Source organism: Hippopotamus amphibius, chromosome 3 (assembly GCF_030028045.1).
Source record: "Hippopotamus amphibius kiboko isolate mHipAmp2 chromosome 3, mHipAmp2.hap2, whole genome shotgun sequence".
NCBI lineage: Eukaryota > Metazoa > Chordata > Mammalia > Artiodactyla > Hippopotamidae > Hippopotamus > Hippopotamus amphibius.
In genome coordinates, this window is record NC_080188.1 from 137,219,086 (window position 1) to 137,363,264 (window position 144,179).

The window sequence follows — 144,179 nt, forward strand, 5'->3', positions numbered from 1 at the left end:
GTGGGGAGAGAGAAAGGAGTAGAAAAAATATTCCAAGAAATAATGGCTGAAAACTTCCCCCATTTAATGAAAAACCTTAATTTCCAAATCAAAAAGCTCAATGAGGGCTTCCCAGTGGTTAAGAATCTGCCTACCAATTCAGGGGACACTGGTTTGATCCCTGGGCTGGGAAGGTCCCACATGCTGCAGAGCAACCAAGCCCATGTGCCACAACTACTGAGCCTGTACTCTAGAGCCCATGAGCCACAAATACTGAAGCCCGCATGCCTAGAGCCTGTGCTGCACCACAAGAGAAGCCACCGCAATGAGAAGCCCCTGCACCACAACGAAGAGTAGCCCCCACTCTCCACAACTAGAGATAGCCTGTGTGCAGCAATGAAGACCAAACACAGCCAAAATAAATAAATAATGAAATTAATCTTAAAAAAACAAACAAAAACAAAAAGCTCAATGAAATTTGAATAGGATAAAGGAAAAGAGAACCACACCTAGACATATGAGGCAAATTTTTGAAAGCCAGAGACAAAGAGAAAAATCTTGAAAACAGCCAAAGAAAATGACTCATCATATACAGGGGGATGACAATTAATAGTTAACTTCTCACTAGAAATAATAAAGGCCAGAAAGACAGTGGAATGACTTATTAAAAGGACTAGGGAGGGGACTTCCCTGGTGGCACAGTGGTTAAGACTCCATGCTCCCAGTGCAGGTGGCCCAGGTTCGATCCCTGGTCCAGGAACTAGATCCCACATGCGTGCCGCAACTAAAAGTTTGCATGCCACAACTAAGGAGCCAGGCAAGCTGCAACTAAGGATCCCACCTGCCACAACTAAGAAGCACATGTGCCGCAGCTAAGGAGACCGCCTGCTGCAACTAAGAAAAAAGAAGTTGGGGGGAAGCTTGGGAAAAAGTACCAGCCTCTTAACCAACAGTTCTATATCCAGTAAAACCATTCTTTGAAAATGAAATTGAAATAGATATTACCAAGTAAGCAAAAACTGAGAGAAGATGTTACTAGTAGACTTACTACATTATACTGTTATATCTACTACAGATTGTCAGGCTGTATAAAAAAGCAAGATCCAACTATACACTGTTCACAAGACACATACTTTACATTCACAAACAAATAAGTTAAAATTAAAAGATAGAAAATGGGACTTCCCTGGTGGTCCAGTGGTTAAGAATACGCCTGCCAATACAGGGGACATGGGTTCGAGCCCTGGTCTGGGAAGATCCCACATGCCGCAGAGCAACTAAGCCCACACACCACAACTACTGAGCCTGCACTCTAGAGCCCGCATGCTGTGACTACTGAGCCCACATGCTGCAACTACTGAAGCCCATGCGCCTAGAGCCTGTGCTCCACAAGAAAAGTCATCACAATGAAAAGCCTGCATGCCACAACAAAGAGTAGTCTCTGCTCACCACACTAGAGAAAGCCTGCCTGCAGCAACGAAGACCCAGCGCAGCCAAAAAACAAACAAAAAACCCCAAAAACACAATGTATTAAAAACAAGATAGAAAATGGTAAACCATGCAAACAGTAATCATAAGAGAGCTGGAATGGCTTATTAATGTCAGACAAAATAGGCTTTAGGGCACAGAATATTCCTAGAGATGAATAGGGACATTTCATAATAGAAAAGGATATGTATATCCTTTATATACATCTATCTATATCTATATATACAGATACATATGTGACCACTCATAAATTTATATGTACTTAACAAATGAGCCCCAACACACATGCAGCGAAAAGTGATACAACTGAAAGGAAAAATAGATAATTCAACAATTTTAGTTAGAGATTTCAAGACTTCATTCTCCATATGTGGTGGCCAGAAGACATGCCTCAAAGAACACCTGCAAGGAACATGACTGATCAAGAGCCCCAGCTAATGTGCTGCATTTGCTCCCTGACCGTGCTTCCCACAGGCTACTGCCAGCCAAGTGGAACACTCCACGTCACTGGAATACTAAGGCAGGTCCAGTATTCCAGTGGGCTGGAATACTGAGGACTTGAGGACTCCTGACAGCTTGGCTGAACCTTTCTTCGTCTGCACAGTAGTCCTAGGATGCTTCTGCCCAACCTTCCTTATCTCTCTCCTTCACTCAGGATCAGGTCTGTACTGCAGTCTGAAGCCTCTTTCTTCCAGGTTTTTCCCACTCCCTTTTTCCTCTTACAGTCATTTCCCCTAAAGTTTATGTGTTTCATCCCATCTTGGCATCTGCTTCTTAGAGAACCCACACTAGCACAAGTGGTACGAAGAGTGGTCCAAGAAAATAGGCAGTCAGATAGAGCTTTGAGACTGGCTCACTTACTGCCCAGCAGAGGAAGAATATGCTGTCCTGGTTGGGGAGTGGGATGTGGCACAAGGTGGTGGCTCAGCTGCTAAAGATTTCATCAGTGATGGCCTGGGAACATGTCCTGGTAGAGGAGAAAGCCGTGGCAGGTGTAATGTTTCAGGCCTTTCAAAAATATGGGGACCAGTGCCTACAAAGACTGGAGTTGGCTGTGACATGCTACTCTTAGCAAGTGATTGTGTGAGAGTTAGAGAAACTTTGGTAGCTTACAAAGCAGTCCTGATCTTTTACAGTAGAAGGGCAGGCACATTTGAGCAGCAGGCTGAAGACCTAATTATTAGAGGCTCAGAGCTCAATAGTTGTTTACACTGGTCAGCCAAGGCAGGACTGGTAGGAAAATGTTAGGGTCTTGGTGATAAAAACCTAGGATTCTAAAATATGGGTGGGGACATCTGGACGGGTGCCTTTGAGGATATTGCCTCTGCAACCACCATGCCCCTGGGCCTCTGTGCTTGCAGAGGTGGCCCATATTCCTTAAAAAGAGATAACACTTCCGTTGTGCTGCTAATAGGTGCTCTCCTCTGAAGCTGCCCTCACCCTCACCACCTCCCCAAGGCCACCAGGCTGAAAACTGGGGCTATGTCAAGCCTGAGTAAATTATACTGAAAATTCTACTCTGTATGTGTGTGTGTGTATGTGTGTGTGTGTGTGTGTGTGTGTGTGTGTGTTTCTGGGGAATCTGTTGCTTTTTCTAGTTTTCTGTCTCTAACTAAAAATATTTAGGAAACACTAGGTTCTATCACTCAAAGCCTTAGGCCTCTTTGCCGCCAGGAACAGCTGTAATTTCATTATGAAGCTGATTTGAACTAATTTTCCCTCCTAATGATCTGGGGAGTGTTTGCTTGGAGATACAAAAGTAACTTTTCAGCAGCATACCATTTGAACCCTGAGCAAAAACAAATCTGCTAAATCTGCAATCTCATTTAGCCTCCAGCACCAATTGGCACCTCAGCCCATCACCTCGAGGACAGTCAAACCTGCCATCCTTGGCCACCAGTCTAAATGCAAGCCAAGCCACCAGACTAAATGCAGCTACTCCTCTGAGGTTGATGCCATCAGCTGTACTGTCGCCTGCGTCTGCTTCTCCTGTTGACAATTACCATGGCTGGGACGGGAGTGAGGCAAGGAAGAGGCGTTTAGATCAAACACATAAGGAAGACTCCTTTTTAAGGCCCACCCTAGGCCAGCACTTGCTCCATCTGAGAGTCAGAGCCTCCTTACATTTTGCATCCTAGGGGTCTTCCTCGTGTCACCCTAGTCCCAGCACTGTACATCACCAACCATAATGCATCCATTATGGTGTAATGGACACAGCGTCAGCCCCAGGGTGGAGGGGGAGGGGTAGAAGTAGATTATTTACAGAGAAAGTGACCTTGGAGCTAATGGAGGAAGGTGAAGGAAGTCACTGTAGAAAAGTGGAATGGGCAGGGTGGTAGTCTGGCGATAGGAAAAGAAGCAGAGGATAAGATACAGTTCTGGGAAGAGAATGAAGCTAACGGGCTTAGAACATGGAGAGTGAGCAAAACAGAGATGCTTGCTCTTACCAGGTGCTGGGAGCTGGCTGGGCAAGACAACTGAACTCCTAACTTAATGTATTATTTTCATAGAATCGCACTAGAAAATCCTGTTACAAGGTAGGGAGAGAAAGTAAAAAAAAAATCTCTATAGAACTAAAATCTATATGTTAACTTTTCCAAAGTCTGGGGAGACTTCTGGGGGCACGTGGGACTTCTGAAGTTGTGCCAACTAAAATTTAAGGGCCCTTGTATGACTATTACCTTTTTGAGGAAGGGGAAGGGCATGTGTGCAAAAATTAATGTATTGAATTTAACAGACTTAACAACTTGCATTTGGGTTCTGTTTTATAGGTTACAAAGTTCTCTGACATTATCTTTTTAGTTCTCAGTCTTTTTTCTGTGCCATTGCCATTTCCGTTCCCAATTCTGAAAAGTCTCTCTTCTCTCGTAGACTGCAAGGTGAGACCTATTTTTTGCAACTGCTTTATTGAGATATAATTTGCCTACCATACAATTCACCAACTTACATGATTCAATGGTTCTTACGCAAAAGTTGTGCAACCATCACGACAATCAACTTTAGAACATTTCCTTTACCCTAAAAAAGAGATCCTGGACCCATTAGCTGCCACTCGCCATTTATCCCCCAACTTCTCTAGCTGTCGGCAAGCACTACTTGTAGAGTTACTATTCTGGACATTATCTTTTCATTTTTAAAGTGGCCTTGGGGATTAGGTGTCCTTACCTTTGAACTAATCTCTAAACGGTGTGACTCGTGATAATCAGAGACTTGTGACGGAAATAGGAGGGAAAGAGAAATGTATTTATTTAACAACTGCTATATGTATACCAACATATATTATTATTTCCACAACCATCCTGTAAGCCAGGTACTATGTAACAGTTGAAGAAACTGAGGTCTATAGAAACTAAGTAACTTACCAAAGATTACAAAGTTAGTAACAAAGCAAGAATGCAAACCTTGCTTTTCTGACTAGAGCTCACAGTAAATCAGTGGTTCTCAAGCTTGGGTGGGCACTCCTAGCCCCCTGAAGGGCTTATGAAAGACAAATTGCTTGGCTCCTCCCACGGAGTTTCAAGTTTACTACTGATGCTGCTCGGTCTGAGACTGTGCTATCTTCTGCGGTCTCAGAGGATCTGAGAACGTGATCGATTAAGATCACAGAGCTAGATGTTGAAGTAGCTTTCATATCATCTGGTCATCTTTTCAGAACAATACTTATGACCTGTCAAAGCAATTGCTGATTGTTAAAAGGCAGGAGGTAGTTGGAAAGGCAAAACAGGGAATAAACATGCTGTAGAAGACATACTGAAGTGTGAGGACATTTTCCTCTGGTTGGAAAATGTGATAAACAATTAGAGAGGTAGCTATGGTGCGTGAAGCACCTGGAGGTAGCATTTGTCAGTTGGAGGCAAAATGTAAGGTTGCTTGTCTAGTTCAGAACTGTGGCTGCTTTAAGGAGAGAAGGCAGGCAGGCAGAAGACTCTCAACAGCAAGGTCTTTTCTTCTTCTTTGGCTACAGCTATAGTTGCACACTCATGCTGACTTCATTCCCAAATATTAACTAGGCCAGAACTTGATCAGACTGAAATCTGTATTTGTATAAAAAAATTCTCACAGATACTGAGAAAATGTGTTCCCTTGAATCTGTTCTAGCTCTGGATTTTATTGAAAATGTTTGATTTTTTTTTTTCTCTTAGTGGGAGGGGAAGGAGAGCATCTGGAAATCACTTAATCCAGAATTTGCAGTGTAATTGCTAGAGGAGGCTCAAACATGATTTGAACATCCCTAGCTGTGGGATTTGGTGACCAGGCTCCCAAGAGAGGATGACACAGCACAGGGAATAGCACAGACTGCCTGCTTTGCTTTTTAGAGAGCAAAGATGCAGAAGTCCTTGTTAAGGTCACCGGTGCTGAGAATATTCTTAATAACTTACATGAACAAAGGGAACTTCCTTACGTGTAGGTGAGCCTGCCCTAGGGACAGAACAGAGAAAAGAAAACAGCAAAGTGAAAACAGGGAGTGCAGAGTGAAGCTGGAATAGGCCTTTATATAGATAGCTTTTGTTTTTTTCATAGCACTTTTATGTATATTAACTCATGTCAAATATTATTATTATTAAATAGGGTGCAGAAAGTGTAATGAGCTAGCTCAGTTAATGTGTTAGTTCAGCTAGTTAATAGATGCACATACTAGGATTAGAGGTAGACAGTTACTTGGAATGCCAGGAAAAGAAAACATTCAGAAATAATAGTAACCACATAAACGCAATCTAGGGAAAACCACATGTCCTTCTAAAATGGTGGAATTGAAGTTTACTTGCTGGTGTTTTCTTACCTTTTTCATATTTGTTCATTCACTCATTCATCCATTCATTCAAAAAACATGTATTATGTGCTTCCTATTTCCAGTTATTCTGCTCTGTGGGCCATGGGAATGTAGAAATGAGACATGGTGTCTCTTCACTCACTCAACAAATTTATGAAGGCCATATTATGTATCAGAAACTGTTTTAGGTGCTAAGGATATAGTAGTTATAAACAAACAAACAAAACAAGAAATGTATAAACCAGTTTGGAGTAAAAATGGGAAACAAACTATAATAAAAATGTGACAGAGGATGGGTGAATGACTAGTGTGATAAAACAAGTACACTATAATGTTAACAGCAGAATCCAGGTTGTGGCTATATCAGCGTTTACTGTAAAATCTTTTGACTTTACGTTTGAAAACTTTTATGATAAAATATTGTAGAAAAAAGTTATAGGAATGACAAAAAAGGTGGGGATTTAGGAAAAGTTCATGGAGGATGTGGCATTGTTTTATCCACTTCTTCTTCTCCTCAGCTTCCTAATATCTCCTTAGCTGTGAGTCCATTAAGTTCCCAATTCCAATAGGCCTTATCTTGGGCCATGAAGAGCTCTGCAAAAGTCATTGAAGATTGTTATCTTTTTAGTGGAGAAAGACTTGGAGGAGGAGAAGCAGACTCATGAATCAGCTAAAACCCACCCACCCCACAGGCATTGGATAAAGCATCCTTCTAGCTAATCTCTCCTAAATGCCTGCTGCTGGATACCAAGTAGCTGCTCTCTGCAGCTTAGTTTCCTATCTGAGCTTCTGTGGAGTTTGGTTTTGGATGGTTACCTGAAATATTTAAAAAGCGAAATGAACATTTGTTTTTTCTAATACTCAATTTTCTTCAGTAATTTTTTTTCAAAATAATTCTGAATTTAAGGTAACTTACTAAGTTTTGAAAGAGAATGTCATACACTTAAGTTCTCCTTTAGACTGTAGGACCCCCATCAGCTCATCGATACTGAAACAGGAGGGAAGTGGGCAGGGTACAACCTTTTAAAGAATGACATAGCCCAAGGACATGCCATAAATTGATTAGAACCAAATGGGTCCAAGATGGTGGACAAGTCATCTTCCACTGGACCTTGAGCCTCAGTAATACAACCACAAGGATCAAAAAGCCCACGGTGGCCGAATTCCTGGAAATCCCTGCCCCTTCCTGAAATGACTGGAATACCCCTCCCACTCATTAGCCTGTGAAATTACCCACCCCTATAAGAACTGACAACCCCATACCCTGGTGCCTTTCTCACCATCTGAGATGGCCCACACTCTGTCTGTGGAGTGTGTTTCTCTCTAAATAAATCCACTTCTTACTATCACTTTGCCTCTCACTGAATTCTTTCTGCGATGAGACATCAAGAACATGTTTCATTAAGTCCTGAAACCAGGTGCGTGATCTCAGTTGGAAGACCTTGGGTTTTGGCCGGGTTCAAGTCCCAGTCTGGGTTTTGGCCGGGTTTGGGCCCAGCCGCATGGGTTCAAATCCCAGTCTGGGTTTAGGCTGGGTTCTAGTCCTAATCTGAGGTGCACAGTTTTCATACCAGTCCCAGGTTCACAAGGGCAGAGGCTGGAAGTGACCAGTCTAGTTATCCCTCTCCCCCCTGTGTCCCCACAAAGGTTCCCTTTCCAGTTTCAGCCCTTTAGGGGCCTTTTCTCATAGAACACTTCTATAGGGTCTTGTACCTGTGCCAGGTTCTATGTTAAGTACTTCAAATGTCATAGCTCATTTAATACAATAATCCTAGCATATAATTGCCATTATTCCCATTTAACAGATGAGAACATTGAGCAAGGGAGATTAAGTAACTTGCACATGGATGTAGAAGTCTGGCTCCAGAGGTGGCGCTGCTCTGAGTCATCAGCAGCCACTGCCTTTGTAACCAAGTCATCAGCCTTTATAACCAAGTGCCTAACTGCCCATTTCTGAAAAACCAGTTCACTTAAAGGCATTAATTAGCCAAGAGGACATTAAGTATTATTTTAATGTTTCCGCAGCCCTAACTCCACAGGAACCTCAGTGTTTGGGATTTCAAACGATGGTTAGAAAGGGCGTTGAAGTTAGGAGGGAGGGCGTCCCTCAGATGAGCTCCTCAAATTACCTTTCTCTAGGAAGGACTCCAGAGAGTCGCCGGTTAAGGAGAATGGTGTTTGGTGGTTTCCAAGCTAGGAAATATTTAAAGCCAGTGGCTGACATATTATTTTGGCAAACGGCAGGGGAAAAAAAAATCTCATTTTCGGAACACAAGTTTTTAGTCTGGATAATGGGTAAACGACATTAACTCTTTGTTTCCTTGTAATCTTCCAAGCTTGTTCTAATTTCGCTTCTCAAACCTGAGGCATCCCCTCCATTACTCGATCTGCCCTTTTAGCTTTTTATCCCTTTTTGACATAGGTGGGAGCATACCCAACTAAAACGCATAAGGCTCCTTTCTTTTCCCTTGGTCCCGCCGCAGGTCGTCGTCGCGGAAAGGGTTAAGCAGGCGGGCGGGGAGGAGGGTCGGGCTCACACCTTTCCCGAGACCTCGGGCGGCGGAGGGGCCCGGGAGGGGCGGAGGCTGGGGCCAGACGCCTCGCAGCCGCTGCCTCGGCGAATAGCAGTGCGCTGCCCGCCGGGATTGGAGCAGCGGCATCACGCTGACCTCTGCCTGGGATGTAAACCGGGCCGGCCGCAGCGGGCAGAGGAAGGCTCTCGGCTCCTCCGGGAAAGCCAGCCCAGCACCGGGTGCCGAGCGGGGCGCAGGGAGCGGCGGCAGCCTCGGCCTGGGCAGCGCCCAGCGGCGGCTGCGGGAAGTCGAGGGAGCCCGGCGCGGGCGCGGGCGGGGAGCGTGCGTCCTTTCGCAGAGGCAGCGGGAGGAGGGGCGGCGCGAGCCATGGCCGGGGACAGCGAGCAGACCCTGCAGAACCACCAGCAGCCCAACGGCGGCGAGCCCTTCCTGATCGGCGTCAGCGGGGGCACGGCCAGCGGCAAGGTACGGCGGGGCCCCGGGGCTGCGCTCCCTTCTCTCCGCCTCTCCTCTCCCCGGCCCCGGCCCCGCGGCGGCGCATGTGGCCGGCGGCCGCGGGCCGTGTCAGCTGCTGCAGCCACCGCGTGGCCCGCGCGCCTCCGCTCCTGGCCGCGCTCCAGGCTCCAGTCTTCCCCGCGCGGACCCCGGGAGCCTCGGCAGGGGACGGGCCGGCGGGGACTCGGGCCATCCGAGGTTCCAGGGGTGCCCCGGCCGCCGATCGCAGGGCTGGCACGCTCCTTGGCGGCGGTAACTCGTGGCCGGGGTCCTATGGGGGAGGGGCAGAGAAAGCGGATGCTTATTGTTTTGCAAGTCCGACGTGGGGGTAGAGGGCTTTAAACAGGGTCCTCTACGCACCTCCGGTACACCCGGCTTCCCTGGGCCTGGAGTTGATGTGCTCGCCCGGTGCCAAAGGCGGAGCGAGCCGGGTAGCCCGACCAGGAGGGCAGCGAGAACGTGCGAGGCGGCGTCCCGGGGAAGGGGAGCCCCACTTGGGCTGGCCGCCGGGGCCAGGGATTGCAGGGGTTTCCGGGTAAAATCCTGAGAGCCAAGTGGGCGAGGTGACATCAATGAAATCATCACAGTCGGGGCTTCTCTTTTTTTGGGTTTTAAGGGGAAACGCGGTCAGCTTCAGTGAGAAAGTTGTGCTGGCTCCATGCTTAGATGTCTGGGGCCGTGTGCGTCTTGGATCCGCGGAAAGGGGTCGTCCTCTGGGTATCTGACTCCTCTAGGAGCCTGCTTTCTTTGTTTTTTTTCAGCAAGGCAAGGAGAGACTAGGGATATGCTTTCCTAGCTTTACCCCCGGCTTTTTCTGCAGGTGGCGAAGGGTGGAGTCCTCCCAGATGTTTCTTTCTTTGCTCTCTTTCCTTTAAGATGTGGCTGCGTGTGTCCCTACTGTTTAACAGTCTCCAAGTTCATTTGGTGCTCGGGCTCCTCCAGGGGAGCCTGCGAGAGATGGGTGCTGCGCGCTGGGTTTGGCGAGGTGGGATGATGCCTCCTAGGGTTGGGGAGAGCGGAGCAGGAAGGCTGGTTGGCGCCATGAGAAGCGAGCCACGAGGTTTTCGCTCCGGAGCCGACTCTGCCGTAGCCCCTCCTCCATTTTGGTTTTACATTTTTCCCTCCAGGTCTGGACTACTTTGGCGCATGGGGCCCAGACCCGGCAGCTGGCGCTGTGGAACTTCTTTATTGATTAATCACGTTCGTAGCTGCCAGGGCTGGGAATCTGCCGGCTTTAGGTCCCAGAAGTTTATGTCGAATTTGCCCTTGGTTGAATGCCTTTTTAAATTTTTTAACAAATTTACATGGTTTTTATTGGTACTATTACTAGTAAGTCAGCACCAAACCAGGATGCCACCTCTTTTAGGAAGTGTACCTGTTGTATTAGAATTCCGCCCCCCCCCCACCCCGCCCTTTCCATAGTATATGCGTGTTGCGGGGGACCATTTTTGTTGCTGATGGCTGTATTCCCAGTGCTCCTAGCACGATGCCTGGCATATATAGTTGGGCCCAAATATTAACTAACCTGAGATCCAGCCCTCCCTACGGGGGAGACAGAAACTGGCAGATGCGTGTAGCATTTAGAAACAGAATGACCTTGGTAATTCACCTAAATAATCTAGTCGCTACAGAGGTGGAAACTGAGGTCCTAAAAGGTGAAATAACTCCCTTCTTATTCTTGCGTATTTCACAATCATCACCTGTTTTCAGTTGATAATCAATATAAATGTAAGTGTTATTTCGGTAATGTGTCAAGTTGGAGCTGGTAATGAGCCTTTAAGGGAACTCAAACTCTGCTGTCCCTAATTCTCATCAAGGAGGAAGATGCTCCCACGAAAGGGTCTGCTTTCACGCAGTTTTTAAAGCATGTGGTACCTTTTGGGCATTGACAAATACTTTGTTGTTGTTTAAGATTTAAAACTTTTTTGTTACTAAAAAAAGTCCAAAAGGAGCATTGGACTTTGAAAATTCTGTGTTGTAGTCAGTTTGCTGCAATTATGTTTTTTTTTTTTTTATAGTGTATAACTTTATATTCAGAGTTTTCTTTTTTTTAAAAAAAGTTTATTTATTGCCTGTGTTGGCTCTTGGTTACTGTGCGTGGGCATTGGGGGCGGGGGTGGTTGGGCTTCTCAATGTGGTGGCCTCTCGTTGCAGAGCATGGGCTCTAGGTGTGCGGGCTTTAGTAGTTGTGGCATTCCGGCTTTAGTTGCTCCCCGGAATGCGGGATCTTCCCGCATGGAACCCGTGTCCCCTGCATTGGCAGGCAAATTCTTTTTTTTTTTTTTTTTTTTTTTGGCGCATGGGCTTAGTTGCTCCACGGCATGTGGGATCTTCCTGGAGCAGGGATCGAACCCGTGTCCCTTGCATTCGCAGGCGGATTCTTAACCACTGCACCACCAGGGAAGCCCGGCAGGCAAATTCTTAACCACTGCGCTACCAGGGAGGTCCCTGCAATTATGTCTTGATTCTGTATTCCAGTCCTTAGTGCCTTTCCTCCAAGGAATTTGAAGTTTTTTTCCTTTTTTTTTTTTTTTTTTTAAAGGATGGTCAATATTAACAAACTGGACCTCCTTTGGAAGTCTCAAGTCTGAACATTGAAGTGCAGGAGGGTCTGGAAGCAAAGTTGATACTCTACCCCCTGGGTATTTGCTCTGTGCTTGTTAAAGGAATTTGGGAGAAGGCAGAGGGCCCAAAGATGTCACCAAAAAATGACAGTTTTAGAGCTAGAGGGAACCTCAGAGGCCCTGGAGTCCAACACTTCATCTTATCATTTATGCATGAGAAAAATAATGAATTCAGATCATATATTTTGTGGTTGATGGAGCCAGGACTAGACTGGTGCTGCTCTGTCCCAGCTATCTGTCATGTTTAAGAAGAATTGACTAAGGTATGCCTGGAGAACACAAACTTAGACCTTCAACCTGGAAAGGGGCTACTTGGAAATGGCTACAGAATGGTTTCAGAGGTACTTGACCCAAAAGGAGATGGAAATGCAGATTGTTTTGTACTCAGTGGCCTGGCAGTATAGACCTTGGTTGCTTTCTTCCCCCCTTTATAAGAGAAAACAACACCCTGTTTAGCTTCTCTTGAGAGCTCTAGTTTGTCTCAATGTTGTCACTGCCCTGAGTTACAAGTATTTTATCTTAGCCCAATTATTTAGGTTGTAGAAGGCAAAAATAGCGATTGCTGGTGCATATATCACTTTTTTTTTTGGCTGCATCACGCAGCATGTGGAATCTTAGTTCCCCGACCAGGGATCAAACCCGTGCTTCCTGCATTGAAAGCATGGAGTTTTAACCACTGGACCACCAGGGAAGTGCTGTATATCACATTTGTAAAGTTTGTTTTGTACATGAAGATTAATTAGAACTCTAGAGTAAGCTTTGCTAGGTTGACATGGCAAATCGTAGTTAAAAACTCATCTTAAAATTGTGGTGGGTTGAGAAAGTAATTCTGATCTATGTTAAAAACCAGATTCTCTTGCTTTCTAGAGAGAGCAAGAAGTAACACTGGATGGGGAAAAAAACAGTTTAAACTTCTTTACCTGCATATATATCCATGACTTTAAGTGCCATTCCCTCTTCTCTTTAATTTTGCTGTTTACTGCCCTGTAACTTCTTGGCCAATTAAAATAGCTTCTCAGTCTTCACTGCCATCAGAGTGGTCTTCCTCAATTTAGCTCTGACTGTGTCACTCTCCTTTATGGAAACGTTTGATACCTACCTCTCCATTGCCCAGACAACAGGTCAGTGATTTGAGCAAGGTGCACATTCCCCTGGCCCTCAAATGGGGTCCCAGACTGTTTATTTTTCCATTCTTGTCCCCCCTTCCCCACACTTAAATGCACACAGACACACACATCTGCGAAACTGCTTTCATTTATACTTTTGCTCCTGGTCTTCTCTCTGGAATGGGCCTCTAATCCTTTTAAGGCTTCAGTTCTGTTAATACTTCCCCCAAGGAACTTTGTTATCCATTTCCTTAATCAGAATGATTTTTTTGTCTCTAATGCTTCCATAGTTTCACCACATTTTGCCTAGTATCGGGGTTATTTGTTGACTGCTTCCCGCATTATAATAAAAGTTCTATAAGAGCGTCTCATTTATTTCTGTCTTAAAGTCCATTACAGTATTTGATACAGTGTTGGGATTCAGCGTTTGTGGAACTGAGTTAGGGTGATCATAATTTATAATTACCCTTTTATTCTTTTAATTCATAAGACTTTGAATTAGGCTTTGAAGCCACAGTTGAGACCATATTTAACTGCTATTCATGTTGCAATGACCAGACAATCAGAAGGCCCCCTGAACCCTACTGCATTGGTATTGCTTAGTCAGAGCCTAGCATTTATTTAGTATGTACTAAATGGGTATTTTTTGAATATCATTGTGCAGAATACTGTATTAAGTGCTTGGACTCTAGGGGAAGTCAGAATATAAGGAAATAGGAGAGAAAGGCTGTCAGTGTTTTATAGTTTCAAGCTGCTTAGACAGATTTTATGATCAAGCCAATTTATCATTAAAGCATTTGATTATCTCTTCCCTTTGAAGTGGGGCAGGTGTCTTCCCCATTGATGGGACCTGCCCTCCCTTGGAGGTATTTTGAGGGAAGTTGGTCCGACAGTCTGTGAATAACGCAGACCACGAGAGGACATTGCAGTCCCCTCAGAGGTGGGTGCTGTCACCTCAGCTCAGCTTGACCATGAGTCAGCATCTGCTTTTGGAGCTCTCTGGAATGCTCCCCAGACCTGCGGCTCCTCGCAGGTCCTCATCTCCCATTGCCTGGTTCCTGGAACCTCGGCAGCCATCCCCATCCCCATCCCCATCCCCATCCCCTTCCCCTTAGGGCCAGATCACTTATTCTACACCCTCCCTCCATCAGGTGCTCCCAGAACCATGGGACTGCTTTGGTCCTTCTGCTGTTTTTCTCAGAGCTGACATTGTCTGCTTTGTACTGCCCCAAGCTGCTGCTGGGGAGGTCTGGAGTGATCTGGTCCTGCTGACCTCCTGCCACTCTCGCCTTTGCTCTCGATTCCAGCCACACCCCCAGCTCGGCCCATCACGCTTCCCCCCTGCCCAAGGCTCTTCACACTTGCTGTTTGCTCTGCCTGAAATTCCCTTTTTGTTCATTGCGCCAGTGCCTAGCACGTGCCTGCTAGAATGAAGCCCAAACAGCAGGTCTTGCTGCTACTGCCTTTCCTCAGCTGCTGTCTCCTTTATTTCTATTGGAAAGTCTTTGAAGTGTGTTTCTGATGCACGCTATCTGTGGTCACCTAACTCCAGCTCACTGTACCTATAGCATTTGCTTAGGTCTTCTGCCTGATAGTATTTCTTTTTTATTTTTATTTTTAACATTCCCACTAACAGTGTAGGAGGGCTCCCTTTTCTCCACACCCTCTCCAGCATTTGTTGTTTGTAAACTTTTTGAAGATGGCCATTTTGACCAATATGAGATGATACCTCATTGTAGCTTTGATTTGCATTTCTCTAATAAATAGGATTGTTGAGCAGCTTTTCATGGGCCTCTTGGCCATCTATATGTCTTCTTTGGAGAAATGTCTATTTAGGCTTTCTGCCCATTTTTAAAATTATTTTTTATTTTTTTATTGAGCTGTTTGAGCTGTTTGTATAATTTTGGAAATTAATCCCTTGTCAGTCGCATCATTTGCAAATATTTTCTTGCATTCTGTAGGTTGTCTTTTCATTGATATTTTTTTGTTGTCTTGCTCTCGTGAGGTCCTGTGATGGAGGCAGGCTGTATTTGGAAATTTCTTGGCTGAAGATCTGACCTTTTTTGCTAGTGGGATCTAAGATGGTGTTGTTGGAATTGCTTAAGATCTATAAGGTTTTATAGATGTGTGTCTCAATTTTTTAAATCAGTAAAAAAGTTTGAGGGTATATCCTGTGTGTGTGTGTATGTTTTTGTGCTTTCTTGTCCATTAAACTTTTTATCATTAAACCAATTTATCATTAAAGCATTTGATTATCTTGTTATTACAGTGTATCACGTATCTGTATATGTAAATTATGTAAGTATAATCAATATAAATAAAAACAAAAATAGGAAGACTTCCCTGGTAGTCCAGTGGTTAAGACTCCGAGCTCCCAATGCAAGGGGCCTGGGTTCAATCCCTGGTCAGGGAACTAGATCCTGCATGACGCAACTAAGAGTCCACATGCTGCCACTAAAAGATCCACGAGTAAAGATCCCACTTGAGGCAATGAAGATCCTGCGTGCCGCAACTAAGACCTGGCGCAGCCAAATTTATAAATATTAAAAACAAACAAACAAACAAAAATAGGGATTATGAAAGGATAAGAAAAATGAGGCAAACACTTAAAAATTGTGGTTTCTTTAGCAGTATAAAGCCTTTTGGTTTTTTTTTCTTTAAGAACTTTTATTGAGATACAGTTGACATACAATAAACTGCATATATTTAAAGCATACACTATGATATTTTTTTTCTTATTTGTAATGTATACATGGCAATCCAAATTCTGGTTTCTTTAGCAGTATAAAGCCTTTTGGTTCTTACTGAATTTTATTTTTAAAAATCTTATTTCAAATGTGGTGATTCATGGATCTTGGATGATCTTGGTGATATTACTCTTAGTGATAATATAAGGCTGAAAGTTTGGCTTTAAGTCTCATGAATCTTGATTTAATGACTGTACTTGAAAAAGTTTTCCCCCAAAATGATCCAAGTATAAGAAACTCATCGTTTGCAGTATTTATCAATGCCTGAGAGTCCCATCCCCCAATTATGCAGCTAGAGCATTTTCATCTTTGTTGTCCATCAGCTGTTGTTGCAAACCAAGGTGCTCCATTTAATGTTTTTTCACTAGTGGATTTAAGCTCCACTGAAGATGCTCATGTGGAATTGTTTACAGGTTTTTACAAATTTCCATTTGAGTTTTATAGGTGCGCAGGTAGTTTTTGTCAACTAAGTTGCCTAACAATGGAAACATTTCAAAATATTTTTAACATTTAATTTGATAATTTGATTCTGATACATGTATTCATTGCCTTTCAACCCTACGTAAGACAGCAAGTCAAAAACTTTACTTTTGAAAGTGAAATATTTCCAAATGAACAAGTAACTGCAAGATTTACATAAAGATAAAAGGGAAAAGACAGGCTTTTCTAAAAGATAAAATAAAAGATGTAAAAATTGTCATGTTGACAAAACATACTCATCAGCATTCAATTCACAGGCACAGAAGAGTTTAAGTGTAACAGGAGTGTTGACTCAGAAAGCAACATATTTACAATCATGGAAGTATCGGTACCATCAGTAGACTCTTTAACCTGAGAACTATAAAGAATCTTATAAAACTTTGGACTTTCAGGCTTCTTATAAGCAGTAATTTGATTAGATATGGGGGTGCTGGTTCTTTTTGTTTGTTTGTTTTTTTGGCCTGCAGGATCTTAGCTTCCCCACCAGGGATCAAACCAGGCCTCCAGGCCCCCAGCAGTGGAAGCCCAGAGTCCTAACCACTGGACTGCCAGGGAATTCTGGGGGGCATTGGTTTTGAAATGAATCATGTATGCTTTGAGAGTTTTGAATGATAATGGAAGAAGCTGATAATTCTAAAAAAGATCAATTTGCATTGTCATCTGGGTATTAAAAATGATCTTTTCACAGCCTAGGGTTCTTTTAAAAGGCAGCTATTTTCACATGGTTACTCCCTATGAAACTTCAGGAAGTGTCAAGAGTATCTCTGAACCTCTCACGCTTTCTCTAGTAACCTTGAGTACCCTATGGTGTCCAGCAGTGCCTTTTCTTCCCATCCTGTGGGGTCTCACACTTCATTTTGGTGGAGAATTCATTTTCACAGTAATAGTGACAGAAGATTCTACTACTTGCCTTTTGTATGACTTGTGGAGTGTTATTTAGAGCTTTGGTAAGGTAAGAATGTTGCGTGTGTCATTGAAGTTGAGTTGTGCGTCTTTATTGCTTTAATCAGTCTGTAAGTATGCTGTCTGGTCAGATATCCCTACTTCCCCTCCTCTTTCCCTCTCCCCTCGTGTCCCCCGCCCCTTCCCTCAGATGAAGAGCTGTTTTGTCAGATCTGGGCAAACATCCTCTGTTTGTTTGCCTGTCCTGTAGGAAGTCCAAAGTTTGCAGTTGTCTCTAGGATCGCCTCCTGTTGGATCGTGGAGGGTGAGTTCTGTCTCTGCCTTGTGCAAGTCGGTAGTCTCGCTCAGGCTATACAGAGAGCTTGTAGTAGAATGGGATGCTAAGAGTGCTGACCTGTGATTTTGGACTATGGTCTTAAAGAAACGTTTGCATCCATGTCTGCTAAGAGAATTTTGGAGAATTCTTTTTCCCGTCACATGGTTTTTTTTTTTTTTTCCGTCACATGGTTTTGACATCAGTTTTTTTTTATCGTATGAGTAAAGAGTAGCAAAGTATGTAATTTCTGATATATTGTAAATATTGATGTTTTAAAATAATAATAGTTTCATTCTTTTCAGTGTATCTGGTGGGCTCTAAACACTGTAATAATTTGACCTATTATCACCCATTTAAAAAATACGTGAATAAGCTCTTCATCAAAAACGTTAATTTTTCCTTTTTTTGTCCTTGAAATCATATTTCAATTCTATTTCCTCCACAAAATGTTAATTTATTTTTGTACTTGAAAATCTTTTGTTGATCATTCTGTCATCCTTCTGCAACAAAAGTATGTATGTACATTGGAATGATTTTTGTTTCCTGTTCTCATAAGTCTCTTCAACATTTGTTTCTTTTGGATTGCATCAGTACAGTTATTAGCATAAATTAATCAGAACAAGTAGATATACGTTTTGATAAGTAATTAAACACAAAAGATAGAATTATGTCAGAAAGCAACTTGATGAGACAGATGGAGCTCCTCCTCCCAGTTATTTCATGTATCGGGGGATGATGACTACTTACTGCTAGAATAAGATTTTTCACTTGTTTAGATGTAAACTTTGAGAAACCTTGTTGACATGAGTAGATGGGGACGGAAGAACTTTTATTATATCAAGGTCACTTAGTTTTTATCTTTTAAATTACTTGTCAGAACCTGATGTGTTTTTATGAATCAACCAGCTTGCCACTCACCCCCATTTAATTTTGTTGAAAGCAGAAAACTGGAAACCTCCAGAACTGTAAAAGCATTTGTTACCCACTCATTAGGTCATTCACTTTTTAGTGTCAGCACCAGTATTTCAAATCAGTATATGGTCACTGATTTAGGAAACCTGGGTTCTGGTCCAACTTTGCCAGTTACTTATTAGGTATAATAAATAGAGGAAGGTCCTTTCAGCCCTTAACATTTCACAATTCTACAGCTTGCCTTGAGTATCCTATAATTGTTTTCTCACCACTGGTCACACAGATCAAGTACTTCTCAAATCCTTGACTCCGAACCTGCATGATGCAGTTGGCATTTGTAATCTTCTAGTGGGGTTCTGGAAGACGGTCATCTCTCGCCATTTGCTGACATCCATCTGAACCAGATTTCTCTCACAAATGTTGCTCCTTGTCCCAGGAGTCCTTCCCTCCTTCCACCCTCCTTCCTTTTCCTTACCCGGGTAGCCCCTGCTCATCTTTCCATTTGCTTTCTCTCTCTCCTAGGCAGTCCTCGCTGACCTGATTGAGTTTCCCCTCTGCTGTGCTGCTAAAGCAGCCTACCAGACCTGCATCTGGAATTCTCCCCCACACGGGGTGGTCCTTGCTTTTTTAGGCTGTGTTCTTGTCTACACTGGGCTCTCAAGATCAGGGACTGTGTTTCCTCACTGTTGCCTGAGTGAGGCTCACACATGGGCTAGAAACAGTCTATGTGAGTTCTCAGTAAATGTTTGTTAAGTAACTAAATATTAAGGACCTTTCTCTCTAACTCCCGTGACATCTTCACTTAGATGTATAGTAGGAATCTCAATATGTCCAGTATTTAACACCTGCTCTTCCCTCAAACGTGGTCAACCTGCAGGCTTCCCCATATCAATTGATGACATCTTTATCCTTCTGGTTGCTCAGGCCTAAGACCTTGGAGCCATTCTTGACTACTTTTGTATTCACTTATATCCAATCCATTAAGAAATCCTGTTTGCCCTACCTCCTTACCTACATGTCCACAATCTGACCACTTTTCTTCTCCACTGCTTCCGCTCTCATCCAAGCCACCAACATCTCTCAGTTGGGTCATTGCTATAGACTCCTAACTCATCTCCCTGACCTACACTTGTCCTCCTTATGTACTCCTTTGTCATTGTAGCAGCCAGAGTGATTATATTAAAATGAAGGTTGGAAAGTAATTTCCCTGCTTCTGCTCAAAATCTTGCAGTAGTTTCCCATTTTACTCCCAATAAAAGCCAAAACCCTTACAAAGACCTCCAGGTCCTACAAATGGGCCTTTGCATTGGCCGTTCATTCTACGAGGACAGCACTTCCTTCAGACATCTGAGTAGTTAACTGTCTCACCTCCTTGGTCACCTTATTTAAAATTGCACACAGCAGGCACTCAAATATTGAATAACTGGATGAAGAATGCATTATTCCTTGCTCAGTTATCCCTTCTAATACTAGTTTTCAGCACTTAAACCCAGTTGCTTTGGCTGTTGCTGGGAAATCATTGTCCCTTTGCTGGTCACATTTGTACTTCCTCTTGGGCATCCCTGCACCAGGATGAGATTGTGGGCACATTGCCAACCACAGAGCTTGGTGTTGGTGTACATGTCTGATGACTTAGGTGCCTGTGTAATGGTGCATTTAAGATAAATATATGTATATATAAACCTTAATATCTTGCTGTCAAGTTCTTACTAGGGATGCTACCTAATTTTGTTTAATGAAATGCTTGTTGATATGAAATAGATCTTTACTTTAACTCAAGAAAGGCTAGAAGAGTAGATCCTTTAAACCAAAAGGATTATCTTCTCTATCTCAGAGAAAGGTAGATTCATCGTTTGGGAAAAACTATCTCCGCTTTGCGCAGCTTGCATTCGCCTGAATATAGGCCTTTTGTAGCATGGACGGGAATGAAATGCTGAGCAGAACCATAGGGTGGGCAAACGTGGTAGCTCTTTAGGTTCTTCTGAGTTTAGTGTGGCTTGTAGGCAACAGTGTATGTCCTTACTGAATTAGAGAGATCTGACATGACAGATACTGTCCAAAGCTGTATGTGTAATTTTGTGTTGTCCCATTGGGGTTATTAGCATTCTTCATCAACACAGATGATACATAATTATATGTATTACAGACTTTAGTTTCTGCTGTAAAACAGCAGTGTTAAAATCTGAGATGCTGCTATTTGTTTTCTTTTTTTGACAAAAGAAATGCAGATACTTTGTAAACCGAAGCACTTATGGTCTTTACCGTTCTAGTAAATTTATGATAGGACTGATAATAAGGAGTAGTTCTGGGACTTCCTAGGTGGCACAGTGGTTAAGAATCCACCTGCCAATGCAGGGGACACGAGTTCGATACCTGCCCCAGGAAGATCCCACGTGCCACAGAGCAACTAAGCCCGTGCGCCACAACTGCTGAGCCTATACTCTAGAGCCCGTGAGCCACATCAGCTGAGCCCATGTGCCACAGCTACTGAAGCCCATGTGCCTAGAGCCTGTGCTCCACCACAAGAGAAGCCACCACAATGAGGAGCCTGCGCACCGCAATGCAGAGTAGCCCCCACTTACTGCAAATAGAGAAAGCCCATGTGCAGCAGTGAAGACCCAACACGGCCAATAAATAAATAAATTAAAATAAATTTAAAAAGAATAATAAGAAGTAGTTCTGAGCAGGAATAGAACTTGGAACCCAGGGCAAATACCCATGGGCCATGGGTAGCGTGCCCCATCTGTGCAGCTCACGGGTGGGCACCTCTGCTAACAAGTGCATTGGAATCTGCCTGGCATTTATGGAAGCAGCTATGGCGTGACTGCCCTTTATCTCAGTGCAGGGTTTCTGAGGGCCCACTTCTGTTGTATGGTGTATTGGTTGTCTGCGGGAACTTTCTCCAGAAGTTGAGTTTGGGGAGGAAGCTGGTTAAGAGCCCTGCTGTTTGAGGTGGGCCTCATCTCCTGGGGACCTGCTGATTTTTCTATTGAGGTAAAACATGCATTTAAGAAAAAAATTTGTTTAAATTTTATTGAAGTATGGTTGATTTCAATGTGTTAATTTTTGCTCTACAGCAAAGTGATTCAGTTATACATATATGTACATTCTTTTTCATATTGTTTGCCATTATGGTTTACCTCAGGATATTAAATATAGTTCCCTGTGCTATGCAGTCAGACCTGGTTTATTCATTCTGTATGTAACAGTTTGCATCTGCTAATCTCAACTCCCAATCCATCCCTCCCCCACCCCCTTGGCAACCACAAGTCTGTTCTCTATGTCTGTGAGTGTTTCTGTTTCATAGATAAGTTCATTTGTGTCATATTTTAGATTCCACATATAAGTGATCTATAGTGTTTATCTTTATCTGACTTATTTCACTTAGCATGATAATCTCTAGGTCCATCCATGTTACTGCAAATGGCATTATTTCATTCTTTTTTATGGCTGAGTGGTATTCTACTGTTTATTTATGCCGCATCTTTATCCATTCATCTGTTGATGGACTTTTAGATTGTAAAACATGCTATTTTTTATAGATCTTTATTGGAGTATAATTGCTTTACAATGTTGTGTTAATTTCTGCAGTACAACAAAGTGAATCAGCTATATGTATATGTATATCCCCATATATCCTCCCTCTTGAGCCTCCCTCCCACCCTCCCCATCCCACCCCTCTAGGTCATCACAAAGCACCAAGCTGATCTCCCTGTGTTATGCGGCAGCTTCTCACTGGCCATCTATTTTACAGTTGGTAGTGTATATATGTCAGTGCTACTCTCTCACCATGTCCCAGCCTCCCCTTCCCCGCTGTGTCCTCAAGTCTGTTCTCTACGTCTGTGTCTTTATTCTTGCCCTGCCATCAGTGCTATTTTTCTAGATTCCATATATATGAGTTAGCATATGGTATTTGTTTTTCTCTTTCTGACTTACTTCACTATGTATGACAGACTCTAAGTACATCCACCTCACTACAAATAACTCAATTTCATCCCTTTCTATGGCAGAGTAATATTCCATTATGTATTTGTGCCACATCTTCTTTATCCATTCATCTGTTGATGGGCATTTAGGTTGCTTCCATGTCCTGGCTATTGTAAATAGTGCTGCAATCAACATTGGGGTGCATGTGTCTTTCTGAATTATGGTTTTCTCAGGGTATATGCCCAGGAGTGGGATTGCTGGGTCATAGAAACATGCTATTTTGATTAGTCAGTGGCTTCATTTTCCTCCACCCCCTTTGTAGAGAAAGTAAGCCTTTGAAAGCAGAAGGAACAGATGACTGACTGACACCTAGTAATTGAAGAAGGGGCAGTGAGTACTCTTCTGAAGGCGATGCAAGCAGAGCCCTCCTTGTCTGACGCTGGAGGACAGAAGCCAGAGACTGTGCTGGATTGACCTTTGGGTTCTGCAGGGACATGATCATGGGACATCAGGCTCGAAGTGGAAAAGCTTGTGTATTGTACATCTGAGAAGAGCTAATCCCCAGCCTGCCTCAAGGCTCCTTTTGCAGGTCTTGGTGGGGTTCAAGGTCATCGTGGTGTGATAGAATCGAAGCTTTATGATGTCTCTCCTTCCAGCAAGGATTGAAGTAGAACTCCAGTAGGTCCAGACAGCTCGATGGGCTTCAGAGTCAGCATACTTGTTTTAACACCCCAGCTCCACCACTCTTCATCTGTTTCTTTTGAACCCCTTTGTCCATCTGTGAAAAGGGGATCACATCTCGACTGGAGAATTGCTAAGATTCCATGAGAAGGAGCAGAAGCACATACATCGCAGGGAGTCTGCAGGGGGCTTGCCCTCCTGCACCATGGTTCCTGCTCTGTGGCAGCCGTGCTGTCACTACAGGCTCTTTGGCCGTCTTGCTGCCACTTCTGACCAACATGGTTCCCCAGGCACGTGAGCCTGGTGCTGTCCAGGCATGGCAATGCTGATAGTGATCGGGCCCTGATAAGGCAGTGTGATTCCCACTTACTAACCGTGATGCTGTCTCCTTGAGGCCATGGCCTGTCCTCTTTGCAGATAAGGCCGTGACTAGTCAGATGTTGCAGCGCTTTCAGGGCTCTTTTTCTCATCACCAGCTTGCTGGAGGCCTTAGCGATCCTGTTCTGTAGTTGTTAAGATGGAGCTTTTCTTTAAAAGAGTTATGTGGAATTGTTTTATAAAGGGTAGTTAGGAGGGAAAGCAATTTATTAACATTCCTCTCCTTCCCCCCCCCCCCCCCCCCCTTCTGGCTGCGCTGTGCAGCTTATGGGATCCTGGTTCCTCGACTGGGGATCAAATGTGTCCCCACTGCAGTGGAAGCATGGAGTCCTAACTGCTGGACCGCCAGGGAATTCCCTAACATTACTTTCTTTAAAAAATCCTTTTAGTTAAAAATAGGGGACTTCCTGGGTGGTGCAGTGTTTAAGAATCCACCTGCCAATGCAGGGAACACGAGTTCGATCCCTGGTCTGGGAAGATCCCACATGCCGGGGAGCAACTAAGTCCGTGTGCCACAAATACTGACCCTGTGCTCTAGAGCCCACGAGCCACAACTGCTGAGCCCACATGCCACAACTACTGAAGCCCATGCACCTAGAGCCCGTGCTTCACAATAAGAGAAGCCACCTCAATGAGAAGCCCGTGCATGGCAATGAACAGTAGTCCCTGCTCACCACAACTAGAGAAAGCCCGTGAGCAGCAATGAAGACCCAATGCAGCCAGTAAATACATACATACACACATACATACATAAATAAATAAACAAATTTATTAAAAAAGAAAAGAACACGTAGGAATGTGTGTAAATTACAATGTGCCGTTCAGTGAATTACCATGAAGTGACTGCACCTGCGTAGGTACCTGCCCGAGTTAAGACATAGATCGTGACCAGCATCACTGAAAGCCCCTCTCCATCACCACCCCTCCTCTCAACTGTCTCTTGATTGCCTATTAAAGGTGAGGCAGTGTTTCATAGTAGGGTTACCATGCACGACTTCTGGGAGTCTAGGAACTTGGTCTTGTAGAGGAGATACGTACATACGAAAATAAAGCCACTGAAATTTTCACCCTTGTCTGCCCCTGAGAGAAAAGGTCATGTCTTCCATTCATTGATTCATTCTGTAAATATTTATTGATTCCTGACAAAGTGCCAGGCATGCTGTTAAGTACTGGGAATACAGCAGTGATTAGATAAAGCCCTTGACCCTATGGGGCTCACATGTCTAGATGTGACTCACTGGTGCTAACCTAGTACCCAGCCAGGTGTTTAATAAATGTCTTCCAAACCCGACTAAATATACTCCCTTTACTCTACTCCTGTGGCATTTACGCCCTTGTAGTATTGTGGTCAGCTGTTAGACATCTGACTTTTTCCCCACATATTGAAAAAAAATTTGTATTTACTTTTAAGATATAGTTGATTTACAATATTATATTAGTTTCAGGTGTACAACATAGCAATTCAAAATTTTTGTGGATTATATTCCGTTTATAGTTACTGTAAAATATTGGCTGTAATCCCTGTGCTGTACAATATATCCTTGTAGCTTATTTATTTTATACATAGTAGTTGGTGCCTCTTAATCCTCTACCTCTATTTTACCCCTCCCCCATCCCTCGCCTCACTGGTAACCACTAGTTTGTTCTCTATGTCTGTGAGTTTGGTTTTTTGTGGTGGCGGTTGTTATTATATTCATTAGTTTGTTTTATTTTTTAGATTTGATGTATAAGTGATAACATGGTATTTCTTTCTCTTTCTGACTTATTTCGCTAAGCGTGATACCCTCCAGGTCCACCCAAGACCTCTGACTTCTAGATTCCAGGATCCTAGAATGCAGGTTATCCATCTTTGTATTCCTAGCCTCTTGGATAGAAAGGACTTTAAAAGTCTGATTATTGAAGATGTGGTACAGTCAGTAAGTGCTGTCAAAAGTTAAGAGGAGTTGGCGAATGTTAATGGCTATGGTAAAGCTTTTCTTGCTAAAGTCACCAATAATCACTTAGTCCCTAAGGCCCGTTAAAACTACTGATTCCTTAGTTTACTTTTCTGTAACAATTGACAATGACCAATTCCTCTGGGGAAAGTTTTTTGATTTCCCCGCTCTAGGCTGACTTTCTTCCTGTCTCATGATTCTTCCTCAGTCTCTTCTGGGGGTTTTTTCTGCCTGTGAATGTGTCATGTCTCAGAAGCCCCTCCTTGGCTCACTGGTTTTCACCCTCTGCATACTCTGTATCCTCCATTTTTGGGTGACTCCCAGGTGATTTCTTGCCCTGAGCCTGTTCCTGGGTTCCTTTCCTATTCATGCAGGTGTCTCCTGGGCACTGCCCTTTGATGTTCATGAACTAAGTATATTCAGGACTAGACCCCTAGTACCTAACCTCACCTGCTCCCAGCCACAGGGGCTGTACTACCATATTTTCTCTCCATACAAATGCACAGGACAGAAGCAGCCTTGAGTCATCTCTCTCACTCTCCAGCGCTCCTCCATTCTCCCACATCCATCCTGGCTCCTGGGGTCCCGCCAGTTCTATTTTCTGGATTTCCCCTGGAATTACCCCCGCCCTTCCTCCCTCCCCTACATCCATCATTTCTTGCCTGGGTAACTCTCCAGTGGCTGATTTCCCAGCCGCCAGTCTGGACCTCTCTCAAAACATTCTCCACATTGTTCCTGGAGTGATCATGCCTGTCACTCCCCAAAAATGCTTTAGTGGCTCTTCTTTGCCTTCAGTCTTGCTGTCAGCATTGCTTCCCGCCTAAGCAGTGGCTTAGTCTCTCCAGGCTTACTCCCTGTCTCTCCCCACACACCACACCTGTCCTTTCCAACCCAGTCATCAGCTTCCAGTTCCCAGATCTCAGAGAGCTCAGCTCCACGCCTCTGGACATGTTGCTGCTTCTGCTTCATGTGTTCTCCCCTCCCCTTTTGTCCAGTCCCTTCAAAGCTGTGGGAGATGTTCTCTGTCCATCCATTGTGCTCTGAATTGAGGTTCCCATCCTGTGTTCTCCTCCCTCTAGCACGCTGCTCACTGTTTACTTGTTTGTCTTCCTAGCAGGCTGGGTTTTAAGAGCAATGTCTTTCATCTCTACTGTGCCTAGAATATCATAGGTAGGAGGTTTTTTTGTTTGTTTTTTGCAACAGGTGTAGGATTGAGTTATGTATGGGTTCTCCTGGATAAAATTTCTTTTTCATTCTAACATCAGCATTTGAGATCTGAAAAGTTGGGCTCCCTAGGTGGCGCAGTGGTTAAGAATCTGCCTGCCAATGCAGAGGTCACGGGTTCAGTCCCAGCGCCAGGAAGATCCCACATGCTGCGGAGCAACTAAGCCCGTGTGCCAAAAACAAACAAACAAAAAAAGAGATCTGAAAAGTGAATCGCATAAATACATATATAGTTATTGGTTGATATGGCACAGATCTTCATGGTAGTTGCTCTCTGCAGAGCTGAACGTTAAACTAATGTTGGTAGGAAGTATACTAGCAGGAGGCACACTTGTTGACGTTGCATCTGGTTTACCCTCTGCCCTGCCTGCCATGTGAGTGTGTAGGTGTGTGAAGGGAGAGGAGCAGGCATGGGGATGGCAGATGGACTGTGCACTGATGTTTTGGAACATGGGACTAGTGTAGAAAACTTTGATCTCATGAATTTAAAAAAAACTACTCGTTCATGTCAAAAGTTATACATGAGCGTGAAAAAAAAGTCAGTTTTAATTGAACCCTGTATTTATAGGAAAAATCATTGCTTTTCTATTGAGCTCCTAGGTATATATTTCAATTTCAAGAAGTTGTTGGGGGGGAGGGGGGACTTCCCTGGTGGCACTGTGGTTAAGAATCCGCCTGCCAGTGCAAGGGACACAGGTTCAATCCCTGGGTCGGGAAGATCCCATATGCCGCAGAGATATTAAGCCCTTGCGCAACAGCTACTGAGCCTGTGCTCTAGAGCCTGAGAGCCTCCACTGTTGATCCTGAGTGCCACAACTAACTACTGAAGCCTGCTTGCCTAGAGCCCATGCTCTGCAACAAGAGAAACCACTGCAATGAGAAGCCCACACACCTCAACGAAGAGTAGCCCCTACTCACCACAACTAGAGAAAAGCCCGAGTGCAGCAGCGAAGACCCAATGCAACCAATAAAATACATAAACAAATAAATAAATTAATTAATTAAAAAGAAGATGAAATTGTTGGGTCACCTGTATTTTGAGGGGTGGCACAGTCTTTTTTTTTAAATTTTATTATTTTATTTACTTACTTAAGTTTATTTACTTATTTAAGAACCTTGGTTTACAGGATCTTAGTTACCCAACCAGGCATCAAACCCATGGCCCCTGCAGTGGAAGCTCAGAGTCTTAATTGTTGGACTGCCAGCGAATTCCCGGCACAGTGTTTGTTTGTTTGTTTGTTTTTAATATTTATTTATTTTGGTTGCGCCAGGTCTTAGTTGCAGGAGGTAGGCTCCTTCATTGTGACATGCATGTGGGATCTAATTCCCTGACCAGAGATTGAACCTGGGCCCCCTGCATTGGGAGAGCTGTCTTAACCACTGTGCCACCAAGGAAGTCCCCACAGTCTTTTTTTTTTTTTTTTCCTTTATGATCTTTTATTGAGATACAATTGACATACAATAAACTGCATATATTTAAAGTGTACAATTTGATATTTTTTTATTATTCGTAATGTATACATGGGAATCTCAGTCTTCCAATTCATTCCCCCCCGGCCCTGCCCTCCACTTTCCCCACTTGGTGTCCATATGTTTGTTCGCTACATCTGCGTCTCTGTTTCTGCCTTGCAAACCAGTTGATTTATACCATTTTTCTATATTCCGCATATATGTGTTAATATACGATATTTGTTTTTCTCTTTCCCCACAGTCTTTTAATTTATTAGAAAGAACAACTTCTATCATCTTTTGCCACTTTTCTTTCTCTTAATCAAAAGTAACACATGCTCTTGTAAAACATCAACGTGACACGTTTGCATACCTGCAGTCACTCTAGTGCACTGCTTTATTTTATTTTCCTTACATCACTTAGCACTATCTGGAATTATGTGTGTATGTGTTTATGATCTATTTCTTTCCAAAATACTTGTATAGATAATACCTAATATTTTTCTGAGCACTGACCATGTACTGTTCCAAGTGTCATGTATGTATTAACTCCTTAAATCCTTCTAAAAGCCAAGAGGTAAGTTACTGTCATTATCCCCAGTTTCCAGATGAGGAGATCCTAGTACAGAGCAGTAACTGTCTCAAGTCCGTAAGCACTGTGTGGTGGGAATGGAATTTAAATCCAAGCAGCCTGGCTGCAGAGTCCAAAACCCCACTCTGCTCTGCTGAGTCTCAGTGTTAAGCCGGGACAGGGCAGGTGGCTTGCTTCCCGCAGCTCCCAGCGTGGCGCTCTGCACTGGGTGCCTGGAATGAGCATGAAATATACCAAGCAAAAAGTGAAAATGAAGTCCTTCTTCAGCACCCTTCTGCAGTACAGTTTGGTTGTTTTCCTCATAAAGCCTTTTCTTTTCAATTACAAGCATACACTTATTCACAGAGTCCTTTAACATAAATGTTACCCCTCTTGGGAAACATTTCTTTTCCTCCACGACTCCTTGGGGATCGTGTCCCTTGAGATGTGACATTATCTTCGCGGTGCAACAATGAACAGGACTGAGATTGTTTTACGTCACCTAAATGTCAGTCTCCTTGAGGTCTGGGAAACGTTTTAGCCTCATCAGCAAATCCTGGGAAGACGGGTGCCCCTCCAGATGGCCGCTGTGGTCCAGTTTCTGTCGATTCTTACTAGAAGATGTCATCCCTGTAGAGAAAATTAATGTTGCTAAATTCTAAGGGTAGACCTTATTTGGAGGTTCGAGCATCCTGGTTACTGACTGTGGTCTTTTGCTAGTTCCTATAATTGTGCTGGTGAGAACAAAAAAAGACTGCTTAAAATTTTCTTTGTGTAATAACAACGTTTTATAAGAATGTTTGGGAAGTGGTTAAGTCTTCTTGTCTTTCCTTCTCTTCCCCTCCAGCGGGAGCAAAGGGTTTCCCTGAAGGGCAGGAACTCTTACGTTAGCCTGGGGCCCTAAAGTGGGGTTCCAGGAGGGCCATCAATTTCTTAAACTATGTAGAATCTTGTAAGTGTGCGTGTTGTGCTGGAGGAGCTTTCCATCTCAGAATCGAGCCATGAGGACACAAAAAGCCCATTTTGATACAGGTAGGAACACACTCTCATTCTCTGGCTGCAGGGATCCTGAAGGCTGACTTGATTTAGAGATTAGAAATACTTTTTTCTAGTCTGAGAAAATGAGGTGGGTGTGAGTAAAACTCCAGAGGGCAATTTGGACTTTTCCTCATTAGGGCACAGAGGTTCTCACAATTGAGGGAGCGTGTGGGCTCAGCCTGTTTACAAGGGGCACCTGTTAAGGTTAAACATTTTGATGTCACAGCAGTGTCGTGCCGCTTTTGTCCCTATCTGAGCCTTCTATCATGTAGATTGGAAACAGTTCCCACCCTCATATTTAACTGACTATTTTTATTTCCAAATGCTGCTGCTTGTGTGCAGGTACCTGATTAAAATTTTAAGCTGTATATTATTATTACTTTGGTAAAAGTTAAAAAAAATGTATTTGGTATAAAAACAAAAACAGACCTGCCTTAGCTCTGCTATTGTCTAGTGCAGTGGTCTTGGGCAAAGTTGCTTGCTGTGCCTCATTTTCCTCATCTGTAAAATGGGTACCAAAATGGTACCTCTCAAAAGAGATGAAATAATACAGAGAAGGCAGCTGACGTGTTTCCTGGTATATAGGAAACAGCCAATACACGCTAACTCTTAGGAAGACGATGATGACAATAGGATGACTACCTGTGCGGCAAGGCTTATAACCCCATGTGAGGAGTCCTTCCTCCTTCACTCTATCCCATTTCCCAGACACAAACACTTTCAATTCTTTTATTTCACTATCTCTGAATTTCAAAAAATCACATTCACTGCTGTTTTCTGATTTTTCCTCTCCTACTATTAAACAGTCTTTATTGCCTTCCTGTTGTAGATGATGAGGTTTTAACTAATACGTTAAAACCTTCCCTACGTCCCTCCTAATATAATTAATTACATCGTTTCAGTTAGAGCGGCATTTAGAGTTTTACATTACTATGATCATATAAACTTTGTTCATAGCTGAGTTGTGGGATAGTGTGTGAGAGTGTGGGTGTTACTGAATATTTCAACTGCTGTTTTGAATTGAAAAAAAATGAAGGGGGCATTGTTGATTTGCTCTTAATTATGAAGTTAAAGGTTGCCATGCGGTTGCTGACTGTTTAGAAATATTTTGTGACTCGCTTATTTTTCTCTTCAGCTATTCAGTTGTACCTCATTTGTTTGTATAACCATACAGGAATCTTAGAATTGGAAAGAGGTTGAACTTCTTTCTAGAGGTTTCTTCTAGAAAGAAGAAATGTTGGGCTTCAGATAGACTGGGAGTTTGTAGCAGACATGGACGTCTGTGGGTCTGTCAGCTTTTGGTACTAGCTGCCCTTCAGGTCCTTATCCTTAGGCTTCGGAAAGTATGGTGGGTCTCAGGGAAGCACCCGGTGGGACTGCCTAGGTGAATGTGGAACGAAATGAGCCCAGTGTGGGGAAAGGCAAGCTTCTAATATGGTTATGAAAAGGAAACATGAATGCTAGTAGGAAAAAGCAGAGTCTTCCAAGTGCACTCTACAGGGCTAGGCAGATTCTCATAGATGGAATGGTAACGTTGATTTACTTTTACTTGGTACAGTTTATCCAGTGTGGGGGGAGGGGCGGAGGGTAAGGACAAGGCGGGAGTTGTGGTTTTGTGGGTCTCAAGTGTTTACCAAGGAACCAGACAGAGGAGGTCAGGTGGTGTGATGCTTCTGCTCTGCGAATCTGAACTGGAGACAAAACATTGTCTTTGTATAGCACACGGTGAAATTGTGGATTCTGGGGTGGGGGGGAGTTGGGGGAGCACCGGGAACCAGAACCAAAGCAGAAATTCTCTCTGGAGCTGCAGGTGATGAAGTAGTCCTGAAGGGATCCTGGTCTGGGATTTCCTGGCCTCTGGTATTAAAGGGAAAGCGGCAGGGAAGGGGCATGGGGGAGGGAAGGTGGAGAGAGGAGGAAGCCAGTGCTTGGGTACTACTGATTGTTTCATACAGAATGATCAGATGCAGCATTGAATTGAGAGAGAAACACGAGATTAATTCCTGCTTAAGACAGTTCCTTTTCTCATCTTTGCCTCTAACTTTTTTTTTTATTGGAGTATAATTGCTTTACAATGTTGTGTTAGTTTCTGCTGTATAACAAAGTGAATCAGCTGTATATATACATATATCCCCTCCCTCTTGGCTCTAACCTTTTTGTTTTGGGGGTTAGTGACTAGTTTTATAGGTTGATTGTAGTGAGGGTTTGTAAACAGTGGAAAAGCTGGTTTTAGCTGGGAAAGGATGTCTCTTGGTTGTGAATAGCAGAGGGTTTTCTTGTTCAAGTAATTCTTCTTCCTTTTCTGTTCTTGGTGTGGCGCCTTCCTCCACATTCTTCATCCAGCCTTTATCAGGTTTTCTGAATAGTTACTAGTAAATTGTAAGCCTCTGTAACTTGGGTGTCTTCTATATGAAGTAGTTATAATTCCTAACACCCGTTACTCAGAGAGACGGACTGGATTAACAAGTAAGAGGTTTGACTGGGGTAGCCCAGAAATGGTGTGGAATAGCCAGAAAAAGAACCCAAGATCGCTCCATGTCCCAGAACAGACATCTTCCTTAGGTCCACCTTGAGGGGAACTGGGTTACACAGCCCTGAAAGTCCCTTCTAAGTCACATAGTCTGGATCTTTGGGAAGGTAAACACAAGGTTCTGTTCGCTCTGTGATCTGTGTCTCATGTTTGGAGCTGGCCCAGCACACCTGGGTATCTCTGAGATCCGGTCTTCCCTGTCAACCCCTGGGGGAAGCATTGTGAAAGGTGCATTGTGATGATGGTTCTTCTCTCTGGTTTATTCTGTTGTCTCCTGGCTTCATCTGTGAGCACACAGATTATCAGGCTTTCCTTTGTCTTAGTTTCTTTGAAGGAAGCTTTCGTTTTGGGCCCCTGTTTTTTTTTTTTTTTTTCCCACTAGATCTGGGTGCGGTTCTTAGGGGCGACCTCAGTGTCCAGCCTGGATACCTGGTACAGTGTGGCTTAACTGAGATATTCTGAAAAGTCCACTTAGAGTGATGAGAATCAAACTCAAGCTGCTACAGCTTTTGCTGTGGCTTTGAGTCAAACATCTCTCAGATATCAAAGCGAGGTATCCCTCTTGAAGGCTCTTGTTCCCCAGGCTGTGTCCCTCCCAGGGGCCTGGCCTTGGTATCTTTTCTTCCAAGTTGTCCCTTTCCTTGTGAGTTACGTGTCCTGTGAATATCAGGGTCCCAGCACGGCATCTGTGAGCGCCGAGGGGTCACCTTCCTGCAGAGTTTTGCAGAACAGCGTGAATCAAAGAGAACAATTTAAAGCTATGGCTTGCCATCAGGCTTTCGGACTAGCACCTGGAGGCACCAGGAAGCGTCGACCCTACTGACATTTTTTCTCTCCTGGATCTGGTCAGAGGTGGGGGGTGAGGGGTGGAATGGGAAAATTTGGGTGCTGGCGAGCAACTCAGTGCAGAGCAGACCATCTCAGTGATTTTAATGCCCACCTGATTTTTGCAAAGTTGAAGAAGAAAGATATTCCCCTGTTGCATCTCCAGCCCTGAACTTGTCAGGCATATTTATGAGTTCTTTTTTTTTTTTTGGTATTCATGAAAAATAAACAAAGCAGGCCAAGTATTATGTTTGCCTGCTAAATCCAGTGGGTTCTCTTTCCGTCTCTCCCCTCTCCAGCCGGGCATTTGCAGCAAGGGGCTTTATCCAAAAAGGAATCACCTCCTTCCCTGAATGTCATCCTTCGTCCGAATGCATTTCACAGAGAGCTTTTCTTCTCCACTCCCTCCTCTGTTTGGTGCTTATAAACTGTGAAGATAACGGGAAGTATTTATTTTGGGCCCCTGGTGATACAAGATTAAGGCACTAGTGATATTCTGGAACTCTCTCATTCCCATCTCCACACCCTAATTGTGTGCCTTCTTGAGTATTTCACAACTGGGGACACGTGAGTTATCTTCTTGGCAGTTCTTGACTTGCACAAGCACAAGGTTCTGGATAAGCAATCAGAGCTCTTGGAATGTCCATTTATGGGAGAACTTGTATGTAGTTACTCAAATGTAAAGATCTTGTCTTTCAAAGTTTCTTCCTTAGCAGTTTTTTATTTTTTTACTTATTTATTTTTGGCTGCATTGGGTCTTTGTTGTTGTGCGCAGCCTTTCTCTAGTTGTGGTGAGTGGGGGCTACTCTTCATTGTGGTGCGTGGGCTTCTCATTGCAGTGGCTTCTCGTTGCGGACCATGGCTTTAGGCACGTGGGCTTCAGTAGTTGCAGTGCGTGAGCTCAGTAGTTATGGCACACAGGCTTAGTTGCTCCGAGGCATGTAGGATCTTCCCGGACCAGGGATCAGACCTGTGTCCCTTGCATTGTCAGGTGGATTCTTAAGCACTGCACCTTGAGGGAAGCTCCTCCTTAGCGGTTTTAGATAGAATCTTCAGTACTGCTCTTTCATCAGCCTTCTCGACTAGAGCTGAGCTGTCAGAATCCCCTGCTCACAGGGAAGTTTGAAGATGGGCGGGGGGGTTTCCAATTCGTATCTCCCTTCATTCGGGGGTTCCAGCGGTGAGGCAGAATGCCTGTTGAGAGCTCCTGTGGGGGGAGGTAGGAAGCAGTGGGTTCTGGAATGGCTCTCCCCCAGGCACCGTGGAGCGTGGTGGCAGGCCAGAGAATGTGTACACCATCCCACACACAAAAAATGGGGCTCAGTTTCAGAAACCACTCCTGCTACAGGGAAGGATGGGGAACAAAGGGGTCTGGGCTGAGGATATTCGTTAATAACTTCATTCCGGTGATTCCCACGCCTCTCATGGGAAAGTAAACTTTGGTTTCTCTGGTTTCCCTCTAGGACTTGATCACTCGAATCATGCAGAGAAGTGACAGGTAGTGTAAGGCCCCTGACCAGCCCGACCAGTGTAGCTGTGTAGCTGCGGGCCAGTGGCCTCTTCAGCCACCTGTGTCCTCTCCCCCAGCCTCAACCCCACCTCTTAGAGTAAGACTGTGCATTGCCAACTCAGCCTCCTTTAAAAAAAAAAGTGTATCTTCATATGGCACATATATACAATGGAATATTACTCAGCCATAAAAAGGAATGAAATTGAGTTATTTGTAGTGAGGTGGATGGACCTAGAGTCTGTCATACAGAGTGAAGTAAGCCAGAAAGAGAAAAACAAATACCATATGCTGACTCATATATATGGAATCTAGAAAAATGGTACAGATGAACCCAGCAACAGGCCAAGAATAAAGATGTAGATGTAGAAAACGGACTTGAGGACACGGGGTGGGGGTTAAGGGGAAGCTGGGACAAAGTGAGAGAGTAGCATTGATATATATACACTACCAAATGTAAAATAGCTAGTGGGAAGCTGCTGCATAACACGGGGAGGTCAACTCGATGATGGGTGATGACTTGGAGGGCTGGGATAGGGAGGGTGGGAGGAGGGGATATGGGGATATATGTATAAATACAGCTGATTCACTTTGGTGTACAGCAAAAATTGGCACAACAGTGTAAAACAATTATATTCCAATAAAGAGCTTAAAAATGTATCTTTTGAATCTTTATAGATTAAAAAAAGAAACTCGTATTTACCTCTGTTTATGTGCTGATTTTTGTCCATCTCTTCACTCTGAAGCAGCTCCCCCTCTCCCAATAGCTCTTACGTCACCATATCGTTTTTTTTTTTTTAATTTTTAAATTTTTCAATTTTTTTGACCACATTGGGTCTTTGTTGCTGTGTGCAGGCTTCAGTAGTTGCAGCATGCAGGCTCTGTAGTTGTGGCACATGGACTTAGTTGCTCTGCAGCATGTGGGATCTTCCCAGACTAGGGATTGAACCTTTGTCCCTTGCATCGGCAGGCGGATTCTTAACCACTGCACCACCAGGGAAGTCCCACCATATCTTTTCTTTTTTCTTTAATTTTTAAAAATTTATTTATTCATTAATTTTTGGCTGCATTGCGTCTTTGTTGTGACGTGCAGGCTTCTCTAGTTGCAGCACACGGGCTCCTCCACTTGCTGTGCGTGGGCTCTAGAGCGTGCAGCTCACGGGCTTAGTTGCGGCATGTGGGATCTTAGTTCCCTGACCAGAGATGGAACCCGGGCCTGCTGCATTGGGAGCTTGGAGTCTTAACCACTGAACCACCAGGGAAGTCCCGACCATACCTTTTCTTTTTTTTTCCCCTTTCTTTCTTTCTGGCCGCACCATATCTTTTCGAGTCCGTAAAATAATACTTTACTTCTTTATTCCAGTCCTCAAACTCTATACTTGTTTTTCCTATAGATCCCCAACACTTATTGGATCCTACTTTAGAAGGGCATAGTTGAAAAGATTTTAACTGGGCTTGAAAAGTTATGCAAGTCCCTTCTGAAGGTATAATTAATAGTTTTCTCGGTACCTTGCACACAGGGACACTGAAAAGAGAAGGGACAGAATCTATAAAGTATCTTGCTGGAGAAGATGATGATTGCTGCTTTCTCACCCTGTGCAGAATGCTTGCCAGCCTGTGTTTTTTTCTGCCTGTTCTGAACTGCTTTACCTTGGATAGTTGGACACTTGTAAAATAAAGGAGAAGGACATTCTTGATTGCTGGAATGATTAAGATTGTAATTGGCAGAGCGCAACTAGCTCTCTTCAGGACCTCTTTCCACATGTCGTAGGCCTTAGTATGTGAAGGTTAGTTCCAAGGAGTCAGGCTTTCTGAATTCATTCCATAAATGCTTCTTCCTAGTCTCTGAATCTCCATTTACTTTGCAGCAAAGATGTCCCCCAATAAGGCATTTATATATAGCAGCAGATCCTATTTCCTTGTGTCTTGTTTCAGAACAGCTCACAGTTGAACACATTTCAACCGGCACCCAGTCCACCGTGGTAGGAAGTAAAACTGTTTTCACATATGGGTTCAGTCACTTCCCAGTTTTTGCATTTTCTGTCACAAGCTCCTTCTGTCCTGTCTAACTGGGACCCACGTGACCTCTGTCAGCCAGATTGCACATCCCAGGGTTTTCATAGATATCCGAACACAGGTGGGGTGGTAGAGCATGTGCTGTTTGAACCTTGCTTTGGGTGATGCGCTGGAGTCGCACGTCTGAGACTGTGGCATGTGGGGGCAGGGGCTACCTGTGAGAACGTGGAGGTTCTGGGAGTGCGGGTGGGAGCAAAGCTGAGGACAGGGGGCTCGTGCAGCCTCCTAGAGCCAGCCTGGTCCTGAGAGACTTGGAACTCTGTTTCCCTGTCCTGGCCAACATGGCACCCTAGGAAGAATAGCAGAGAAGTCAAAATACTCTGAATCTGCACTCTGCTCAGCCTCTGGCTGTGCCCTGGTGCAGGCTGACTAACGTCCAAGATGTTTGATCATCTCTATGAAGTGAAAAAGGAATCTACCCTGTCAATGGCACCCAGGTGTTATAAGAATAAAATGTGAAAATAGGTACGAAAATGTTTTTAAACCTTAAAGAACCCTCCATGATAAGGTGATACGTGTTTTTCAGTGTAGAAGATATTATGTATCATGTGTTCTAAACAATATGTTACATTTTATATAAAATAGATACCCCATCCCACCTACAATAAATGATAAAACTAAGGCTCAGAAGTAAGTGTCTTCCCTAAACTCATATGACTACTAAGTGGCACAGCCAGCACTTAGGTCTTTTTTTTTAATTAATTAATTGGCTGCATTGGGTCTTCATTGCTGCGTGGGCTTTCTCTGGTTGCGGCGAGCAGGGGCTACTTTTTGTTGCGGTGCGTGGGCTTATTGCGGTGGCTTCTCTTGTTGTGGAGCACAGTCTCTAGGTGCGCGGGCTTCAGTAGTTGTGGTGCATGGGCTCAGTAGTTGTGACTAGAGGGCTCTAGAGTGTAGGCCCAGCAGCTGCAACTTAGTTGCTCCTCGGCATGTGTGATCTTCCCGGACCAGGGATCAAACCCATGTCCCCTGCATTGGCAGGTGGATTCTTAACCACTGAGCCACCAGTGAAGTCCCTGAATCTTCTTTTTGAAACCTGGTTTTTTTACTAAGCTAATCAGGGTGCATTAAAGCAGTAGGCAACTTACAGTACTAGGTACCATCTGATGGGTTAATTTCCTCAGCAAACGTTAAGTGCCTGTTGTATCCCTCATACCTGGCATTTTAGGTGTTAGGTGGGTTTTGTTTGTTGTCTTTTCAATTTTTTTCCCTAAGTAACTTGTAATGATCTTTAAAAGCATTGGGCTGAAATTTTTCTCCCTCTTATTAACCACTTCGCTGTTGGTTCTTAGTCTTAATTTCTTAGTTGACATTCCTGTGTGTATATCCTGCAACCAGCCAGAGGCGTGTCTCCTAGGAAAAGAGACTTGAAATGACTTCAGTAAGTGAACTAGGAGTTGTGACATGTGATTGTGTCAGCTTTGCTTGTTTGGTTGGCCAGGTGGTGATTTAACTGTTAACCTTCCTAACTCTTCAGCTTTGGGCTCACCTAGGGGGAGCTGAAAAGCTTTGATAGATAAATTAATTGGAAAACACTTCCAGAGTCAAATGTCACTCCTTTGGCAGGTGTTACTGGGACCAGCATTTAAAGCCTGAGAGTGAAGAATATGCGGTAAACCCTCACGGGCTGCAGGGCTTCCTTTTTAACATTTGGCAACGTGTCTGCAGAGATGAGACTGAGAAGGCCTCATACACGTGCCGGGGCTTCATTCTTTGTGGAGAAACCGTTTTTTAGGGGCTTGGGAAAGCATTTGGACTTGGGAGTGTCCTAACAGTACCCAGAGTTCTCTTATACCTGCTTTCTCAAGATCCTGAGGTCAGTCACAGTCATGTAAGGTGGGTGGTATTATTCTTCCCTCCTTTTAAAACATGAAAAACCGAGGTTCAGAAATGAGTGTCTCCCCAAGTGTCTTCCCCGGTCACATACAGATAGCAGATGGCAGAGCTGGTACTCGAACCCTTGTCACGCTGAATCCTGGTTTCCACTAAGCCGATGAGACTCCATCGGAGCAGGGGGCAAGCTCTGGTACCGAGTACCATCCGAGCCATCGATTCATTCAGCCAGCTGAGTGCCTATTGAGTCGCTAGTACCTGGCATACAAAGATGAGTAAGGCAAGAGGAGAAGACGGATAACTGATACAAGCGATGGCGGTGCAGCTGGGTGAGTGACATGATGTGGGAACACCCAGAGGGAGATGTCATCGCAGCAGTGGAGAGTTGGGGAAGGCAGAGACAATGACTGAGTTGGAGTAGGAAAGATGAGAGGAAGTTTGCCAGATTGGAAAGGTGGGTGTGGACACTCTCAGGGTGGCATTCCAGACAGAACTGGAGGGCTGGGAACAGCAGTGTGTGCTCACACTGGGTTCGTGGCAGGAGCGAGAAGCAGGAGCAGCCGGTGGAGGCCGGCTTGGCAGCCCTGTGTGCCGGGCAGAGGCGTTTGAGTGATGTTCCATTGCCTCTGTACCCCACATGTCCGTTACCTGCTGCTCTGGCTGTCACCTGACTGTCATTCTGGCCACCCCCAACCCTTCCTTTCTCCTTTTTTTCACCCCTCCCAGCTTTTTCCTTAGGCTGTCAGTGTCAGCCTCGCACGTTAAAGGGTTACAGGCTCTCACCAGGCCAGCTGTGCCCTCTTGGAGTGATTTCCCTATGTCTGTGTCTGCTGGAAGGATGGAGAGAGCGGTACAGGAGGTGTTCTGAGGGTCTTGGATCTTGGCCTCTGGAATCAGCACTCTGAGAAAGTGAGGGAGGTGAATGGTAGGAGGACTAGAGAAGGGTTTGTTTTCCAGACCGTTACAAAAAGTCCGCAGTACATGAGGTATGTGCATGAGGTTGGTGTGTGAGGCCCCCGTAGCATTCTGAGTGTTCTAGCCACTGTGCAGAGTGCACCTAAAGAGAAGAAGCTGCACTTCTATCCTGACTTGTGAGGTTCTGGTCCTCTGCTTCAGGGGAGGGTGTGGAGACTCAAGAGAGGTTAAGTAACCTACCTAAGGTTGCTCAGCCAATAAGGAATGGGCCCAGGGATTCACATGTGGGTCTGTCCAGCTCTTCCTGCGTGCCCTGTGCCTGCTGCAGGTGTCAGTGGGTCTGGTGGTACTGCCCTGGGTATCATGCAGAAAGTGGCTGTGTGTGGTTCCCAGTCTGCCCCCTTGGTGGCCTTAGCTCGGTTTTGCTGACAGATGAACAAGCCAGCAGCAGCTGCTCTGATAGGCCTGGGAACTTGTCGCTGGAGGGAAAGGCTGAGTCCAGGAAGCTTACACCAGGCCTTGCAGCAGAAGTGTCTGGACATGTCACAGAATCTGCTGAACTAGCGGTGTCCCTTTCAAATCCCATTCTACAGGTTTACAGGAGATGCTGGTGCTGACTCCCTGGTTTGAAGACTGAGAAAGATAAGGCAGTTCCCTGGGTGGTGACGTTTATGACCCAGGGAATGGAGGACTGTAATGAAGTCTATATAAACCTATGTATACAAACCTTCCCCTGCATTTCAGACCCAAACAGCACCCTGTTAGCAGGCTCAACTGGAGGGAAAGAGAAAGTCCCTTCCCAAGCTCAACTCCCGGGGGAAGGTCCCTCACCCTCTCTGGTGAACACTCTGCCCTCCCTGCCCACCTGGCCTGGCCCTTGGCCGTAGCCTTCCCATTCCACTGCAGCGCACTCCCCCTCCTCCCAGCCTCCTTGTCGGTTTCTGTGTGGGGCCAGGGCTGTCTGCCTTCATCCGTCCCAGCTTTGAATCAGCTCACATCACCATCATATCAGCCGTAGGACAGACCCCTCCCATCCCACGGGAGCCCTGGACTTTTACCGGAAGCCCATCTGTACCTTAACTCCAGGCGTGCCTGGTGCGCTGCAGGACGGGTTTGAGATGTTGGTGCTGTTTTCAGACTGTGTTAACCACCTGCCTTGCAGGGTCCACTTCTTAGTTGTTCTTTTCCCTCGCCTTTGTGCCCCTCCTTCCTTGAAGTTGCTAAGGCACCACCACCACCACCACTGAGCTGCCTTTTTCTCCATTGAAGTCTTTTCACTGCTGTTAAAAGGAGAGAGGACTATGACTCCAGTTCACCTCCCTGCAATTATGCATGATGTTTACACACAGTAAATTCTTAATCTTATCTAATATCTAATCTTATCTAATATCCCTTGTTTGTTAGTATCCTTGGGATCTTGATGATAAACTCCAAGAGAATAGGGATCAAGTCTACAGGATTTTCCATAAATGCCCCACACTTTACCAGGCATAAGTAAGTGCTTGAAACTGCTTTTTGTTTTAAAAAAGAAGAAAAAGAAAAGAAATCAACGTGTCAAATATGATTTGTGTCAACTTGTCAAATATAATTTGTGCACTAGTAAAACAAATTAGCTCTGGTTTATTGAATGCTTAATACATTCTTGTAAGATACGTGTCCCCTACTTGGCCATCTTGAGAATGAAGAAACTGAGGCTTAAAGGAGGTGAATCACTTTGCTCAAGATCACCCATCCACATCCGGATTCAAACACAAATCTGTGTAACGCAAATCCTATTCTGTGTTCACCACACTGTTCTGCCTCCAGGGGAATGCATACCAATTTCATGAAGCCACTTTTAAATTTCAGTAAATTATGTTATCCTTTTCAGTAAACTGATTGATAATTATTGGGTTGTCCTCTAGAGAGAGTAGTTCTGATGGGAGAGCCTCATCATTTTTTTTTTTCTTTAATGATTCCCACTTGAAAGTCCTTGCTTATTGAAAAGAAAGCCATAAGTCCTCTTCTCAGCATCAGCCTCGCTAGAAATCCTTACTAAATACTTGACTGAAAACATTCGAGTCCCCGGGAATGCGCTCTCATCAGTCTCTTCCTATGCAGAGTCTCTTATTCTGTTTTTCCTTCCTTTTGAGTGGTCTCAGATAGTACAATTTTTGGAAGCTAATCCTGTCACCTGAGCTCTGGAGTGTCTCTTCCTGCTGCTTCACAAACACTCAGGGAAGCGTGAGGGCGAGGTTGCCCGTGCTGAGGCAGGCAGGGCCAGAACAGGGCTGCAACTGCATCAGAAAGCATCCTAGGGCTGTAGCCTGGCCACGTCACCCTGCTGCTCAGGGAATGACGACTTGAGATGCCTGGAAGCGTGAGATCCTTTGGAGTAAAACCCCCCAAGCCCTCCAGAACCTCAAGGGTGGCACATTTCATAGAGCCCCATTTAAGTACCAACACTTGGGAAAACAATTTTAGGGAGAAATGATCAAAAAACATCCCAAACACCCCTTTGTTTCTGAAAGGAGCAGTTAGCAAATGGAGCTGCTGCATTCTGAGACTTGTGGCAGCTTTTTTTTTTTTTTTTCCTTTTTCCTCCCTTAATAGTATACTCAGCCTGTTGCTGGCTGCCGACTGCTGGCACTGACTCTGTCTCCAAGGACTTCAGAGCCACCAGGTGGGGTCTAGTTTCAGGTCACAGGTCCTATGTCATTGCTGAGTGGCCTTGACAAGACACTTAAATCCTTAAATGAGAATAAAATAGTGCCACACAGAGGCACTCAACAATTGTTAGTTACTTTCCCTTTGACTTGAAATCTGGAAGGGAAGTGTCTTAGATTTGTGGGCAAAAATAAAGAGTAAATAACCTATAATTGAGGATCTCCCTGTGTAGAAAAAAGCAGAGCCTTATCTAAATCAGGGACCTTGCTAGGCATTTGGCTACTTAGAGATAATTTTACTGTCTGGTTCTCAGCTGCCTCCAGCCAGATCTGGAACTTAGGAAACATATAATTATGTGTGAGCCTTTGGGCCCCAAGGAAAGAATTGCATAGCTATTGGGACCTCTGTTTAGAGGCTGCTATCTTCTCCTGTGCCTGGTTCCCAGCTATGCTAGAGATGTGCTTTGCAGATTGACCCTAAGAGGGATTTATGCACTTAAGAGCGCATCTCTGGGGACACACACGTAAAACTAGTGAGGCAGAGAGGTTTGGAGTAGAGACCTCCAGAGAGATGTGCACAGGTTGTGTGCTGGAGAACCAGCCACACTGGCTATTTTCTGTGAGTGGCATGAAGGAAAAAAGCTTCAGAAACATAGGTCTGTGTCCTCCAGCACCAGCATTTACTCAGTTATACTGGTGTTCCTTTTTTAATAAATTTTAGAATTGAAGCAATATTGCTTTTTCTTATTTTGTAGACAGATCCGTCAGTATGTGTTAAATGACATTAGAAGCTATGCTGGGAACCAAATCCTCACTCATTTCTATGGAAAAATGTGTTCCACTTTTGTACAACCAGTGAACTTTTTAGATGGCAGTGTGTTTGTAAGTTGGGGACTGCTTGTAGGGTATTTTGTAAAGAAGGAGACATTCTTTTCCAGCCAGGACCTTCTGTGGGTTAAAGGGGAGTCACTGGAACCAGGTGCTAAAAAAGCACGCTTGAAATTAGTTTTGGACTTGATCATAGTATGGTTGAGCCTGAATAACTTCCAACAGGGTGTTTAGAAATTCAGAATATCAGTAGTGGAGTCATAAAGATCATCTAGTGCTTCCTAATTGCTGGTTTGCCAACTGGTTTGTCTGTAATAATTAAGTTCTCTGCAATGTCTGTAGAAAGCGTATGTGGTATATATCAATTACATTATGTATTTATGAAATGCAGCAGTCACCTTACATGTATTATAAAAAGTCATGTCATTTATTTTTTAATAGTTCCTTCCTTATTTTTCCAACACCAAGCTAAGCGACGCCCTCATATCAGGATCCTGGATCTGCCACCTTTTTTTTGTGCATTCTTTGGTTTTTGTAATGGTCAGACTCAGGGTGCCAAATCAGGATAGGAAACCACAGAATTTTTTCCATCTCTACCTGTCCTCATGATGATGATTGTAAACCTTACCAGAGTGCACAACTTTTCCTCTTAGCAGCCTTTTTTTAAAAAAAAAAATTAATTGATTTATTTATTGGCTGTGTTGGGTCTTCATTCCTGTGCGCTGGCTTTCTTTAGTTGCTCTAGTTGCAGCCAGCAGAGGCTACTCTTCTTTGCGGTGTGTGGGCTTCTCATTGTGGTGGCTTCTCTTGTTGTGGAATATGGGCTCTAGGTGCTTGGGCTTCAGTAGTTGTGGCTCGCGGGCTCTAGAGCACAGGCTCATTAGTTGTGGTGCACGGGCTTAGTTGCTCCATGGCATGTGGGATCTTCCCGGACCAGGGATTGAAACTGTGTCCCCTGCATTGGCAGGCAGATTCTTAACCACTGTGCCATCAGGGAAGTCCAGCAGTCTTTTTAAAATAAATGGATTGATTTTTAAAAATAACATTTCAGAAATAAATGTCGTTGTATTATTTTTATGGGTATCAGCATCTCACGTATGGAGTTTTGGATTGGACCTCTTTCTGCTTGAACTTTACCATTTAATGTATAAAAAATAAGTAAAATAGGATAAGGAAGAAGAAAAATGATTTATACTTGCTTCACCCAGACCTAACTATTGTTAAAACTATTAAATTTCTTTCTGAACTTTAATGTATATATGTCCATGGAACTTATTTTGTTTTTGGACAAAATTGAGAAAAACATAGCTTTTTAAAACTTAATATATCCTAAGCATTCTCTCATATTACCAAATTTTTGCAAACATGGCCTGGTACCTGTATGATATTTTATGTGCAATGTACTAGAATTTATTTAACAAACCCATTCCCCACATTGTTGACTAAGTAGGTTGTCATTAACTTTTTTGCAATGATGAACATCTTCATAAATTTTTTGTTCCTCTTTATTTCTTTAGAATAAATTCTTAGTCGTGAAATGATAGGTTAAAAGGATGAACATTTTTCATACTCTTGCCAAACTGGGAACAAAATCCTCAGTGCTTGCCATTGACAGCATTGTGAGTAGTTTCCCAGGACAGCTGGGTCCTACTCAGATTCAGTGTGTTGGTGTGTTGCTGGGGTGTCAGTGCAGCAAGGTCCCCATCATCTCCCCACCGCCGCCCCGCTGCATGGTGAGTGCAGCAGTGAGAGCCACAGAAGAAAAAACTAGAAAAACTGTTCTTCCTAGCATTTTTGCTCTTGCATCTTTTGGGGGTGGGGGATGGGGTGGGATGAGTTCCTTCTGGAAAACTCAGCCCTATTTATATATTCCTTATTTTTTCATGTAAAAAGAGAGACCTATATTATATTGCCTTTATCTATCTATCTATCTAATATATGTGTACCTATTCTTTTTCAAATTCTTTTCCCATTTCGGTTGCTACAGAATATTGAGCAGAGTTCCCTGTGCCACACAGTAGGTCCTTGTTAGTTACCTGTTTTAAATATAACAGGATTATCATTACTACTAAGTGAAGTCAAGTCAGACAGAGAAAGACAAATATCATATGATAGAGGGAGGGAATATGGGGATATGTGTATAAAAACAGATGATTGAACTTGGTGTACCCCCCCAAAAATAATAAATTAATTAAAAAAAAATGAGCCAATAAAAAAAAATAAATAATAAAAAAAGAACATATAAAAATGCTAAAGCTATAAGAGTGTCACTGCATTGAGTGATTCTAGTATATATATATGTATATATGCACACACACACACACACAAAAATCATATGATATCGCTTATATGTGGAATCTAAAAAATGATAAAAATGAACTTATTTACAAAACAGAAACAGACTCACAGACTTAGAGAACGAACTTAAGGTTATGGGGGGGATGGGATAGATTGGGAGTTTGGGATTGACCTGTACACACTAGATTGTCTTTTTTTCTTTTTTTTAAAGAAACCTCTCTTCGCACACGAAAAAGCCAGGCACCAATTATTCATTCCATTTCAGAGTGTCCACTGTGAGAAGACAGTAGAGCTGATCTGAAAGGAGGAGACCTCCCATCATAGCCAAGGATCCCGTGAGAGAGCTTGGAGAAGCGAGGGGGTGATTAAGTAGGGTAACCACAGTCATGATAACTAATTACAGCACATGCATCTCATCAGATTTTACTTCCACCAGTGAGGGCAGGACTCACGCCAGGTGTGAGACCAAGCCTGATCTAATTCTCTTTTCACTAACCTGGGCTTTCTTAACAGTTACTTGGTGTGTGGCTGGAAAACTGAGTGGTTGGCCAGTGTGGGGAGTTGGGAGATGAAGAAAAGGTGGAGGAGAAGGGAGCAAAGATACTTCTAAGGAGCAAACTTTTAAGTCTTCCTGGAAGAGGAAGTTAACTCTGGGAGATTAGAGCATATGCTGTGTTTTTGGCATATACCAGGAAGAAGCATCTTCTAAGAGCTTGGCTTGAAGTTGGTAACTAGTAATGCAAACCATTGATTTTTGTTGTTGTTGTTGTTAAGTATTTGTTAATGAGAGAGAATTGATTTCTGTAACTGAGAAAAGGGTTGTATGAAATGGTTTGTGTGTGTATGTGTGTCCGTGTGTCCGTGTCTGCATCTTGGTTTCAGCGGCTGCTTTTCAGTACTCTGAACCTGAAGCCGGAAGACATCTTGGTTTCAGACTCTTCCTGAGAAATGTGACTTTGGCTCCATATACTTTTATTGAGGGCTTGGCACTGGGATAGGTGTACAAAGATGAATGAGATCAGATCCTTGCCTGTAGTTTGGTGATAAGAGATTAGTAATGTAAGTAGATAAGTTTTTATTGTGGCAAAATATACATAACATAAAATTTACCATTTGAACCATTTTAAAGCATACAGTTCTGTGGCATTAAATACATTCACATTGTTCAGCCGTTACCACCATTCATCTCCAGAACTTTTCCATCTTCTCCAACTTAAAACTCTGTACTTGTTAAACAATAACTCTTCATTTCCTTCTTCTCCCAGCCCCTGGAAACCACCATTCTATTTTCTGTCTCTATGAATTTGATTACTCTAGGTACCTCATAAGCAAATCATACAGTATTTATCCTTTTGTGATTGGCTTATTTCATTTGACTTAACTCCTCCAGGAATTAAGGTTCACCCATGTTATAGCGTGTGTCAGAATTTCCTTCCTTCTTAAGGGTGAATAGATATTCCATTGTATGGTTATATACCACATTTTGTTTATCCATTTATCCATCAATAAACCCTTATTTGCTTCCACCTTTTGGCTATTGTGAATAATGCTGCTTTGAACATGGGATATCCGTTCCTTGCTTTCTGTTCTTTTGCGTATATGTCTAGAACTGGAATTGCTGGATCTTACGGTAATTCTGTGTTGTGTTTTTTGAGGAATCACTGTACTATCTTCCACAGTGGTTGTACCGTTTTACAGTCCCACCTGCAGTGCACAGGGTTCCAGTTTCTCTACATCCTTGCCAACAGTTGTCATTTCTTCTGCTAATAGCCTCCTAATGGGTGTGAAGAGTTATCTCATTGTAGTATTGGTTGGCATTTCCCTAGTGATTAGTGATGTTGATCATCTTTTCATGTGCTTATTGCCCATTCATATGTTCTCAGGAGAAGTGTCTGCTCAAGTCTTGATCATTTTTTAATCTGTTTTTGTTGTCGTTGTAAGAGTTCTTTGTGTATTCTGGGTGCCAATCCCTTAGCAGATATGTGATTTGCAAATATTTCCTCCCATTTCTTAGGTTGCTTTTTTATTCTGTTGGTAGTCTCCTTTGATGCTCAAAAGGTTTTACTTTTGATGATGTCCATCTTATTTTTTTCTCTTGTTGCCTGTGCTTTTGGTATTATATATATAAAAAAATCATTGCCAAACCCAATGTTATGATACTTTTATGTTTTCTTCTAAGAGTTTTTGGTTTCAAATCTTACGTTTAGGCTTTTGGTCCATTTAGAGTTAATTTTTGTATGTTATATAAGGTACGGTTCCACTTCTTTTTCCTTCCTCCCTCCCTTCCTTCCCTTCTTTCTTTCTTTCTTTTTCTTTCTTTCTTCCTTTCGCTTGCTTGCTTGCTTGCTTTCTTTTGGATATTCAGTTTTCCTGTTACAATTTGTTGAAAGATAACTTTAATGTATGAAAGAAGATGCTTAACTGCAACTCACAGGAGTTATTGAGCCGCAGTTTCTGGCAGGAGGGTCCTGTTTGAATGATATAAGAGGAGGATATTGAAGCCTCACTGCATTATGGAGAGACAGCACGCTACAGGAGGCTTCCTGGAGGGAACTTCCTGTGCACTATTTCCTAGGAATCTACAGGAGCCATTTCAAATGAGAAGGGGGAAAGAGAAGGTATTATCCAGGTAAGATGAGAAATACATATTATGCAACGTGCTTCTTAAAATACTATCTTTAGTTATATATGTATTCTTTATAGGAGGCTTGTTTGGACTGAAATTCCCCATTAATCTTTAGTTTGTGGGGTTTTTTTTTTGGTGAGGATGTGTGTGCTTACTTTAACTATTTGTCACGGTAGAGAAGAAACAGGATTTCACACTCTTAACAGAATACCCTGGTGAGGTGGGAAAATATACTTTGTGTTTGAAAGAAAGATAACTTTGCAAATGGGCTTCATCTGTGATGAACTCTACACCTGCTGCAGATTTCTGCCCTAAAAGTGGTGCTACGACATAGGTCTGATCTCAACACGTGTGCAGCTGTGGGCCAGAGGGTTGAAAGCAGATCCTGTGTCTCTTCCCAGATGAATTCCAGAGGGACACAGCTGCAGGTTTTTCTGTAACTCTTTGTATGTGCACAGGAAGTTCCTTACAACCCACTCCGTTAGATCTCATTTCCTTTCAGTTGTTTCCCTTGGTGCTCTCCGGGTGTCTGGCCTGTAAGTTCAGGGTTCAGAGAGCCGCAGATTGGTGCCCTCTTGTGGTCCTCCTTTGATCTGGTGGGGATCTTGGGAGTTGAAGGCAAAGAAAGAGTCCCTGAGAAGAAGAAAACTTAGGGGAATTTGCTATAAATTTCTGCATGAGGAAGTCTTTTTTTAAATATAACACGATAAAAGCATTACAAAGTTAATCAACTTAACTACACAAATAAAATTTTTCTTCAGGAAACATTGCTTTTTAATTATTATTTAATTAAATTAATTAATTAACTTTGGGGGTGCATTGGGTCTTCACTGCTGCATGTGGCCTTTCTCTAGTTGCAGTGAGCAGGGGCTACTCTTCTCTGTTGTGCGCAGGTTTCTCATTGTGGTGGCTTCTCTTGTCGCAGGCTTCAGTAGTTGCAGTGCATGGGCTCAGTAGTTGTGGCACACCAGCTTAGTTGTTCTGTGGCATGTGGGATCTCCCTGGACCAGGTATCAGACCCGTGTCCCCTGCACTGGCAGGTGGATTCTTAACCACCGTGCCAGCAGGGAAGTCCTGAAACATCACTTGTTTAAAGAAAAAAGACAGTTCACTGGAAAGGATATTTGTGATACAAATGAGAAATAGTTAGTCTTCTTAATGGTTATTAAGAGCTTTCCAATAAGAAAAGAGCAGTAACTCAAACTCAACAGAGAAATGAGGAGAATATTAACAGACTGGTCTCAGAAAAAGAAAAACATAAGGCTTTTTGACATAAAAGATGTTTGGCCTCACTTAAAATAGAAACATAAATTAAATAGGTAGATAGCATTAAGTTAGATATTAGGAGTTTGAGAAAATAGGTGTATGTAAATTATTGATGATGGGGGGCTATTTGGGCTTATGTATGGAAATTTAAAAAATATAGATTCTTTGCCTCAGCAGATCCACTACTGGAAATTTATTCGACAGCTATGTACATGTGCCCATACATAATGATTGTTATCAGCGCAGGACTAGCTGTGGTTCCAGTCATACAATGGAATGTATGCACTTGTAAAGGAAGTGGTCTTAAATCCACTGATGAATATATGAGTGAATGAAGGTACAGACAGCATTGTGTTAGCATTTGTTTGAAAAGTTTGTACACACGCAATGTTTTTATATGCAGTGACCACCTCTCAGAGGATGTGCATGAAAACCACCAACAGTGGCTGCGAGAAAGTCAGCAAGGTGCTTGGGACGTGGGGTAGGAAGAATGTGGACTTCGCATTCTGTGCCATTTCAAACATTTTAGATTTTGTATCATGTTGCAGATACTGCCTCTTAAAAAGCTAACTGCTTTGAAAAGGGTAATGGAGATAAGTAAAATAAGTAGAAAAACCAAGGAAAGAACTACCAAAAAATAAACCCAGAATGTCAGCTCAGGTGTTAGGTCACTGAGATTTAACAGTGAAGTGGGGACACATGACAGAATTCTGAGCTAGAGAAAGAACGTAGTTCTGTGTGGTTTCATAGATGTGAAGAAAATAAAACGCGTGGTCATGAGTGAGGATGAAGTCTTCAGCTGGGTTACAAAATAAAAGCTTCCCAATAGATAGTTTCCAGGAAATATTTGTGTAAATGAAGTTTAAGGGGTTTTAGAAGCAAGAATGATTTTTATGGAGCCTGTGTTTTGTGTTCGCCACTGTCATGTATATTAACCTGTTAACAGCTAGAGCCAGCTTGTGGAATGGCTGTCATTCTTACTGTTTACAACAAGGACAGTGATGGTCTGAGAGGTTGAGTTGTCTGACGCATAGCTGGGTGGGTGTGGTAAAGTCAGGAATGAAGCCAGATCCTGTGTGCCCTGTCTGATTCAAAAGGACCCATTTTTCACCTTTTAGAACTTTGTGGTGAGCAGGTAGTTTTTGTCCATCTTGGCCTTTTTTTTTTTTTTTTTTTAAACTCTATCTTGCTCAGAAGCTTAGGGCATTTCTATCAAGATACAAAATGGCACTTCTTACACATCTGCAGCCTAATAATTGCTACTCATTTTGGAGCCCCTGAAGCACATTGCTGGATCTAAAAGCAACTTCTTAGTTACCAAGGAAACAGTAGATGTAGCTCAGTGCTCCGTCTAGTTTCTTTTAAGTGTAGTTGAAATCTTTAAAAATTGGTCGTCTGTTTAGCATGTTTGATAATTATTAACCAGGATATTTGATGAAGTAGACACTCCTATATGCCAGCTAATAATAGTTTACACTTACAGCAAACAGAAAACACTAGGAAACATTCTGCGGGGAAAAGATTATAGAATGAAATGATACATATATATCCTTATGGCATAGATCCTCTGGGAGAAGAAAAAAAAGATTGTATCCAGGAATATACATAATCAGAAGTTGAAGAACGTGCTTACATTCTCTGATTTAAAAAAAAGAGAAGTTGAAGCAGCCATTGAAAAATGACAGGTGTATTAGCTTTCTAGGGCTGCAGTAACAAATTATCACAAACTTTGTGGCTTAAAACAACAGAAATTTATTCTCTTACATTTCTGGAGGCCAGAAATCCAAAATGTAGGTGTTTGGCAGCGTTGGTTTCTTCTAAAGCCTCTGAAGGAGAATCCGCTCCGTGCTTCTCTCCCAGCTTCTGGGGGAGTCCCTTAGCTTGTAGATACATCACTGCAGTCTCTGCCTTCATCTGCATGTGGTTTTCCCTCATGTCTCTGTGCTTCCTCCTTTTCTCTTTCTTACAAGGACACTTGTCATTGATTGGGTTTAGGGCCCATCCATTGCAAGGATGGTCTTAACTCGAGATCCTCAACCTTAGTTACATTTGCAAAGACCTTTATCCCAAATAAGGTCACATTCTGAGGTTCCAGGGATTAGGACATGGTCATATCTTTTTTGGGGGCTACAGTTCAACCTACGACAGAAACTTTTGGGGGGAGATAATTGTAGATTCATAGACAGTTGTAAGAAATAAAACAGAGAGATCCCGTGTATTCTGTACTCAGTTTCCTTAAGGATAATATCTTAAAGGGCACTGACATTGGTAAGGTGAAGATATACAACATTTCATCACCACAGGACCCCTCCTTCATGTTGCCCTTTATTAGCTACCCCTGCCTTCTCCCACTGCTGCCACCCCCCGCCCCAGTCCCTCTTCCTTGTCAACCGGTAACCTTGTCTCCATTTCCGTCATTTTGTCATTGCTAGAATGTGACACGAATGGAATCATACGTTCCCTTTTTCCACCCTTAGCAGAATTCTCTGGAGATTCCTGCAGGTAGGGGTTGATTCCTTTTCATTGCTCACTGGTGCTCCATGGTGTATGTCACCAATTTAGGCGTTCACTCACTGGAGAACTTCTGGGCGATTTCCAATTTTGGTTATTATGACTGTAAGCTTCTGTGAACATATAAGTACATGTCTCTGTGTGAACATGTTTTCATTTCTCTGGGATAAATAAATGCCCAGGAAGGAGTACAATGGCAGGATCATACGGTAGTTGCATGTTTAGTTTCTGAAGAAAGTGTCAAATCATTTTTCTGAGGACGTGAGCCATTGACATTTCTACCAGCAGTGTGTGAGCAGTAGCTTTCTTCCCCATCGTCACCAGCATTTGGTGTGGTCACTATTTTTTATAGGTATGTAGTGAAATGTCGTTCTGGTTTAGATTTACAATTCAATAATGGCTAAATGATGTTGAGCATCTTTTCATGTGCTTATTTGCCATCTCTATACCCTCTTGGGTGAAATGCTTCTTCATGTCTTTTGCCCATGTTCTAATAGGAGTGTTTGTATTTTACTGTTGAGTTTTTTTCCTTTTTTAAGAACTTTTATTGAGATACAATTGCGCTGTTGAGTTTTGAGAATTTTTTATGTAAGATACTAGTCCTTCATTTGATGTGTGCACTGTGAGTATTTTCTCACAGTCTGTAGCTTATCTTTTCATCCTCTTAAGAGAGAGGTTTCATAGAGCAAGGTTTACTTTTTTTTTAAATTTATGTATTTTATTTTTGGCTGCGTTGGGTCTTCGTTGCTGTGCACGGACTTTAGTTGTGGCAAGTGGGGGATACTCTTTGATGTGGTGTGTGGATGTCTCAGTTCGGTGGCTTCTCTTGTTGCAGAGCATGGGCTCTAGGCACGTGGGCTTCAGTAGTTGTGGCACATGGACTTAGTTGCTCCGTGGCTCTTGGGATCTTCCTGGACCAGGGATCGAACCAACGTCCCCTGCATTGGCAGGCAGATTCTTAACCACTGTATTACCATGGAAGTCCCTAGCCCTGATGGTTAATGATAACTATCATTGTGGCAAACTCACCATCCTTTATAGAGTAACATGGTCTGTATAGCTTTGGGAGTTCTTTTATTTATTTATTTTTTAATTTCAGAGGAGTTTGGGGGCCAAGGAGGTGGTTGATGAATGATGAATCCATCAACACCTGGAAGGGACAACTTGAGGGAAATGAATCTCTTAATAGAGGATTTGAACTCCTTTCTTCAGATGCTCTGACAAATAAATGGGAAGTTGGGTTTTCAAGGACAGTGAAAGAGACTTTCCAAAAGGAAGGGGAAGTGGGCGCTTGGCACACGCTTTCAGTTTCTTCTCCTTGCTGTGCTGCAGTTAGACACGGGTGCTGGAGGAAACCTGAAGAGAAAATTAAAAAAAAAAAATTCTTTGATAGCCAGATAGTCATAACTTCTGGTTTTCCACCATTTGGATAAGGATTGCTGGAAAGGAAGAGTTAACTCAAATATACTTTGTACAACAAAGCAGTCTTGTGCTGTTAAGTCCACGTTCAATGTTTACCCATGTGTGGCCTTCAATTTGCAAAGATTCAGCCAAGGATCCAACTGGCACATTGTGCTTGCCTTTATCCATTCATTTTTTTAAAACAGGGGGGAGTCAACTTTCTTTTTGTGCCTCTCTCCAGAAGGACTTCAAGTCCTGGGCCATGATTTCTGTAATAGGCACATTATCCTCGCTTCATAAACCGAACTGTACCAAGTGGGTGGGTTTTGGTACCCCTCATCCAAAGACGTGCTTTACTTTTTCTCAGACAGGGAGCTCAGTTGGCTGGGTTTTACCATCTCAACTCGCCTCCTGCCCCTCAAGCAAAAGGGGAAGAAAAGAGACCCAGCCTTACTTGCACCCGTGAGGCAGTGAGAGTTGACCCTCCAGTGTGCCTCCTCTTGCTTCTGCCTTTCTTTAGAGGGCTTCGTAAGGAGCAAATTCATCAAAGCTAGCAATAAGCAGAGCTGCATTCAAATTTTTTAGGAGTCGGGGGTAGTGGTGATGGTGCCTTTGGGTTTGATCTGTGGGGAATACAAAGACGTGTCCACAGATTTCATATTCAGGCTCAGAATCAGCAAAAGGAGGCTGAAGTCAATCATTGTTTTATACTGAATAATTATAACCCGGGGTGACGCCCGCATCACCACTTGAGTATAAGCACAGTGCTGTCTTGCCCGATGTTTTGCCTGTGTTTGGTGGCAGGTGTTAACAAGGCTCTGGATGCGACTGGAACTCAGCTTCGCATGAAGAGCATGGGCGCCCGCCCCCCTCCTTTTTTTTTTTTTTTTTTAACTGAAGTATAGTTATTTTACCATGTTGTTTTCAAGTGTACAGCAGTGTGGGGGATCTGAAGTGACTTGTCTTACTCTTTTCCTAGTAAAGTGTTTCTCAGCAAAACTAACTTCTAAGGAAGTCCAGTGGGGAGGAGATGACGGAGCCTTGCTGAGAGTGTCTGTTCCTGGCAGCTCCTGTATCATTCGTTGTGGGCACGGTACCTGTGTTGTAGGGTCACTGTGGCTCTTGGGAAGAGAAGAGGTTTCCATCCCCTTCTGATGCATTGGCAGGGCAGGGCGGGCAGGGCGGGCAGGGCGGGCAGTGCAGGCAGTGTGTGTGGCCGGCGTCCTGCAGTCAGCCTGCCTGAGTCTAAAGACCGGCTCTGCTGCTTTCTAGCTGTCTGATCTCGGGCCAAGTCACTTACTCCACCTCTCTGTGCCTCTGTTTCCTGCTTTGTAAGATGGGCATAATAAGAACACTCACCTTATGAGTTGGTTTGAGGATTAAATAACATAGTGAATGTAAACTCCTTAGAACAGTTCCTGGCATCTGTGTGTTCACGATTCTTCATCATCCCTCAGTTGATTCTAAACAAGTTTAATTTCATGAATAAGTGTTCTTTGAGGGGGTTTCTCTGTAGGGGCTCATGACTCTAAGGAGAGCAGAGCCAACTATGTAATGTTTACAAACCCAGAAGTGAATTATTTTAAATGTCTTTGCTAGGAATAGAGCTTTGATGGGCAATTCACTGAAAAGCCCTGGGAATATGTTTATATTGGTGACTGTTGATCAAGTAGAATTTTTCTCAGGTGCAGGCTAACACCTGGGATTTTCTAGTCTGAACTACCTTTGCAATACCAACCTGGATTAGGAATTAAAACTGTACTCCATGATGACCTAGTTGGGTAGGATGGGGGTGGGGGGTGGGAGGGAGGTCCAAAAGGGAGACGATATGTGTGTACATATAGCTGATTCACTTCGTTGTACAGCAGAAACTAACATAACGTTGTAAAGCAATTATACTCCAGTTGAAAACAACAACAACAAAACAACTGAGAGCTTCCATTGTGGGGGGTTTTCATCTAGTACTGTTTATAATCTGGTTTCCCCCCCCCCAGCTGCAGCTTCCTCTATGGAGAGCTTGGCCTGTAGCACAAGCAAGGTGCAGAAAGGTGGGGAGAATGTTTAATTGCACTCTGACACATCATGGTAAATACAGAGACAGAGGCTGGCAGGTGGCAGAGAGGTGCCCAGTGCTCTGGGGACGTCGGTCCAGGCAAATGCTGCTCACAAAGAAATTACTTGGCTGAGGGGATGCTTGTGACACCTGCAATGAATAAGGCATCCTCTTGGCCCAGGACAGGAGAATTAACCCAGCTTTCAAGAGGACATTTACCCTAAGGTATCCTGAGTATGTGGGTGTTGACATTAGGATTAAGTTGAAAGATAGAAAACTTCAAACAGCAGGGTTTAAACAAGATAATTTACCTCATTCCTATCTTAGTTCTATGATCCTTTGAGTGTGTGGCTCCTTTATTTATCTGCTCCATTACCCTCAGTTAGCATGATATCGATCCTACAAAGTAGCTGCTTGCGTTCCAGCCATCAAGTCTTCATTCCAGCCGACAGGAAGGAGAGCGTCAAAAGGGGATCCTTATCCTTTTAGGAGATTCCACAAGCTTCCACTTCACACCTCTGCTTATCTAATTGGTCAGAACTTGGTACACCACAAGCTGTAAGGAGGGCTGGGAAATGTAGTCATGTGCCCAGCTAAAACTCAGGGACTGAGATTTGGGTACACATCTAGTTGTCTCTGCCTGAGTACGTGATGTGCTTTAGGATGGAATCAAGGCTGATGCTAAGGATGAGCAGGGCAAACTATATTTTTGAAATTCTAGGTCTGAAGGAAAAAGAAAACTGTTGGGCCGTGAATTCAGGCATTTCCTGTGATCATCCATGTAACCGCATTTGAGTGCCCGGCCCCGCCACCCCAGCCCTGGGAATAAAAGCTGAGTCACAACTGGTTCCTGTGTTCCAGGAGCTTAGTTATTGGAAGGCAGCTATGCTCTCCACTGTACCATCAACGCCTCTTAATTATTGGATTGACCTGTGGCTACCTCTTGATGTCTTAAGACCCTTTTATATTATATTGCAACCTGCTGAGTTTCTGATTTAGATCCTATATATTTGTGTGTGTGTATGTGGTGGTGGTAATTGTAATCAAAGCTAGGAGAACCCATTTAGCAGTGCCTGGGTTCTGGGGTCATCCATGTCCCGGAGGCTGGTTGGCCTTACAGATATTCCCAGGGAAGCACTGAGTGACACCTCCCTAATTGCTTCCACATAGTTGGTTTGACCAGGAATCGAGTGAGCAGGTTTGAGCTTTGTTCTGTCTCAGGGCAAATTACTGGGGCTTTGGTTTTCTCACACTTGTAAATTAGAGCTTCTGAGCTGCATGGGGAGCAACCCCTGCCCCTAGAGGTGTGATATAATGTCTGGGGGCCTTGCAGGACACCATATAAGTTAGTGATGTGTTTCTTACTTGATGCTAGTGACAGGGAAAGCTGCTGTCAGGAGTTATGGAGGTGACTTGTACACACTCCCAGAGTGAAGGAGTTAGATGGGGGTCATCCTGCCTGAGGAGGCTAAGCACCCGGCCTTCTTGCTCTCTTCGCTGCTCCGTGGTGCCTTCAGGGCAGGTGTTCACTGAGGTCCACAACCCATTCTGAAGGGTGGGGAGGGAGTGATGAGTCAGGTGTTTCACCTGGAGCTGGCTGGCTGTTTTATGCCCCGGGCTGTGTGGTTGCTAGGTTTTCCTCCATCTCTGCAGTGCTTCCTCTGATGGTGAAGCAGCTCACAGACAGCCTGATGGGATTCTGAAATGTTGCCCTCAGCCTGTCCTCTTCTGTAGGGTTGCCCATGAGAAATACCCACCCTATCCCCTGGGGACACACCCAGCCTGAAGCCCTCTGTAGGGCTGAGCTGTGTTGCTCTGAGCTGACCAGCCCGGGCTCCATCCAGGTTATGTGTTGGGGTGGTTGGTGGTTCACCCAACAAAGAAGCTACCGGAGCTTGTTTGCTCTGTTTGTTTGTTTTCCTCATTAGGCAATATTGGGGTTGGACAAGAGGACCTTAAGGAAGATCTCGGAAGAGACACACACACTAGAAACGGCACACTAAGATGGTATCCAGGCTGAGCCACCTCCTTTGTGAGAATCCGTTTAGAGAACTGCTGTACTTCCTACAGCAGCATGGGAACTTGTGCAGACCCAACAGCTGCCCTGTTGGAAACCGCTCGCTGGAAGGGGCTGTTGATTGGCTATTGACTACCCACTCCTGGGGCTTCTGGAATGGGAAGTGTCCGCGAGAAGGGAGTCAGCCATACTGGCCAGCACATCTGGTGGACGGGCCTCATGATGAAGTTCAGTGTTGGCATGTTCTCAGAATGACAACACGGGAAGGAATCTTAGAGTCATTGTGAGTTGTTCTCCATCACCATGGTTGTTTGTGAGATTTAGTCCTACAGATTTTTCTTCAAAGCATTTCCTGGGCCCTCCAAAATAACTGGCTCCTAACAGCTGGGTTCTTTGAACATAATCCAAATTTAGGTTCCAAATACTTTGAACATGTGTGTGTACTTTTAGCTTCTTTTTGATATACAAATCACTTGCCTGCCTTGAGTTACATGAAGTTCTGTGAAAGTTAACTTTACTGATACAAAGCAGTATTACGTTTCTAACCAGTTCCCTCCTTGTTTTCTGGAAGTGGAGTAAATTTATAGAAAATACTGGGGCTGGTGCTAAAGCTGCTTCAGTTTGGAACAGTGAAAAGAATTGTGCCTTTGCAGTTAGGAGATCTGTGGCTTGAGATTCGCCTCCATGACCTTGAGCAACTCATTTAGCTTGATTGAAATCTCTAAACGTTGGTTTCCTCATTAAGGAAAACAAAGATAATATCTTTTTGTAAAAGAATTAAGTGAGATAACATCTTCAAAATGGTGCAGGAGTGAAGAAATTGTAAATCACCTTCACTGATTCTTCCCTATGATTTTTTTTTCTTTTTCTAAAACTAATCTCATGTTGATCTTGACATTGTATTCAGACAGCAACCCTAGCTGGCTGGTTGCTGTGTGTCCCATCCCCCCACCCCCTCTTCTTTTAAAACAGTATGCTGGACGTGGCAGGGACAGAATATATTCTGGATACGTCTCACCACATATGGAGATACCATGCAAATCTGAGTTTACCTCCAGCTCCATGGATGGTGCCAGTGTGCCTGTGAGGTGCAGCTAGGAGGAGGGTGGGCTCCGGAGCTGAACTTCTTGGGTTCGAATGCTGGCTCCACTGCCACTTGCTTTGGGCAAGTGACTTCACCTCAGTCTTCACCATAAGTAGAGTGGGTATAATAATAATGGCCAGAATGCAAGGTTGTTGTAATAAGTAAATGGGATGGTTTAAAACTGTTGAGCCCAGTATCAAGCACGTAGGAAAAACCTGGCCCCTTCAATGGGGACTCTTACTATAATAATAATTATTTTTAATTGTGGTAAAATATATGGAACATAAAATTTACCATCTTAAACCATATTTAAGCATACGTTTCAGAAGTGTTAAGTATATTCACCTTGTTGGGCACCTAATCTCCAGAACTTTTTCATCCTGTAACAATGAAACTGTATCCATTATATAGCTCCCCCCACCCCCAGCCCCTGGCAACCTCCATTCTGCCTTCTGTTTCTATGAGTTTGGCTACTCTAGATACCGCATAAGTGAGATCACATGGTACTTGTGGTTTTGTGACTGTACTTATTTTAGTAAGTCTTAGCTCACCGCAGCAATTGCACTCTCTCCCATTTTTAGCATCCTACAAGCTCTAGCATTCTACAAGCTCATGATTTGCCTGCCTTCTTAAACCCTAGTCATCAACGAATTATTTCCTTTCTTTTTAAAAAAATTTATTTTAATTTATTTTTGGCTGCATTGGGTCTTTGTTGCTGCATGTGGGTTTTCTCTAATTGTGGTGAGCAGGGGCTACTCTTTCCTTTCAGTGTGAGGGCTTCTCATTGTGGTGGCTTTTCTTGTGGAGCACGGGCTCTAGGTGCTTGGGCTTCAGTAGTTGTGGTGTATGGGCCTGGTAGTTGTGGCTCTTGGGCTCTAGAGCGCAGGCTCAGTAGCTGTGGTGCATGGGCTTAGTTGCTCTGTGGCATGTGGGATCTTCCCAGCCTAGGATTTGAACCTGTGTCCCCTGCACTGGCAGGCAGATTCTTAACCACTGTACCACCAGGGAAGCCCTATTTCCTTTCTTAAGGGAACAAGGCATGTTGCTTCTCCATTTCATCCTTTTGAAGAGGGCAGGATTAGAGAAAAGGGAAATTAAAAGTGAAGAATTCAAACCTAAGCACCAGTGGAGGGAATGAACCCCTCCCTATGTATCTGTTGCCCCAATTCAACCATTACCTAGATATTTGGGGCCCATTTTTAACAAGTGCCAGGAGGAAGAAAATACTAGAAAAATCTAGATTAACCTAGAGGCAAGTGTTTCTCTGCTTGTTCACGCAGTGGTCTTTGTCTCCTGTGTGATAAAGGGTATTTTCTGCCTTGAAACTTCTGAGTACCTGTTTTTTTTTTTTTTTTGAAACATAGTTGATTCACAGTGTTGTGTTAGTTTCAGGTGTGCAGCAAAGTGATTCAGTTATACATACATATACATTTTCTGATTCTTTTCCATTATAGGTATTAAAAGATATTGAATATCGTTCCTTGTGCTGTGCAATAAATCCTGTTGTTCATCTATTTTATATATAGTGTGTATATGTTAATCCCAAACTCCAAATTTATCTCACCCCTCCACTTGTGACGACTTGTAGGTTGAGGAAGAAAGGAACCAGGATTGTATGATTGTAGCCAAGGCCTTTCATTTGGTGTCCATATCTATGAAGGGTAGCACTTGTGACTTTTAGGGGTGGTTGTAATGGAGCACTTGGCCTAGGGCCTGGCACCTAATAAATAATCAGTTAAAATGTTAGCAGTTGATGGTGGTGGTATGTTTGTAGAAAGAAAGATCACCAGCCCGGTCCTTGAAAATGAAGAGCTGAGACAAGCTGCTGTGGACCAACAAAACAGCCATCTTTACTCTCTTTGTTTGTTTGTTTTGGCTGTGCTACATGGGGGATCTTAGTTTTGGCTTTTGGGATCTTAGTTCCCCAACCAGGGGTCAAACCTGAGCCCCGGCAGTAAAAGCGCACAGTCCTAACCACTGGACTACCAAGGAGTTCCCCAGCCATCTTTAACTCTTTTTTTTTTTAAATTTATTTATTTATTTTATTTATTTATTGGCTGTGTTGGGTCTTCGTTGCTGTACACGGGCTTTCTCTAGTTGCTGTGAGCGGGGGCTACTCTTCATTGTGGTGTGTGGGCTCCTCATTGTAGTGGCTTCTCTTGTTGTGGACCACGGGCTCTAGGCGCATGGGCTTCAATAGTTGCAGCATACGGGCTCAATAGTTGTGGCTGATGGGCTGTAGAGCACAGGCTCAATAGTTGTGGTGCACGGGCTTAGTTGCTCTGTGGCATGTGGAATCTTCCCAGAGCAGGGCTCGAACCTGTGTCCCCTGCATTGACAGGCGGATTCTTAACCACTGTGCCACCTAGGAAGCCCCCCATCTTTAACTCTTGATAGAGAATGTGATGAGCACTGATGTTCTAGAATTGTACCTATTGTATGTTCATTAATTTTATTGGCCATTGGATAGGTTCGTCCTAGGTTGTGCTTGGTTTGAGGTTGTGCTTGGGTTTATCTGTGAAATTAAGTAGTATATGCTTTTGTGGTGGTGGTGGGATTACTGTTCTTACTAAAAAAATACCATTATTTAAATAACCTGATATATAATATATATCTGGCTCCATGAATCCCTCTTTTCATTTTTGTTCTTTGGGCTTCTAGAAGGAATTCTATCTACTAGTGAAGGCTGCAGGTATAGACGTTGCCCTCTCATAGCCTTAGGATGTGAGAAGCAGATGGAAGCTAGGGAAAGGAAACTATGGGCCTGTAGATGTTTAAAAACTTAAGAGTTTTTAATTGCATAGGACCTTTGATTCTGCTGTAGCATTTTCATTTTTGAATCTAGTTTAAGTGATGTACAAGCTTTATATCTTCCTATGACTTTTTTTTTTTGGTGGCACATATGTAGTTCCAAAAATCTGAAGTAGTTTTAAATGCTTTTTTGTGTGTTCATGTGCAAAAATGTCATAAAAGTAAAATAATCTTCTAATTATTAACAGTTGAGTCAAAGTATTGTTCCCCCACAGAGCCTTATAATGTGGCAGTGTGTTTCACCACTTCTACAACAGGACATATTGTGCGAAATAGTATTAATTTGCATTGACTAGTACAACAGGAATGGCCGGTTTTCCTTATACTCGGACAAATCAAATACATTCTTCATAAGAATTGTAACTTTTAGAAGTTTCCTGTTTTTTTCCTGTTAACATCAGCTGGTAAAATAAGTTCAATAGTAAAGCTTCTAATGCTGAGCCCAAGAAACCTCGATCTCATTTTTTCATTGCTTGTAATTAGGTCAACCAGTTCCATAAGGGGGCTTGAGTTACAGCTTCTAGAAGTTTTGTAATGTAGACATTCTTATTTTTCAATTAATCTTTGTATCAGATAAAAAAATAGAAATGAGTTATTTAGTAAATACAATCCTTCACTATCTCATTCTTTTGACGTACTTGTTTTTATACTTTAACTTTGACAAAGAGAGTATGTTATTGGGAAGAAGAGGAATCAGATGTGTATTACTAGCAACACAACACAAAGCATGTAGGTTTGAGTTCATCTGGAACTGGCATCCCTACTGTTAGTTGGGATACCCCTAAGTTGTTTCAGTTATTGGTGATGGTTATGGCTCCAGCTCCAAAAGTGGGGGCGTGTGTGTGTGTGGGGGTGCTGCCCAGGGTGCTGTGAGGGCGATGAAGTCCACGGCTCTGGACCAAATCAAAAGAAACCAACATAAGTAGAATGGAAGCCATGACCTTGGCCTTATCGCCAACCAGCCGAGCTCTCTGCTTTGAGACTCCTTTGATATAAAGAGATGTGCAGGGGCTGAGAGCTGTCTTGTAAATGCCCAGTCAGTTCATGACCCAGAGCCCCTTTGGCCCAATAGCAGGTCGTGAATATGCCCATTTCCCACTTTCTGCTGTCTTTTTTGTGTATCTATACCAGGGCACAAGCGGGGAAGAGTAAAGTATTGTCACCTTTTATTAACGGCTTTGGGGAAGACTTTATGGAAGGGGAGGTAGAGTTTACTGCTCTCCCCCTGCGCCTTCACTGCAGATACCTGAGTGTCGTAAGTTGTGTTAAGGAAGGGGAGGAAGAGACTTCTCAGCAAACATATCCTCCCTTCCCCTTATCCATCATCCAGGGTGGTAGCCTTTGGGTTCTTCCTTCCAAAGGCCCTTGCTCAGGGCACACGCCTCAGCTTGGTGACTGGACCTCCCTCATTCCTTAGTGTTCTCTTCTCTCCTTGCAGTCTTCCGTTTGTGCTAAGATCGTGCAGCTCCTGGGACAGAATGAAGTAGACTATCGCCAGAAGCAGGTGGTCATCCTGAGCCAGGATAGCTTCTACCGTGTCCTCACTTCAGAGCAGAAGGCCAAAGCCCTGAAGGGCCAGTTCAATTTTGATCACCCGGGTGAGTTGGGCATTGGAGGGGTGTGTGTGTGTGTGTGTGTGTGTGGGGAGGGTTGATTGAAGAAGTTGCTCAACCTCTCTGTTTCCCATCCATAAAATGGGAGGACTGATAGGAACCTTGCAGGGTTGCAGTGGGGCATATAAGAAAGGAGGACTTTGCAACGCATCCTGTAGTGCTTGGCTCCTTAAATACTGATCGGATCTGTGTCCAAACAAGGGTGACTCTTGGAGAAGGCTATTACTCAGGATGGGCCAGACACAGGCTAGAACACACACAGCTGGTCCTCCTGCCTCCTCTGACCTGCAGCAGCCTGGGTCACACCTTCGCGCCACCACCCGGCATGTGTGTTAAACTCACTGACTGGCAGAAAGGGAGATGGAGGGTCCAGGATGGCTGCCTGAATGTTTTTGCCCTGACAGCCCCAGATCAGCACACTGCCCTGTTAGCTGGTTTGGGGCCCTTACAATAGTGGGAGTAAAACTCCTTGGTGCGGCGCCTGCTGCAGCCCCCAGCCGTGAGCATGCTTTCCAGGTTATCATATGCTGGATTGAGAGCAAGGAGAGAGATGTCTGAGGCCACAGATGGAATGTCAAGGCAAAAAAGAAAAAAGAATAAAGAAACCACTTCTCAGAACTCACTTATGTATTTTGGTTTGAGATGCAGGGAGTTTGCATTCTGCTTTGGGTAGAAATCTGGCTTTTTTAGGGGGAGGGAATGCTTCTCTAGGGTGCAGTACACATATGTGAAAAAGTAGGTTTGTAAGGATGTCCTGTTCATCATTATGGGAGAAATCATTTTACAATTAGGAAACATCTTAACAGTTTGATTTCCTTCAGATGCCTTTGACAATGAACTCATATTCAAGACACTTAAAGAAATCACCGAAGGAAAAACAGTCCAGATTCCCGTGTACGACTTTGTAACCCATTCCAGGTAAGTGAGCTGCTCTGGGCTGGGGATTGCTACCTGTTGCTCCCCAGAACGTCCCCAGAAGTTCCAGGCTTATGTCTCTGCACCATACTTTCCACACCGCACTCCGCCTCCCCCCGCTGGTGACTGCTGCAGCCTGTGATGGGGCAGTGGTGTCAATGTACCCGTAGGTGCGTGGGGTCAGGAGTTCATCCAGGTGCTTCCTGGAACAGTCCAGTCATGACCATCATGTTTTGTTAACTCTGAAGGGGTGGGGTTGTGAATTTGGGCTCAGGTCAGGGGCTGCATATTCGTCCTCATCCCCCGTGCCAGAGCTGTTGTTCCTGGAACAAGATGCAAGGAGCCAGGGTAGAGGAGGAACAGGAAGAAGAACAAAGGAAGCTGTTCTTTTCTGCTCTCCTGGTTTATTTGGGATCAAGCTGTGCGGGGAGGTGTGAGGGCGCTGAAGTCACTGGAGACTAGACCCTCCAGAGATCTTATCCATCACGTCAGACCTGTCCTTTCCGTTTATTGGTTTTCATGCTCCTGATTAGGAATGGAGGCGTGGCTTGACCTCCATCGTGGCCTCCTTCCCTCTGAGTGGTGGGAAGGGGCTTCTGGAGGACTTCCCTTCTACTGGCTAGACCCTGAGCTCCTTCAGAGCTACACAGAGCTCTCTGCTCACTTTGTCTCCTTCAGGGGACCTCCCAGGCACATTCAACACTCCTAGATGGTATGTCACACCACGTGTAGCTCCTTCGTATCCTGAGCTTAGTAGTGGCTGAGTATGTGTTGTTTTTAAAGTTTTGAAAGTTTTCTTCCTCCTGCTTTTCCTTTTCCCTCTTGGTTTCTTTACCCCATTCTCTCTTCAGTTGATTTTTTAAAAATGGGAAATCAGATTTCATATGTCTTTTGCTACCAAATGTTTCTATAATTAAAAGCCCGATCTTTATCTCCCTGTGTGTTCCTTTAGGATACATCTCAGCCTTTAATGCCTTTAGCTCACACGTTCTGTGCTCTTCTGAACTTTCTCAGAACTTGAGGGTGTGGCAAAGATTTGGTTGGAGGAGGAGAAAAGAGAGAGCATATGATGATGGAAAGCTGGGCTGCTTTGGTTCTCACCTTCATCCCTCATCATATCTATTGAAGTACTTCCTGCTATGAACCTGATTCTGCTGTGCAGGACGTTCAAAGAGCAAAATATGCTGCCTATATCAAACCTCTACAGGCTGTGCAGGAACAAAGGGGTGTTTAGAATAGGAATTGGAGCTAACATGAATAGTGAGGGGGCTGGCAGAGTGAAGATCTAGGAGGCCACAGTCAGAGAATCAGAAATTAGTCCCCAGTGATGGCAGCGTGGGCCATCTGGAGAAGAAGCTAGGTTCATCTAAGTCCAAGAATCTGCTGCATCCGGGCCCACAGCCTCTAAATGGAAACTTGTGGAGTGTGTGCAGTTTCCTTGTCTAGCTATTGTGATCTCCTAAAAATTATAGATTTTGTTGCACTTTCATCTTTTTAAATTTAATTTTAAAAATTTATTTTATTCAAATATCGTTGATTTACAATGTTGTGTTAATCACTTTCCTCTTCTAAGTTTCTCATTGGCACAGTATCTGGGACCACATAGGGAAAGGGATTCTGGGAATTGTAGTTTCTAGCCTTGGGAGAGTGGTGGTGGTGTCAAGCTGACGAGACAGTCTAGCTTACCACCTCTTAGGTCCAGGGCAGGGCACTGCTACAGAATTAAAATGCAGCTGACTAAGACAAGGGCCTGTGGAGGAGTGTGAAGGAGGGAGGAAGGGCTGGAGTATTTAGAGCAGGTTGTGTAAAGGAGATGATATTTAAGCTGTACATTGGAGAAGTTGGGAAAGGGATTTCCAAGGTGATGGGGTAGGGAGCCATTTCAGGGGCAAACTTGGTGGGAAATTGCAGTAGGTTAGGTGTGGAGGGATGGGGGTTGGTGTGTGGGGAGAGTGGCAGGAGAAGGAGGAGGCTGGGAGGTAGGCAGGCCTCAGGTCAGGAAGGACCATGGACCCCAGGGCCAGAGGACAGACGTGTTGGCAGTAGAGAGCTACAGACACTTGTTATGTAGGAGTGGAGAGGTCATTCTGGTGGCAGGAACAAGGATTCAGGATGCTGTTTATGAAGCCCTTGCGGTGGCCCAGGTGAGAGGCTGATCAGGGCCCGATGGAAGGGAGTGGGGTGAGGGTAGTCGGCAGGAGTCAGGGCCTGCCAGTGTGGTCGGGGGGCAGGAGGTGAAGATGACTACCAAGTTCACGTAGCAACAAAAAAAAGTCCTGCAGAGTTTCCCATCCAGACGTGTTTCACTTTTTTTCCAGATTCCTCTCTCGTACGTTTCATCTTAAAATCCTGTTCTTCAATGGCCCAGAGCCCATCTCTTCCATGAAGCTTTGTGACTACCTAAGACCACGGTGGTCCCCCCACAACTCTTAAGAGCCACTTATGAGGGACCCAGCTGTTCAGGGTTAACTGATACAAACAAATATTGGGCTAAAACTGAGTCGTCACCTATTCTCTATAAAATACTTTTCTCTGGTCTTCCCCCCATTTATCATAAGGAATACTTCTCAGATCAGAAGTTGGGGCCGGGTTATCCAAACGCTCTAACACTCCAGGTTTCTTATGTGAACCTCCCGGCCCATGTTGAAACTCCTAAACAGAATATTGTACCATATGTGACTCCTGGCCCATCCTGGGCTGGTAGCTGCTCAATAAATATTGTTTTTAGCTCTATGCTGTTTCGAAAATTTCTCCCACCTAGACCTACATGTGGACTTGGGAAGTGATTGATTCCAGCTTCTTGGGGCACCACCCACAGAGCAGGCAGTTCTGTTCTCCTTACTGTCCCAGGATTGAAGAGGCATGACTGTTGAGTTGGAAAACCACCTGTTCCTTTTTAGTATTTATCAGTTAGGCAAGCTGAGCAGCACTGCCAGACAGAGTCAGACTGGGTTAATTAGCACCGTCATTGCACTCGCTCTGTTTTCCACAAGGAGCTGTAGGAATCCCGCATGCGTGTTTTGTTTCCCAGCAGAGCCTTTCCGCCCTCTTCATGACCCAGGGCAGCTGCCTAGAGTGACTCATTATTTCACTCACTCATTGATCCTTTTTTCTATCCATCTTGCTTCTGAACTCTGGCCAGTTTGGTTCCTTATCCTGAACCACAATGGGTACCCTGTTTTCCAGTACCTGATATTCTTCTAGACCAGCGTATCTCAACCCTGAGCTGTACAGTAGACATATCTGGGGAGCTTTTTTAAAAAAGACTGAAATCTTGCCTTTTGTGGCAGCGTGGATGGGCCCTAGAGTGTATTATGCTAAGTAAAATCAGTCCGACAGAGAAAGACAGATACTGTATGGTTTCACGTTTTATGTGGAATCTAAAAACAAAACAAATGAACAAACAAGAAAACAGAAACAGAGCCATAGATACAGAGAACAAACGGGTCATTGCCAGAGGGGAACGGGGTAAGGGAAGAAGAAATAGTGAGGGAGATTAAGAGGTACAAACTTTCAGCTACGAAATAAATGAATCACAGGTGTGAAGTGTACCCTGTGAGGAATATACTCAGTAATAATGTAATACCTTTGTATGGTGACAGATGACAACCAGGCTTAACAGGGTAATGCTTCAGAAATGTAGAGAGACATCAAATCACTGTGTTATGTACCAGTCACTAACATAGGTCAATTATACTTCAAAAAAATAAACTCATAGAAAAAGAGATCATATTTATTGCTACCAGTGTGGGAGTTTGGGGGAGATGGGTTTGCGGGGAGATGGGTTTGCGGGGAGAGGGAGAATTAGATGAAGATAGTCAAAAGGTACATACTGTAGTTTTAAGATAAATAAGTACTAGAGATGTAATGTACAATGCAATAATTACCACTGTTGTACGTTACATACGAAAGCTGTTAAGAGAGTAAATCCTGAGTTCCTTCACAAAAGAAATGTTTCTATTTCTTTATTTCTTTTAATATTTTTTAAAATATTTTGTTTATGCATGAGATGATGGGTATTCACTAAACCATGGCAATCATTTCACGCTGTATGAAAGTCAAATCTTTATGTTGTACACCTTAAACTTATACAGTGCTTTATGTCAATTAAATCTCAATGAAACTAGAAGAAAATGTAAATTTAAAGAAAGGAAAAAGGAAAAAATTAAAAAGTGTATCGAATATGAAAAAAGAATAAACATTGTTTCTAGAAATGGAAAACACAATGGCAAACTTTTAAAACTCAGTAGACATATTTAGCAGCAAAATATGCTAAAAAAAAACCAAACCCAATTCAAACACTAGAGTATTGATCGAAGAAATCATTCATTAATGCATTAAGGAAAGAAAAAGACAGCAAAAAACAGAAAAGAGATTAAGAGACATGAAAGACAAGTGAAAAGACCTGAAAAGTATTTAATCAGAAGAAAAGGAAAGAGAATAAAGGCAATATCTATAGAGATAGTAGCTGAATTTTTCCCAGAACTAATGAAACTCACCAAATCCATAGATTCAAGAAACCCAACAAATCCCAAGCAGGATAAATAAAAAGAAATACACAAGTGAGTTCTACTTTTTGGAATTGGTTCATATTGCATTGTGGCCCAACAGTTGATTTTTGTGCCTGCTGCAGTTGTATTTCAAAGTTTTGTACAAAGTTGTGTGCAGACACAAGCATACATGCTTGCTAATTGTGTTATTCAAACTATCCATTTCCTACTTTATTGCTACTTCATCTGTCAGTTTCTAAAATAAAGAAGTTAGGAGTCTCTCCAATACCAATGTGGATGCATCTTCTCCTGGCATTTTTATCTGCTCGATATATTTCAAACCTCTGCTGTTTGCATAAAGTTTCATGACTTAAAAAAAGAAAAAAGAAAGAAAAAAAGAAATAACTGGGGAGCTTTTAAAAAATTTCCATGCTCTAGCTCTACCCCAGACTAATGAAATCATAGCCCTGGGGGAGTAGGATCCAGGTATAAATATTTTTAAGACTTCCCTAGATGATTCTGCCTGCATCCAGAGTTACACCGTCATCGTGGAGAGTCTGCTAATTGCACTAACCTTTTCCTCTTCTTCTGTCTTTTATGCTCCACGTTCTGCCACTTTGGTAGTTACTCCAACAGTGCTGCCTTAGAATTTAGACAGGAACCCAAGGGACTGAGCCAATAGAGAATCAAAGCATGTTTATGGGAAGGAAGTCCCTGCTTAGTGGGCCGCTGCTGCTGACTTGCCTGTGTTTGCACAGATAAAACCTGTCATCTTAAGGGACTTTTGAAATAATTGTTTTCTTTGGTTTTATTCACATGTGCTGGTCTGCCAGTCAGGGTAATTGCTAAACCTTGCACTGGCGTCATTACTTCCCTTTTAGTGAATTTCGAGGTGAAGTGCAAGGTGGCTTTCAGACAGAAGCGAAAGATAAGAATGCAGTGAAAGCTGAAGCAGGGCAGAGCTGGACCCCAGCAGGCCCCATTATCTATTTGGTTTCACTCCCCTGGCTTTTTGAGAAGTCGTGTATACATGAGTATCTGCCTTGGGCTTCCCAGCCCCATGTATAGATGGGTGAGGTAATGTGTGTCCCTAGTTTACTGATAAGCAAGGCAGTTGTAGGAGCGCCAAACCAGGCAGGACTGGGACTCTTTCCTTCCATTCTTTCCCCTTCCCAGCCTCTTATCTAAAGCTTTCTTTCCCCCTCCCTCCCTCTGCCCTTCCTTCTTCCTCCCTGTATCTCAACACTGGGGGAGGGGGTGGGGTTGTTGGGAGAAAACTGTGAGTTTCTGTTTTTGAAAGTTCAGAGTGTTAGGTACCATAAAGGCCAGGACTGAGAGCCTTCCTGGAGACGCCTTTGGAGGGGAAAAAAAAGTGACCACATCTTTTGTCTGTCTTTATTTTTCATTTAACAGCAGGTTTTTATTTATTTATTTTTTTTAAACAGACAATAAACTAACAGCAGGTTTTTTTGCTCTAAGGAGAAGGACGTCTGCCCTCTATGTCTGCTTTATGGGGAAAGCTCAGAAGAACTGGTCACAGGGGACCTTTGCTCCAGCCCTCCTGGCTCTCATTCTTGGATCTTCCGCAGTGGTCCGAGGGCTCTGTGAGGCTGTGTTAGCTAAACCCTCTCAGTCGAGGGGGTAGGACCCCAGACTCCCAGACAGCTGCTCTTGTTTCCTCCTCCCCTTCTCCCCACATCGGGCTTGGCCCATCATCTGCCCTGTGGTTTGCAGGAAGGAGGAGACGGTTACTGTCTACCCTGCGGATGTGGTGCTCTTCGAAGGGATCCTGGCCTTCTACTCCCAGGAGGTGCGAGACCTGTTCCAGATGAAGCTTTTCGTGGACACAGACGCAGACACCCGGCTCTCCCGCAGAGGTGCGTTCCACAAGCCTCCCATGGCCCTGTCGGTGGCCTGTGACAGGCCCCTGCCCTCCCCGACTCTGGGGACCGTGCTTTCCCCGAGGCTGTGGGGCCCAGCCCAGCGGAGTCAGTCTAGCCCCAGGGATGTCCTGCTGCCCAAATGTTTGGTAACATTTGAGAAGGGATTCGTCACTTACCAGTTCGTGAGGTCACAGAGATGACATAAGAAGTTCATGTTCTGGTTTTGCTGGGGGCATCAGTTCCTTCTGATTTCCCCACGGGCGTCACGATCTACATGGGAACTCACTGCAGGACATCTGGGGGCAGGAACACCCTCTGCCTGCAGCTCTGGGCAGCTGGTCCCACCTGCTTGTGTCTCTCGCCCTTTGCTTTCCAAAAAGTTCTGCGGAGTTTTGGTCCCTCTGCCCAGCCAGCTCGGGAGCAAAGGCGGTTGTTCCCTGTGCAGCCCTTACTTCCGTGTGTGCTGAAGACACCACACTGCTTGCTGGTGGGGGAGGGAGCCTGTGAATTCAGTTCTGCGGGGCACGGAGCAGAGGGCTTGCTTCTACCAGAGAGCTCGGGAGGCTCCCTGGGGGAAGCGGGGCCTGGACTTGGATGTGGTGGGATGATGACGGCATAGGCAACCCCAGGAGGCACACGCCACCAGTATAGACACCACGCTTGTTAAGACTGTTCTGCCGATCAGGACGACAGGTGGGGCAGTCATCTGTGGGTGGCGTGCGGGGGAATGGAGAGCTGGGAGAGATGAGAAAGGTCCTGGCAGAGTTAGAGCCGACAGGACCCAGCCAAGGCAGTGGGGTGCGGGTGACTGAGGAGAGGGATGGAAGGTGACTACGGTTCCAGTCCCCATCGCGCGGAAGACGAGCGACACAGGAAGCGCCAGGGCGAGCTCCTGGTCACAGAGCGAGTCATTGGCAGGTTCAAGTTTCATAAGCTCCAGCCCAGAGACCTCCGACCCCAACGTCTGCGACGTTTTCTCTTTTCCGGTACATGAAATAAATTTGTAGTTTATCCAGTTGAGTACTCTCATCGCAAGAACTGTAAGTGGAGATGGCGGAATCTAGAGAAACGACACCCTGGGTTTTGCGCTCCTAAGAAGTAATAGGATTCACACTCTACTAAGTCAGAGGAGCTATACTTCCCCTCCCAGGTGGTGTGGGGGAGGGGGGCAATCTGGTGGAAAAAAGGAGATTCTGGTCCCAGCAGAGCCTCTCCCCCAGCTTTGTGACTTTGATGGCTCTTGTGACGTCCAGGCATGGGTTTTTAATTTTTTATTTAAATGGGTAACATGAAGGAGACAGGCCTGTTTTTTTAGGTCACACAAGCCAGGTAAGAATTGCATAATCTTTTTTGACAGATAATTGAGGCTTGAGCCTGACAGTCCCTTATGCATCTGCCCCCAGGGTCTGGTTTTTATCACCTTCATCCACAAACTCAGGTCCTACCTAGACTTATCTGCTCGGATGTCCATATTAGCTTGTCAGATTTGTGAGGCATCACTGGGGGAAAAGTTGGAGTCGGATGAACTGGACATGATTTAAATCCTGGTTTCACTGTTTAGTACGTGTGTGATCTTGGGCAGATTATGTTTTAATCCCTTTGTACCTTCTTTTCCTACTGGTTGATCATGCAAGGATTAGCTAGTACTCCTGGGATAGTTGTGCCGATTAGAGGTAATGCAGGTGAAATGCCTGGTGGTTGGCATCAGTTGATAAATATCAATGTGGCAGATCAGAAACCTGCTTCACCTGAGACGGTACATGATGTTCTGTTTTCCCAAGTGTTCTGGTAGGACTTGTCAGAACCTCTGAGTAGTCATGTCCTCAGGAGCTGGTGACACCTGGGCTGGTACCGTCATTAGTCCAGCAGGTGGTACTAAAGTCTCAGGGGATGGAGTGATGCCTGAGGGAGAAGCCAGTGCAAGAAATTGCACAGGAAATTAGAACCACATTTTGTGGAGTGGCAACGTCCTTGGACTCTGATTCAAACAAATAATCCCAGGGTAGATGAAACAGAAACTTCGACCTCCTTTTCTTGGACTGGGATCCTTGTGTGATATGGGGGAGAGACTTGAGGTGATGGTGGCTTTTCTGGGGGTTTCTTAGGGTCAGTTCTGCACCCCCTTCCTTCCCTGGTGTCCCCAGGGCAGGTCACTGCCTTCTTTCAGATCTGCCGTCTTGTCATGTCACTCAGTGCTGAGTCAGTCTCCTAGTGGACCTGTGGGACTTTCCAAATGCTGTTTCTACAAATTCACTCTCTGTCCACGTAGGACAAAAAACATCCCTGGCATGTGCTTTGTGGGATGGGAGGGTACATGGTAAGGGAGAATGAGGGAGGGTTCGTTGGAGGCTGTGGGGCAAAAGAACATTCCTGGAGACTTGAGTGAGGACCATGGTTTCACCCGCCTTTGGGTTACATCCTCCCGGGCACATTCCAAGTTGACCCTCGTGTAGGAGGGAGGTCTGCATCAAGCCTCACAGCCTTGGAAGGACTTCCTTCCTTCCCAGGGCCCCCCTTGTATTTCTAGGGAATTGGGTTTCCTCCCAGCAAAGCCTACCTTCGCCTTCCCTTTCTGTGTGAATTTGACCCCCCCTTGAATTAGGGACAGGGAAGACCTGAGGCAGGGGTCCTGGGACAGCTGAGCCCTAGTCTCTCTCCCACCCTGGTTCTCTATGCCCAGTTTACGTGGAATTGGAGCTGCAGTGAGCCTTGATATAGTCAGTCTGTTCTTTTACTAGAGTAACACATCTCAACTGACTTTTAAAATGAATTGACAACTGTGAAGGAATTGTGTTTACTCTGGGTCCTTCTACCTTTGGTTCTCGGCTTTGGCTGACGAGAAGCAGCACTGGCTGATTTGGAAGGGCTGAGTGGAAGCCAAGCAGGGAAGGGTAGACCTGTAGTTTCCTGCCCTTCACCCCTTCGGGGCCCCTCTGAGAGGGCCTGTCCAGGCCCAGCAAATGTGCCAGGGTCAGAGTGGTGACGAGGGAGCCGATTTGTGCCAGCACCTTGTTCTGACTCAGCCGTTGGCTTGGCCCGGTTTCCTGACTGTGAGGAGGAGGGCGTTTTAGTGCAGTGAACTGGCCAGCCCCGAATTGTCCTTGGCTCAAGGACAAACTGTTTAAGGTGATAATTCGATGGAAGGCTCTTGGGAGCAGAGGCGGGCGATGCCTTCTGGTTTTGCGTGTTCCCAGCGTCTGGGCAACATTCTGACCCGCTGCTGCCTCCTTTTCCAGGGTGGAAGCTGGAGGATGCCTCCTCCCTGCCTTTCTGTTTCTCCCGCCCCATCCTGTCTTTCCACGTGTCTGCCCTCGCCTCCCACACCGCAGCTCCACCCCCACCTTCCCAGCTGCTCTGCGGGGCCCCCACCCCCACCCCCACCGGGTCCAGCCTGCTCACCTGAGCTCTCAGTTCCCGTCCTCCTGATGGTGTCTCCGTCAGGGAGCCACGCCCCTCCTGAAGCTTCCTCAGGGCCTGTCGTCTTCGTAATCGTAGAAGCTCGGGTTTATTGGACATACTGTGTGCCAGCCACAGTGCTGAAGAGTGTTACGTATATCTCCCTGTGTTCCCAAGGGACTGCTTTGTGAGAAAGTTACTATTATGATTTCTGCTTTAGAGTGAAGGAAAATGAGCTCCAAAGAGGTTAAGTGACTTGTCTAAGGCCACAGAGGTCGCAGTTAATGGGGTCAGGATTCAAATTGGGTCAGGTTTGCCCCCATCGCTCTAGATGGTGGGGCAAGAAGTGGCTTTGGGCTCCGGTGGATGCAGGTGTGACTCACCTGCTGTGCCTGCTTCCCCCCGCCCGTTCCTCACTCCCGTGATGTGACAGGTGGTGCTCTGGGGTCTGCAAGACGCAAGAGAGCTGCAGGCCTGGGCTGAGGGCAGTGGCAGAGCGATGTGAAAATGGGGAGAGAGAGAGAGAGAGAGAGAGAGAGAGAGAGAGTGTGTGTGTGTGTGTGTGTGTGTGTGTGTGTGTGTGTGTGTGTGTGTGTGTGTGTGTGTGTCCTGGGGGAAGGGTGGAGATTCTCATAGTGCTGAAGCTGTCCGCAGTTGTGAGAAACGCATGTTGTGAAACAAACCTGATATCAGGCTTTTGCAGGGCTTTTAAGTCAAAGCTGCTTAAGTGTGGGCATGTGTTTGCTTTTTTCCCCAGCTCTGATACCCTTTTGGTCTGGCTTCCTTTTCTCTTTGGACTTTATCTGGAGACGCGTGAAGAGCTGGAGGCCACACGAGCTGTGTGTTTTGGCGAGCTGAGCCCGCTGGCCTGCGTGCCCGAGCTCCAGAGGCCTGTGGGGCTGAGCCACGTGGCAGCTGTCGGGGCTCCTGCTTGGCCCGGCATCCCTGGCAGAGCAGCGGCGGCAGCGGGCGTGGGCCCCCGTCCGCGTCCAAGTGCCTGAGACCATTTCTGGGCTGGGCTGGGCTGGGTGCGCAGGCGGCAGGGGGTATGAGGCAAATCTGGACGAATTAGGGACCAACCAACCGTTTCATTGCCAGGGCCCATGGGGAGAAACTCCTGGTGACTTGAGGGGCTGGGAGAGAAGTCAGTGGTAGTCACAGTATATCCATTACCCTGGTTTCTGCAGTGGGGTCTTCCTGACAGTTTTCTAGCCATCTGATCATACAGACTTCATGCCAGCCTGGACCACGACCACGGGCTTTCCCCGTTTCCTGCCCCTGCCCACGTGTGTGCGTGCCTGCATGTAAACACAGAATGGTTTACAGACGTGGCTTTCCAGAAATTCACTCACAAGTATTCCCTGTGTTTGTTTACCAAGAGTTTCAACCCACGCTGAAATGATTAACCCGAGAAATGATTGGGAGGAGGCCGAGGGCCCATCGCAAATGATTGTACGTGGATTTGATACCCTTTCAGGGTGGGAGGGACAGATTTAGTAGCCAAGATTGAAAACATTTGTAGGGAGGGGCTGGTTTTGATTATGGGAATCAAATTCGCTTGCTGCGTTTGGGAAGCACTCAGGCCCGGGGAGTTTAATGTACAGTGGCGGCACCAGGATTCCGGGCCCTCTTCCGTGCTTTGACGAGAGACTGTATTAAAAGCAGTATTTGATGCAAGGTCTCCCCCCCACCCCCCCCCCCCAAAAAAAAAAAAGGAAGAAGAAGAAGAAGATAGAAGATTGTGAGTTTGGGTCCATCTGGGCTGCTTCACAGCTCCAGCCCACGGTGTCTTACACCATGGTTTTCTCATCTTTCACTGAGGTCTTCCCTTTGCACACCTCTGTGCGTGAGGTTGGCAGGAGTGGCTGACCACAGCTGGGCCCTCTGCCCCACTTCTACCCTGTGTAGGGGCTCAGGGATGGGTGGGAGCTGGGCAGGCAGCGGTGGCATATCAGCAGAGGGTCACCAGCCCGAACACAGGTAAGTAAGTGCAAGGGCACAGGATCAGGGTGGGTAAAGAGAGGTGTCCTGGCAACACGCCCTCTTTGCCAGGAAGCCCTACCACCTCTCTGGGCCCAGTCCACTTCCTGTTATGAGTTTGTCCTGCCCTTTATTTTATTTTATTTTATTTTATTTTTTTTGTGGAGGGGAGGGTTCGCAATGAAATTTTATTTGGGTCAAATGTTGCTTGAAACCAGAAGGCTATTGGCCTTTCCCAGACAACCTTTTGCTTTGGAGAGCATTTTGTCATAGCTGAATTTGACTGTAGCAAGACGTGAAAATGCAACTTGTTTTTCCCAAAGCTGCTGCTGACTGGCTCTTGGTCAAGTCTCTCAGGAATCCAGCTCGTGAATCATCCAGAGTCATTGTGGAGCCTGTGTGATCCTGGTCGGCCTCGTGAGGGCCGGGCTTGTGTTGACTCATGCACCATCCTCTTGACTCTTGTTTTCCCTTCTCTTCTAGTATTAAGGGACATCAGCGAAAGAGGGAGGGACCTTGAGCAGATTTTATCTCAATACATTACATTCGTCAAGCCTGCCTTTGAGGAATTCTGCTTGCCAGTGAGTTGTGTTCTTGTTTTTGGTTGAATTTCAACTTTACAATGTCATCATACAAATAACGTTCTGTAAGTTGAGCCCCCGGGCTGGGATCTCACTCATTCTGATTTCATTCCTCTGACTGCTCCTCCATCCTCAAGGCCCAAGAAAGGGCAGCCTTGAGGGCTTTGTTTCCTGTCACTGTGTTCTCCAAGAGCTCTGCCCTGCCACTTTTTCTGGGGCAGCCCTTCAGGATCCTGCCGTCTGATTCCAGCAAGCTGTGCATTTCTTGCTTGGTGGGCTCGTGGTGTGAGACCCTTTATCGAGGGTACATCGCATCCAAAAATAGACTCGGCCACTTGGGTCTTCAGAAGGTCTGGGATGGTTGGGGGATTGGTGCAGGAGCCCTCAGCTGCAGGGCGTTCCCTTCTGAGTCTCTTTCGTCACTACGTTTGAGCTCCATTTCGAGCTTGTTGTTGGCCCGTATGTAAGTTCCCGTTTGGGAGGTGTGCACCATGTTGGAGCAGGCTTCCCTACTCCTGCCCTAGCACAGGCTCATCAGGGCTCCCCACCGCAGCTGGGAGCTCTCTAGTGGCTTTCAGGGAAGAAGAGTGTGGACCAGGGAGTGCTCAGCTTTTAGCGAATCAGCCCTCAGCCTTGGAAACACCCCAGCTTCCTGAGGAAAGACAGGTGAACGTTGAGGGTAGGCCTCAGGGACAAGAGGTGTGGAGTGGTGGGGTCATGAGAGAGGCAGGTGTGGGAGGTAGCCTAGCTTAGGAAGAAGTGTTTAGCTCATGACACCTCTGTCATGTCTTCTTCAGGTTGGCCAAACCAGTCTCACTCCCCAAGGATTTAGAATTCAGTTCTGAGAGAGGGCAGGAGAGGTTGGGTCTTAGTCTAGTCTTGGGTGATGCCTTCAGGGAGATGACAGTTGTAGAGTGAGGCTGAGCGTGGGCATTTCCCTGCTTCTCAATAATTAACTTCTTTTTCCTCTCTTGGAAAAATATGACCCCAAACCGTTTGTTTCTTTCTTTCTTTTCTTTTTTGTCTTGGAGTGTAATTGCTTTACAATGTTGTGTGAGTTTCTGCTGTACAACGAAGTGAATCAGCTGTATATATACATATATCCCCTCCCTCAGGGACCTCCCTCCCACCCCATCCCATCCATCTAGGTCACCACAGAGTACCGAGCTGAGCTTCCTGTGCTGTACAGCAGGTTCCCACTAGCTGTCTGTTCTACACATGCTAGCGTTTATATGTCAATCCTAATCTCCCAGTTCCTCCCACCCTCACCTTCCCCACCCGTGCATCTTTGTTTCTTTAAGTCTGTTAGTAGGTTTTGCGTCAAAGCAGACTTGACTTTTGTTTCACATCAGGAACCAGGCAGACTCTGTGAGTCAGCCTGAGTAACGCCGGTGCCCTGTTCATTCCCCTGGAGAGGATTGGGTCACAGGATTAGGTTTCTGGGAAGAGGGCAGAGGTGGCCGTGGAGCCGTGAAATTCTGTCCATACATCTGAGGACCCCTCCTGCTCCTTTTAACTTAATAATAAGAATACAGAGTAAACTGATTACTGGACATAGATTAGAGTTTATTGCCAGCTTTCTGCTTTTAACTTAGTTGCAATGGAGCCCAGGATTTTACATAAATATTTTCTAGGTTGTCTCTACTAGCTCCCACTGTCCAGCCACTCAGCTTAGGGAAGAGCAGCTTATTCCTGTGGAAGCCAGGAGCTTGGACCCGATAAATTGTCTGCCTAGTTCAAGTCGGGCCCGACTCAGTTGCCATTCAAGTTGTAGCTTGGAAGCTTAAAGATGCCCATGTCCTAAGGCATTTTTATAGTCTCACAAGGACACAGTTATTTGTAAAATGGTCCACAAAATCTCAGTAAAGTTGGAAGGAAGGAAAGAGAGGGAGGGAGGGAGGGTCTGTGGGTTGTTGTTGTTTTGGGTCTTTTTTTCTTTTTTTTCCTATTTCTTTTTCCCTTTCTTTTTTTAAGGCTGTGTCATAACAGAGCCAGTGAAAGTTGTCATCAATGAGGATTACCTTTTCTGGGTTTACCCTTGTGCTAGATAAACTGTGTAGAAATCCAAGGTGAATTGCTCCTCTTTCACTTTGGGTTGTACTAATTGATATTTTTCTTAGTGATGAAGAGGCAGTTACACATTTGGTTTCAAAAATCATGTTCTCTGTGCAGATTGTAATATTGAAGCAATGTTAAATGAAAATGAGAACTCAGGAAAAAGCTGATTTATTATAAATTAGATAAAGTGGATAAAATGTGTTACATTTGAAGCCATAAGCTGCTGCTCTCTGGGACTGGTAGGAGAAGGCTGGCCTTCTCCCCACATTCCCTTAGAGAGGGGCTTGGGCCGGCTTCTCTCTTTAACGCATGGTAATGTGTTTAATGCATTGTAAATATCTTTCTCCACAGACAAAGAAATATGCTGATGTGATCATTCCTAGAGGTGCAGATAATCTAGGTGAGTCCTCGTGGGGTGCCATTCGTGGGGCATCGCTTCTACGCTTTGTCAGTTATACTTTGGGGTAGGATGTGGTGAGCAAACAAGGCTCTATAGGTGTGGCTGATCCACTGGCTGCTTCTGTGAGCCGGAAAGGAATTTGTACCTACAGGTCTGGCCTCGGGGACTGGCCCCTGTGGATATGTCTGTGCATGAATGGGGACAGATGTGAACTTGGGCTTCTCTGGCAACAATCAGAGGGTCATAGATTACCTTCTACTGTCATTCCCAGTGATAATATCTGGGCGCCTTGTATCTGAGGCCATTTTTCAGCAAAAGCAGATTTCCTTCTTCATCTAATTTAGAATGACCTGCCACCAAGGTAGCCTTTCCTGAAGGGAAAGGGATTTCTACCTCTAGTGCATTTATGCATTAGCTTTGACTTGTCTAGAAAGTAAGACTATCTCTGGACTTAGGCATAATGGGGCAGAGTTGAATTGTGAAAAGACCCTGTCTTCTCATTCTCATTATAATTTATTTCCCTCTTCCTCTGTTTAAAAAGTTAATTTTTTGCCAAGCCATTTGGGAGTTAGTCATAGCAGTGAAAATTGCACTGTGTTTCTTAAAGACAAGGCCATTTTCTTTCTTTCTTTTTTTTTCCTTGTGTTTTATTTTTTTTTAAATTTTTTTCTTTAAGATCTTTTATTGAGATACAATTGACATACAATAAACTGCATATATTTGAAGTGTACAATTTGATGTTTCTTTCTTATTAGTAATGTATATATGGCAATCCCAGTCTCCCTGTTTATTCCCCCCCAACAAAGACAAGGCCATTTTCATTCACAGCCCCAGTGCACTCATCACAGCCAGAAATATTGACGTAATCTCCTTTCACCTTCCTCAGCCTTTCTTTGTTTTTTATGACAGTGACGTCTTTGAGGAGTACAGGCTCGGTGTTTTGTAGAATGGCCCTCAGCTTGGGTTTGCCTTTGTGTCCTCATGATTAGCTTCAGCTTATACAGTCTGGAGAATACTCTGGGGGAGGCGTGTTCTTGGGGCATCACCTCAGAAAGCACTTGATGTTTATCCCATTTTTGGTGATGTTAACATTGATCATTTGCTTGAAGCATTTGATTTATTTCTAAGGCTAAGGAAAGAGAGTCCCATCTTACCTTTGGAGGAGAGGGCCTTCCGTGGGGTCCCTGTCCTTGGGATGGGGAGCTGCGTGGGATGGGGACCCGGTGGGAAGGGTCTCACAGTGAATTGATGGTGTCAGAATGAAGGCCAGGCTTCATGTCTGCAGAATTTGGGTTGATTGCTTTCATCCAGTCCATGCCTCTGATCACCTCCTGATAAGAAAGAAGCCCATTCACGAAGTGCTTCCTGCATCCTGAGTTGTCTTACTCTGGTAACTCTCCTGCGGGGGTCACTTTAGCTCCGATGGAGGCTTGGGGAGGTTGCATGACCTGCTCGCAAGCGGCAGAGCCAGCTTCCTGGAACAGTTTTTTAGCCTTCAGTTCCTGTGTGCCCTCCACCCAGACAGACACACAGCCCTGCAGATGTGCTCCCACCCTCCGCACGTCCCTAACCATCTGCCCGTCTCTGCCCCACAGTGGCCATCAACCTCATCGTGCAGCACATTCAGGACATCCTGAACGGAGGGCTCTCCAAACGGCAGACCAATGGCTATCTCAACGGCTACACCCCTTCACGCAAGAGGCAGGCCTCAGAGTCCAGCAGCCGGCCGCACTGACCCCCGTCTCCTGCAGACCCCGGCCCCTGTCTCCAAGGGACAGGAAGAGGGGCAGGAGGCACTGTGCATCTATACATACGGTTTCCTATGACATTGCTGTATTTAAGAAAACACCATGGAGATGAAATGCCTTTTTTTTTTTTTTTTTTTTGGTACTTTGGAGCGGTGAAATGAAACAGAGCTTGACCCTGAGCTTAAAGGACAAACTGTGCCAACTACTACTGGTGATGCCTAATTATGAGACCCACGTGTAACCAGTTATAAATACATATATATATACATATATATATATAAAAGGATCTATTTTTGTGTAAATGTACAAATACTGTACAGCTGTCTGCCGTAAGTATTCTGCAGGAGGGCCTGTACTCGAGTGTTTTGGGGGCTGGAGCTGGAGTTTCACCAAAGGGAAGTGGTCCGGCTCATGCGTCTGGGAGAGAGGCTCACAGCTCACAGTTCTCAGCCTCTGGGGGCCTTGTTGGCAGTGGCGTTTGGAACCTTTGATTACCTCTCCTGCCAGATGCCATCTTCTTGGAGCTGGAGCTTTAGGATAATGTCGATGAGAGATCCTCTTTTTTTTTCTTTTTCCTTTTTCTTTTTTTTTTTGAGTTGAAATTAGGCAAGACCTCAACTCAAAAATCAAACTCAGGGAAGAGGCCCACTGAGGGGAACAAGTCATGCGTTTTCTTCTTGCCCCCACCCCACCTCTGGCTGCTCGGGCAGCTCTACCTGACTTTCCTTACTCACCTGTTTCTCAGTCTCTCCGAAAGCCAGAGCTGCCTTGCTCCCCTTCTCTAGTGGGGATGTAACGGGGTCACTTCCCAATGTAGTGGGGAAGGAGGGAGTAGCGGGGCTATGCCTGTCATGTTGTCTGAGATGCTGGCGCCTCCCAGGGAGGTCCCTGATGAGATTCCTCGGGCTTTCCCCCAGGCTGTGTCGTGCACAGTGGACCCTTGCAGTCTAGGCATCGGTCGAGGACCTCTGCTGGCAGACAGCCTGTCGCAGGGTGGCCAGAGAGCTCCCTGTGTGGGGAGCGGCAGCTTTTGTTCCCCAGAGCCTGGGGATCTGCAGCGAGGTGAGGATCACAGGGGCCATCCCTGGCAGCATCACAGCCACACTGATCGGCTTATTTACCACGCTGTCGTGTCACAGGACAGCTGCTGGGCACAAGGGGAGGGAAGAGGAGTCGTGTTTTTCAGTCACGGGTTGGAGTCTTAGGCTGAAAACATTAGAGATGGAGAAATCCAGCTTTCCCAAGGGCTCCCCCTTGATGGAAACGTCCTTCTTGGAAGAAGTACAGATTCTTGACGATTCCTGGTGGAGAGGGGTGGAGGAAGCAGGGGACCAAGCAACGTGGGGGAGGTGTGATTACAGAGTCCTAAAGCCTCACCTTTTAACTGCAGAAGAGCCAGAACCTTTCCATTTTCGTGTGGACCATCTCAGTGCTCGGTAGGCTACACCCTTAGTCATTCCTTTATTGCCACGACCTGAAACGTTTTGGGGAACCTTCACCTTCCATTGTTTCTGTAGCCCCGTGAGCCATTCAGATAAACTGACTCCTTTAACTCTAGTCACACCGAATCGTCCCTGTAGACCCAGCACCGTCCGGTTTGCTTCTCCTTTTCTGGACTCCATTTGACTCTAACTCTGTTCGGCTGTGTCAGAAAGTGAAACCTAATCCCCAACAGGGCTTTGCTGCCCCTGAGACCTTCAGGAGACTGTGCTGCAGACTCTGGAGGGAGCCCCCGAGGGCAGCAACTGCCTGGTTGGAGCTTCAGAGGTGCCTGCTCTGAAGGCCGGTACCCGGGGGGATGGCCAAGTTCTGGAGTGCGTGTTTCCGAGTCAGTATTGGTTATCTTTCCAGTCTTGCCTGGTGTGGTTCTGGGATAAAGGGTAGATGGCAGGCCTGGGTTAGGATCCTGAGGACCCAAGGGCCTCCTGCCTTGTTGGGTGGGGCCTGTCTGTGCTCAGGGGAAGCCCATCCCTGTCTGGGAGAGCCTCGGCCCTTCGGTGGGTAGCACGCTCAACTTTACTTGAAGCTCCCAGGTGCCAAACCATTCAGTGCCTTGGCTGTCTATCCCACTGCCTTGGAAGACGGATTCTTCTCATCTCTGAGCCTTGACTTACTTAGCTGCTTCCTCATGTGCTCGTGGTGTTGGGACCAAGCCTCCAGTGTCTCTGAGTAGCCCTGTCCTCATTGGGGAACAGCTCTAGGGCTGCCTTGCCCCTGGGTAAAGCCATCACCAACTCTTGGTGTCTTGGCTGGGGGCTCGCTGGGCTGTGCTGACGACTCCTCTGGTTCTGTGACACAGGATGTCTGGGGCAAGGAGGGGATAGGAAGCTCTGCTTCTGTGGTCACCCCAGCATTTAGCCAACTGAGTATCTGAACTTGAGCTTTCTATGTGGCAAATCCCGGACTTGGTAGTTTTAAGAAATCAGAAAGGCACTGGATTTCTGATTCTGCTGGAGAGTCAGATAGAATCATTAGGCCAGAAATCATGACTAGCATTGTCTGGGTACTCTCTGCTGTCCAGGGAGGCGACACCAGTGAGCAGAATGGGGCAGTGTTGGCCGTGTGGGCATGGGAGTCTCTTGGGTTCAGAGAAGCCCCGGTGGTGGTTGCTTCTCCCTGCTGCTGCTGCGCAGGTGTTGTCAGCAGACCATGTGTTTAGGGAACAGGCTTTGTGTCGTGGCAAGGCCTGGTGCCATGCTCCTGCACCCTGGTGGAACTTCTGCTGCTCTGGGTTTCTTGTTCTTGGGCAGCCTGAGAGCAATAGGAACAGAGAGATGGGAGTATGTATGAGTAAGATAAAACAGTGTTGTGGCCGCAGGTGCCCTTTGATTTGGAGTGGCTAGGGTACGCCCTCGAAGAGGTGGTGGTTTTTGAAGAACAGGCTGGAGAGGGTGGCAGGGAAAGGTCTCCAGTTAACCCTTCAGAACCTGTTGTCTCTGCAACAACCCACTGTGGTCTTGGCGGCTGGGCGGTCAAGGACACTGGCTTCCTGCCTCTCCTGGGCTGGCTTGGACACTTGTTTCTGTGCCCAGTGTGGGTTGTCAGGCTGAAGGCTTGCTTGTAGGAGGGGCTGGAGCCCAGCTGGTTTCTGTATCACGCCCTTGCTGTTCTTGTGCAGCTTCCCTGATTCAGCAACCTTGACCTGCACCAGGGCCCAAGGCCATTGGAGGGAAGCAGTTGCCTCTCGCAGGGAAGTGTTTTCCTCTGCCCTGGAGTCCCCCACCTGCCTGTCAACAGCCGCGTGGGAGAAGCAGGCCAGGGAGGTTCCGGGTCCCATCGCTGGGCTTCTGGGAAAGGCTGACTGGACTTCTTTGCCACTCCTGCCCTTCACCCTGACCTCACGGTGGAGTGGAGAACGTCTCAGTGTCCCAGCAAGTGAGAGGGAGAGCAGGCTGGGGAAACTGTCGGGGCAAGTCAGGAACTGAGTCCCCTTTGATCCTGGTCTCTGGGCCTCTGTGGCCCTCCTCGGGCAGGGGGGCCAGTTACAGGTCAGCCTCCTAGCTAGCCAGTCCTGCCTCAGGAACAGGCTGAGTTGGTAAATAAAGACGTAGGCCTTTTTTTGTCTTTCAGATGCTTGCGCTTCCCCTCTTTCTTTCGACTGCCTTGCCTTTATTGTTAGCAGTTACATAAATGACCACATACTCTGTACTTTGCTGTAAATAAAGACTGAACAGAAAAGAACGCACTCTTGCCTTCTTTGTGGTGCTGGGGCAGGAGGAACAGTGGCTGAGGCCAGCGGGCTGATGGGAAGACAGCACCTCCAGGCTGGGCTGTGTGGATCCGGGCACCAGCCTACTGTTGCGGGGCCTCCCCATCCTGGGCTGCACCCAGGCCTCCGTGCGTGCACTTGAGTGTTTCTGCTCCGTCCCTGAAAGGCAGGCCAAGGTCCCTGGGAGGTTTCTGTTCACTGGCTCTGCTCCTCTGAGGTCATCTGGTTTTTGCAGTCTCCTCCCTCCCTGCCCTCCCTTCCCCGTCCCTTCCTCAACTTTCACAATAAAAGCCAGATCAAAACCTTCTAAAGAAAGAAAACTTTATTGGGGTTGGGTGGAGGAAAGTTGACCTTATGATGATGTGAACAACTTCAAGTTGAATACACAAGCATGTATGTGTGTGATTACCCTGGATGGCCGTATCTAGTTCACAGGCACACATCAATCAATGCAGAGAATCGTCTATCTCCTTGTTATTAAAAGATCTAGGTCACCCACTACCCAGGACTTTAAAATAATTGGCTTTTGTGCTCTTTGTAGCACCCCAACTCCCGCCCCAGCTTCCCTTTCATCCCTTCACCCCCTGCCTTCCAGGCACCAAATGACCCTCACCGATGTGCAGAGTTGCCCTGCTATTTCCAGCCACTTGTTCCAAGGATAGGGGCAAACCCTTAAGGAATTCAGATCTAGAAGAGCTTGGATTTAAGAGGAGTCCATCCTCAGAAGGCTGCTGTGTTTTTACATAACACTTAGGTGTGTATTATCAAGCTTGATTATTTCCTGCAGGCAGATGAAGATGTTGTGAGTCATGGTTGTGCAAGCCACTTTAGCTGTGATCCAGTGTGCTCTGTGCTTTGCTCTCACATCTCCCCTGTCTGTGGACCACATCTGGAGTTAGATGCTTTGCTTGGCACTCCGCTCATTTCTCAGAACTTAGTTCTGCTTCCTTGTTGTAATTGGAGGAACAGTGGTGCAGTCCAGTGAAGCTTGAGCGGTTTGCTTTGCCTCTCCACCCGTCTGTGACAGCATCATCTGAGCCACTTTCTGCTCTGCAGCCTGGACTCACCTGTTTGACGAGTGAGTGCTGCTGTAATCAAACCACATTGGCTAGATTGAAAGAAACATGTTAGGACTTGCCTAAAAGTTTTAAAGATGAGAGGTAGAGAAGGAGACTTAGGATGTGGGAAAGTCCACTTTGAGAGGATGGGACCACGGGTTGATTTCTGTCATCATCTGGTGCTGGAGGATGTTTAGATTTCTTTCTTTTTTCTTTTTTTTCCTGTTTTTGTTGGGGTATAATTGTTTTACAGTGTTGTGTTAGTTCCTACTGTACAGTGAAGTAGAGTTCCCTGTGGTATAAAACAGGTTCTCATTATCTATTTTATACATATTAGTATATATGTGTTAATTTCAATCTCCCAATTCATCTGCCCCCGCAGGACTGCCCCCTCTCCCCCCACCCCATTTCCTCCTTGGTGTCTATACGTTTGTTCTCTACATCTGTGTCCCTATCTCTGCCTTGCAAACCAGTTCATCTATACCATTTTTCTAGATTCCAGAAATATGCATTAATATACGATATTTATTTTTCTCTTTCTGACTTACTTCACTCTGTATGACAGTCTCTAGATTTCTATTTTAAAGCAGAGTTTAAACACATTTGCTAAAATCCCAGAATGAAGTTAACCTTCCTGGTAAATCTTGGGCTATACCTGCACATATGCTTATATATCTTTTCAATAAACCATGAACTAAAATAACAAACCAGACAACTGAATCAGTGTGAGCTAGGACTAAAGATTTATCCAGACATATCTCCTGAAATGAATGGATGGAGGTAAAGGGTGGGAGAACGTGAAATTGAGCCTTATACAAACTCATTTTTTACAGTCCAGTCCATGCTTGGCATCCCCTTTTACAGTGAGGATTTGCTGGGACTAGGTCAGTGGTGCCCACAATGTGTGGCTGGGATGAAGGTAGCCTGGGGTTCACCACAGTATTGAGTGCTGACTGCCCTGGGCCAGGGAAGGCCAGCCTGGCCTCTGCTTTTCAAGCTTATGCGTTATGTGGGGTTTTATCTACAAGTCCAGGATGCTCTCACTAAGGATATTAGAGTTGAGGATATTTCCAGATTCCTCTTTATCAGTGAGCACTATGTACACCATGTACTTTCTTTTCAGCCTCTGAAATTCCCAGCTTTCATGATAATACTCACACCAGACTTTTCCAGCCATCAAACAGTCCTGCAAAGTATGTAAGGAATGTGGTCCTGCTCCAGTTTTCCCGAGGAAGCTAGGACGTAGGGCAAGCTGCAGGATGAGGCTGTCTGGTGCATGTGTGCCATCTAGTGGTGGAACTCAGTTCTCAACAGGAGGGTTGCCTTGGGTTGCTGGACCAATGCCATTTCTATCAAGGTTTCTAAGAAAGTTGTCAGAGGGCCTAGAAGTCTAACTACTGCTGTGATTTCTTTCTTTTTTTATTTTTCCCCCTCCCTGGAAGATCTTTATTAAAGACTTCATTAGGACAAGGTAGGAGCATCAGCTCCTACATCTTAGTTTCTCTATTGCTGCAATCTACTCCAGTGGTTCCCCAAGCTGGCCATCATCATCACTGGGGCTTGATAAAGACACTATTGTGATCCATTCCTGAGAATTCTTTTCTCTAGGTCTAGGGAGAGGATCTTTTATAACAGACTACAGGTGCGTCAGATGCATAGGCAAAGTTGAAAATCCGGGACCTTGTGTATTTAATCACGTAGACCGTTTAAATCTGTGATGTTCACAGCATTGCGGAGGGAGCCCATTTCTCTCCCAAATGTCATCTGTGCTGTTTAAAGCCCTTTGCTGCCTGCATGGGGACTGGAAAGGGGTATTAAAGGCTGCTCAGAAGCTCATTCATGTTCAGCACTGCCTCTTAGGTTGTAAGACATCATCCACCCCCCCGCCCCGCCAGCCGCCGCCCCAGCACTAGGAGACACTAAACTATGGCTGCATGTCTGCCCTGGGAAAGTTCCTAAGATGTCCTGGGAGCAGGGCAAGCTTTTGGAAGTCATGTAGTCCAGTGCCTTCAAGCGTGCTTTAGTCATCGAGCCCTTCATAAAGTCTTTCTTGAAGTCCCAATGTCAAAAGCAGAAAAGCAGCTTCTCTCTTGAGAATTCTCAGGGTTTTCTTTGAAACCATTGAAGTCCAAGCCCTTCATTTAACAGATGAGGAACCTAGGGCCCAGAGGCAAAATGACTGGGGCCAGATGCTACTACTGGGCTGTAGGTCTGCAGTGGACTCATTTGGGGGTTTAAAACAACAGTCCCTCCTGTAGTCCTTTAGAGCTTCCCCAGGGCAGGTGTTGGTGGCAGAAGCTGAGGTGCTGCTATTGGACTGATCCTTTTTGGCAGCTACAGGAAGAAGGACCTGGGTGGGTGGAAGGCAGGAGAATGGAGAGGATTGAACATCTTTTAAAAATTACGTCTGGTGAGTTAAGGGTCAGCTGAATTCTGTAAAAGGGATTCCACCTTCTGCTCAATGATTTCAGTGGTGTCTGGCTTCAACTCAAAGGGAGGGAGCCTATTGGAGGGAAATCACTCTGGAGTTGACAGATGCAGTTTAAATGTTGGCTTCTTCATGTGATGGCTGTGTGGTCTTGGGCAGGGATAAGGACCCCTGCTTTGCTCCATGCTGAATGAGAGCTTGTACACAGAGTCAGGACTGCCTGGGTGTAAGGTGTCCAGGGAGTGATGGCTGACTTTGTGCTCCGAGTAATTGGGAGGCATGGGTGAGCCTGAGTTCCTAGAAGGTATTTTCTTGGTAGATTAGGGCATCTGTGAGAGGCTGGCTGGCTTGAGGAAGAGTTCCTAACCTAGATTTCTCTGTTGCTACTGCGGGAGCCCTGCCGCCAGGCTAATAACAAAACCAAAATAGGATATTGTGATGCAGAGACTGACCCAATAGGGATCAGAGCTTTAGCCCGCCCCCGGGATTCTGAGCCTCCCAGGCTGAGACCCACCCATTTGGGGGCCTCTTGTTGACCCTGACACCTCCCCCGGGTGTGAGGCTCTGAGATGGGGGCTGGATTCCAGGAAGGATATCTGTTCTATGTAGCATTTAGTGATTTAAAATGGATCCAAATACTTGATGGTATGCTTTTTAGTATCTCAAAATGGTGACTGTCAAAAGTCTTGGCACCGAAACAAAGGAGTCAGACATCATGTTCTCTTGTTCTGTAGCTGAACAGCCTGTGGGGCAAACAAACTGAGGGGCACTGGGCATCTCTAGTGGGACAGTCTGTGGAGTCCTGGCATGCCATTCGGAGCCGGGGTCCCCCACCGCTCAGGGTCTGCTGGTCCTCCGGCTGATGAAAGTGCCTTGTCTTTCTCTTTTTTTAAAAACAATTTAATTTTCAAATATTTATTTATTTATTTTTGGCTGCATCAGGTCTTAGTTGCGGCATGCAGGCCGTCTAGTTGTGGCACGCAGGTTCAGTAGTTGTGGCGCTGGCGCATAGGATCTTAGTTCCCTGACCAGGGATCGAACCAGCATCCGCTGCATTGCAAGATGGATTCTTAACCACTGGACCACCAGGGAAGACCCTGCCTTGTCTTTCTTGATTAGGGTTTTTAGTCTTTTATTTTGTGTGTGTGTGCCATGGACCCTTCTAGCAGTCTAAGGACCCCTTCTCAGAATAATGTTTTTATTTTACATGTATGAAATAACACTCCAGAAACATTTAAGAAAATAAATTGTATTGAAACACAGTTACCAAAATATAAAAACAAATCTGTGATAGGTGTGCTTCTTTATTGAGACATCAAATAACAAGATCCAGTGGTAGGTCTAGTAACTAGCACAATGGTAATGAAACTAAATGGTATTTTGAAATTCTGCAACAACTGTAAGATGTTAGGAAAATAACTCTGATTTCCATTGCTGACAAGCAAATACAATATTCCAGTGATTTGTTGCCTACATTCATAATGGAAGGAAAGGCTAAAATTTCAAGTAGAGACCAGTGACAATAGAGATGTGAATTTTAAAGCTCACAGACCACCTGGATCCTGCCCAAGGCTTCTGTCCTTAATCCTCAGATTAAGAAACCCTGGGCTAGATCCAAATCTTCCAGGTCACCTGGTGACCAAGGTAGACAAATGTGTCCCCTTTTACTATGTGTCTTGAGTGAGTCAGGCCTCAGCCGCAGCACTGGGCTTCTTGTGTGACAGCTGTCTGGGCACTGGCCAATGGGCACACAACGAGCAACCCCGATGTAATTGAAAATGTTCTTGGAATCACATTTAAAAGTGTAAGAAGAAGGTGAAATTAATTTTAACATTGTATTTTATTTAACCTAGTATATCCAAAATGCCATTATTTCAACATGTAATCTGTATAAAAACTACTCATGAGATATTTTGCATTTTCTTTATTTTGTACAAAGTCTGTTATCTGGTGTCTATTGCACACTCACAGCACATCTCGATTTGGACTGGACACATTTCAAGGGCTCTGTGGCTAGTGGCTGCCTTCTTGGACAGTGCAGGTCAGTATAGTTAGAATTATATTGTGTCTGGGTCAGGCAAGGGCTTCTGTTAAATACTCTCCTTCTACCACAGGGGGTACCGGGGTTCAAAGAGAGAGGAAGGGACCTGCCCAAGGTCATGGGTAATTAGCTAGAGAGCCAGGCCTTGGTTAAGCCTCTGTCTCGTGGGGTTTCTACCATTGTGCTGCCCTTCAGGAAATGTTACATGTTTCCAGCCCTGGGTTCTGAAGGCCTTGAGTTCTTCAGGAGAGCCCTGAGTGTTGGAGGTGCCCCCTCTGAAAGCTCGGTGAAGAGGGTTAGGAAAGCAGCGAAAGAGAGAAAATCTGGGGGGAGGGAAGAGCTCAAGGGGAAATCAGTGATGCAGAAGGGAGGGTCACCTCACAGCAGGAAGAACATAGGTTGGTTAAGCAATGGATGAAGATGAAATGACCAATGCAGAGTGACGGGAAATAAAAAGAAAACTGTTAATAAGGAGTATGATAAGGTAAAATCTTTGAGATGAAACTGAATAAATGGGGAACACATTAAAAATCTGTTTATCCCACAGAGGTCCAGAGGAGATGGTTATGAAATGGAAGGCGGAAATGGCTGGCCATGAAAGGGGAAAAGGGGGAAATCCCAGAATCTTCTGGTTCTTTCCTAAAAACAGATAAGGGAAGACACCAGCAAATTGTCTTCACCGCAGCTCAGTCACTACATAGAGATGCCGCACGCTTGTCCATGGTACTGTCTGTGTGTATTAAAAGTTGTCTCTCCTGCATGGGGAACTCCTTGAGAGCCGAGAGCATGTCTGGCTACCCTTAGTATCCCCAGTGCTTGGCATGGCATAGTTCTGACACAGAGCAAGTGTTTGACAAACTTGTAAAAAACAAAGGGGAGTCAACGAATGAGGGTGGAGAGCTCTGCGTGCAGTGCAGGATGGGCACAGAGTCAGGAAACCTCGTCTGGTTTGAGCTTCCACTCTTTCCTTGGGATCTTGGCAAGTCACATCACTTCTCCTGCCAGTCCTCTCCATCTGAGAAATGAGAGACTCCTCTCTGCCCTCCTCAACTTAATGGTTTAATAGATCATGTGAAAGAACAGCTATAACATGAATTAGAGCAATAAAAGCTGTCATACAAATATAAAATGTGTTATTTATTTTCAGGAGAAAGTGTAACTGGGCCAAAGTGGTAGTAAGAAATGATCAAGTTGGACTCAGACCAGTGAATTTCTGGGGAAAATAAGATGTCTGTACATAGCCAGAAAGGAGGTGAGAGCAGATGAAAACAGCAAAGTGGATTCATGGAGTGAAAGCCTGTGTCAGCCACTTGGAGAGCATGGCTTTGGGGCAGTGTCCATGAACCTGCAAGAAGCATGAAGACAATGTTTCTTTACCTCTGGTCAAAGTGTCAACCTGTCACAAGATCTAATCTTCCCAAAGTCTGAGAAGTAGCTCCACCATCACAAACATCATTGAAAGAGACTCTATCAGTTAGGATTAGGTTCAGTGGCATACAACAACAAAACAAACTAACAAAATACCCCAAATAATTGGCTTTAGCAAGGTAGTTTACTTTTCTCATAAAAGAAACCTAGGGATAGGAAGTTCAAGGCAAATATGGTGGTTTCATCATGTTGTCAGGGACTCAGGCCTCTGTTTCTATCATCAGCACTTGGTTTATATTTTCAAGATCATTTTGTGTTCCAAAAAGGCTGCTGGAGCTCCAGCCAAAAGGTTTGCATTCCATAAAGAAGGAGGAAAAGAAGGGCATGGCTTATTCTTGTTAAGAAAGACTTTTCAGAAGTACCACACACTTTTGCCAAAATCTTATTGGCCAGAACTTAGTCTATGTCTATATCTACCTGTTATGGAGATTGGGAAATGTGATCTTTTAGCTAAGTCATTCCTACTCTGAGTAAAGTAGAAATGTGCAAAGATGATAATATAAGCAGAAAAACTGTCAAGAATGGCAAGTTCTCAATAAATGATAGCTGTTAATATAATTTTTTGTTTTGTTTTTATTTTCAAATAAAAAAAGTTATTTATTTGTTTTTAGGCCGTGACATGCGGCATGTGGGATCTTAGTTCCCTGACCAGGGATTGAACCCGTGCCCCCTGCATTGGAAGCACAGAGTCAACCACTGGACTGCCAGGGAATTCCCTTTTGTTTTTTTTTTGTTTTTTTAAAAAGAGCTTTGTGAAGGTATAACACATACAATAAACTGCACATAAAGTTTACAATTAGGTAAAATTTGACATATATATATACTTGTGAAACCATCACCATAATCAAGATAGTAAATATATCTATCATTCCCTGAAGTTCCCTCATAATCCTTCCTCCTCCTCCTCCCCCAGGTAACCATTGATTGGCTTTCTCATGATAGACTACTTTGTATTTTCTAGAATTTTATGTAAGTGGAATCATACAGTATGTACTCTTTTTTTTTTTTTTTTTTGGCCTGGCTTTTTCACTCAGCATAATTTTAATATGGATCCATGTTGTGAATATCAAATTTTTACCCTTTTTGTTTTTCTTATTGAATTTTGAGAGTTGTTTATATATTTTGAATACACGTCCTTTTCAAATATGTGCTTTGCAAGTACAGTTGACCCTTGAACAACATGGGTTTGAACTGTGCGGGTCCACTTATAAATGGATTTTTTCCCCATAAATACATACTAAAGTATTATAAGATTCCCCTGTTGGTTGAATCCACAGATGCGGAGCACTGTATATGAAGGGCTGACTGTAAGGTAATACGTGGATTTTCGACTGCGTGGAGTGTTGATGCCCCTAACCCATGTTATTTAAGGTTGCTTGTATTTTCTCCTCTTCTGTGGCTTGTCTGTTTTCCTATGACAGTGTCATTCTAAGAGCAAATGTTTAAAAATTTGATGGTGTGATTTATCAAAAAATTGTTTTATTGATTGCACTTTTGGTATCATATCTAAAATTTTTGCATAATCCAATGTCACAAAAAATTTCCTCTGTGTTGTCTTCCAGAAGTTTTACAGTTTTAGGTTTTACATTTCAATCTGTGGTCCATTTTGAGTTGATTTTTGTTTATGGTGTGAGGTACAGATGGAAGTTCATCATTTTGCGTGTGACATCCATTTTCAACAGCACCATTGCTGAAGACTCCCCTCCATTGAATCGTCTTTGCACCTTTGCAAAAAATCAGCTGTTCATATTTGTGGGTCTGTTTCTGGACTCTCTGCTCCACTGATCTATTTGTCTATTTGATGTCAATACCACATTGTCTTGATTACTGTAGCTTTGTAATAAGTCTTGAAATCCGGTAGTATAAGCCCTTCAATTTTGTTCTTTTTCAAAATTGTTTTCACTATTCTAGGTCCTTTGCATTTCTACGTGAATTTTAGAGTCAGCTTGTCAATTTCTACAAAAGGTCCTGCTGGGACTTTCGCTGCATTGGTGTTGAAGACATAGATTAGTTTGAGGGAGAATTGACATCTTAACAACGTGTCTTTTGACTGTCAACACAAGTAATCAATAAACAATCTATGATATTAGTAGGAAAGAGTTTATAAATTATTTGTCAAGGATTAGGATTGCAGCTGGTAAGAAGTAAGGGTGCTTGTTAAGCAAGGATTAATTAGAATCCAGAATGGTCACATAGTGGGACCTCCCTGGTGATGCAGTGGTTGGGAGTCTGCCTGCCAAAGCAGGGCACACAGGTTCGATTCCTGATCTAGGAAGATCCCACATGCTGCGAAGCAACTAAGCCCAAGCGCCACAACTACTGAGCTTGTGCTCTAGGGCCCACGTGCTGCAACTGAGCCCATGTGTGGCAAATACTGAAGCCCACACCACCTAGAACCTGTGCTCTGAAACAAGAGAAACCACTGCAATGAGAAGCCCAAGCACCGAAACAAAGAGTAGCCCCCGCTCACCACAACTAGAGAAAGCCAATGTGCAGCAATGAAGACCCAATACACTCAAAAATAAATAAATAAGTAAATAAATAAATAATAAATTTTAAAAAATGGTTACAAGGTTGCAGCTGGAAGCTGCTGGCAAATATTATTTTGAAAACAAGTGGTATCCTTGAGTTTGATAGAGTTCAGAAAATTTAAGTTCTCAGTGATGCAGGAACATGTCTGAAACCACATCCACAGTGGCCACCTGGCTCCATTTTGAATGCTTGAACCAGAGTTACTCAATTTTGATTTTTAAATGATCTTCAATATGTCATCATGACCTATGAACAAGGTATATCTCTCCACTTATTTTGCTCTTTGATTTCTCTCAGCAATGCTGTGTAGTTTTCTGTTTACAGATTTTGTACATTTTTTACCAGAATTTTTCGTATGTATTTCATACCTTTTGGAGCTACTGTAAATAGTATTTTTAAAAACTCCAATTTCCAATTGTTTTTTGCTCACGTATAGAAATACAGTTGATTTTTGTGTACTGGTCTTTTATCTTGCAGCCTTGCTAAACTGACATTAATGTTAATACTATGTTTAGAGTAGTTTCAGGAGGGAGCAGAGATAAAACAGTGGTTTAATCTACCATATTTAATGAAAAGTTCTTGAAATTGCTGTAATCACTTTCATTATCTCTACAAGTCTGGAAATTACGCATAGTTTTTTTACTTTGTTGATTATCTTTTAAAATTGAAAGGCATACTTGACTTGAAAAAAATCTCTAATCTCCTACCAAACAATATGAGCTTCAGAAAGTTTTAATTCTGATCATGCAAGCCAGCTTACATGTTGTGTTGCTGAGAGTTTTATTTCCACCTTGCTTTTTAATAAAAAATAAAAAAAATTTATTTTTAGTATTTATCTTATTGAAGTTATACTTGGTTCATAGTTTCAGGTATAGAGCAAAGTGATTCAGATATATATATACACACGCATATGTATATATGTATATATTCTTTTTCAGATTCTTTTCCATTATATCCACCTTGCTTTTATATCCCCTAAGTTAGTTATCATTTATTGTTTTTAAAAAATCATTATTGTTTTATGCTGTCAGGGCTTGTTTTACATTTACACAGAATTTTATAATGCCTTTGTTCACTTTCATTTTGCATTGTTCTTCGTTCTAGATTCAATTTTTTCCCTAAAGTACACCCTTTAGTGATACTTTTACAACGGGTGTTAGTGGTCTGCTCTTTGTTGGAAAATGTCTATGTTACTTTCAGTTTGAAAGATAATTTAGCTGTATATTTCCTCTCAACATTTTGAACATATTTTTCTACTGTCTTTTTAAACATAAGATTTCTCTTTGTCTTTGATGTTCTGCAGTCTGCCTTGAAGTGTTGAGATGTGGATCTATTTTTATTTGTCCTACTTGTGCTTCCTGATTGGCAAGATCTATGTGTGTCATATATTTTGGAAAGTTGATAACTGTTATCTTTTTTAATGTGCTTCCTCACCTTTCTCTCTCGTGATACTAACACATGTAACTATTCTTTCCTCTAAGTCTCTTACTCTCATTCTATTTTTCCTCTTTTTAACTACACTTTTGCAAAGTTTCTCAGATCTGTTTCCAACTCACTCATTGTCTCTTTAGCCATGTTCAGTCTGTGTCCAAAACCTATCTGTTGAGTTTTTAATTTCATTGACCATATTTTTAGTTTTTAGAAAAACTATTTCATCTTATTACAAATATGCTTGTTGATTTTCTACAGTATCTTATCCTTATGTTTTCAATTTCTATTCCTGGCCCCTGTAAAAAGCTTTAATTTTTTTATGTACTCAACTGTGCATTAAGCAAGACTTTTTTGTATTTTATCTAGAATTTCTAGTATTTTATAGCAAGAAGGTTTTCTGCTTATCTGACTCACAATAGTGAAAAAAGTATCCCATTGGTTTTTTTTCAAACTTTTTTTCTCCAGAAAAATTCTGCTTTGTCTACAGGATCAAATCTTACTTGGAGTTCTAAAACTTCCATTGTTCTAAGTATGTGAGGGTGCTGGGATGCCTAGGGTGTGAAGTGTGTTATTCCAAATTAAACCGTAGCCTCTTTATGTTCAGGACCTCTGAAATGTGCTTTTCTCGTCTCTTCATGTGCTCCTGCATATGCAATACTTGGCCATGTAATCGATGCCTAATAGTTGGCCATTTACTTGACTTTTGTTGTGGAGCCAGGCACAGTGCTCGCATGAGATGCACACATGTTTTTAAAGAGTGTCATGCACATCTGTCTGAGTTGTTCCTGACCAGAAGAGTGGGTTGTAGCCTAGATGTGGCTGTGCTGCCTGATTGACCTGGGAAACTCAGCTCCATCTGCGATGTTGCTCTTAGAACTGGCTACTAGATGGCGAGAGTGAGCCACAGCACAGTCCAGTCCTGCTTTAACCTTCAGAGCAGCTGGAAGACAGTCACCTCAAAAACACTGAACACCTCTCATGTGCCAGATACTGTGCCAAGCCTTCTCTGCCCTCAGGGACCTCATAAATGGCCAGTGGCCACTCACGTATAGACATGGCATGTATCCTAGGCAGAATGGCATGTGTGCCTTCAAGGTTCTAGACCCAGGGGGTCTCAAGAACCAGGAACCACTACCCTCTTCCCTGAAGGACTCAGACTGGTCAGTTTATGAGGCACAAGCCTCCAAGACCGTGTCAACCCCTCCCAGCCTCACCCAACCTCTTGCAGTTGCTGCGTGTGTACCTATCTTGTCATTCCCATCAGGTTTTCCTGCTAGGCCTCCCTTTGCAGTTGACGGGTTAGGTGGCCTAGGTGAACTGTTCTCTAAGCCTCGCTTTCAGGTAGGGGTCATCATATCAGCCCTCAGCACCTCCCACGGTGATGTCGCTTTTAAGTGAAGTCTTAGAGGTTGAAATGCTTTGAACTTCGTAAGTGCCATCGACTGAGGAGGCATTAAAATAATCATTTGTGTAAAATTCTCTAAAAGTTCTTCAGGGAAGGCTAGGCCCACTTGGGCATCTGTTGAATGGATTAGAATGTAAGCTCTTCTGGAAGCGGAGGCCCACAGCTGGTTGACGTGTACCAGCTGGTTCAGAGCCAGGGAAACAGCAGTGTCGGCGAAGCGCTGGGCTGAGCCTGCTCCTGGGGCCTGATGCAGGCTGACATCCACGAAGGGAGGTCTTCTGTAGCAGGAGATCCTGTCTTAGGCTCTGTGGGAAGGGTCTGACTCAGCCTGGGGAGAGGAGCTCTTTTCTTTCCCTGGGCAGAGGCCTTGAGGAAGATGACACTGAAGGTGGGGTAGGACTGTATGGGTGGAGTGTGATAATGCTGTCCTAACCCCTGAAACAAGCTCCCAAGAGGAAAAGCCACTGTCACTTTTCAGGATCAGTGTGATAAAGGAAGCTGTGGCTAGTGGGGGCTTTTCTATCCCACTCTCTATTGAGGAAAGGGGACCAACTCTTCTAGCCAATGGGAGACTCCAGGTATCTTCCCATGGCCCATGGCAAGAGGGAACAGGAGGACAGCCTGGAGACATGTCACCATGCTTATCTTCCTGCCTCATCAAGGAACACCCCATGGGGATTCTTGGGTTTCTTTGCAACCAAAGTCTATTTTAAAAACAATGTGTTAGTCAATTTGATCACAATCAGTGGTTTTAAAACTTTAGTTAAAATGAGATTTCCGTGCAGACATTTTCATGTGAGTATGAGTGTGTGTGTGTGTTAGCTATGACATCCTATAGTCGTCACACCATCTCCTAAATGCTTTCATTCTCCGATGTGCTAGGCTTCACAATTCCACCAGGGGGCGTAATTGAAATTTCTCTTAATCATTCCATTCATCAACCACGTATCTAGCCTCTGCTCTATGTCTGTCACTGAAGTATGTTATTTTGTTTTAAATCTCACTTGACTTCTAGGAGGTGGATTATATTACCCCGCTTGCATAAAGGGAACTGAGGTTTAGGAGACGTTAAGTAAATTATGCCAAGTCAGGAATGCATGGAGGTGCTGAAATTGGAACCCATGTTTTTCTGATTCAACTCTATACTTTACACTCTGCTGCCTCCTCAGTGTCCTGCTGCCCCAACTGAGTTCTGGCCTCCTACCCTCCCCCACCTGGATAGCCTTACAAGTGTTCCCACTGCTGTCTACTGAGCTAGACCCCAGGTGGTCCCAGCTCACCTGACCAGGAAGTGGTTACCTTGGCCACCTGACCTGGGCCTCCTCACAACACCCCCATTTGGGACGGTATCGGTCATAGCTGCATTTTATTTTTTACTTTATTTTGTTAAAAAAATTTTGTTTTATAGTGGAGTATAGTTGATTAACAATATCGTGTTAGTTTCAGGTGTATGGCAAAGAGATTCAGTTATATGTATACAGGTATCTCTTCTTTTTCAAATTCTTTTCCCATTTAGCTTATTACAGAAAATTGAGTCTAGTTCCCTGTGCTATACTGTAGGTCTCTGTTGGTTGTCTATTTTAAATATAGCAGTGTGTATATGTTAATCCCAAACTCCCAATTTATCCCTCCCCCAACCCCTTCCCCTTTGGTAACCATAAGCTTGTTTTCAAAGTCTGTGTCTGTTTCTGTTTTATAAACAAGTCATCTGTATCAAATTTTTAAGATTCCTCAAAAAAGTGATATCATATGATATTTGTCTTTCTCTGTCTGACTTCACTTAGTATGATAATCTCCGAGTGGTTCCTTAAAAAACTAAAAATAGAGCTACCATATGATCCAGCAATTCCACTCCTGAGCATATATCTGGAGAAAACCATAGTTTGAAAGAATACGTTCACCCCAGTGTTCATTTAGTGCTGTTTACATAGCTGCATTTTTTTTTTTTTTTGGCCTCATGGCTTGTGGGATCTTAGTTTCCCAACCAGGGATTGAACACCGGCCCTCAGCGAAAGTGCCGAGTCCTAACCACTGGACCGCCAGAGAATTCCCTATACAGCTGCATTTTAAAGGCCTTCCTCACTGATCTCTCCAACTCCACCTGCAGCTCTATTATCGACTCTGTGACTTGGCCTGTCTCCCTTCAGGTGGCTCCTCCCTGAACTCACAATAGCTTAGAGGACTCTGGTCAGGACGACCAGGGAAGTGGGAGCAGGGCCTGAATAGGTGCTGCCTGAGAGAGTCATAGGTTGATCTTGTCCTGAGTGAAAGGACACAAGAAAAATAAGATTTGCCAAGAGAGTGGACCACAGAATTTGTATTAAGGATTTGACCGAAATATAATTGGGGGTGAAGGGGGCAGGGCATGGGTTAGAGCTTGTGTCACTCAGGACTTCAGAAGAACCCAAGCTAATCACCATCTCCGCAAAGTTTATGCTTATTTTTTGTTTTTGTACCAGAACATAGGCTAGGAGGTGAGGTGGGGGAATGGAGATGTGTCTTACTGTCCAGTTGACAAACTGGAGGAGTCTTTCTATTTTATTCTGCAATGACTATATAATTTTCTTCACAGTTCACAAAATAAAAACTGGTAGCTTTGAGAATATGGTTAAATCTATTCAAAGACACTGCTCAGGGCTATTGATTTGTTCTTTCCTAAAGGACAGACTTGTCATTAAATAATATGTTCCTGAAGATGGGCTGTGGGCAACCTCACTGCCCTCAGGTCCAGTGCGTACCCCTGTCACTGAGTCCAGGGAGGGACTCTGGTCTGAATGCACGTGGCTCCCACCCCTGTTTCCAGAGTCTGCGTTAGAGCTGTCACCCGTCTTCCAGTGCCACCAAGGACACTGCAAAGAGGATGGCACGGAATGGGATATGGTTGAGAAAACGACCCTGGCAACGGTTGTAGACCCAGCCAGACTGGGCGAAGCCCATCCACCTAGTCCCGTGCCCCCCTAGTCCATCCTACCCTCAGGATTCCCGCAGCCCTGGGTGCAAATCTCAACTCCAAAAATGAATCTCTGGGGTCAGAATTCAGGATGGTGCCTACCTGTGGGGAGGAGGGAAAGGAAGGGTTGGGGATGGGGCCAGAGACGGACTTCGAAAGGGTGAGAGTCAGTTTCTTGACCTGGCTGGTAGTTACTAGGGGTACTATCTTTGTGATGATTTATCCAGCTCTACGCTTAGGGTTTATAAACTTTTCCGTATGTGTATTATAATTCAATACAGTTCATTTAAATTTTATTTTATTTTTTAATTTTTATATCGGAGTACAGTTGATTTACAATGTTGTATTAGTTTCAGGTGTACAGCAAAGTGGTTCAGTTATACATGTACATATATCTATTCTTTTTCAAATTCTTTTCCCATTTAGCTTATTGCAGAATATTGAGTAGAGTTCCTTGTGCTATACAGTAGGTCCTTGTTGGTTACCTATTTTAAATATATGTGTGTATGTTAATCCCAAACTCCTAATTTATCCCTCCCCCCCGCCACCTTTCCCCTTTGGTAACCATAAATTTGTTCTCTAAGTCTGTGCATCTGTTTCTGTTTTGTAACACTTAGGATTTGTAGTCTTTTGTGTGTGTTAATCTTCAATAAAAAATTCAATGAATTTTTTTTTTTAATTTCACTTTTTATGAAATAATCTTAGTCAAGTCACTTAAGCTCTCTGAGCCTGTTTCCTCATCCCATACAACGGGGCTGTGGTACCACCTGCCTCCCAGTGTTGGGAGGATCAAGTGGGAGACTGCCTTCAAGCTCTTTGCGTGGGGCTTGCCGGAACATTGCTAAGTAAATATTAGTTGTTTCTGCTGCAGCTCCTGTTCTGGCCATGTGGACTCCCCCTGCACAGGGCTGCTTGGGGCCCATGTCTCTGCACACCTGTGAGCCTCTGCTCATGCGCTGTTGTCCCCCTTGTCCTGTTCAGGGCACACATTGAAGACCTTTTCTGGTCCCTTTCCCTTACTCCGGGCTTCATCCCTCAGTCCTGTCCCCTAGCCTCCCTCCCCACCGCGAGGCTAAGAGCACAATACCCTGTAATGTACAGTGTGGTCCTCCAGCCAACACCCGGCAAGCAGGTGCTCAGGAACATGCATTGAAATGAAGCATCCCCAGCCTCTTGGGGGGGACACAGCGTGGCTCCCTGAACGGGAGGGAATCGAAGCGCATCCCCCCGGCGTTTGTGCCTTTGTTCCACCATCTTGCATTGAAGTGGCATGCGGTGTTTTCGCTGCTGTGGAAATGTCATTTGAAAAATACACAGCAAGCGTTAGATGGTGCATCTGGCCTGCCATCTTGACGGGGGAGGGGCGGGGAGCCAAGGACGGATCCACGGCTGGTGCTGGGCCTCCAGAGGGACGTCGTGTGTTGCTCGGACGCTCGGGCCAGGGCCAGGGAGCTGCTTCCAGAGCCAGCCCCGCTCTTACCAACTGGCCGTCTCCTGCGGCGCACACTCACCCTCCCCTTCCTGCTCGGGGTTCCAGGTTCCTTTTCTGCCTCCGGGGATAAAACCCACACTGTGGCCTTCACGGGTAGGCTGTGAAAATCACAATCCTGTGGATTCTACCTTCGCAATGAATCTTGACTCCAACCACGTCCCAGTACGAGCCGCTATCATCGGTCAGATGAAATACTCCAGCCTTGTGCCTGGACTAGGCTTCTGCTTCCATTCTTGCCCTTTATAGCCTGTTCTCCCCATAACAGCCACAGCCATGTTTTAAGAATGTAAATCAAATCAAGCCATCTACTTGTTCCGTAATCCTCCAAGTTTAATCACATTTAAGAATAAAATCCTAAGTCTTTCCTGTCCCCAACAAGGCTACGTATTCCCCTCCCCACCCCCTGTCCCCAGCTCTGAGACCTCACTTCCTACCACCCTCCTTCTTGCTTGTTTGCAGCCATGATGTCCTACTTGCTAGTCCTTGATCGCTGCACTGCTTCTTTCTCGGGAAATTTGCATTGGCTGTTCCTTCTGTCTGGAATGCCCTTCCTCTGACACATTCTCTCACTTCATTTGGGTCTCTGCTGGATGTGACACTCAGAGCAGCCATCCTTGACCGTCTGTCTGTTCTTTAACCCTGATTTAATTTTTCATTGAGAATGTCTGTGGCTAGGCCTATATCCACCTACCTATCTTTTCTTCTTCTTTTTTTTTTTTTTTTGGCTGCATTGGGTCTTAGTTGCTGCATGCGTGCGTGCTTTCTCTAGTTGCAGAGATTGGGGGCTACTCTGTCGCGGTGTGTGGGCTTCTTATTGAGGTGGCTTGTCTTGTTGTGGAGCACAGGCTCTAGGCACGCAGGCTTCAGTAGTTGCAGCACTCAGGCTCTGTAGTTACAGCACACAGGGCCCTAGAGTGCGTGGGCTCAGTAGCTGTGGCTCACAGGCTCTAGGGTGCACAGGCTTCAGTAGTTGTGGTGCATGGGCTTAGTTGCTCTGTGGCATGTGCAATCTTCCCAGACCAGGGATCGAACCCGTGTCCCCTGCACTGGCAGGCGGATTCTCAACCATTGCACCACGAGGGAAGTCCTCTTTCCTTCTCTAGCTAATTCTTTTGGATCTGTCTCTTCACTAGAATGTATGCTGCTGTGGGCAGGGACTTTGGGTTGCTTCCTGCCGTACCCTCAGCCAATTGTGTAGCATATGGACGTGCTCGGTACATATTTGTTGAATGGGTGAATGGATGAAACGAGATAATGCATGGGCAATTGCCCTGAAAAGTGGAAGCGTAAGTCAAGACCATTGTCCAGTGCCTCTGCCTCCAGTGGCAGGAAAGCCTCTCACCTGCTGGCTGGTGGTGAGAGCCTGGGCTTTGCGATTGACTAACTCAGGTGCAGAACCCAGCTGTGCAAGCTAAAGGTGTGAGCTTAGGCGAGCTTCCTAATCATTTTGGGCCTTTGTCCCCTCTTCTGTAATGGGTGAGTCACACCTGCCTCAGGACTCCTGAGTGATTCTCAGAGATAGAAATGGTACATCCCTTGGCCCAGAGTGCCATGCACGAGTGCAGGAGGGATGTAGTAGGAAGCCCCACTGGCCACAAATCCAATCCACCTTCTCCAGTTCAGCTCCACTAATTAAACTGCTTCACTTTGCTGTACAGCAGAAACTAACACAACACTGTGAAGCAACTATACTCCAATAAAAATTAATTAAAAAAAAAACCCACTCTTTCATTTTTGTCTTTTTTCTTAGCTAGTTCTAAGCTCAGGGAGGAAGGACAGGAATGTTATTTACTGGCCCCCTAAATGCATGATCTTATTTGACCTTCATAAAATCTCTGGGAGACAGGCAGGTCTTACTTCCCTTCCCATGTCTCAGGTGTGTAAACTGAGGCTCAGAGATGATTTGTCCTGCGTAAGCCCACACACTGAACAAGATCCCAGGTGGAGCTGGGGTCACACCTGAGTCACACAGCTCCGAGCCTGAGGCCTTTTCTGTCTCACCATGGCACGTGTAGGTGAGAGATGATGATCCCATGCCCCACGGGAGGGGACGTGCAGGACACGATTAGCACATCTGCCCTGGAGCTGGCGGGAGTGTAGTGGTCAGAGGCGCTGAGTCTGAGACATAGAAATCCAAGGCGGTGTTGGGGAGGAGCGAGGTGGGGCTGGGGTGCAGGAGGAGCCCGAAGTCAGGAGGAGGGAAGCAGCAGAAAGGGCACTGGGAACCCCAGCCCAGGCTGGGGAAGAGCTGGGGAGCCCATTCGCTGGAGCTCTTGCCTAATGAGGTGTCCCAGCGGAGGCTAAGCTGCCTTGCTGCACAGAGGCAGGCAGGGGGCTCCGAAAGCCAGTGAGCCCTGCCCACCGCGAGGGAAGACCTGAGAAGGAGCCTTGGTAGGAAGGCTTATGTAAGACACAGAAAAATAGCACTTGGGGAAGCAAACACTTTTGTGGATCTAGGAAAGGCCCTGCTTCTCTCTCAAACGTGTCTGCCTCTCTCCAGGGTGGCAGCGTGAAGATGGCTGTGAAAATGCCGGTGTCAGGAGGGTGGATGTTGGAAGCCGCCAGCAGCTGTTAGGCTGCAGCTTACTCAGCTGTCAGGCTGCAGCTTACTCAGCTGTCCAGGTGAGCTGCAGTCGGCCCGCAGGGCAGACCCTGGAGAAGTGGCCTTGCGGAGGGCCAGCTGCCCTGAGTCAGAACTGGCTGGTTTGGATTTCTGAGCTCCCAGGTGAGGGGGCTGCCCGGGTCCAGGGAACACCCCAACTGTTTTCACCCGCACCATTGGGGCAGGCTGGGTCCTAGTGCATGGCCTCTTCCTCTAACTGCTTCGGCTCCACCCGACAGTCTGGGGCTTGGCGGGGCTAGGAGAAAAAGTGAGGGAATGGACGAATATCATATGATATTGCTTATAGGCGGGATCTAAGAAAAGGATATAGATGAAGTTATTTACAGAACAGAAATAGACTCACAGGCAGAGAAAACAAACTTATGGTTACCAAGCATGAGGGGGGAGTGGGATAAATCAGGAGTTTGGGGTTAACATATACACGTTACTGTGTATAAAATAGATAAACAACATGGACCTACTGTATAGCACAGGGAACTCTACTCAACATCTTGTAACACGCTATAATGGAAGAGCATGTACAAAAAAAAGAATATATAGCTATATATGTATAACTGAACCACTTTATTGTACACCTGAAACTAACACAACATTGTAAATCAGCTATATTTCAATGAAAATTATTTAAAAAAGAACCCCTTATCAGAAAAACAAAAAGTGTAGGAGTTGATTCAGGGCAGATGTTAGGGGAATCTTCATCTCTCCAGGCTCCCCACCACCCGCCAAGTTTGATCAGCATTAGTTCTCCCTCTTCCCATGAGAGGAGATAGGCTTGCAATTTTAGACTCAGAAAATCCTGGCAGGTCTTTGCTAGCTGTGTGACCCTTGAGAAAGTCCCTTAAGCTCTCTTATCCACAGATTCTTCATTTGTAAAAATTTGCCTCAATACTATCTATCTCTTAGAGTTATTGTGACTTTAGCAGCCCATTGCAGCTATAAATAAATCCCCCCATTTTATCTTTAATCCACCTTCATTTTTCTACATGTACACATTTCCACATCTATTATTCCCTTGGGTTAAGGAATAGTCTCCAGAAGATTTGTAGAAGATATTTAAATTTATGTTTAGTGAATCAATGTTGTGAGGGGGGAACCCTGGTAAAAATGCATCCACTAACCCCAGCCCGGGGGAGAGCTGATCACATCTAGTTAGCCGTGAACCACAGGACGTGGGGACAGAGAGAAAGGGACACAGGCTGGGTAGGCATTGAAAGATGTGGCTAGAAAGACCCAGACAGCTGGGGGAAGTCTTATCTTGGGAGGAGGTAGCAGGAGAAGCAGCTCAGGTGGGGCTCTGAAAGGGGAGTCGTGAGGGAGGACAGGAGGCCAGTTAAGGCGGGGGCAGGGTGGGGGGGAGGTGGGCTTAGGGCTGCTGGGCCCATTGAACTGAAACACATGTTAGGCCTGCAGAAGTTGTGGCCCAGTTTGCTGTGTTGACCAGACAGAAGCAGGCCACCCTGGGGCAGGGTCTGGCAGTCTGCTGCAGGGCCGACCACTCAGCACCCGTCTGAGCCGCCGGGTCCCCAGTGCCCGGCAGTGCCTGGCAGAGTGGGGCCTGTTCCTCATCACTACATGAGACACAGTCCTGCTGCCAGGCGCTCTCTGTTCCCTGCCCGACACGACCCCGCCTCGACCCCAGCCAGCCTCACCTCCCACCTGGTCACACCGAGCTGTTTCATCTCCTGCAATGTACTGTTTAGGATAATGAAATAGTCATAATGAAACCCTTAATATTTAAAGCTTCAGGAGCCGCAGCCCTGTACCATATTGAACTAAAGATAAATCATCCTGGTTAGAAGGCCTCACTGGGCTCCATTTGCTCTGCTTCAGCTGCCCGGCCTGTCGGAGCTTTTCTTTGTGGGTGTATTGGAGGCTGCGTCTGACAGATCTCTTAGGGAGAGTGCACACCCATTCATTTTCTCTTTTTTTTTTTCTTTTTAAAAAAGTAATTAATTGGCTGCGTTAGGTCTTCTTTGCTGCGTGCAGGCTTTCTCTATTTGCAGCAAGTGGGGGCTACTCTTTGTTGCGGTGCATGGGCCTTCTCATTGTGGTGGCTTCTCTTGTTGTGGAGCACAGGCTCTAGGCACATGGGCTTCAGGAGTTGTGGCACTCGGGCTCAATAGTTGTGGCGCACAGGCTCAGTTGCTCCGAGGCATGTGGGATCTTCCCAGACCAGGGATCGAACCTGCGTCCCCTGCATTGGCAGGCGGATTCTTAACCACTGTGCCACCAGGGAAGTCCCCCCATTCATTTCCTTTGGGCAAATTCAACAAAAAGTTGTGAGAGCCTACTGTGAGTGAGAGGGCAGGTGTTTTTGTCTGTTATGTTCACTGCTGTAGCCCTGATGCTTAGAATGGTGCTGACTCGCGGTGGGGAATTCAGAGCAGTTCCTTCATGTGTGAAGCCTCACCATGGCCCCGTGGAGTACTTGTGTCATTCTCATCCACAGATCATAAACCAAGGCTTAGGAAAAAAAGATGGTGGCGAAGTAGAGAGACGTGGAGTGCATCCCTCTCCACAGATGCATTGGGAATGCACGGAAGGATGCAGTAATTCCCACAGGGAGCCAGCTGAACACCAGCAGAAGGCGTCCGACACCAGAAAGGGCTGCGGGGAGCCCGACATAGCCGTGAAACCATGGAAACTTTGGACATCGATGCTCTGGTGAGGACCCCTTGCTGCCAATCCTCTGCACGTTGTCACTCATCACTGTGCCAGGAGGGTGATGCCTCCCCACTCCACAGGAACAGGACATCCGGGACCCTCCCAGACCTTGCCCTTGGTATCTCTTCTTTGGACTGCTTTTGATTTGTATCCTTTTTGCTACAATAAAAACTAAAATTTACAAAAAAAATAAAATAAAATAAACCAAGGCTTAGAGAGAAGTGACTTGCCCAAGGTCACTCGGAGAAGTCAGCAAGCAGGACGGTGAGAGCACACGTATGCATTCCTAGGCCATCCTGATCACGTGCGATAGTTTTTTTTCCTGTGCTGTTTTATGGGGGGGAGAGTGGAGGGGTGCGTTGGCTTGGTGACACTGTGTGCTATCGCATGGGCCTGCCAAGAAGTCATCCTCGATGGAGAGCCAGCCAATGTTCATTGCCTATTAGCTGAATCCACTGGTTCTGACATGTCATGGGTCACTTGGGAGCAACAAAGAATGGGGCAGTAAAATTGGGAGTAGGCTGTCCTCCTAATACTTTGCTTTCAGCCTCAAAACAAGGACTGTCCCCAGTTTCTCTGAAAAGTGGACCCAACAAACATGAAGCCAGAGGTATCGGGAATATCCTTCCAGATTCAGTTGCTCCCCCTCCGCCCTCTCCATGCTGCCTCATCTTTAGGTCTAACGCTGTCACAGAGGAGCCATGCCTGTTCCTGCCTCGGCATCAACAAGCTCTGACTGCGGTGGGGGTTCTGGATAGGGAGCTGCTGCCTCCTCTGTGTGAGCGGTGCAAGAAGCTAGGCACGCCAGAGCTGCGAGCTTAGCCATCATCCAGACCAGCGGTTCCCAGGCTTCCCTGCTGCCACAGTGTGGAGCAGCTACGCCTGGCAGCCACAACTACTGAGCCCGTGTGCCACAACTACTGAAGCCCGAGTGTGCCTAGAGCCTGTGCTCTAGAAGAGAAGCCACCGCAGTGAGAAGCCCACGCACTGTGACAGAGTAGCCCCTGCTCACCACAACTAGAAAAAGCCCACGCATAGCAACGAAGACCAACACAGCCAAAAAAAATAAAATACATAAAATTAAAAAAAAGAAAAAAAGACCAGTGGTTCTCTAAGTGCATCCTGAGACCAGCCGCATCAGCACCACCTGGGAACATGTTCTAGATGCAAAGTCTCAGGTCCCACTCCAGACTTACTGAATCAGAAACTCTGGGGAAGGCACCCACAATCTGTGTTTTAACAAGTCATCCAGGTGATTCTTACCCACACTAAGAATGGTCTGGACCACACTGACCTAGAGCAGGGCTTCTCAACCTCAGCACTATTGACATTTTGGGCTGGACAATTCCTTGCTGTTGGGGGCTGTCCTGTGCATTTTAGGAAGCTTAGCAGTGTCCCTGGTCTTTCCTCACTAGCTGCCAGTAGTATCTGCCTTCCAGCTGTGAAACTCAATACATCTCCAGACATGACCAAACGTCCCCCAGGGGGCAAAATTATCTATTTGAGAGCTACGGATCCAAACCCTTGCTTCTCAAAATGTGGCCTACGGTCCAGTAGCATCAGTCTCATCTAGGAACTTGTTATAACCGAAGACTCTTGGGGCTGACACCAGATCTACTGAATCAGATTCAGCATTTTAACAAGGTCCTCACGTGATGCGTGTGCAGTTAGAGACTGACGAGCACTACTCTAAACAAACTACCTCATTTGACAAATGAGGAGATGGCCTGCCAGAGGGGGCGACTTGCCCAAGGTCATGACTCCTATCTTCTGAGCCCCGAATGTGCAAGTCTAGGTGCTCACTTACCACGGTTGTTCCTGAAGTTTGGAGAATGGCCTGCCTGGAACCTAAGGCTTTTCGGGGAGCCTTGGAGGTGAGGGACCAATGGCCGGGAGCCAGCACTTTCACACACGCTGGGGGGCGGCAGTCTCTGTAGCTGCCCGTATATGCAGCAGTTTGGGGAAACCTGGTTAGATATTTTGCAAACCATCCCTTAATTTGGATTTGTCTGATGATTGTCTCCTGATTAGACTAGGGTGTGTGTTTTGGGGGGAAAAGGCCACAGAGGTAAAGTGTCATTTACCTCTCATGGCATCACGTCACAGGGTAGGTTTTACATCTTTCCCCCAATAACTGATTATATTTGCCTGTAAACAAAATGCTCAGGTGCTCCCCCGCCACCTCACCGCCAGCACCGCCACTTTTTTTTTTTGCCCTCACCCTTGCCTTGGTGAGCGCAAAGTAAATCTTGTATGATAAAGTGCTTTTGAAGTGTTACAGCATCTCCTGCCCAGAGTCTCCTATGGCCGATAAAAGCCAGCCAGGCAATATCAGAGCTGGGATTTGATGCAAAGTCCCCCCTTTCTTTTGTTAATGGGGAGTGACAGACGCAGCCCTTCTCTAACGAGCAGCCAACCGCTCAGCAGTTCTCCTTTTACGGTTCCCGTTTCTGATCATGGCACCACCCTAATTACTCAAGTTGACAGCAGCCTCCTGGTGAACAAAGCCGGTGCAAAGGTGGTGAGAGGCATGTGAAAGCCCCACAGGCGGTAAGGACCCCCACGTGGTCCATCCTGCCCAGGTCTCTTTAGGCCCCTGGATCAGAATCTCATCCTCGGTGTGACATTAACCACCCAGGGAATTCTCTCCAGTAGAACAGCTTGTTGCCATGTTGATGATTTTCCAAATAACTCCAACAGCTCCTTATAACACTTTCCCGCTCACACCCCACAAGACAGACAGACACACACACACACAGACACATCTCCCCTGCTGGCCTGCCAGATTTTTACAAAATTTTCTTTGTTTGAAGAAACCCCACTGAATTAAGGTGGTAAAGGTCTCTGTTTAAGTGCACATATTGTGAGAATGCAGTGTATTAATTTTCTATTGCTGCTGTAGCAAACTAGCACAAATTTATAGCTCAAAATGACACAAATTTATTATCTTACAGGCTGGAGGTCAGACAACTGAAATGGGTCTTATGGGCTCAATCAAGGTGTTGGCAGGTTTTCGTTCCTTCTGGAGGCTCAGGGGAGAATGGAATTCCTTGCCTTTTCCAGCTCGTAGAGGCCACCTTGTTCCCTGGTTCATGACCCCTCCCTCCATCTTCAAGGTGCGCTAAGCTTTCCTCTGCCTCCCGCCATCACACCTCCTGTCTGACTCTGGCGCTTCTACCTCCATCTTACAAGGACCTTTGCGATTATCTAGGATAATCTCTCCATCTCAAGATCGTTAACTTTTCTTGCCATGGAAAGTACCGTATTCCTAGGTTCTGGCAGTTAGGATGTGGACATTTTGGAGGGGGTGTCTTATTTGGCCTACCAAGCCCATTTACTCTTCCATTAAATGCCAGTAGTAACGCTGTTTATTATAAGTATAAACTGTGAGTACTAAATGAGATGCTGTGTGTCATGTGTTGGGCGCAGGCCCTGGCAAGAGTAAGCCTTCGGTAACTGTTAACTGTTAGTATCGGAATAATATATTGAGTTACTCTCTATCATTGACCCTTTGGTCATCGTTTCATCAGCCAGTCCTTTGGAAAGGCCAGCAGGCGATCAGCAGTGGAGCGGGTGTGGTTTATGCTGGGGGCTGGGGAGAGGCGCTGAGAAGGTTGAGAATATGGGAGATGTCTGGGGCAGGATAGACCCGAGTGGGGGGCTGTCATGAGCAGGCCCTGGGCCACACGGGTGCGGAAGTGAGTGTGCAGGGCTGTGTATGGAGCACCAAGAGGAGGGAAGTGGAGCAGACCAGTGGAGGGAGACATCATTCACTTAACCAACTCTGACATTTTTTCTCAGACATCCTCGATCCCTTAATTGATGATGGCCTGTCTCAAATGCCCCTGCACCTTGCCCCTCCTCCCCCTACTCTAGCTCCTCACACCTCTGCAGCACCACGTAAGCACTGCTCTTTTCAAGGTCTGGCTCAAGCGCTACCTCTTCCAAGAAAGCCTTTCCTAATCATTTAGTAACCATGGTCATGTCCTCTTCTCCAAATGCCAGTAGGGCTTAATTCCAAGCCAGTGGTGCAGCACGCCCTAGTCTAGTTTTTAACAATTAGATCATAAAACGTTTTGCTGACCTTCTGTGTTGCCTGCAGTGTCTAGCTCAGTGCTTGGTTTGCAGCTGTCAATGTTTCTAAGATTGCACTCTCCACCCCTCGCTGCAGTTCTACCGTCAGCTTATGATTTCCCTTCCTCTGTTTAAAGTCCCTCCCCTTTTCCAGTCCCCTAAGCATGGAACCTTTCAGTCTGCATTTTCTGCATCACCTATAACCCAGTGGTAACTAAGTTTTGATGATTCTTTCTTCTTAACAAAAAGGTGGCTTGTGTGCTCAGGTAGATGTGGGAAAACACTGGCACAATTAATGGTAAGGACAGTCCTGGGAATTAGGACTCCAGGGTTCCAGTCCCATTTCTACTCTTAAGGAACCTACATGACCTTGGGGAAGTACCCTACCCTCCATTCCTTTGTCTTCATTTTCCTTGTGTGTAAAAGGAGAACACTGGGCAAGACAGTCATAAAGATTCCGTTGAGCTCTTGCAGCCTTCCTTTCTGTGTGTTAAACCCACTTAGTGTTGAGCCTCCATTCTCAGGCCTGTTGGCTGCTCTCTTATCCCTGTTGGAGGTGGGAAAAGATGGAGCTGTTTTTCAGGCATCTTACGTTAGACCCCGGTGCTTTCCCTGCAGAAGATGAAGTTACTGATTATGAAGCAGTTTTTTCAGGAGACATTGAAGATAATTAGCAAGAGAAGAGGCAGGGAATCTGGAATGGAGTTCTTCTAATCCCTTAGCACTGATCAGTCAATTCCAGGAGCACTACACTGGCTGGCTAGGACTTAGATTGGGAAACTCAACTCAATGGCTCCATGGCACGAAGGAGACAGATATTGGCTTAATTTTACTTGGGAGCTGCTGGAGGCCAAGAGAAATGACTGGCATGCTATTTCTTTTTTCCTTTTATTTAACATCCATTCAGGAGAACATTGTTGAGTGTCTGTGACATATTGTCAGCACCAAAAGTGGCTCTACCACCTTCCCTACCTGGCAGAAACTTTTAACACCGTGGAAGAGACAGACATAGCTGATCAATAGCTGTGATACGAAGCAGTGTGTGAAATGTAGGAAATGAGGCCCCCACTGTGGGGAAGAGGGAGGTGAGCTCTGAGTTGGGTGAGGTTTGTGCTGCCTCCAGAAGGCTGCCTGGCTGTTCAGCAGGCACAGTGGGGTGAGTGAGAGGGTGCTCGAGGTGGGGGACATGACATATATGCAATTGCACAGAGGGGATCACGAGGGGCAAGTTCAGAAAACAGATGATGTTTGATTTTGCCTGGATCATAGTATCCTAGACAGTGTGAAATAGGATTAGGAAAAGGGATCAAATTCAGCTTGCTTGAGACTTGAAAAGATATTGGATTTAATTTGCTGGCAATGAAGAGACACTGAGGTTTCTTTTGGACATAGAGTAGCATGATGTATAGAGTCACACGTTAACAAAATATTAACACATGAGAAGGCATGTACTCCAATCTTGCTCTTCTGAGATGAAACCGAGAAGCTGTAGAAAAGAGAAAGAAGAATCAAAGAATCTCACACCCCCCATCGTCCCGTGAAAAGTAAGCACTGGCAATGCCAAGCTCCACGCCACAGTTTCTGAAATCTTTAATGATTCCCTGGGCTGATGGAGTGCAGAGAGATGTGACGAGAAGCTGTTTTCCTGAAATCACTCAGCTGCCAGGTGCTACATGCATCTGGTTTAAGAAAAACAAGCACATGGAGATCTCTTTGTTGCTCAGAGTTCCCTCTAGGTGGCAAGAAACATCCTCTAAGATGGTTAAATGAAAAAGAAAGATGAGAGAGAGGAAGAGAGATAGAGTCAGAGAAAGCATTGAAAAGTACTCAGCTTCTTAGCCGTGTATGTGGCTGTTAGAAAAGCTTTCCTCAAAATACGTTCAAGAGGAGAAAAGCCTAATCATTTTGGTGCCTATCTGCCAAGGGACTGGAAGAGATTCTGGGGAGTGGGAGTAAGTAACATTCAGAGTGATTAAAAGCAAGACAAAATAACAACAATAAAGCCCAACCTTGTTCAGCAATGCACTGTCCTTGTGATTGCAGATGTGCTTATCTGGGTGCAATTTCCTCATTATCCTTTCTGTGTGCTGCTTATCACAAGAGAAAAATGATGCAAGGACAGAGAAAAATTGAAGACAGGTTGCTCACAATTAGGAAGGAGGAAAACTGACACCTGTCCAATAAGTCTTGTTCTATGTTTGTTGTGTGATGCCTCATCACTTCTGGATTCTCTGCAGGCTGCAGATGAACCAATAGAGCTGGCTGACACAGGGTACCCTGGTGGACCTCATGAGAAGGTGACATTGGCATAAGGACATGAAGAAGGAAGTGAGGGCAGGAGCCATGCAGAAGCAGCAGAACAGCAAGTACAGAAGCCCTGGGGCAGAAGTGTTCTGGTACATTAGAGGAAAGGTCACATGGGCAAAAGAGAGAAAAGCAGGAGACAGATTAGAGAAATATGAGGTATCTGAAACTTTGGGGGACACTGATGAAGTTAACCCTGAAGGACCACAAGGGGGCAGTGAGTTAAAGTTGCTCAAACCAAAAGAGAGGAAGCCAGAATTCATTTAAACTAGTGATTTTTAAAAACTTGGATGAGGGGAAGTAGTTATAATTTATCAGAGTTACCTGGAGCTTTTACAAAAACATTTTATTATAGAAGCACTAAAACATATATGGAGTAAATACATCACCAAAAATGACAGAGTAGGGAACTGAAAAACTCTATTCTTCCACTAAAGGAATGATTAAACTGGCAAAAGCTGTCAGAATCAACTTTTTCAGAACTCTGGAATCTACTGAAAAACTTACAATAATCAGGGGGAATGCTTAATGAAGAAAGAAACTGCTAAATTTGGGAAAGAGTGCGCGGTATGGTTTTATGTTGCCCATTTACCAATTCCCACTTCTCAGTTGGGCAGCAGCCATAAGGATGGTGAGCTGCATTTCTGGAGAAGCTTTCTGGTACCAGAGGGAGCAACATAGACCTTACTTTCAAAGAACTGTCTTGTGTGTTTTGACCTGTCTGGTGTTTCCCTGGAAAATAGGCTCAAGGGTTTGCCTTTGTTTCTCCTGCCTTGGAGCTTTTTCAGGGTTGAAGTGGCTTCTCTGGGTGGTGTATTTTGAAAGCATGTGAAGGTGAATATACTAGCTGTAGCCACCTGTGGCAGGGGAGAACTGTCAGGGCAAGTGGAGACAGATGGGAAATCCTGAAAGCAAGAGCCTTGGGAAAGGAGATATGGAATAAAGACTTTGAAGAGCTCCCCACATGTATTGGGGAGTCTAGAAGCCCACACCCATGCTCATGGCTGGACACATGCTCAGAAAAGACCTGAGAAGACTCTGTGCTTTCATCTGTGGCTGACCGTTAGGGTCCATGCAAGCAGGAAGTGAAGGCTAAGGCAGAGCCATAAATGCCTGGCTAAGTACTGAAGGAGTGCCCCAACACACATTCTTTTCCAGTATAGGTTATTACAAGATATTCAGTATAGTTCCCTATGCTATGCAGTAGGTCCTTGTTGTTTATCTATCTTATATATAGTAGTATGTACCTGTTAATCCCAAACTCCTAATTTATGCACCCCCATTTTCCTCTTTGGCACCTATAGTTTGTTTTCTGTCTGAGAGTCAATTTCTATTTTGTAAATAAGTTCATTTGTATTATTTTTTAAGATTCCACATATAAGTGATATCATATGATATTTGTCTTTCTCTGTCTGACTTCCTTCACTTAATGTGATATTCTGTACATCCATCCATGTTGCTACAAATGGCATTGTTTCATTCTTTCTTATGGCTGAATAATATTCCATTGTATATATACACACCATATCTTCTTTATCCATTCATCTGTTGATGACATTTAGCAAGGGGCTTCTGAATGAGGAACACTTGAAGAAATATTTGGCAGGAGATTTTAGAAAGATTTAATCCCTCCAAGCCTTTTTTCTTTTTTTGGCCACACAGTATGGCTTGCGAGATCTTAGTTGCCTTACCAAGGATTGAACCCGTGCCCTCGGCAGTGAAAGTGCAGAGTCCTAACCACTGGGAAGCCAGGGCATTCCCCCTCCAAGCCTTTTCATATGCCATTCCCTTGTCTGTATTGCCTTCTCTTATAAAACTGTCTCATACATTTTTCAAGACTTAGCTCAGCATTCCTGACTAGACCTGATATCCTCATTTTTGCTCCTAATATGCATTTCTCTTATGATACCAAATCATATTAAAACTATAAATGTGTTGGTGCCATGGAATAGACTTAAAGCTTTTTGAAGTCAGCATCTAGATCATATTTATCTTGGTATTTTTAGCTTCTCGATTGGTTGAGAAGTGTCTTGGCCTGAGTTTCCTGGGAAACAGAGCCTGAAAAAAAACCTTATGAGTTTGTGCTCTATAGGGGTGCAGGAGTGCAATCCCAGGGAGGTGACAGTGAGGGAGAAAGGGAAATGAGGCCAAGAGGAAGGGAAAGCAAATACAAGGAGGTGTGCCACCAGACTGGCTACAGTTTACCAAAAAGCATAGCTATTGATGTATCTAATAGGAGGTCTCTGGAGAGGTTGTACAGAAACACTGAGTCTGGTAATAGCCTGTTGGGAGGAGGAAGGGAGAAGAATTGATCCACTATCTTCTTCCTATCCTCCTGCTGTGATAGTTTAAAGTTCTCTCCCGTGGGACCTTAACTCCTTTGTGTTCCTAGGTTGTGTTACCTGGCTCCTGTGGGCAGCTGCTGGGGAAGCCCGATCCCATGACATAGGTGGTGGCATAGCCAAGGTCACACCCTCCTTCCCTGCCTGCCTGCAGCAGAGGCCTTGTGGGCCAGCCAATGTGTATGCACAGGGGCTTAGTGGGGCTCAGTGATTCCTCAGTGGCAGGGGTGGGATGCACGAGGCAGGAGGTATGACATGTGAGATGTGAGGTGCACTGCAACATTGTACCTTGAGCAACATGGGAGACTGGAAACGGCTGTAGCAGTAGGTCCAGTTGGCCATGTAGGTAAAGCACTACAACGATGTGGCCTCTGCCATTAAGATAGTATTGAAGTTAAATGAATATTTCTCCAACCGTGGCCAAGCCCTCCTCTGTGACCTACGAGAAGCTGGAGGATCATCACTAATGCTGAGCCACTCATGGTGAAGCTCACCTCAGGACACATACAAACTGGGTTCTGTGTAATAAATATGGGTTTAGGAGGCATGGTGATGGTAGGAAACAGAAATATAGAAAGAAGTGGGGGACTGGGTCCCTCAGAGAGCAAAGGATGCAACTGCAGTGTTGGTCCCCTGCCTTTTGCTTACAGATTGTGAGCTCCTTGAAGGCTAGAGCCATTTTCAGGTCTTGACACTGAGTGCAGCATCTGGCACACAGGAGGGACTCTATAACGAAGTGAGGAGGGAACAAAGTGAGTCCACCTAGGAAAAAGCCCTGCACGTCCTACTATGCAGCACCTGAGCAGGGTAAATGACTCCAGTGCAGATGGAGACCTGCCACGGTTTCCAGAGCCATGAAGGGAGGGGTTGTCCCAGGGCTGGTGGCTGCCTGTGTGGAGCTCTGATTTACAGGATTTTATAGCCCTGTTTTCAGATGTTCACTCACCGTTTATTGCTTGGCTGCTAATAAACATCTTGTCATAAATGATAAACAGAGCAACTTGAAGGGGACGTGGGAGCCATGTTTAAATAGACTTGGCGTTCTGCAGAATACCCAACCCTGCCTGTGATTAGGTGGCCACAAATTTATTTTTTAAAGTCTGTCTGTCTCTATTGTTTAATGTGACTGGAATACAAGAGAGGCAAACTGTGTAGTTTTGTTGGAAATCTCTGAAAGGAATGCGTTATAGTGGCTGCAGGGCCTGCCTTGTGTGCAGGGAGCTGTCCAGGGTTCTGAGATGGGGAATGCAGTTAGGCACGGCTGGCCATGTCTTCCCAGGAGGAAATGGGAGGCCTCCTTGAGGGCAGATTTCCTGAGGTTCCGCAGCAGGGAAATACTGCATTCCTCCGAGACAACTGGAAATAGTTTGGTCCTCATGGTACAGTGCTTCAGGCTATGACAGAGAAACTTCCCTTAGGAAGTCTCATGCTTCTGAGACAGAGCTGGTGCCGTGTGCTGCCACCCATTGGCTTCAGTCTTCTGTTGGTGCCCTCTTGGCTCTTCTTCCCCCCCTTTTCCTCCCCTCTTCATGTCCTCTCCATCCACCCCTCTCCTTTCTATGATATCTGAGCTTCGCACCTGCTCCATGCTGGTGGGCTGAGATGGGAGAGAGGCCAGCTTGCAGCAGCCGCTTGCAAGTGGGTTTTGTGTTATTCAGGGTGGAAGGAAAGAAAACATCCAAAGGAAAGTGAAAAGCTTCAAAGTGTCTGGCAATTGGGAAGAGGCTCTTTGGGCTTGCCAACTGTGGGTTCAGGCAGATGTGAGGCAGCTGCTGAACTGCCTGTTGCCCGTGACACTCTCATTTCAAGAGTGATGAGGCAAATGTAGAGATGTCAGTTCAGTCTATCTTGGAGAGTCTATAGGTCTCAATTTTTTGAATTGAAGATGTATTGAATATGGGAAGAGGTATGCTTTATTCTGATATCATCTGGGATGGAAAGAGAAAGTTCCATGATCCTGACAGGAACTTGGAGCTTCAGGCAGCAGAGTTCCTTGGTTTGGGACAAGTCTTGGCATCCCTCAATGTGTGGTTGAGCCTCCTTTGGATCTGAAGAGACCAGTCAGGCTGTGCAGCATACCTCAAGGGGCTGGCTTCTTTCTTCGAGTCACCTTATACAACAACACATCACTTCTGGGCAGAGGGTCAGCACTCTTCCAGATGTGGGGGTATAGGTGTGAGCCTTGTCTAGCATAAGGGATAGTGACTGTGGCAGCAGTGTGGAGGAGGCAGAAGAAACTCTGAAGACCGACCCCTCCCACAGTTAAAATATTGTTCATACAATTCAAGCAATTATAGATTCATCTGGGTGAAAAACGTTCTTCTTTTAAAATTTAAATATGCCCTGGAAGGGGTAAGACTCACACTTAAATGCAGAATTCCTCAGCATTATTTGTGCTGAGCAGCTGAGGCTCTGAGACCTCTTTCCAGTTGGAATGGCCCACGGGATTCAGGGAAGGAGGCCTTTTCCAGCCATATCGCCTTCCTCTGGCACTAGGACTTCTGAGATGCTGGTGAGCTCTAGCGTCTACCTTCATCCCACAAGAGGGCTGAAATTTCCATAGCTCTGGGACCTCAGGGATGAGGAAGTGCTGGCAGCTTCTGAGTTTATCTTTTTGTTTTGGCAACATGGTGTAAGAACACAGACTTTGTAATGACAAACTTATGTTCAAATCTCAGCTTAATAGCTTAATAACTAGGAAGGTTACTTATCTTCATCTATCAAATGAAAAGAAAGATGTCACCCCTAATGTGTTGTGTGATTTGCTGACATAAAATATCAGAAGCACCTGGCACACAGTAGGCTCATGCCAAGGGTTACATTCTCAGCAGGAAAATAAATGATACTCTCTATCAATAATGATAATTTTCTTCTCTCCAAATACATGCTTCTTATGTTTTGTGTCTTAGTGAATTGTCTAGAACTTAATAAACAACATAATAAACTACAATAGAAATGGTAGGCATCTTTGTTTTGGGCCTCTAGTATTTCATGCACGAAAGTGATGTCAGTTGAAAATAGTATCTCTTTATCATGTTGAGAAACAACCCATCTAGTCTCACATCTTAAAATAGTGTTTATTTGAAATGCATTCAAATTTTATTAGATGTTCTTTTCACATTTATTGAAATAATCATATGCCTTTGTCATATGTAACTTGTGATACAGTATACTCATAGATTCATGTTGGACTATCCTTATATTTATGGGATAAACTTTGCTTCACTATTGGAGATGATTTTTTAATGTACAGAGTCCCACTCATAGTATTTTAACTTGTCCTTCTGCTGCCACGCTTTCCCACCAAACTCCACATAGTAGCCAGAATTATCTTTCTAAAGCATAAATCAGATCATGTCACTCTGCTGCTTAAGTACCTCTAATGACTTGCCATTATAATGGGCATAAAATAAAACTCCTTATCATGACCTGTAAGGCCTTTTATTATCTAACCCCCACCTAGCTCTCTCTCCATGTTGCCCCTTGTTCTCTAGATTCAGCAGCATTGGTTTTGAACATAGCAACCTTACTCCATCACTGGGCAATGTTCTTACTCCAGGTCTTTTTTGAGCTACCTCTTTTGCATCATTTATAACCCAACTTGAATGTTACCTTCTCAGAAAGCCTCTACCCATGCTTTCTAGTTAGGCAGCTTCACGATACCTCTACATCACATTATCCTATTTATTTTCTTCTTAGAATTTACTGGTGCCTGAAATTACCTTATTACATTTCTTTATTTATGTGCCTATTGTCTGTTCCCTCCCACTAAAATGTATGTGTCTTGAGGGTGACGATTTCTGGTCTATACTGGCCACTGCTCCTAAGAACTACTGCCTGGTGAATAAACGTGCTCAATAAATAGACTCACAAATGAAAATAGCCTATGACATTCTTTACCTTTTCATTTTTGGTCCTTTGTCATCTTCCAATAATTTTAAAGCCTTAATTGGATTTCTTCTCATCCTTTTCTTTGTCTGGGCTCACCTGGCATAGCATAGGATTTTGGAGTGGAGTGGGGCCTTATACACTATTTTATTCAGTGCAGGAAGCCTCCTGCCCATTCTGGAAGATGTCATTCAATTTCTTTAGATCCTTATAGGAACTGTATGAGTATGGAATTGCTGTAATTCTAGTTGTACTTTTCAGGGGGGAAAGATGATTGCAAAGGGGAGGCCTGATGACCTTTTTAAGACCAATGGTGGGAAGATATGAGGGGAGCCCTATGGTCTCTTGTCTGATAATTGAGGTGGAGGTCTGACTTGAGTGATGTCTTATCTTCTATAAATGTTTTTGAGCCACGGAAGGAGACACTGATCATTGGTAGCCAACGATCTCAGGACCTGAGTGGCTGTGACAAATGCCCTACTGTATTTTCTTAGCTTAATTTGAGGATTCCTGTTCTAACTCATGGATATGTAATTCCCTTTTCTCTTCTTTCTTTCCTGCATTTATTACATCCTTTCCCTTTATCTCAAAAGTGTTTATTATTTATCCATGGCCCTTACAGCCCTTTAGGGTCCTGAGGACATTGGAAAAGAAATAGACCAAAAAAAAAAAAAAAAAAAAAAGAAAAAAAACCCCCCCAAAACAAAAACGAAACCATACAAGTGACTACCCAACTCTGCAAAGGCATTTCCCACTTGGCAATGTAACTGCTGTTGATGTCTCTTTTTGTTTTTCCTCTTGACTGTGAGCCCTTGGGTGAGGGGCGGTGTCTTATTTGTCTTTGGCTGCTCAGAGCTGTTTTAGTGTCTGTCACAGACAGGGGCTGGATCATATTGGTTAAAGGGACCCGCATTATTGGATCACCAGTGGCATCTCAGGTATGTGTGTGTGGCACCCCAGAAAAAACATAGGATCCCCTGCTGGTTAGACTCATATTTGAACCCTGAAGTTGCTATTTACTGCTTGTGTGATCTTGGGTGGGTTGCTTTAGTATTTTCTGACCTTCAGTTTTTGTTTGTTTGTTTGTTTTTTATGTAAAATGGAGATCATAAAACCTACACTTTACAGGCTTGTGGAGGATTAACCAAAAAAAGGTTTGTAAAGTGCCTGCACTTAGTAGGTGCTTAGTATTAATGTTTCATGTCCTCCCAGACCTCTGAGCATGGCTCAGTTTATCTATCCTGGCTAATTATTATCAGCGAGGAGGCTTCCCTATCCCCTCATCAGTCGTCATTACCCCAGTGAAGTCATCTGCAGGGAACAGAGCTGCCATCTGCTCCTAGGCCTCCCAGGCTGGGCTCCTCTCCCCCTTCTGGAGCCTGGGAGCAGATGTGGGAGGCTGAGCAGGTAAGACTTCCGTTGCTGCTGTCAGCAGCTGAATTTCTGGAATCCTTGTTAACAGCTCGAATCCAAAAGCTAGAGCAGCTGTATGTTTCCCTTGGGCCTGCCAGAGCTTTATACATATTGGGAAGCCCCCCTGTTTTTGTTCTTTCCTCTACTCCCCATCAACTTAAAAAAGATTACTGGAATTTTCTGTCAATGATGGTAGTATAGGAAAGGGGATTGCTGTGTGGGTGTGAGAACTTCTATAGGATGAGGACATCCAGGGCAAGGGGGAGAAGAAGGTAAGGATGGTGGTGAAGTGTGGGGCCCAGCAAAATGTTCTTCCATCTTTGGTCTCCAGGAGATGCATGGTGTAGATAGAAAGAATGGCAAACAGGAGGTCAGGAGGTCAGGGATGGGGAACCAGCATTCTTGTTAAGGGTCTGGGACTATGGGCAAGTCACTTCACATCCCTGGGACTCAGTGTCCTCATATAAGAGATGAGGGGTTGGCCTAAATGACTTCCAAGATCGTTTTAGCTCTGAAGGCTGATGGTTCTCTTTCTATATTCCTGGGTCTCTCTCCCCATTATCCCAACAATGGGAGCTTAATCCTATGACCCATTCTCTTAGTTTTCCTAGGGGCCTTTCTTGGATTGGTATAATATTTTCAAACATAAATGATAGAATTTCTAGTGTTGGAATTTGAGATACTGTACAGGGAATGGGGGAGTCTGTGCATGTGTGATGTGTGTGAGAGAGAGAGAGAGAGAGAACCAACCAAGGCTGGAGAGGCATTGTGAAGAAGAAGAGGCCTTGCTGGTCATCGCTCCCTTCGGTCTCACCATGGCTGCTACGTTAGGACACCTGTGAATGTCCATGTATGGCCTCACTGAGGCTGTCTTGTAGCAAAATGGCTGTCACTTTACTGAGTGCCTATTGGATAGCAGGCATTGTTCAGGCTTGTCTCTAACCCTCATAAGAACCCTGCAAGCTGGGAATTACAGTATTTATCACTCACACTTTCTGCTATTCTCGAGCAACCTGGAGGTCCATGGTGTGCAGCAATCTGCGGGGCTGCAGAGGCTGAGTCTGTGTTGTGCTGGGACGCTGGGTGCAGAGGGAGTTACGTGGCTGGGGAACTGCTCAGCGCCTGTACCTCAACCCATCAGAAGTCATAACTCATGAAATGAAAACAGCTTAGTGTCTTGGTGAAAAATGGCCTCTGAAAAAAAGCAACAACTAGTGTTGAGGATGGAGCTGAAAAGAAAATGAAGAGGATTAAGAAAGTGGGCAAGAAGATAGAAATTTAAGATAAAGACTGGAAGACTGAATTTAGTAGTGGCTCAGATTTATAATGTGACTGAGAGAGCTGATCGTATTTTCTATACAGAATAAGACAAAATGACTCATGAAAACTGGCTTAGGGAGTGTTCTAGCCTGTGCACATGATGGCCATGGACTATGATGTATAAGGCACTCAAAGTGTGGGTCACGTTGAGTGTGGGTTACAAAGACCAATGAGACCCCAAGCCCTGTTCTCAGGGAATTCATGGTCTATCTAGCAGGGACACAGACAATAAATGACCAAATATTCTAGAAAGTTCTGTAAGGGAAATACCCATGAATGGAATACTTAAAGGGCTATTGGAATTCACGGTACGACTCATTTCTAACTCAGGTCATCAAGGAAGAGCTCTTGGGAGAAGGAGTTGCTAAACTGGATTTTACAAGGCTGATAGCATTTAGATGGGAGGATGGCATTTTGGCCAAGAGGACTAGCATGAGAAAAGGTCTGCTTGTCAGATGGTGCTGGATATGGTTGGAAGACAGTAAGTGGACGGAATGTAGATTCGTGTAAGTATTATGAAACAAAAGCCTAGAAGGGTAGGTACTCTGGTGTATGGAAAGGCCTTGAATGCCAGCCTAAGAGTCTGGATGGGCTATTATGCTGCAGGAACAAGCAGACTGACATCTCAGAGGCTTAAATCAACCAAGCTTAATTTTAACTACTGCTATAAGTCCATCTCAGGTCAGCAAGGAACCTGCTCCCTGTCCTCCTCCATCCAAGCTCCTACTGATGCAGTTTCTACCATGTAGGATACTGTAATTTGCTATGGCAGGAGGAAGAGGACATGGAAATTTGCACACCAAGAGTTAAAGGCTTCCACCGAAAAATAATGTCATTTTCACTTACATTCTGTTGGTCAAGATAAGTCAATCTGGTCACGGGGAGGGGAGGGAAGGACAATGCCACTCTGGACCTGGAGAGAAGAGAGCAGGGATACTGCTGAAAAGAGCACTTGACTGCTGCAATTAGGGAGCACGAGGGGTGCGCTTGTAAGCTTTTGTGCGGGAGAGTGATGGGACCCTCTCAAGTCCTGGGTGCCCACCTCACATACTTATGATGGCCCATATCACACTGAAATGTCTGCTCCATGCTGCTTTCCCAGGGACCAGGTCTTACTCTTCTCGTCCCTCAACAGCCCACGGATTGGATGCTCACGTGGGATTAGTTAGATACATAAATGAATTTATTTTTTTTGAAGGATGGAATGGAGAGAAGGGAGATTGGAGCCTGGAGAGGTGAGTTATTGTATTTGTTGCAGTAACTTTAAAGAAAGAAAGACACTCTCTTCAGAGTTTTTTCTGCCTTTTTATTGGGGAACATTTTGTCAGTCCTAGTGTACATGACCAACTGTGTTAATAATTAGACATAAAGCAAAACACTTATTTCCTGGAAGCAGAGAGAGCTGTTGGCTCCTCTTGTCAGATTCTTCCCTGAGGGGCCTGCACCCAATTTCCCTTTGAGTGAAACATCTGGGGACTGCTCTGATCTGGTGTGGTGTATCTGGAACGCTGGCCTTTTTGCTAGGCCCTGGTCTAATGGGCACATGAGTCTGGTTGCTTCTGGCTTAGAAAGATTGATGTGGGCAGCTCTGGCAGTGACAACTGGGAAGATCAAAGTGCCTTCTGAAAAGTGCATTGCTGCTGACAGCCCCGAGCTTGATTAGATCGTGACTAGATTAGAGGGCCCTGATGCAATTAGCCGCTTCCCTTCCTTCCCCACCCAGGGCAGGCAGAGGCTGCCACGCAGGGCCAGATGGAGGCAGGGGTATAAATCCCCTCTCTGGCTCATGCGGAAGGTAATTTGGTTTCAGTCGAGGCATTTGTCCTGACTGGACTGCCTGTGTCAGCGTCTGTGTTACCGTCTGCTTCTTGGCAGCCTGAGTAGCATTCTAACGGCTCTGCTCGGCCACAGAGAAGCTTTGGTTAAGGGAAAAGGCAAGGGACAATGCAGTCTGGGGTGGAGTCCAGGCTAGGGGAGGAGGTGATGAAGGGGGAGGTGGCAGGGGAAGGATGGTAGGGTAAGGAGAGTTGAAGAAAGCCTAGCTTGCTCCAGATGGGTTGTGTCAACAGCCTCTGGACCTGAGCTACCTGAACCGCGTGTGCTAGGCACAGAATCTGAAGGTGCTAAAGTTGGGTGGAGGAGAAAAGATACATTTTTGGGTAGGATTGCAAATGGTAGAAACCACATACCCTGGCAGTAAGGGATTCAGTTCTAGTCTTACCTCTGCTTCTTACTAGCTGCATAGTCTTGGTTTAGTCATTTCACATCCCTGGCACGTGTTTCCTTCATCTATAAGACAAGATAGGGACTTCCTTGGTGGTCCAGCAGTTAAGACTGTGCTTCCACTACAGGGGGTGCAGACTGGATCCCTGATTGGGGAACTGAGATCCCGCATGCCACTCTGTGTGGCAAAAAAATCCAAAAAAATACAACAACAAAAAACAAGATAGTTGGACTAGATGAGCTCTGAAATCCTTTCCAGGGCCAGTATTCTATGAATCTGTTGGAAAGTGTTACTTGAGCCTGTAATTCCCTGTTTAAAAAATATATGCATACATTTCTGGAATCCATTTATTGGTCAAAATCCATAATTTGGGTTAAAGCTCAATTTCTCCAGCTGTAAGTTGTGGATAAAAATAGAATCTAGTTCATAAAGTTGTTAATAAATTTAAATTAGGTGACACATAAAAAGTGCTCAGCATGGTACCTGATCTGTAGTGATGCCCAAATACAGTAGCTATTGTTGTTGTTATTATAACTATTGTATGATTGTCCATCTATACACACTCATTTAATCATATGACGTGAGAAAATATGCATTGAATTCTTCTTGAGCATCTTCAGTTGTGTCCAGTATCCTTGTGGCAATATGTAAAAGTTACCCTGTTCTCGTTGGGCAGATGAGGTAAAAAATCTGATGCACATAAACAGCATCGAGGCAGTATATACTTAATGACTAGGATCAGTAATGTAGAAGCTCAGAGAAGTGTTGGAGAATTTGGAGAGGGCTTCATGGAAGAAGTGAGACTTAAAATATAGCTGATTCACTTTGTTGTAGAGCAGAAACTAACACAATACTGTAAAGCAATTATACTCCAATAAAGATAAAAAAAAAAGAAATATAAACAGACTGATGGGGAGTATGGAGTGGACCTTTCAGGCCAGGGGGAGAGCAAAAGGGAATGGAGTCAACGTGGTGTGTGGGATGTAGTCCTTTGCATCCCATATGTTTAGGAAGAGTCTTCTTTCATTCCTGTTGATGGACGATGTATGCTAGCCAAGGTTGCTAATGCCTGTGCTTGCTCCTAACCTCGCAGGGGTCTGAGGATGTGTGTGTGTGTGTGAACACATTTGTGGTCTTGTGTATCCCTGTTTTAGAAACAGACAAAGATAGGATGACTCCCTTCCTAAGGTCAAGTCTTATTTAATTCTTTAACAACAATAAGATAGAATTTTCAGGAATCCATGAGATTGTTAGAAGGTTCTCACTGCTCTTTTATTCCTTTTCCAATCGAGCATTGACCAATCATCAGATATCCGCACTTTCTCCAGGCTTCTGCTGAAGGTGGAATTTTCAGATGTGTGAACAGTCCCAGACTTTGAAGGCAGATCCAGAGGCATTGCTCACAGCTCACAATCAAGCCTTGTGAGCACTGTTGGGACCTGGGACTGGTGGTGGTGGGGGTGGTGAGAGTGGGAAGGGGTGTCATGGTCCCTTTCATTACCTTCCCTGGAGCAGAAATCACGCACCTGTTGTGACGTGAAATTATACCTCTCTTGCCTCATTTGGGATGCTGATAGAAGCATAAAGGTCAAGCCAGCCTGATTTCTAAATAAAGAGGCTTAAAATGTCATTGTTACATTTTCTTCATCTTCTAAAGTATCTCTTCAGAAAGCGCCCCCACCCCCACCCCCCGCCCCTGAGCCTGGTGTAATTTACTGAAGAACAATAGTTGGTCATGACCATCTTAAATTTCATTTGCTTTTAATAGAAAGCGCAAAAAAATAATTTTTTGGTGATGTTGGAAGTTGTCAGGATTTTCCTCAAGGCTCTGTCACTTTTTGGGTTCCAGACAGTAAGAGTAGGAGGCAAGGGTTGTTCAGTGCCAGGTGTCAGGCTGTGTGTGGGCTCTGTGATAGGTACTGAGAGTGGGTGGATCTCAAGAGGGTCTTGACTGGCCCTGAAACCTGAGTGGAGCTGGTGGTGGGGCTGGGAGTGAAGGTGTCGCTGGCAGGTGATTCAACAATGGTCTCAGTACAACCTCCAATTGGGAGTTTTTAATTCCCTAATCATCGAGCACTGAATACATTAATGTGTTTATTCATTCAACTTCCAGCTAATATTTTTTCAGGATGTGTTATGTGCTGGGCACCCTGCTCAGCACTGGTCCATCTAAGTGTGGCAGGTCTGGTTCCTGCCCCTTATGGAGCTTACTTTTTAGTAGGGGAGACAAATAGTAAATGGGCAAATGGAAAAATAAACAAGATTCTTAAAGATTATTATAGCTCCACAAAGGAAGTAAGTGGAGTGCTGTGATGTAGAGGAAGGGGGATACTGTTTCATACCTTTCCCTCCAACTACTTTACCTCCTTGTTCCTCACCCCCAGACGATCATAGTGCCTTAGGCTATACTGAGAAAATAGAAGCTGTCAGATATGAACTCCTTCATCTTCCTGCAACTAGAACTAAAAACCTAAATACATTTTCTTCCCTCATCTTCACCATATAGGATGCATCTCTTTTCCCATTAAAAGCACCTTTCCTCTATTCTCTGGATCTCGTCTCCTCTTGTTCTCTCGAGGATTGCATCTCTTTGATGATTCACCTTCTCCCCAGCAACAGCAACTTCCCCCTCTCTGTTGAATCATTCCTATACTATACAGGAACACAGACAACTCCAAATCTAAAAGACTCTTCCACTGACCTCACTTTTCTGTGTAGGTACTATTCTGTCTCTCTGCTTCATTTCATACCCAACCTTTATGAACAGGTCTTATATACTCCACTGCTTCTTCCTCTCCCACTCAATTCCACCACTCACCACACTTCTTTAAATTAACTCTTATTGAGGCAGGGGACAGATGGGCTCCCAGGGCAAACGGTCAGAGTTCGTTCCCTGTGGACCGATACTCTGAGATGGGAATAACAGGACAATTGAGAGAGGAGGCTGGGCCCTGCCCAGATAGAAGATAAGAGACCACACATTCCTCATTCTTGAAGTCAGGAGATCCCCCCCGACTACACATGCACAAAAAAGCTCCTTGGAGATCAAAAGTGGAATGATGCCAAGTGGCCAAACCTACCCATAGGCCTCTTTGGTGGAATGCATTTGGGCTAAGAGATGCGCACGCGCACATGGGAAGATCCTGAGATACACCAAATATGGACTCTGAACCAGGCAACTCAAAATGACTGTTCAAAGGAAATACAGAAGAAATGTCCAATAAAAGTGATGCAAACTACCATGAGGGTGCAACTCTCCTCTGAGTCTGCCTATGCGTCTATCCACGTGTACTCTTTTTCCCTAATAAATACTTTACTCGTTTCACTACTTTCCAACTTTGTGGGAATTCTTTTCTGCAAAGCTGTAGGACCAAGGCCTTGTCACTGACCATTGGTCTATTGGCTAAGATTTGGTGCTCTCACCACTGTGACACAACCTCAATCACTGGCCAGACCAAAACCCTGCTTCAAGCCACTGGGGGCCAAGGCCACCTGAGATCATTGTCAAGGTCATGGCTTCTGTTCCCATCATACTTGACATTTCAGCACACTGAAATCACTCTTGAAACCCTCTCCCCTCTTGAAACTGGTAACACCACTGTCTCCTCTTTTCCTTGTTCCCTGTATCTCTATTTGGTGGCTCTTTCTGCTCTACCTGACCTCTAAAGGCAAACGGCCTTAAGACTTGCTTTAGATCATTCACTCTTTCTCTAAATTCTCTCCTTAAGAATTTTACCCAATTCCATGAATTTAAAAAGACATCTTTATGCTAATGATGACCACATTGACCTTCCCAGGTCCGCCTTCTACTTAAAACTTCATAATTGGCCTACTTCTGAAATCTACCATGCCAAATGGGACATGTGACTTCTTCTACCTCACCCACCCTACTGACCCCAGGCATCTCCTTCTCATTTAGCACCATCACCTACCCAGCAACTCAATCCAAAACCTTGAAGTTATCCTTGGCTCCTCCCAATCTCTCTCTAAAATAAATCTTGAAACTATCTCTTTTTTTTCATTTTTACTCCCATGTCTTAGTCCAGGAAACCATTATTTCAATACTGGACTGCGGCAACCACCTCTTAATAGTTCTCCCCATTTTTAGTCTTGCCATTCTTCAATCGTTAAACTAAGCAGTATCTTGACCCATTTCCAAATACTCTAAGGATTTTGCAACACATTATTTCCAATCTTTGCCCATCAATTTATACATTGTTCATTTTTTAGTCCTAAACTTTTAAATCCACAAATAAAACTATTACTATTATTTTATAGAGACAATGTTTGAATTTATCTACATATTTATGGTTTCCTTTGCTTTCCATTCTTCCTTGCATCTCAGGTCATCTTTCTGGATCTTTTCTTTTCTTTTTTTGAAGTATATCCTTTAGAGAAATATCTTGGTAGTAAACTTCAGTTTCTGTTTTTCTGTAGGTGTTATTCTTTTACTCTCTTTAAACATAGTTTTTCTGGGTACATCCTCTTAATTGTTAGTTATTTTCTCTCAACATAAAGTTGTAACTCCACTGCTTTCAAATTTGGTTGTTGTCATGGAGAAGTCAGCTGTCTTTCTAATGGCTATGCCTTTGTAAGTAATCATTGCTGTCAGGCTGTTTTCAAGATCTTGTCTTTGTCTTTTGTGTTATGTAGTTTCACTACTATAGTAATGTGTGGATTTTCTTTTATTTATCATATCTAGGATGTTTTTACTCCCTGCATTTTTGGACCTATACTTTTTATTAGTTGTATCAAATTTGTGGAGTCTTAAATATTGCCTCTCTTGCCTTCTCCTTGTTCTCTCCTTCTAGAATTCAATTACATAAATGTTAGACTTTCTCATTCTATTCTCAATGCTTCCAAACCTCTCTTTTGTATTTTCTTCCTCCTGATTTTTCTTTGGTATATTCTGACAGTTCTTTGGATATCTTCCAGTTCACTGATTCTCTCTTAAATTGCATCTAAACTGCTGTTTAGCCTATCCACTGAACTTTCAATTTTATACTTTTCATTTTTTAATGGCTCGGTTTGTTTTTCCTCCAAACTTATTTCTTCTTTCCTAATAGTTTCTTGAGTTCTCATCTTTGTAATTGCATCTTTTATTTCTTTAAACACTTTACACATAACTATTTAAAAATATATTCTCCCATCCTTGGGGTTCCTAGGGGTCTAAATCTACTGATTCTTATTTCATCTTATTCTCACACATAGTGGCTTCTCACTATTTTAATACTTAAAAAAAGTGAGCTCATTGCTTGACCTTAGTTGGTAGAACTTCTTGAGGCCCAATATGGGGAAGCTTCCTTCAGAGATGGTTTGCTTTTGCTTCTATCAGCCAGTGAGCAGCAGTTGCCCTGAAATAGGACCGCTAAAACACATCTAAAGGACTTTGACTCAGATCAAGAGTCCTCAGCTCAGCTTTCCCACCTAGTTATGTCTCCAAAGATGAAAATATCCTGATTAATCTTGATGTAAGTCAGTTAAGCTTTCCTTTTCTGGCTGCCTAACAGTCCAGGCCAGTTCCTTGTCACCCACTTTAGTTCCCCCACTCTGAATCCTTACTACTTCAGCCCTGGCCTCCCACCTCAGTTACCTTAGTTCTCAGCCATTCCAGACCAAGATCATATTTATATGTGCATATAGGGGCATGGCATCATTTTTGGATCCCTTTTCTTTCTTCTGTGAGATCTCCAATGACTTAGAGAATGTGTCCTCATATTTTTGATCTCATCATGTGAAGCAGGTAGGTTTTAAGAGCTCCTTGTAAGTCCTCCTTCTTCACTCATTATTTGTACTGGGCTATGAGTGATCAGCTCATGGAACTCATGGGTCCCCTTGCTCATAGTCATTCAACAGCTTCTTGTTGCACAAGTCAGCCACACTCTGTGGCTTACAAGGCCCATGGGACTTTCCCTTGCTTGTATCTTCAACTTTATTGACCACAATGCTCCTTCTTTGTCTCTACCTCTAGTCACCCTGGTCATTTTTAGTTACCTACCAAGCCCTTCCTAACTCTGGAGTTTTGCACAGTCTTCCTTTGCTTATAACAGTCTCTTTCATGCTCTTTACATGGTCCTTCCAATCTCAATTTACCTTCCCTTATCACCTTATCTAACTTATGCTTTCCTTTATTTCTCTTCCTCTCAATCTTTTCTTGGTGGGTAACTTTTGTTGCATAGATATTTAAAATTATACTTTAGTTAAATTCACAGATTTTTTCTTTTTGCTTTTGTGGTCCGTGATTTTGTGTGTTGTTTAAGAAATGTTTTCTTACCTCAATATCATAACTATGTCCTACATATTTTCCTCTACAATTAGTCATAGATATTTTTAAGTTTTGCTTTAAAACATTATCTTGGGGGACTTCCTAGGTGGCTCAGTGGTTAAGAATCTGCCTACCAATGCAGGGAACAAGGGTTCGATCTCTGCTCCAGGAAGATCCCACATGCCACGGAGCAACTAAGCCCATGAACCACAACTACTGAGCCTGTGTGCCACAACTACTGAAGCCCATGCGCCTAGAGCCTGTGCTCTGCAAACAAAGGAAGTCACTGCAATGAGGAGCTGGTGCACCACAGTGAAGAGTAGTCCTCACTTGCTGCAACTAGAGAAAGACCATGTGCAGCATCGAAGACCCAACACAGCCAAAAAATATATAAAATTTAAAAAAAAATTTACCTGCAAATTTTTCATGTGCCCATGAGCCACTGGGAAATCCTCATCCTCAGGTCCTCCCAGCTGGCCCATGGGTACCTCTAGAACCCCACGTACCTCACCCCCACCTGCCACCCCCCTCTGCAGCAGGCTCCGTATGTGCACTCCCAAAGGTAGCAGTGAGAATAAGCTTAGGAAGACAGCTAATGAACACAGACAGAAAGCAGGCCTGAATCTGCAGGCCAGGGAGAGACCACAAGCTTGAGATGCAGTGTCACTTTTGGGAAAAGCAAAGAGCCGCTGTCAGCACTGGGCCTAGTGCATTGCAGCATTAAAAGTAGGCATACAACTGTGAGAACTCTGCCACAAAAATGAGCAAGGAGAATGGAGCAGGTATATCCATAGAAGGCCTGAGAAAGCCTCAGAATCTCTAGCAGGGATAACAAAAGGTATTTCTCCCCAGAAAGGAGTTAGTAGAGGAAGTGACTGCTACTTTAAATGTGAAGTCAGCAACACAAAACTCCAAGGAACATAAAAAAATCAAGGAAATATGACATGAGAAATAAGTCCTCATATACATGATCAACTAATATTTGACAAGGAAGCCAAAAATACTCAATGGGGAAAGCACAGGCTCTTCAATAAATGATGCTGGAAAAATGGATAACCACAGGCAGAAGAATGAAATTGGACCTCTGTCTTACACCACTTACAAAAATTAATTCTAAATAGATTAAAGACTTAAAAATAAGACATGAAACCATAAAACTTCTGGAAGAAAATGTAGGGAAAAAATTCCTTGACATTGGTCTTGGCAATGATTTTTGGGATATGACACCAAAAGTACAAGCAACAAAAGCAAAAATTAATAAGTGGGACTACATCAAACTAAAAAGCTTCTGCATAGCAAAAGAAAGAATTAACAAAATGAAAAGACAACCTATGGAAGGGGAGAAAATACTTGCATATCATATATCTGATAAGAGGTCAATACAGGCCTTTGGAGATATTTCAGGTTCAGTTCCAGACCACTGCAATAAGACAAATATTGCAATAAAGTTCATCACACAAAATTTTTGGTTTCCCAGTGCATATAAAAGTTATGTTTACAGTATACTGTAGTCTGTTAAGTGTGCAATATCTAAAAAAAAAATAAACATACTTTAGTTAAAAATTATTGCTAAAAAGTGCTAACCGTCATCTGATAATACAGGGTTGCCACAAACCTTCAATTTGTAAAAAATGTAATATCTTTGAAGCACAATAAAATGAGACATGCTTTACCCAAAATGTATAAAGGACCCATACTCAATAGCACAAACCCAAACAATCCAATTAAAAAAAATGTGCTGAGGAACAGAACAGACACTTTTCCAAAGAAGCTATACAAATGGCCAACAGGTACAAAAAAGATGTTCAATGTCACTACTCATCAGGGAAATGCAGATCAAAACCACAGTCTCACACTTGTTAGAATGGCTATGATCATTGAGACAAGTGCTAACAAGTGTTGGTGAGGACATAGAGAAAAGGGAACACTTGCGCACTGTTGGTGGGAATGTAAACTGACAGAGTCGCTATGGAAAACAATATGGAGATTCCTCAGAAACTGAAAAATAGAACTACCATATGATCCAGTAACCCCACTTTTAGATATATATCAAAGGAGATGAAAACACCATCTTGAAAAGATATCTGCACTCCCATTATTGCAGCATTATCCACAATAGGCATGATATGGAAACAACGTAAGTGTCCATCTATGGATGAAAGGCTAAAGAAGATGTGGTGTATATATATACACACAATGAGATATTATTCAGCTATGAGAAAGAAGGAGATCCCACCATGTGTCAGAACATGAATGGACTATGAACATTAAACTAAATGAAATAAGTCAGACAGAGAAAGACAGTACTACATGATGTCACTTGTATGTGGAATATGAATAAGCTGAACTCATAGAAACAGAGAGTAGAATGGTGGTTACCAGGGATTGGTGGGTGAAGGAAATTGGGAGATATTGGTGAATGGATACAAACTTCCAGTTATTAGTTGAATAAATTCAGAGTATCTAATATACAGCATTCTGATTGTGGTTAACAATACTGTATTATATACCTCAAAGTTGCTAAGAGAGTAGATGTTAAATATTTTTACCACAAAAAAAGAACTGGTATTTATGTGACGGGATGGAAGTGTTAGCTTACCCTATGGTAATGATCAATTTTCAATATATAAGGATATCAAATCAACACTTTTTTTGTACTTACACAATGTTATATATATCAATTATATCTCAGTAAGTTTAAAAAAAACTTGTGAAAGTAAAGGGATGAAAATTTGGGAATTAGAAAAGAGAAATATGCAAATAGAGCAAGGTTAGGGAAGCAAGGAAAAAAAAAGCAAGAAAAGAAGATGAAAGGAAACAATGAAAAGGAGACATGAGAAAAGGGGATCAATAAAAGTGAGGCAAGAGGAGGAAAGTGAGAAAGGGAGGAAGGAAACGAGAAGCTTTAAGAGTAAGAAAGAAGAGCTGAAAAGGGAATTGAGAGAAGGGAAGCAAAATGAGAAGTAGAAAGGGGAAGCAAGAGCAAAAAGCAAAGAAAGGGCAGTGGAGACAGGGAAAGAAGACACGGGAAACAGAAAAAGGGAAGCAGGTAAAGCAAAGCAAAAACAGGAAGTTTTAAAAGGGAAGCAAAAAAAAAAAAAAAAAAACCCCAACAAAGTAAAGGGAACAAAATATAGAAGTAAGAAAGAGAAGCAAAAATGTTGAAGCAAAAAAAATGGAAGTAGGAAAAAGGAAGCAAAATGGGAAGGAAGAAAAAAGAATTGTGAGGGATTTCCCTGGTGGTCCAGTGGTTAGGACTCGGAATGCTAAATGTTGAGGCCCCGGGTTCAACCCCTGGTTGGGGAACTAAAAAAGAGAGAGAGAGAGAGGGAGAGAGAAGTGTAAAAAGGGAAGTGAAAACTACAAGCAAGAAGGAGAATAAAATAGGGAAGCAGGAAAGGAAGCAAAAAGCAGAGGTGAGAAAAGGGAAGGAAAAAACCCTCCAGAATCCCTCTTCCCGTTCCACTAATCTTAGTGTATCTTCCTTCCTCATGGTCACAAGATGGTTGCTGCACTTTCATGTACAGCACTTTCCTTCTATGGGGGAAGAAAGAGTAAAGGCAAAGGGAAAAGGTGTTTATGCCCAATTCTGTTTTCTACTTTCCAAATAATAGCTTTTCTAATCAGTATCATGTTGGTTAGACCTGAGTCACATGGACACAATAGCTGCAAGAGAATCTGAGAAGATGAGTCATTTTGACTGTTCACATTGCCACCCTAAACAAAATTGGAATTTTGTTAGAGAGGAATAAGGAGGAATGGATATTGGGCAAGAAACCCCCGTGCCTGCTGTACTATTTTAATTTTTATTGTGCAGATAATAAGTCAACTGATAAGGTGAGTTCCCTCCTTATTTTTCTGCTTCAAAACTCTCCTGGTTATTTTTGATCCTTCACTTTTCCATATAAATATGTACATTAACTTATCAAGTTTTGCCAAAAACTTTGCTGGAATTTTGATTGGGATTTCATTGAAAATTTAGATTGAGTTTGGAGAGAATTTGTCATCTTTAATATGTTGAATCTTCCCACCCATTAATCTGGTATATCTCTCAATTTATTTCAGTATTCTTTTATGCCATTAAATTAGGCGTTGTAATTATATCCAAAATATCTTGCTCATGCTTTACTCCTGATATCATGTAATTTCTGATAATTATTTTTTGGAGTTATTTTTAATATACAGATGATTTTTATTTAAAAAAATTAGAAACCTTGCTAACCTTTCATATTATTCTCTTTTTGTCTGGGTTTTATGTGGAAAAGTCATATTGTTAGTATATAATGAAGTTTTTTAAAAAATTTAATTTGTTTAATTAATTAATTTATTGGCTGCATTGGGTCTTCATTGTTGCATGAGAGCTTTCTCTAGTTGCAGTGAGCAGGGGCTACTCTTCGTTGCGGTTCACAGGCTTCTCATTGCTGTGGCTTCTCTTGTTGCCGAGCACGGGCTCTAGGTGAGCAGGCTTCAGTAGTTGCAACAAGCGGTCTCAGTAGTTGTGGCTTAGTTGCTTAGTTGCAACGGGCTTAGTTGCTATGTGGCATGTGGGATCTTCCCAACCCAGGGATTGAACCTGTGTCCCCTGCACTGGCAGACGGATTCTCAACCACTGTGCCACCAGGGAAGTCCCTAAGTTTTGTTTCTTACTTTTAAAATCCTCCTCTCTCTTTTTTCTTTTCTTATTATAGTACTTTTGTAATATATTGATGGCTATGATCCAATAAAGAGAGAAAAATATAATGATACAGGAGAGAATAATGAAAGTTGCTGAAGTGATGTCTTTCCATGAGTGAGAGGAACTAGGATCCACTGCATAAATCTAGGGGATTGACCTTAGATTAGGAGCACATATGGAGTTACTGTTGGCAGTCGTTGGTTTATGAAAAGACTAGGATCAAGGCAGGGTTGTGAGTTGCATTTTTCTTAGGACCATCCAAAGGCCACTGACCCACAAAAAGAGCATTCATGTTCTCCACCTCATAATTATCCTTTAACTCTGAATGCCTCTAAGACTAGCAAGACCTTAGGCTAGTTACTTTCTTTTCTTTTTTAACACCCGAAGAGGAGTTTATCCACAGAGATTGGGGAGAGAATGTCAGCCAGATAACACACCCAGGAGGGTGTGGCTTGAACTTCTGGTAGCTGGGCACATAGAGAGTGTTGTGTACCCACCTAAAGAGAAAAGGGGGAGAGGGTGCCCTGCATTGAGAGCCAGAAGGACATTTGTCCAATTATTGGAATGGAATGAGAAGTTTAAATCTAATTTTCAAGCACGGCTTTGGGAATTTTGCTCCAGGATGTGACATTGTTTATTGATTGTTGATTGACCCTGTTTGTTAATTGGGTATCAGCTCTATGACAGGTCCTGGGAGTAAATATTGAGTGAGCATTGTCTTTGCCTCTTCAGACGTAGAGCCTGGTGAGAAGACATATACCTACACCATGAGGCAGAATGAAATAAGCTTCATGATATAGATGTGAGTAAAGGGCTACAGGGGCCCAGGGGATGTGGCTACAGGACTAGGAGTTAACTGTGGAGGGGTAACACCCTCTGTTGACTAATGGGGAGGGGAATGAAGCAGGCATGGCTGTGCTGGCGTGGCAGGGAGAATGCCCAGGCCAGCAGCTTCAAGGTTAATTAAGTGAAAAGTGATGCGACTGATTTGTTTGCTTCCAGCCAAATAGAACTTGGTCAGCATGGAAAACCAATGAGTTTAAAATTTCTCCACTTTGAGCCTGCAAGATGAGTTCAGCATCTTCTCTCACCCCTGAATGCTGATGTTGAAATGTGGTGTTATTTAAGTGTTTTAAAATGCATCACTGCAGCTGGGTGGTGGGGTTGCACCAAGAACCCACAGCAGAATGTGCTGGCCACCCTTGAGTGTGGAGGGACAGAGGGAGGTGGCGAGATGGAAAGGATGGCAGTAAGTGACATGGTTGGATGTGTTTATGCAGATCATTCTAGTAGTGCTTAGGGGAGTGAATTGGAAGGGGTAAGACAAGGGATGGGGCCCAGGAGGGGGCCATTGCAGTGGTTCAGGCAAGAGCTGAGGAGAACAGTGGTAAAGAAGAAGAAACATTCCCCAGGAGGAGCTGAGAGGATCCAGGATCATATTTCATCCTTGACAGATTTGCAGCTGAAAAATTAGACTTCAGCTATTTCATTATGGGGGTCAGAACTCAAGCACTTTACTGAGTTTGCTGAATTCAGTGTATTACCAAATTCTGCTTTTTAGTTTTAACTTCAACAATGATTTTTTGCATGACAACAATGTGCTAAGAACCATGTGCATGGTTTTGGGTTTACAAAGATGAGGACTACATAGAGCTGTGCTGAGGCTCTCCATTTGGTCTGGTCTGGTGGGGACGGCCACGTGAACTGCCATCACGGGAAGGCCTGGAGAAACATGCCTGTGTTATGTGCCACTTGTTTTGGCAGCAGAGAGGAGAGTCCAGGTCTGACTCTCCCAGTGGAGTCAGGGGAAGACTTCATAAACTTGAAGGGTGAGAAGCAGCTTGCTAAATGATGGAATGGGGCAGGGAGGGAATTTTAGACAGAGGGAACACACACGGAGGTGTGGCAGCATGTCACACGTTCAGAGATATATGGTGTAATGATTAAGAGGCAAGCTCTCCAGTTACACAGCTTGTGTTTAAATTCTGGATCTTTCAGTTCTAGACCCTGAGCATGTTACTTAACTTTCTGTGCCTCCATTCCCTCATCTTTTAAATATGGTTATTAATAATACCTATCCCATATTGCAAAACATGAGAAAGCTTGTGAAGAGAACTTTATCTTGTAGGTTTGTTATGAGGGTTAATAATACATGCAAATTATTATTATTATTTCTGGCTGCATTGGGTCTTCGTTGCTGCACGTGGGCTTTCTCTAGTTGTGGTGAGTGGGGGCTACTCTTCATTGCGGTGCACAGGCTTCTCAGTGCAGTGGCTTCTCTTGTTACGGAGTGCGGCCCCTAGAGCATGTGGGTTTCAGCAGTTGCAGCACATGAGCTCAGTAGTTGTGGCTCATGGGCTTAGTTGCTCTGTGGCATGTGGGATCTTCCCAGACCAGGGCTTGAACCCCTGTCCCCTGCACTGTCAGGCAGACGCTTAACCACTGCACCACCAGGGAAGCCTACATGTAAATTATTTAGAATAGTGCCTAGAACATGGCAAATTCTCAATAAATGTGAAGTTATCTTTTGACCAAATATTTAGGAGTTAAAGGAAGAAAGATGGGGGAAAATAGAAGGTACAGCTATTCCTGCTTTTCCTTAAAAATATTCATGGATGTCAAATAATATAGGAGAGAGGGCTCCTAGGACCAGGTGAGGCTTTAGTAAAAATGTAAATGTTAAATTATTGCTATGGACTGAATTGTATTCTCCCCACCCCAAATTTGTATGCTGAAGTGCTAACTCAGACTGTGATGGCATTTGGATATGGGGCCTTAGGAAAATAATTAGGGTCAGATAAGGTCATGAGGGTGGGACCCTCATGATGGAATTAGTGGCTTTATAAGAAGAGGAAAAGAGAGACAGAGAGAGGCAGAGAGAGGTCTCTGCCATGTGAGGACACAGTGAGAAGGTGGTTGGCTGCAAGTAAGGAAGAGTGTCCTCACCAGGAACTAAATTTGCCAACACCTTGGTCTTGAACTTCCTCCAGAACTGTGAGAAATAAGTGTCTGTTGTTTAAGCTACGCAGTCTGTGACATTTTTTTATAGCCGCCGCTGAGCACACTAATACAGATTTTGCTACCAGGAAGAGGGGCGCTGTTGTAACAAATACCTGAACATGTGGAAGCAGCTTTGTAACTGGGTGATGGGTTGCAGCTGCACAAGATTTGAGGCACGTGCTAGACATGCTAAAAGCGATTCAGGCAGAAATGAGGGACATGTTATAGGAAATTGAAGGAAAGCCGATCCTTGTCATAAAGTGGCAAAGAATTTGGCTAAACTGTTTTCTAGTGTTTGTAGAACTTGCAAGTGATGAAATTGGATATTTATCTGGGGAGATTTTTAAGCGAAACATTGAAGGAGTAGCTTTGTTCCTCCTGAATGCTTACAGTCAAATATGAAAGGAAAGAGACAAATTGAAGAAGAGATTGTTCAGCAATAAGGAGGTAGAACTCAAAGATTTGGGAAATTCTCAGCCTCTCCTATTGCAACACGTGAGAAAGCTTGCGAAGAGAACGCTAAGAGAGTGACTGCACAACTGTTTGATGAAGAGATCATGGGTATAACTCACAGAATTACTCAGGTGTTTCAACAGAAGCCAAGAACAGAGATGTGATTATACTGGCGAAGACAGTTTGAATGACAGGGAACAGAGCAAATATTAGATGAAATAAGGGACAACTGTGAGACTTCTTCAATCCTACAGGACTGGACCAGAAAGCTATTCAACTGTGGGCATGTGCTGTCCTTCAAGGAAAAGGAAGAAGGACTCTGAAGATGATTCAGAGATGATCAGGGTGCCTGCTTGAGACAAGTAAGAGTCTGTTGTTTAAGCTGCCCCATGATATTTTGTTATAGCAGCTTGAGCAGACAAGTACAACTCTCTAAGACTTGGAGGAGGGAATTTGAACTCCATAACAGCTGGTGAAACCTGGGCTGGAATCTGGGCATTTTCAATTTATCCTCTGGAGCAAATCTACTAATTACTCACAAATGGCCACTTTTCAACAGCTGGATTCAAACAACATGTTCCCCTGCAGAGCCATTCCTCACTCTTACTGACTTGAAACCAAGGCTTGTCTCATAAATTGGAGGGAAATAATAAAATATGAGCCCCTGATGTGGTCTGTGCCAGGCAGAGAGCAGTGTGTTGGATTTCACTGAGACTTCCTTTCAATCAATGCAAACAAATGCCACCTCTTTTATCCCCCAAGTCTAATGACCACTGTGCTGGGGAAACACTGGCCCAACTGAGACCCCCTGGCCTCTGGAAATGGAAAAGATTGAAATACGCTAAAACTATTCACTCATCTGACTTGTACAACAGTCTGTCTTTTGGGCATCCTGTTACTCAACTGTCTGAACTGAAAATTTCTGCTTTTTGGGGGAGGAGAAAATGACCATTTTAGGATTTCTCTGTGTCTGTCCTTGTACTAAGAGGCATCAATAACTAATGAGACCTTTCTTTCCTCCCATCACCCCCACTTTCCCACTCTACACCCATTAATGGCAATCAGATCTCATTAGAGTGACATTGTTGGTGAAGGGCATCTACCACACTCTCTACTAGGTCTGGAGGCTGAAAACACAACAATGGATCAAAGAAGCAGAAGATGTATTACACACCTACTCTGCTCTCTCCCAGCAAGGCACTGTAAGGAATAATAATGGCTACCAATTTACTGAGTTTTGGGTGAGTATGGACACATATTATATGCATGCCAGGTTCTAAGCACTTGATCTGCATATTCTCATTTAATCTTCCCAACAAGTTTATGAAATAGGAATTGTTATGCCGAGCTTACTGATGAGGAAGCTGAGGCTCAGAGACTTTAAATAACGTATGTGAAGTCATTCAGTTAGAGAGAGGCAGTATTGGGACTTGAACCCTTGAGTCTTTCTGACTCCAGAGACCCCTTCTTTAACCACTTTGATATTCTGCCTCCCCAGATGCTGAAACAATGCAAGGCTTGGTCCTTGTCCACAGAGACATTGTGTTAGTTTTTATGGACTGTTATAGGGTAAACATCCAGGCGTTATTATAAAAGGAAGTATGTAGTTTAACTTGAGACTGAGGAGAGTTATAAAATAAAGAAATTCTTCCAGGGACCTGCAGGGACCATGGTGGTGGGAGCAGCGTCATCTGTTGAACATGGTTACAGGTCTACTTCTCAGAGAGCGGGCTTGTGACCTGGGCAGATGCCCCGCCAGGTGACTACTGAAGAAGGACGTGAAAGAATACCTGGGTGCTCAGGTGGTAGTTTTGCTTCCTCTTCCAGATGAAGGTTCAGTTTTAGAAAAGCAGATTCATAGAAAGTTTTTAGCGATCCCTTGATACAACACTTCTCAGGGGGCTTCCCTGGTGGCACAGTGTAACCACTGCCAATTCAGGAGGCATGGGTTTGAGCCCTGGTCCAGGAAGATCCCACATGCCTCAGAGCAGCTAAGCCCGTGCGCCACAACTACAGAGTCTGTACTATAGAGCCCAAGAGCCACAACTACTGAAGCCTGTGCGCCTAGAGCCTGTGCTCCACAACAAGAGAGGCCACCGCAATGAGAAGCCCCTGCACCACAAGGAAGAGTAGCCCCCGCTCACCGCAATTAGAGAAAGCCCACATGCAGCAACGAAGACCCAATGCTGCCAAAAAAAAAAACAAAAAAAAAAAAAAAACAAAAAAAAAAACAAGCAAACAAACAAAAAACACTTCTCAGTTTATAAATGATGATATCCTGGCTCAGAAGAGGCGACTTCTGAAAAGGAACACAGTAAGCAGGAAACAGCTCAACAAGGGTGAAAAGCCTGAGGAGGGGACCACGCTGAGATAGGACTTCAACCCAAAGACCCTGCTCAACAGGGAAGCTCAAGAACCAACCAGACAGTGTCCTCTGGGCTGGCAAATAGCCCTCCCCTGAAAGATAGCCAGCCCTTTGTTTAGGCAAGGTTGGTGTCTCCACCACAATCTTCAGAGATGTAAATCAGAGGGGGTGGCATCTTGCCAACTGTGAAAGAAGACCTAAATGTTTGAGGCACTCCCCGATCATCCGATCATCCGTAAGCAGTGTCAACATCACTTTGAAGTGGACAGAAAGTAAGTGTGTGTGTGTGTGTGTGTGTGTGTGTGTGTTTGTGTGTGGTGGGGTAAGGATTCAGGTTAGTGGGGAGTTAGCATAGAGAAGTGGCTAAAACATCGATTCTGGACATAGGTCTGTGTTCAAACTTTTGCTTTGCCACACACTGTGTGGCAAATTACTTAACCTCACAAATCTTGGCTTCATCCGTAAAATAAGTAACAACACTTATTTTGCAGAGCTGTTATGAGGACTGACTGAGGTAATAGGTAAGGCCCTTACCTTACCTATTAGCATGATAGCTGAGACTTCAGTAAGTGGTTTTACAGAAATCTCAGCTCAGTTATCACAGGAGAGCATGTGAGCTGACCATCCGAATCCCAGCCACCACTCCGTGGGGTTGGAATGAACTGTTCTTCCCTCAAGGGCTCACAGTCAGGCATCACAATATACTAATATAAAACTGCTTGCCCTTAAACATAGCTAAAATTCAAATAGTACAGCAACATGATGAGTGAAAGGTGATCTCTCTCATGCCTAAACTGTAAAGAAACTACGCATCCTTCCAAGACATTTTATGCAGGTGCCATGTTTGCCTTTGGGATGCCTCTCTCTCTACATCATTAGAGTCTCATTTAGGATATGAATGGAGAATATTCCCAGAAACTTTTGGCATCAGGCCAGGCATTCCCTTTCTGAATAGCTGCCCATCTCTCCTTAGAGAAATACTGTTCAAAGGACAAGGCAAACCATCTTCTTCTTTTTTTTTTTTTTATCCCATGAGGAGTGTCCCTGGGGTTTCCTGCAAGAGCCGTAGACATCAGATTTTGGGACTCTCAGAAAAAAACCAGGTCCTGGGGCAATCCCATGTTCCTGACTGTCTCCATCTTCCTCAATATAATAAGAACAGAGCAGGCCTAGAACCCGAGGTTTGTATGGGAGTCCAGCTGTGCAGAGACTGTCAGAGAGAAGGGTGTGGCTTAGAAACACATGAAGTAGAATAAAACTGGACTGACAGGCCTGCTGCTCGGGGTAGATGACAGAGAAAGACAGATGAACTCGTGGGAGCATTTGTAGAGACTGCTATAGATTACTCCTGATTCAATTGTCACAAAACGACAGGAGGTAGGAAGTAGGTAGTTGTACATGTTATAGACGATAAAACTGATGTCTTCAGAGAGGTGAAGGGACTTTGCAAGTGTTGTCCACATGAACATTTGACCCACTGTGTGTGCCCTGAGCATCCCAGCTGCTTGCCATTTATTCAGCATCTGAGAATGCTTGGGGAGGAGGGGAAGGTGGGGAAGAATGTGTTTAGCAAGGGAATTATTCACCTGACTGAGGTGGCTTTAAACTGGAATTCAGGGATAAGGAGAAAGATGCCTATTGGTTGTTAGCTGTGGAGAGCAGGGTTCTGACACTGAAAGAATAGTGGAAATGTCCAGCTGTTCTAAAGAGGGAGGGAGAGCAAAGTGTGGCAAAAACAAGACTTAAGACTTTTTATATAGATCTAGTGATATGTGGAATATAGAGAATGCACAAAGAAATGCCAAGATTTTTCACACAAAGTAAGATGGCAGAAAGATCTCTGAGAGTGTATCAACACAAAGAACCTGGATGAGGAGGCATAAGTGTGGGGTGGAGGCAGGAGGCTACCCAGGGGAGCTAAGTAGCCACACAGAGGGGTCCAGGATGAGCTCAGATATTTGTCTTGCATAAAAGATGGAAAGATCTCCAAATAACCAGGAAAGCATAAGATAGACGCAGATGTACAAAAATAGTATTGAAATTGGTAAAGCCCAGGATGAGATGCAGCTAAAAAAATTGTTATTGACCAAAAAAAAAAAAAAAAGAAAAAAAAGAAGAAGAAGAAGAAGCTACCTTTGAAGCAAGATGCTGAGATAAGGGCTGAATGATAGGCCCATGGCTTGGGGTAGATGGGATAATGTTAACAGATGACAGAGATTGCAGCCCTCATTTGCTTCTGTCTTCTCTATCAAGCAGAATGACCTCAAAACTGGAAAGGGTAGAACAAACATGATTAAAAGGGAATTGAAATCTAAGATAGGTGAAGCCACAGTACAGAGCAGCTCTAAATGAGCTCAAACTCAGATGAATTACCTCCAAGGGAGCTGGAAGAAACTGCAGATGTGGCCACAGAGATGCTGCCCTGAACTCTGAAGAATCATGGAGAATGAAGGGGCCACACAACCCTCTGCTTCTCTAAAGGGAAAAGGTAAGCCCCCACAGCTTCACACTGATGCCCAGAAAAGTCCCAGGTATGAAATAGAAGTAGATTTAGCAGAGGAAATGGTGTCCTCTTGGAACCGGCATGAGTTCATTTAAAACAAGGCAATACAAGTTGAGGTAACCATAGTATCTCTTTTTGTGACTAGATTGGGGGACCGGACAGACAAGGTGGGCAAAGAGGTTTGAATGGTGAGTGGCCTCCAGGGGGAAGCAGGTTGAATGCCCGTTCACAGAGTGTATTGGGAAAGGGACTGATGGAGCTGGGGTCTCTGAGAGGGCTCTGTGATCAGTGCCTTTCTTCCCCGCCTGCATTCTGAACAAATTGAGATGGAAGACAAGAGAGGAAGCAGACAAGAGCTAAAATGTTACATTTATTACTGATAAAGGCTGATTTGGAGGACTTAGCCAAGTGTGAGAACCAGTTCATTTGCTCCACTAGACGGACATAGCCACTCAGCCACAGGCAGCATGCATGAAGGCAGGCTTCCTGGAAAGAAGAGCAGAGACTTTTTATCTCAACAGAGATAAAAAGAGTAGCTAAGATGAGAGTGTCCAGTTTATTCCTCCCAAATTCACCAACCAGATTAAGCCACATTCTCTGGGGAGCTGCAGGGAGAGATGGGAGACGGCAGCAATATCACAACGACACGAGGAAAGAAACAGGAGCTGAAGAAGTGCTCCCCCCAGTGGATGTCATCTGTTAATACTGTGCCAATCTCACTGTTACTTCCATGCACTTGTCTGCCTCCTTCACCGACCACATCCTTCAATCACTTCCTGACACACGGAAGGTCCTCCATAAATATGGAATGGATAATTTTTTTTGAAATACCAACTAAATTACTTTTCATTCTTGGTGAAACCTGTTTGTTCCTAGTTCCTAACTGCCTCAAGGGCCTCTGCCTATGAAATCAACCCTAGTCATTGTTTCTAGAGAACAACAAACAAGGTGACAAAGGAATCACTGCTCAGTTTTGTTTCAAAGTCGTATTTTGTTTCAAACCAGAGTTTCAGCCCATAGCAGAGACAGTAGTCTGAAAAATGATTTGCAAGAGTCAGGCTGACAAGGGTTGTTGGCATCCAGAGAAACATACTTGGCCTATTTTTATTTATTCAGTTTACAAATTGGGTAATTGGAGTCATATTTTTTTCTTAACTCAGTGTCAGGGATCCTAAGCGGGCTGGATTAGCTTAGTTGAACGAAGCCCTTTGCTAAGACCAAGGTAGAGAATTACATTCTCTAATACTTCAGCTGATGGGATGTGTGTGTAGGGCAGGGTAACTACCAAAACCAAAGCTTTACTTCAATGTTATATCCAGTTAATGGTGGAAGCTTTATGAACCAGGTCCAGGTTGGAATTCAGGTTCTGTTGATGTGATCTTGGGCAACCTACTTCATCTTTAGGAGTCTTCATTTCCTTAGCTATAAAGTAGTGACAAAAGCCTCAGCTCCCTAACCTAGTGCTGGCCTGTCCACATCAGCAGCTGTGGCCACCACATAAATCCAGCCCTAAACTCTAGCTTAAGCAGCCCTCCAGATATTGATTGACTCCTTGCCATCCTCTTCAGATGTTCTCATGTAGAGACTCCCCTGGGCCACTCACCCCCTTGACTGTAGATCTCCATGTTTTGACTAACAGAGTGAGATTTGGTGACCTTGTCTCAGCCTGGCATTTGGTTCAGGCCAGATACCCTCGTAGAATATCATATCAGGCCCAGAATCTAACGAGGCTCCTTGGACACTGT

The 144,179-nt window shown here is 44.5% G+C and overlaps 1 protein-coding gene across 1 annotated transcript; it reads left to right on the top strand.

Moving 5' to 3' along the window:
* Positions 1 to 8,794: 8,794 nt before the first annotated feature.
* UCK2 (uridine-cytidine kinase 2) lies at positions 8,795 to 88,951 on the top strand. Its single transcript, XM_057726778.1, has 7 exons — positions 8,795 to 9,237; positions 62,222 to 62,381; positions 63,218 to 63,314; positions 69,536 to 69,678; positions 75,544 to 75,641; positions 78,051 to 78,099; positions 79,695 to 88,951. The coding sequence occupies exons 1-7, from the start codon at positions 9,139 to 9,141 to the stop codon at positions 79,832 to 79,834; spliced, it is 786 nt and encodes a 261-aa protein (XP_057582761.1). The 5' UTR covers positions 8,795 to 9,138; the 3' UTR covers positions 79,835 to 88,951.
* Positions 88,952 to 144,179: the final 55,228 nt, after the last annotated feature.

Bases quoted from the DNA above. Each gene is read 5' to 3' on its own strand.
- UCK2 (XM_057726778.1), top strand. From the start codon at position 9,139: ATGGCCGGGGACAGCGAGCAGACCCTGCAGAACCACCAGCAGCCCAAC. The intron at 63,315-69,535 runs GTAAGTGAGCTG...TGTGGTTTGCAG, and splicing joins GACTTTGTAACCCATTCCAG to GAAGGAGGAGACGGTTACTG. The intron at 69,679-75,543 runs GTGCGTTCCACA...CTTCTCTTCTAG, and splicing joins CACCCGGCTCTCCCGCAGAG to TATTAAGGGACATCAGCGAA.